Source organism: Serinus canaria, chromosome 1A (assembly GCF_022539315.1).
Source record: "Serinus canaria isolate serCan28SL12 chromosome 1A, serCan2020, whole genome shotgun sequence".
In the NCBI taxonomy this organism is placed as follows: Eukaryota; Metazoa; Chordata; class Aves; order Passeriformes; family Fringillidae; genus Serinus; species Serinus canaria.
Window position 1 is genome coordinate 343,330 of NC_066314.1, and position 123,093 is coordinate 466,422.

The following is a 123,093-nucleotide window of genomic DNA, read 5'->3' on the forward strand; positions in this document are numbered from 1 at the left end:
TCCCCAGTCCCTCTCCAGCTCTCCTGGAGCCTTCTCTTGTCCAGGTGATCACCCCCAGCTCTCCCAGCCTGGCTCCAGCCCTGGAGCAGCTCTGTGGTCTCTGGACTCTGTCCAGCAGTTTGTCTCAGCTGTTGTTTATTTACTGTTAGAACCAGTGCCTGGGAATATTTCAATTCCTGTATTATGGTTGAGGTTCAGAAGAGTTGGTGGAAGGATATGTATGTATGTATGTATCTATGTATTTATTTATTTACTGACTGGAATTTATTTATTATTTATTTATTTATTTATCTATTTATTTATTTATTTACTGACTGGAAATGAGGAAGCAGCAGAGACCAGAGCCTGTCCCAGTGACCCTGGGCTGTGTGGAATCAGGAATGGACTGCAGGAGTTTGTGGGTTAGAACTAACCAGGACTATCTGGAGTGACCATCTTGGTCAGTTGGTGTTTGTGGTCACTTGGCCATTCTGGCTGAGCATTGGGGCGGTGCCTGGGTGGTTTTACAGCTCTTCCAGCCTTTAATCCCTGAATTCCTGGCGGAGACAAGGAGGGTTAGGGAAGAGCTGAAGGTGTCATAAAACCCCAAGTTCAGAAAATCGATGCAGGTGTTGATGGTATAAAACCCCCAAAATGGGAAAACCTCTGGACCATTTTTCCCAGTCTTTGCATCACTCACTTCTGCTGGAGAGAAGAAGCTGAAAAGTCCAACTGTTTTAGGCTGGGATTATTTTTTTTCCTTTGAGTGTATTTAGCCATGGAAGGGGCTGCCCAGGGAGCTTTGGAGTGCCCATCCCTGGAGGTGTCCAGGGAATTCCTGGAGGTGGCACTCAGGGCTCTGGGCTGGGGACAGGATGGGGATTGGGCACAATTTGGACTGGATGGGCTGGGAGGGCTTTTCCAACCTCAGGGATCCTGAGATTTTTTTGGGGCTGCTCTTAAAGCAGGTGGAAAGAGGCTGAATAAATCCCAAAATTCATGTGAGTGGACATTGATTAGGAAATAGTTTGTGTTATTCTATTCTGTCAGCAGTGCAGGTACTCTGGGAAATGCTGCTTTTCCTTAATTCCAACAGCTCAAACTCTTCCTTTATCAGTGAAATCTTGCGGGAAGTTTTAACTTATATAAAAGGTTGAATTTAGCTCATCTGGGCTGATAGTTCTGATCAACCATGATAAAGTAACTGAGGCAGTGGGAAGACTTTAAATTTTGTTAAAAATAGCTGGATTTTGTATGTGCCTGTCCTTTTCCAAATGCTCCCATCCCACTGCTGCCTCCTGGGATGCGCCATGGGATGTGTGGGAAAGGCAGGAATTCTGTTCCTCTTGTGAGGCTCATGTTTAAGGGTTAAATGGACCTTTTGATTGTTTTTATTGAGGAATTCCTGATTATCCTCATCCTTTTCCAGTTTCTTTTGCAGGCAAAGAACCTTTTCCTTGTAGCTGGCTTAGAGCAATGGTAGGTATGGATTTGCCTTGGGGAAGGGGCACTGCAGCCTCTGTGCATCCCTTCTCCCTGGGCAGGGGCACTGCAGCCTCTGTGCATCCCTTCTCCCTGGGCAGGGGGCACTGCAGCCTCTGTGCATCCCTTCTCCCTGGGCAGGGGCACTGCAGCCTCTGTGCATCCCTTCTCCCTGGGCAGGGGCACTGCAGCCTCTGTGCATCCCTTCTCCCTGGGCAGGGGCACTGCAGCCTCTGTGCATCCCTTCTCCCTGGGCAGGGGCACTGCAGCCTCTGTGCATCCCTTCTCCCTGGGGAGGGGCACTGCAGCCTCTGTGCATCCCTCTTCCCAGCTTCCCTGGAGCAGCAGGGACAGAGCAGGAGGAGCCCCTGGCAGGGGGATCAGGTGGGGTCTCAGGAGCAGGTTGTTCCCCAGAGGCTGCTGGGCACTGAGCAGGGCATGGTGCTGGCCCCGAGGCTGCCAGAGCTTCAGGAGCGTTTGGACAGCGCTCTCAGGGATGGGATCTGAGGGGTCTGTGCAGATGATCCCTGTGGATCCCCTCCAGCTCATGATATTCCATGACTCCATGAGTCCAAGGACAGTTCTCAGCTTCCATCCATGTGCTGGGTGTTGAATTCCTGGCTCCCTTAAGCAGAGGGGCACAGGGAAGGATCCAGGCTCTGCCAGAGCCCATCCCTGTCCCTGCTGGTTGGACTCAGGGATCCTGGTGCAGGCTCTGGGGTGGGCTCTGACCCCTTTGTCCAGCAGGGATGTGGTACACAGCACCTGGCACACGTTCTCGCAGGAACAGTCACAGGAACAGCGAGTCTGCTCCTCCTGGGCTCTGCAGATCCTCCAGCAGGGCTGCTCCAGGTGGAAGTTCCCTGAGGAGAGCTCGGGAGGGGAGCTGGGATATATTGAACAGTTGTTCATGACTTGCTAATGTGTAAATGCTTTTGCAAAGGCATTGGAGAGGTTTTTAGTGGATTTTAGTCTGCTCAGTAACGAGCTTTTCTTACTTGCCTGAGCGGATTCCATGGAAAGTGGATTCCATTCCATATTCCTGTGGAATATCTTGGGACCATCTATCCTAAGGCATGGAAGATGTGGGGAAGGTGGGCACTGTTCACAGGGTATTGGCACACAGATGTGTGGAAAAGCTGCAACACACTCTGATTTCATTCATGTGCTTGGAGCTGAACTGTGAAACACCCTGAAAGCTATGGCCCCATCCCTGGCAGTGTCCCAGGCCAGGCTGGGCATGGGGGCTTGGGACATCCTGGGACAGTGGGAAGTGTCCCTGCCATGGCAGGGCTGGCGCTGGGTGTGCTTCAAGGTCCTTCCCACCCAAACCATTCCATGGTCCCCTGATTTATACAAAATGGACTTTCTCTCTTGATTGATATTTTTAATTTGTTCATATTATTTGGGCCATGTCTTTCCAATGACAGCCACAGCTCTTTGTGTATATTTGGGACCAGCTGCTGTCTCATGGAAGGAGCTGCAGATCAGCAGCCTCTTGAACTCCTTTGGGTTTTGCTCCCACTAAACTTGGGGTGAATTCTCTGGGCATTTGGTCAACGCTCCTTCCCGAGGGGACACGGCTCCGTTTCTGCTGCCATGTCGGTCCTGGCACCTCGGCAGGGTTTGGCTGCCGTGGGAATGAGGCTGGATGTGAGGGAATTGTGATCATCAGCAGTCGTGCCAGCCCCTTGGCCCTGAGGAGCAGTGCCAGCAGCTGCTGGTGTCACCAGGCGTGTCTCTTGGCCAGCAGATGTGTCCTCGTGACAAAGCGGTGACACAGGGTGGTGGCAGGAGTGCTGGCTGAGGTGACACGGCAGTGACACAGGGTGATGGCAGGAGTGCTGGTTGTGGTGACATGGCAGGGACATGGGGGTGGCAGGAGTGCTGGCTGAGGTGACATGGCAGGGACACCGGGATGGCAGCAGTGCTGGCAGTGTCCAGGGTGTTCCTGGAGGCTCTCCAGAGCCATTCCCATGAGAATGTGCCAGGCTTGGGCTTGCTGGGGTTGGCCAGGCTGGATCCCTTGGTGCCCTGGCTCCACAGGGACCTGCAGTGCCTGTGAGAACTGATAGAGAGAGGCTCAGGTTGGATATTGGGAACAAATTCCTGCCTGGGAGAGTGGGCAGGCCCTGGCACAGGGTGCCCAGAGCAGCTGGGGCTGCCCCTGGATCCCTGGCAGTGCCCAAGCCAGGCTGGACACTGGGGCTGGAGCACCTGGGACAGTGGGAGGTGTCCCTGCCACAGCAGGGGTGGTACTGGATGGGCTCTGAGGTCTCTTCCCACCCAACCCATTCCAGGACTCCAGGGTTGTGGAATGCAAAGCCAGCTGAGACTAAGACAAGTTCTCCCTTCCAACCCCCCCGTTGCTCCCTGTCCCAGCTTCTGTGCATTGTGAGAATTCCATGTGTTCTTCCATGGCTCTTCCATGGCTCTTCCAGCCTTGAGCTCTCCAAAGCATCAGTGTCCATTTAAGTCAGAGCTGTGCAGAATTTTATGGAACTCTTGGCATTTGTGGCCCAGCAGAGAATTGCTGAGGAGGTTCTTGTTTGAGGTGTCCCTGCTCGTGGCAGGGGTCAGGCTGTGCTCCCAGGGAACAGGGACAGGAGGAGAGGGAATGGCCTCAGGCTGGGCCAGGGGAGGGTGTGGGTGGAATCAGCAGGAATTTCCCCATGGAAAGGGTGCTCAGGCCTTGGCAGGGGCTGCCCAGGGAGCTTTGGAGCCCCCATCCCTGGGGCTGTCCCAGGAATTCCTGGAGGTGGCACTCAGGGCTCTGGGCTGGGGACAGGGTGGGGATCAGGCACAGCTGGGACTGGATGGGCTGGGAGGGCTTTTCCAACCTCCCTGAATCTGGGAATCTGTCAAAGGCTTTTGGGCACAGGTTCCAGGGAAAAAGGCATCAAAGTTTAGAAATAAAACCTGAACAGTTTTTGTTCAGATCAATGCCCTTGGTGGGTGAATGTACCTGCAGTTAAGTAATCACTGATTAGAAGGTGAGGAAATACATTTATGTTCACATTACATCTAATTTCCATTTGATGTGGGGACCTGCTGCTGGTTGGTCTCTGTCTGGGTGTATCCCAGGAATTCCTGGATTTCAGGAGATTGGTTAAAGCCTGGCTCTGGAGTTATGGGAGAGCTCATGGGCTGAGCCACGCTTTAGCTCTTCCTGTGTGATCCCCTTCCTCTGTCTGCAGTTGTTCTGAGCCTCATCCAGCCTGGCCTTGGACACTTCCAGGGCTGGGCAGATCACATTTGCCCAGTGCTGCAGGAGGTGGGGAGCTGGGATAACTGGGAGGATCCTGAGTGGCCTGATGGGTGATTCCTTGGCAGGGACTGTCAGTCCTATGATCTTCCTTTGTGCTGAATGGTTCTGTGAAAGTTCATTTAGGGAAAAAAATAAAAGCCTTTGGCCTTCAGGTGCCTTTGGTTATTAGTAACTTCCAAAAATCTTTTCCAGGATTGGAAGCTTGCAAAGGAATTCACACTGGATGAAAACCAATCCTGAAGCTGGGTCTATTCCAGAAACTGTAACCCAAATGTTTCTCTGTCCGAGGAGATTTCACATTTGAAGAAACTTCTACTGAAGGTAGGAACATCTCCCTGTCCTTTTGTCTTGGATTGGTTGGGTGGGAAGGGACCTCAAAGCCCCTCCAGTGCCACCCCTGCCATGGCAGGGACACCTCCCACTGTCCCAGCCTGCTCCAGCCCCAGTGTCCAGCCTGGCCTTGGGCACTGCCAGGGATCCAGGGGGGCAGCCCCAGCTGCTCTGGCATTCCAGCCCAGCCAGGAATTCCTCATTGCCCAGATCCCATCCATGCCTGCCCTCTGGCACTGGGAGCCATTCCCTGGGTGCTGTCCCTGCAGGCCTTGTCCCCAGGCCCTCTGCAGCTCTCCTGGAGCTCCTTTAGGCCCTGCCAGGGGCTCTGAGCTCTCCCTGGAGCCTTTTCCTCTCCAGGCTGGGCATTCCCAGCTCTCACAGCCTGGGTCCCTGGGAGCTGAGGGGCTCCAGCACTGGAGCAGCTCCAGGTGCTTCTGCTGGTGGCCCCAGGGCTGCTTTGCAGGTGGGGTCTCATCTGAGCCAAGGGGTAGAATTCCCCCCCAGCCCGTGGGATCAGCCCAGCACTGGGGGTTTCTAGCCAGGGCCTGTGAAGTTCCTCATTAAGGGACCAATTAACTCCCAGTAGTGAGGATGAGCTCTCTGATGCTGGGTGCTCAGTTCTGGTGGCTGCTCCTGAGGTTGATCCTGGTATTTAATGCCTTGCGTCATCTCAGTGGGAATTGTGGTGTCCCAGGGGTGTTCTTGGGATGGAGTCCGGGCTGAGGGGCTCAGTCTCTGTGTCCTGTGCCATCCTTGAGCCTGGGCTGCCTTTTTCCCATGGAAAGGGGGTCAGGCCTTGGCAGCAGCTGCCCAGGGAGTTTTGGAGTGCCCATTTTTGGAGGTGTCCAAGGAATTCCTGGAGGTGGCACTCAGGGGTGTGGGCTGGGGACAAGGTGGGCTTTCGACACAGCTGGGTCTGGATGGGCTGGGAGGGCTTTTCCAACCTCAGGGATCCTGGGGTTCATGGTGTGCTGGCCAGGATCCTCCCTAAAACCGGGTTCAGCTGGGAAAAAGTGCCTCTCAGAACCTGAGCTCAGGTCCATAATGGCTGGGAAGGGCATGGAACTCCTCTTTCCCTGTTCTCCTGGGCACTGCTGTGGCTGTGGCAGGAAATTCCCTGTGGAGGTGACACACTGTGCACTCATTGTGGGGAAGGAAAAGGGAACAGGCTGGGATCTCTCACCAGAGTTCCCCAGGGAGGAGTAGGAACCTTCCAGCAGAGCAGCCCAGGGCACACAGGAGGAGCTGCCCTCTCCTGCAGCAGCAATTCCATTGTGAATTCTCTGCCCTGGCATTCCCTGGAGGTGTGGGAGCAGCGGGATCCTTCCCAGTGCCAGCAGTGGAGTGCCTGACCCGGGCATTTTCCTCTTGGGAATTCTGCTGGGAAAAGCTCCCCTAGTGCTCCAAAAGGGAGAGATTTGATGTAAAACAAGTTCTCCCATGGAAATAGGTGATGAGTTAAAGATGCACAGATTGGAATGGTTAGGTGGAATATTGGGAAGGGATTCCTGCTGGGAGGGTGGTGCTGAGGGCTGGGATGGAATTCCCAGAGAAGCTGTGGCTGCCCCTGGATCCCTGGAAATGTCCAAGGCCAGGCTGAATGGGGCTTGGAGCTCCCTGGTCCTTGTGACAGCTTTGGTAGGCTCAGCCTAATTATTTTTGTGTCCCAAGCAGATGTTGATTCCCTGCTGTTCCTCTTGGGAACAGTGATCCTTCTGGGATCACTCCCAAAGCCACCGGTTTGGGATCTGCCTGTGCCTTTCCCTCTTTCTAATTTGTGTTGGTTCATTTCTTCCCTTTCATCCCTCTGCTGAGCCACTGAAGGGAGGGAGTTTTGCTGTAAAGCTGTTTGGGAATTCCATGCCCAACCCTTCCATGGGAATTCAGCTGAGCCAGTGATCAGCCTGGCCTTGTCCATCTGTGTTTTCCAGGTGGATTTTCCAGTGGTGGAACAGTTTGCTGAAAAAGCTGATTTGGGGGTTCAGGTTCAGCAGGTTCAGTGAAGTGAGATTTTATTTCCTGGAGCTGGGATAATTGTTACTGGATAATTGGAATTAAAGGTGGAGAGTTCTTGGATGGATGTGTGGTCCTGGTGTTCTCCAGACCTTCCCATACTGGAATTGGAGGCAATTCCCTATGTTTTGGGGTATTTTTTGTTGCTTTGTATAGCAAAGCTTAAAATTATTTGTTCTCGTGGAGGAAATGGGGGAGATTTAGTATTTAAACTTGGCAAAAAAAAAAGAATAAGCTTGAAATTCCCACCAGGAATCTGTGTCTGTCCAGGCTAAATCCACCCTGGATGGAAGTGGGACCTGTTCAGCTGAGCCAGAGCTGCTGGAGTTGGGGTTGGCTTTGGGATTTTGTACTGGATGTTACCGGGATGGTGGGAGGATCCCAGAACTCTTTTTTAGAACTCTTTTTTAGATCCCAGAACTCTTTTTTGCTGCCTTCCTTCAGCACTTCCATGTGCTCCCACCTAGTAAAAACATTCAGTGTTTTATTTTAGCAGGAATGATTTTAAATGGGCCTAAAAAATGGGTAAATCTTGGGAATTTTGTCCTGATTTCCAGGAGCAGTTCCCTGGGGGTTCCTGCCTCTCTGTGTTCACTTTTCCTGGCACTGGAGTGCCCAGAGCATTTTGGAAAGGTTGGAAAATGCTGTGGGTGTTTTGTCTGTGCCTGTGTTGGCTGAGGCTCGGGGGGCCCTTGGTGACACAGAACTGGCTGGGAATAACCCTGGGAGAAATCCCAGCAACCCAGGGCCTGGATACTCCTGGAGCTGTGGGATCAGGGGGGCTGGGAAAGTCACCTGAGGGTGACCCTGTCCCCAGCTCCATGCTCCTGGGTCCCTTTGGAGTCACCTGAGGGTGACCCTGTCCCCAGCACCACGCACCCGGGTCCCTTTGGAGTCACCTGGGAGTGACCCTGTCCCCAGCTCCATGCTCCTGGGTCCCTTTGGAGTCACCTGGGAGTGACCCTGTCCCCAGCTCCATGCTCCTGGGTCCCTTTGGAGTCACCTGGGAGTGACCCTGTCCCCAGCTCCATGCTCCTGGGTCCCTTTGGAGTCACCTGAGGGTGACCCTGTCCCCAGCACCACGCACCCGGGTCCCTTTGGAGTCACCTGAGGGTGACCCTGTCCCCAGCACCACGCTCCTGGGTCCCTTTGGAGTCACCTGGGAGTGACCCTGTCCCCAGCACCACGCATCCAGGTTGATTCCTGCTGTTCCCACTGCAGTCCCCAAAGGGAGCCTTGGTTTCTGGAGCTGCCAGCAGGAGGAGGCTGGGTGATCATCCATGAAAAATAAATAATTAAAGGACAAATTCCCCATTGGAATTCCCAGCCAGGAGCTCCTCGGGCTCAGAACATTCTGTGTAAAACATTGATGTTGCCCTTTATGCAAATGAGCAGCTCTGGGGCAGGTACTGTCCAGGACACGGCTCTGGGAAGGGTGGAAAATGAAATCAAATGAAATACAATAAAACAAAATAACACAAAAAAACATATAACCAAAATAAAACAAAATATGTATGCTCCCCCTAGCTCCTGAGCTGATGGAGGAGAAAAAGAACAGAGCAGAGGTGGCAAAAGGGGTCCTTTGTTTGGGTTTTTTAACAGCAAGTGCATTACTTGTTGGAACTTTCTATAAACTCAGCTGGAACTTTGTTGGCAGGGAATTGACTATTCCCAGCCCAGAGGAGGCAGGGCTTGTTAGTCTTGGAATTCTGTGTCGGAACAGGGAGATTAAATATCTCCTGCATTTTCCCAGACTGAAACACCCCAACACTGTTTTTTATCACAAATAGGAATTCATTTATGGGCTGGAAACTGGTGCTGCTGTGCTGGGACAGGGGGGCTTCAATCCAGGTGGGGCCCAAAGGCACACCTACAGAAATCACCTTCCCTGGTGCCTCAGGCTGAGGGAGGGCAGGGATGGGTGGGATCCTGGGAGGGAATTCCTGCCTGGGAGGGTGGGCAGGCCCTGGCTGCCCCTGGGTCCCTGGCAGTGCCCAAGGCCAGGCTGGACACTGGGGCTGGAGCAGGCTGGGACAGTGGGAGGTGTCCCTGCCATGGCAGGGGTGGCACTGCAGGGGCTCTGAGGTCCCTTCCCACCCAACCCATTCCAGGATTCCCTGAGCCGAAGTGCCCACCCAGAGGATCTGTAATTGCTCTTGTTAACGAGCTGTCCCAGAGCCTGGTGCCTGCTGGGGTTGCCGTGGGGCTCTCCTTGGCTGCAGCCTCGCTGCTCCTTCCCAGCCCTGCAGCTCCTGCACAGCCTTGGTGGCAAACACAGGGCTTGGGCTGACACTGGAGTTTCCCTTCGTGGGGCTGGGAGATGCTCCCTGGAATGCAGCTCAGGTCCATCCCTGCAGCAGGTACTGACACAGAGCTGCTCTCCTGGAGCCCTCATGGGTGTTGCTCTCATTGGATATTCCAGAAATAAAATCAGCAGCCAGGAAGGGCTGTGAGTGTCCACCTGAGAAAGGGAAAACATTTCTCCTTTACTGGTGGCAAGAGTGACCTAAATTTAAGCACTGAGATGGGAGAAGTAGCAAATCCCATGGAATCTGAGAGTTCTGGATGGGAAGGGACCCCAGAGCCCCTGCAGTGCCACCCCTGCCATGGCAGGGACACCTCCCACTGTCCCAGGCTGCTCCAGCCCCAGTGTCCAGCCTGGCCTTGGGCACTTCCAGGGATGCAGGGGCAGCCCCAGCTGCTCTGGCAATTCCAGCCCAGCCCCTCTCCACTCTCACAGGGAAGGTCAGGCAGCTTTTCCTGGAGATTTATAAAAAGTTCAGGAAAGCTGTAGAATTGCCAGGATTACAATGGGTGTCAATTTGAAAGGTGAGAATTCCATGTGGATTCCACACCATTGGAAAGAATATTTCTGCATTTGGGTTGACTGAGCCCCCAAACCTCCTTCACTGAAGGCCTTTGGTGCCAGATTTTCCCTCGGTGAATTTATAACTAAGCAGAGATGGTTAAAAATACCCAAAGAACAGTTTGTGAGGAACACACCGAGCCCAGCAGTGCTGTCACTGCAGTGTCATGTAGGTTGTACATTCAGATGGCTGCTCCCAACTCCAAAATTCAGTGCTGAAATCCCAGAATCCCAAAATCCCTGGGGTTGGAAAAGCCCTCCCAGCCCATCCAGTCCAATCTGTGCTTGACCCCCCACCTGTCCCCAGCCCAGAGCCCTGAGTGCCACCTCCAGGAATTCCTTGGACACCTCCAGGGATGGGCACTGCAAAGCTCCCTAGGCAGCCCCTGCCAAGGCCTGACCCCCTTTCCATGGGGAAATTCCTGCTGGTGTCCAACCTCACCTCCCCTGGCCCAGCCTGAGGCCGTTCCCCCTGCTCCTGTCCCTGCTCCCTGGAGCACAGCCCGACCCCCCCAGCTGTCCCCTCCTCCAGCCCCTCTCCAGGGCTCTCCAGAGCTGCCCCCAGGATTCCGGGTGGGGAAAACCTGATGTGTAAAAGAAACTCAGTTTTTTCCTCGATCCATGTCCTGCTTCTGTGAATGCTTCACTCACTGTGAAAGCTACACCATGAAGGACTGAGAGATTTGAAATCTAATGGGAAAATTGGGGTCTTCAGCTTTTTGCAAGGCCCTGCTCTGGTGCCTGGAAGGCAGAGCCTCCTCAGTGGCATTCCTGGGGGGAAAATGGGTTTTTAAGAGGACAGTGTCCAGGCTGTCCTGTAGCTGAGGTTATGCAGAGTGCAACTGCCAGAGGATCAGGCACAGGGGCATTTTTGGATGCTGGAAAAAGCCAAAGAAATGGATGGAGAGAGTTCTGTGTGTGGAAATGGGGATGTGGGTTGGGTTAAAAAGAGCCTTGTGATCCTGGGTATAGAATCACATGGTGCTGCTGGATCATCTGGGAACGTGGCACAGGGACACGGCTCAGCCCAGGGGCTGCGTGTGCTGAGCGTGGGAGCCAGGGCTGGCACTGCCCAGGATGTGTCCAGAAGGAGCTGTGTTCCCTGTGTCCCTGGGAATGACAGCCACTGCCTGCTGTTTGTGTTAGAGGCTGCAGAGGGACTGGGGACAAGGCCTGCAGGGACAGCACCCAGGGAATGGCTCCCACTGCCAGAGGGCAGGCATGGATGGGATCTGGGCAATGAGGAATTCCTGCCTGGGCTGGAATTGCCAGAGCAGCTGGGGCTGCCCCTGCATCCCTGGAGTGTCCAAGGCCAGGCTGGACAGTGGGGCTGGAGCAGGCTGGGACAGTGGGAGGTGTCAGAGGTGGCACTGGAGGGACTCTGAGGTCCCTTTCCACCCAAACCATTCCAGGATTCCATGAATTCTGTACCTGGTGCTGTGGCCAGAACAGGACTGTGAAGGGTTGTTGAGGAGCTGAGGTGAGATGGTGAAGGGCAGAATTGGAAGAGGAAATGTTAAGCAAGAGGAAGAGCCCTGGAAGAGTCTCCTAGGAGTGGTCTGAACAATGCCTTGCTTTGGTGTAACCCACAGCTTTTCCAAAATTTCAGGTATTAGGAAAGCAAAGTGAAAAAAGATCATTAATAGAACTCACACAGAGAAAAACTGGGATAACAAAAGGGCAAACTAGGGCTGGGGTAGGAGTGGATGGAAAGGGAGGATTCAAAGTGCAGTGCCCCAAGAACAACCCTGAGGGGCTGGAGCGTGTCCAGGGAATGGAGCTGGGAAGGGGCTGGAGCCCCAGGAGGGCTGAGGGGGCTGGGCAGGGGCTGAGCCTGGAGCAAAGGAGGCTCTGGGGGGACCTTGTGGCTCTGCACAAGTCCCTGCCAGGAGGGGACAGCCAGGGGGATCGGGCTGTGGTCCAGGGACAGGGACAGGAGCAGAGGGAACGGCCTCAGGCTGGGCCAGGGCAGGGGCTGGGGGGGTTTGGGGGAAATTGCTTCCCCAGGAGGGTTGGAAAGCACTGGATGGGCTGGAGTCCTCATCCCTGGAAGTGTTAAAAAAATGTGTGGGGGGGGCACCTGAGACATGGGGTGGCAGTGGATGGGGTTGATGGTGGGACTCGATGGTCTCAGAGGTCTCTCCGGCCTCAGCGATGCCGTGATCATGCACAGGAGGTGTGGAGCAGTAACCAGTGCTTTCCTGCCCCCAGCCAGTTGTGTCCCATCACCATGTTCTGGAAGTTTGATTTGAACACAACGTCACACGTGGACAAGCTGCTGGACAAGGAGGATGTGACCCTGGAGGAGCTGATGGACGAGGATGACGTCCTGCAGGAATGCAAGGCCCAGAACCGGCGGCTGCTGGACTTCCTGTGCCAGCAGCACTGCATGGAGCAGCTGGTCACCCTCATCACCCACGAGCCCCCCGTGGACATGGACGAGAAGGTCCGATTCAAGTAGGTATTGGATCCCTGCTCCCCTGGGACATGCCAGCCAGGGATCCTGGGGCTGAAAACAGATTCCACCTGGGCACTGTTGTGGCACCTCCTCACGGGAGGGAGGCTTTGAGCACTGGGGATGTTCCAGCTTTTGGGGTTTGGAGGGAATCGGTTTGGTTTTGACAGTTTGACATTGAGTTGGTCTCCAAACAAAATCCTCTTTCCAGTAATGTCTCCAAAAAAACATAGCTCAAGTAATGTCTCAAATAATCAAATCTCAAATAATGGAAAAAAGTAATCCTATCTCAAATAAAGTCTCAACAATCTGCTGTTCCCTCAAAATCCAAAGCCTCCTGAATAGGTTTTTATAGGAAAGGGAAGCACCAGAGGTAGAAATCTCTGAACTCAGTGGGTTTCCAATCCCACAGAACAAAGTGAGCTGAAAAATGAATAAAATCTGGGGTATTTTCAGTGTGCTGCATGTCCAGATCCTGCTGATTTCAGGGATCACAGCTCTGGGCAGGCCCTGCCTCTGCTCAGACCATGCTGAGCTCCTCACAGGGGTTTGCTTCTCACCAGAGTTGTGTTTATGTATTTTTAACCCAATGTATATCAAAAATATTGACATTTGGGTTTGGGGAGTTTGTTTGCTTTTGTGAAGTTTATATAAAAATAAAAGGTTGCTCTGACTATAAATAACTGAAACTGGGCAGGTTTTTCCTGGTGGGGATGGATCAGGGCTGGGGTTGGTGGAAAGCCACAGAAGTGCCACGTTCAGGTGTGGTTTTGGGTAAGAGTTAATAGTGGTGTGAGGTGGCTGTTCCCAGGTGAGCGAATGCCCAGGAGTACGTGGGGTAATCACTTGGAATATCCTGTGGCTGCTGTGCAAGGATCCTGCTCTGAAGGATGAATTTGGGCCCCACCTGCAGAGCTGAGTCAGCCCTGGGGCCAGCAGCTGAAGGACCTGGAGCAAGTCCAGACGAGCTGCTCCCAGGGCTGGAGCCCCTCTGCTCTGGAGAGGCTGGGAGAGCTGGGAATGCTCCCCTGGAGAAGGGAAGGCTCCAGGGAGAGCTTCCAGCACATTCTAGGGCCTAAAGGAGCTCCAGGAGAGCTGCAGAGGGCCTGGGGACAAGGCCTGCAGGGACAGCACACAGGGAATGGCTCCCAGTGCCAGAGGGCGGGCATGGATGGGATCTGGGCAATGAGGAATTCCTGGCTGGGCTGGAACTGCCAGAGCAGCTGGGGCTGCTCCTGGATCCCTGGCAGTGCCCAAGGCCAGGCTGGACAGTGGGGCTGGAGCAGGCTGGGACAGTGGGAGGTGTCCCTGCCATGGCAGAGGTGGCACTGGAGGGGCTTGAGGTCCCTTCCCACCCAGCCATGCCAAGATTCCCTGATTGTTACCAAACAGGCAAAGAATGAGGGAAAGGGGGACAAGGACAGAGGTTTCAAGAGGTAAATTCCTGCTGGAGCACGGAGGGCTGATGTTCATGGGGCATTTTCTTAGCAGCACTGGGGACTCCCAGGCAGAGCAGGCCCAGAAGCCTTTCCACAGCCTGGAGAGGGGAAGGAGGGTTTGAGCTCATTAGAAACCAGGGAAGCTTTTGGGATAAATAAAGGCTGAGCAGGAAGAATGGACTCTGTGTAAATCCAGATGGAATCCCACTTTGGCTCTTCAGAAAAGGTTATAAAAGTCGGTGAAGTGGAACAGGGAGAAACTTGATAGCTTTGGAAGGATCTGGGGCTGGGGATGCGTGGAGAGGGGATCATCCAAGGACTTTATCCCTGGAACACTGGGATGGAGGTTCATAAAGTTCAGAGTCCCCAGTAAATCCCCATCCAAGCAGAACTTGTGGAATTAAATACCTGAAAGGAGGCTGGAGCAGGAAAGGAGAGTGTGAATCTTGGATCTGCCAATGAGCTGCTGAGCCCAGGGGGGAGGGAAGCTCAGCTTCCAGGGGTCGGAGGGGGAGTTCGGGTGAGGTGAGTTCCCTGCAGCCTGGAAACCTCCAGGGCTGGGATGTGGTGCCAGAACAGGAATGGTGAGGGGTTGGATCAGACCTGGGGCTGTGGGAGCTGCAGGAGCAGAACCTGCTGGGACAGGGAGAGCTCCCATTTCTCCCCTGTCCATGGGATGTGTATCCCAGGGGGGCTCCACACACAGATCTTTAGGAATTGTTTGTTTTTTGCATAGAATGAGCCAGAAAAGTGGAAAAGAATCGTGGTGTCCCTTTGGGGGTGTAAGGGATGGAAGGTCTGGAAGGTCTCTCTGTGTTGGTGACAGTGACATCCTCAGCTCCTTGGGCAGCACCAAGCCTGGAACAGCAGCAGTAGGGCCTGAGGGGCTTTTGCAACCTCCAGGGCTGGAACTGCAGGAACAGGAGGAGGCTGCTGGGGAAGGGAATGGTGCAGGAATAGGGTCAGAGCTCCCAGCTGGCCTGGAAGTGGCTTGTCCTAGTGGCTTGTAGGGAATGCAGAGATTAGGAAAGATCCTCGTGTAGAAGCTTGGTGTGGTCACAAATCACTAATAACCCATTGTGGGAAAAGTGTCCTCACCAGAGGGAATCAGTCATCGGATAGGTTGGGTGGGAAGGGGCTCAGAGCCCCTGCAGTGCCACCCCTGCCATGGCAGGGACACCTCCCACTGTCCCAGGTGCTCCCAGCCCCAGTGTCCAGCCTGGCCTTGGCACTTCCAGGGATCCAGGGGCAGCCACAGCTGCTCTGGGCACCTGTGCCAGGACCTGCCCACCCTCCTAGGCAGGAATTCCTTCACTTCCCGGGGCCTTTGCGGGGGCAGATCTCCAGTTCCCATCTCACCTGTGGTGCTCCGGGTGTGTCACTGCAGGTATCCCAACACGGCCTGCGAGCTGCTGACCTCAGACGTGCCGCAGATCAACGACAAACTGGGCGGGGACGAGACCCTGCTCAACATCCTCTACGACTTCCTGGACCACGAGCCCCCCCTGAACCCCCTCCTCGCCAGCTTCTTCAGCAAGACCATCGGGAACCTCATTGCACGGAAAACAGAACAGGTGGGAATGGGCTCTGTCCCCATCCAGGGGATTCCCTGCACTGCCCGTGTTGTGTCCTTGCTGTGAGCTCGTGGTATTCCTGGAGTTGGGTTTAAGGTTGGAGGTGAAATGGGGTCTCTGGAAAGTTCTCGGGATTCCTCAGTGCAGGGACATGCTGGTGTGGACAGACTCTTCCCAGAGTTTTGGGTTGGGATCTGCCACGGCCGGGATATCCCCATGGCACAGCTAAAGCTTCACTTTTTGTGCCAAGGCATTTTGGGGATCATCAGAGTCATCCCTAACCATAAACAAGGCCTCAGGCTCATCCTTGTGGAAGGGGTGCTGAGGCATGGACTGAATAGGGATTCAGGAATACTCACATCCCAGTAAATACTGGGGTTGTAATTGCTGCCTGGTAGGGAGCTTGAGAGGAAAATCGTCCAGCTTCATTTATTTCCATGGCATTGGGTCTTGCTGTGGCACAGAGGGGAGAAAAATTGACTGAAAAGATCTGATTTGGTGTTGCCTTGGAATAAGAATTATTCCCTTGTTCCCTGGAGAGTTCCCAGCCCAAGGTCAGAGGTTGAGACACAAAGGAGAAGCTCTGGGAGCTGTGAGGGACTTGTGAGAGAGTCGAGGGGGATCTGTGAGGGAGCTGTGAGCTGTGGGGGATTTGTGAGGCAGCTATGAGGGAGTTGTGGGGGAATTGTGGGGGATTTGTGGGGGAATTGTGAGGGAGCTGTGTGTCCCGCTGGCAGCTGATGCAGGCTGCTGTTTCCACAGGTGATCTCATTTTTGAGGAAAAAGGACAAGTTCCTGAGCCTGGTGCTAAAGCACATCGACACCTCTGCCATGATGGACCTGCTGCTGCGCCTCATCAGCTGCGTGGAGCCCACGGCGCTGCGCCAGGACGTGCTCAACGTGAGCGCCTTCCCCTCCCAGCCCTGTCCCTGGCTTGGGACAGATGGGGTCTGTGGGTGTTTTATCCCAGGAGCAGATCCACCCCTCAGGCAGCTCCTGTTCCCAGGGCTGGGGTCGTTCCTTGGGGTCCTTCAGCCCTGTTGTGGCTCCAGGGCAGCAAAGGGGTTCCCACTCGTTTTTCCATGGAACAACCTCTCTAGTCCAGCTGGAGAGCTTGGAGAAAGGGAAACTGTGTTTTCCCAGTGTTCAGAAATTCAGACATTGATTGGGACTGTAATTAGTGTAATTCCTTACCATGTTCAAGGCATCCTAGAGTCAAGGAGTCCTGGAATGGTTTGGGTTAGAGAGGAGCCTAAAGCCCCCCCAGTGCCACCTCTGCCATGGCAGGGACACCTCCCACTGTCCCAGGCTGCTCCAGCCCCAGTGTCCAGCCTGGCCTTGGGCACTCCAGGGATGCAGGGGCAGCCCCAGCTGCTCTGGCAGTTCCAGCCCAGCCAGGAATTCCTCATTGCCCAGATCCCATCCATGCCTGCCCTCTGGCAGTGGGAGCCATTCCCTGGGTGCTGTCCCTGCAGGCCTTGTCCCCAGTCCCTCTGCAGCTCTCCTGGAGCCCCTTCAGGCCCTGCCAGGGGCTCTGAGCTCTCCCTGGATCCTTCTCCTCTCCAGGTGAGCACCCCCAGCTCTCCCAGCCTGGCACAGGAGCAGAGGGGCTCCAGACCCATTCCTGGAAATGTTTTTTTCTTGTAATGGAAGTTTGCTCATTTCCCAGACAGTTGAGTTTGGGCATTGTTGGGATGAGTCTGGGGGATGTTCACATGCAGCAGTTTTCCTGGAGCAGGAGTGGGATGTGAATGGAAATGGATGGAGATGAGGGGCTGAGCCTGCACATGGAGCTGGGAGGGAGGAGTGACAGGGAGCCTTTGGAGAGGACCTTCCCAGTTTGCCTGGGCCAGAAAGGGGGATAGGGAATGGTTAGCATGGAGAACAGGAAGTTGTGGAGCAAGGTGAAAGTGCAGTGACAGCTGTTCCAACATCTGGTAGGAGGCAGAATTGCTGGGTGTGAGCAGCAGGAAGAGCTGCTGGGAGGACACAGTGGGGTTCTGCCACCATTGCTCAGATGAGGCTGTTTGTCCCTGGAGCATTCCCTGTTTTCCAGAGGGGCCTGCGTGTTAGTTCCATGGCAGGATGCAAATCCAAATCCAACCCCATCCATGCTGATGCAAATCGGAATCCATCCCTGTCCCTGCCTCAGGGATGGGATTGGAGAGGGAAGGAAGGGCTTCCCTTCCTGCAGAGCCCCTCTTCTTCTGAGTTCTCAGACAGCCATTGAGGATTTTCTCTGCTGCTCTTTTCCCTGCAGTGGCTGAATGAAGCCAGGATTATCCAGAGACTCGTGGAGCTGATCCATTCGAGCCAGGATGAGGATGTGAGTGGCACCAGGGCTGGGGATTTGGGGGGCTGGGTCCTGCAGGGTCCAGGAGATTTCTGTTTGCCTTGTCCCAGTGACCTGTGGATGGCCTTGGAATGTCCCGTCTTTTGCTCAGCCCCAGATGAGGGGGTTTGGAGTGGTTTCATGTGCTTTTGACTTATTTTACTCCCAGTTTCTTGGTTCTGCTGCCTCAGTTCATCTCAATCCTACAGAAAGTGGGGATTTCCCTTGGAATTAGGGAGGAACCTGTTGTTCCTGGAAGATCCTTTAAAATCGGCCACTTCATGCCATTTTCAAATCTTTCTAGCCCCAAGTAGGAATTCAGTTGTAAAGTCCAGAAAATGCAGTTCTCTGAGCCCAGTTCCCTCAGCTCATCCCAGGCAAACTTGCCTCTCTGAGGGTAGAACTGGGAACATCTCCATGGATTTGTGTTGGAGCAGTGCTGAGGTACTGCAGCTCCAGAGACGCTTTGCCTGATGGCCAGAACCAGAGGATGAATTCCTCAAACACCTCTGGAAAACCTTTAAAATCCCAGGAATTAAATGGTGAAGGATATTCTCAAGCAGGAAAGCTGAGCAGTGGGAGGAGGGATGGGATGTTCGTGTTGCAGATGTGCAGATTAGCAGGATTGAGGAGAGAAAAAGGAATCCTCACCCCTGAGCTCCTGAATGGTCACGTTTGGGCCAATCTCCTTTAAGTGCAAAGCCTCTTGATGCTGCAGCTCCAGGAGTGTCCAGCCCTGAGTAGCTCCAGGGGGAGCAGGAGTGGGTTGATCCCAGCCGGAGCATTCCCAGCCTGGCCAGGCTTGGCCCTGGCGCTGATGCTGCTCCTGTCCTGTTTCCAGAGGCAATCCAACGCTTCCCAGACCCTGTGTGACATCATCAGGCTGAGCAGAGACCAGAGCACTCAGCTCCAGGATGTCCCGGAGCCAGATCCACTTCTCACAGCACTGGAATCGTGAGTACTGGGGGCACTGGGCATGCTGGGTGCACTGGGAGTGGCTCCTGGATCGCTCTGCAGGGAGCTGACAGAGCAGGGATGTTCCTTTGGAGCTGGAGCAGCTCTGAATGGCCTCTTCAGCAGTCTGGGGGTTGGGGCTCTGTCCAGAGGCAGGAGAGGGAGTCAGGGAGCCCAAAGGTCCAGAATTCCTGCTCAAAATAAAGGAGCATTTTGGGCAAAGGTGTTCTTTTGCTCCTCTTCCCTTTCTCCTGAAGGTCACAAAGCTCATTACCCTTCCTGGCCAATTTTCCCAGCATTACAGTGATCTTTTGGGTTTTGGTAACTTTTATCATCCCTGAGTCAGGAATGAATGATCAGCATGAAGGAGGTGGGATCAGGGAACGAGCCCCAAATCCAGGTTCAGGAGCTGCTGGCTGGGTACAATAAAGGGAATTTGGTTCCTTACAGAAAATTGCCTCCTTTTCCTGCCTCTGCCTCCCCTGCTCTGCTGACAGACGGCATTTAGATGCTCCTTATTCAAATGATCCTCCCTCAAGAATTAGCTGTTTTTACATTTTTGTCTCATATTTTATTTATACCCATGGAAAAGAGACTTTTTGGAGCGTTAGAAGATAGTCAGGATTGACTGTGAATTCCAGGGATGCTGGGTTTGGCTGGATGTGGGACTGGGGAAGGCAGGGAAGGGGAAGGGACTTCCTGAGGGCTGGATTTTGGGGAGCTGTCCCTGAAGGACAGAGCTGGGATGTGGTGGGGAACAGGAGCTGCAGGAACTGGAGCAACAACTGACACAACCAGAGCACTCAGCCTCAAGCTGTGCCAAGGGAAATCCAGGTTGGAGAGAAGGAAAAAGCTTTTCCAGCAAGGGAATAAAGTTCTGGAATGGCTGCCCGGGGAGGGGGTGCCGTCCCCATCCCTGGGTGTGTTTGACCAGCCTGGTCACTTGGTGCCAGGCTCTGGCTGAGGGATTGGGGCTGGGCTGGACTCTGTGACATTGAAGGTCTCTGCCAACCCAGCGATTGTGTGATTGTGTGAGCTGGCCTCAGCCTCCTGTTCCTGCCACCCCTCATTCCTTGGTCGGGCACAGAGCAGTGGGAAGAGTGGGATCGTCCCTGTGCCTTGAGTGGCTGCCCAGGCAAGGCCGGGCGGGTGCAGCGGCCGCAGCCGCCAGTGAGTGAGCCCTGTGTCCCCAGGCAGGAGTGCGTGGAGCAGCTCCTCAGGAACATGTTCGACGGGGAGCAGAGCGAGACCTGCATCGTCAACGGAACCCAGGTGCTCCTGACGCTGCTGGAAACGCGGCGCTCCGGGTGAGCCGGGACTGCCGGGATCACCGGGATTGTCGGGATCATTGGGATCACCAGGATCACCAGGATCACTGGGATCACCGGGGTCTCTGGGATCATTGGGATCACCGGGGGTTACGGAATCACTGGGGGCTCCAGGCTGGGCTGGGGGCACAAAGGGAAAGGCACTGCCTAGACACAGGGAATAGCTTCAGGCTGGAAGAAGCGAGTCTTAGATGGGATACAGGGAGGGAATTCCTGCCTGGGAGGGTGGGCTGGCCCTGGCATAGGGTGCCCAGAGCAGCTGGGGCTGCCCCTGGATCCCTGGCAGTGCCCAAGGCCAGGCTGGACACTGGGGCTGGGAGCAGCCTGGCACAGTGGGAGGAACAAACATTAGTTAGGTAACTCTTGCTGAGCCATTTTGTTTGCAAGTGTTTGGGGGTTTGGAACCCCAGGAAGCACTTTGAGAATGTGGTTTGCCAGCTCTGCTGGGAGGTTATTTCTGGTCAGCTCGTCCTGAGCTCGGCATAGGTTTGGTTGTGTGAGCAGCACCTAGAAAATTACACCAATATTAACTAACACAGTATAATAAATAATAGAAATAATCAATATAATGGAATCAATACCATGCAGGTATGGGAATGCGTTCAAGAGCTGAATGCTATTATTTTTCATCCTCATTTTTGAAGAGAAAACCACTGACGTGGCCAGTGTGACTGGAGGCTCTTTAACAAAATCTCCACCTCTGGATACTGGGGGCAGTTCTGGGCCCCAGGAGAAGGAAGATGGAATGCAGGAAGTGTAGAAGGAAAATAGTTTTAGTGGAATTGCTGGTTAAACACCAGTTTGGGCACTGGTTTAATATCATAAAGTCCCAGAATCCCAGGATGGACTGGGTTGGGAGGGGCTTTGAGGACCCTGGTATCACTTGGTTGTTCAGAATGGGAAGAGGGAATGGAGAATGAATCCTGGTGTTCCCTCAGAGTGGAAGGCCTGATGGACTCGTACACTCAGGGATTCGAGAGGTCTTACACTGTCAACAGCAGCATCTTACGCGGCATCGAGCCCCGGCTCAAGGACTTCCACCAGCTGCTGCTGTGCCCACCCAAGGTACTGCCAGCGTTCCCGGGACTCCAGACAGCTCCAGCATGGACACGTGGCCAGGGAGGGGAAATCCACACCAAATCCTGTAACTGGGGCATGCAGGGATGAGCAGCAGGAGTCTGAGAGTTGTGTTCAGGGAAATCTTTGGGACTGGGGGATTGGGTGGAGATGGGAAGGGATGGAGAGGAAGAAACTTTCAGTGGATAGCTGGATTTTAATCTTCTGATTTGGAAGTTAAATTTCCCAGTGGCCCCAGAACCATCCTCTTGGGAAGGTGGTTTAGGTTTCCCTTCTGGGAACATTTCTGAAATGGGTGGGTTCTCTTAAATCTGAGAATTTCAGAACAGCTGGGGTTGTTAGGGTTCATCCACTGCTACTCCATGCAGGGTAGGGTCACCTGGAGCAGGTGACACAGGGACACCCAGCTGGGATTGGGGTGTCTGCAGAGTGAGGGACTCAGGCCCTCCCCGGGCAGTGGTTCCGGGGCGGTGCCACCTCCATGGGAAGCTCTTCCCCCTGCTGAGGTGGAATTCCCATGGCTGGATTTACGGCCAAGGCCCTGTGGAAGCCTGGTGCGCTGTGGGAGTGCTGTCCTGCCCTGACTGCCCTCCCTGCTCGGCAGAAACCGGCGATCCTGACCACGCTGGGGGTGCTGGAGGAGCCGCTGGGGAACGCGCGGCTGCACGGCTCGCGGCTGATCGCAGCGCTGCTGCACGCCAACACGCCCAGCATCAACCACGAGCTCTGCAGGCTCGGCACCATGGACTTGTTACTTGTGAGTGCCCGGGGCCACCGGGGGCAGGGCCGGGACCTGGGATCCCTTCTGTGCAGGGCTTGTGCCGGGGGGCCAAAGTCCTGATATTTCCCTTTTGTGATCCGATCCGACTGTTTGGGGTTTTGGACTGAGCCTCACACTTCCAAGTCCATGTCAGTTCAATGGAGAAGGTGTGAAACAGTCTGTGCTCTGTGTGTGAGCTCCTGGAATGATGAGGATTCCTGAGGCTGGAAAAAGCCTTCCAGAACCTGGGCAGCCTTAAGAGAATTAATTCCACCCTTAGCAGTGGTTTAGTTCCTGTTTTTCCTAGGCTTCATTGAGCACCAGCAGAGTTAAGTTGTTTAATTCAGTGTGTCAGTGCTGTGGGTGCTGTGTGAGAGGATTCCTAAGTGCTCCATTTATTTGGAATATTCACTGATTTCCCAGCAGACTGAGCGCCCTGGGAATGCAGAGCTCAGCCTGCTCTGGGTGCTGGCATGTTGCAGGAAAACTGTTTGAGTGAATTGCTCGATCAAACAACAACTTGGGCAACAATTTAATATCCCAGACTCCCAGAATCCTGGGATGGGTTGAATTGGGAAGATTCTTAAAGATCCCTGATATCATTAAAACCAGGAAAATTTATCCTGAGTAAACTCTTCCATCTTTTATTTCTCCTCCAGGATTTATTTTTTAAATACACGTGGAATAACTTTTTGCATTTCCAAGTGGAGCTGTCCATAGCAGCCATCCTGTCCCACTCGGTGCACGAGGGGAAGCCCAGCCCAGGGGAGCCGGGCAGCAAAGAGGAGGCTCCGAGCGGGAGCGCGGCCCCTGAGCCCACGGAGCCTGCAGAGCCCACACAGCCCCCTGCCAGAGCCACCGAGAACATCATGGTCACCCACGTGAGAGCTGGGCTGGGGCTGGGGCCACCAGGGATCTCTGCAGTGGGGCTGGGGTCACCAGGGATCTCTGGGATGGGTCTGGGTCACCGGGGGTCTCTGCAGTGGGGCTGGGGTCAGCAGGGATCTCTGGGATGGGCTGGGGTCAGCAGGGATCTCTGGGATGGGCTGGGGTCAGCAGGGATCCTGCAGGGGCTGGTCACAGTCCGGGATGGGCTGGGGTCAGCAGGGATCGGGATGGGTCTGTGCCAGGATCTTGGAGGTGGGTCAAGGGATCTGGAGGGCTGGGGTCACCAGGGTCCCTGGGATGGGTGGGGTCCAGCAGGGATCTCTGGGATGGGCTGGGGTCACCAGGGATCTCTGGGATGGGCTGGGGTCAGCAGGGATCTCTGGGATGGGCTGGGGTCAGCAGGGATCTCTGGGATGGGCTGGGGTCAGCTGGGATCTCTGGGATGGGCTGGGGTCAGCTGGGATTTCTGGGATGGGCTGGGGTCACCAGGGGATCTCTGGGATGGGTCTGGGTCACCAGGGATCTCTGGGATGGGCTGGGGTCAGCAGGGATCTCTGGGATGGGGCTGGGGTCAGCAGGGATCTCTGGGATGGGCTGGGTCACGCAGGGATCTCTGGGATGGGCTGGGGTCACAGGGATCTCTGGGATGGGCTGGGGTCACAGGATCTCTGGGATGGGCTGGGGTCAGCAGGGATCTCTGGGATGGGCTGGGGTCAGCAGGGATCTCTGGGATGGGCTGGGGTCAGCAGGGTCTGGGATGGGCTGGGTCAGCAGGATCTCTGGGATGGGGCTGGGGGAGTCAGCAGGGATCTCTGGGATGGGCTGGGGTCAGCAGGGGATCTTGGATGGGTACGGTCTGGCGTCAGCCAGAGGATCTCTAGGATGGGTCTGGGGTCAGCAGGGATCGCTGGGGTGGTGGCGGGGGTCAGCAGGGATCTCGAGGATGGGTCGGGGTCAGCACAGATCTCTGGGGTGCGGTGGGGTCAAGCAGGGAATCTCTGGGATGGGCTGGGTGTCATCAGCGGATCTTGGGATGGGCTGGGGTCCGCAGGTCCATGGGGTGGTGGCTGGGGGTCAGCAGGCGATCTCTGGGATTGGGCGTTAGGTGTCAGCAGGGATCTCCGGGGATGGGGCTGGGGTCAGCAGGGATCTCGGGATGGGGCTGGGGTCCAGCAGGGATCTCTTGAGATGGGCTGGGGGTCAGCAGGGATCTCTGGGATGGGGCTGGGGTCATCAGGGAATCTCTGGGCTGGGGCTGGGGTCAGCAGGGGATCTCTCGGGTGGGGCTGGGTCAGCAGGGATCTTCTTGGGATGGGCTGGGGTCAACCAGGGTCCCTGGGATGGGGCTGGGGTCAAGCAGGGATCTCTGGGATGGGCGCTGGGGTCGGTCATCAGGGATCTCTGGGATGGCGGGGGTCAGGCAGGGATCTCTGGGATGGGCTGGGGTTCATCAGCGGATCTCTGGGAGGGGCTGGGGTCAGCAGGGTTCCCTGGGGGGGGGCTGGGTCAAGCAGGGATCTCTGAGATGGGCTGGGGGTCATGCAGGGATCTCTGGGATGGGCTGGGGTCACCAGGGATCTCTGGGGATGGCGCTGGGGTCAGCCGGGATCTCTGGGCATGGGCCTGGGGTCAGCAGGGATCTCGGGGATGGGGCTGGGGGGTCATCAGGGATCTCTGCGGATGCGGGCTGGGGTCAGCAGGGATCTCTGGGATGGCTGGGGTCATCAGGGATCTCTGGGATGGGCTGGGGTCACCAGGGATCTCTGGGATGGGTGGGTCACCAGGGATCTCTGGGATGGGCTGGGGTCATCAGGGGGATCTCTGGGATGGGTGGGGTCAGCCAGGGATCTTGGGATGGCTGGGGTCATCAGGGATCTCTGGATGGGCTGGGGTCACAGGCGATACTCTGGAATGGGCTGGGGTCAGCAGGGATCTCTGGGATGGGGCTGGGGTCATCAGGGATCTCTGGGATGGGCTGGGGTCATCAGGGATCTCTGGATGGGCTGGGGTCAGCAGGGATCTCTGGGATGGGCTGGGGTCAGCAGGGATCTCTGGGATGGGTCTGGGGTCAGCAGGGATCTCTGGGATGGGCTGGGGTCAGCAGGGATCTCTGGGATGGGGCTGGGGTCAGCAGGGACTCTGGGATGGGCTGGGGTCAGCCAGGGTCCCTGGGATGGCCTGGGTCAGCAGGGATCTCTGGGATGGGCTGGGTCACGAGGGATCTCTGGATGGGTCTGGGGTCAGCAGGATCTCTGGGATGGGCTGGGGTCACCAGGGGATTCTGGGATGGGCTGGGTCAGCAGGATCTCTGGGATGGGCTGGGGGTCATAAGGGATCTCTGGGGTGGGCTGGGGTCAGCAGGGATCTGAGATGGGTGGGGTCAGCAGGGGATCTCTGGGATGGGCTGGGGTCACCAGGGATTCTCTGGGATGGGCTGGGTCAGCAGGGATCTCTGGGATGGGCGGGGTCATCGGGGGTCTCTGCGGTGGGGCTGGGGTCAGCAGGGATCTCTGAGATGGGCTGGGGTCACCAGGGGATCTCTGGGATGGGCTGGGGTCAGCAGGGATCTCTGAGATGGGCTGGGGTCAGCAGGGATCTCTGGGATGGGCTGGGGTCACCAGGGATCTCTGGGATGGGCTGGGGTCAGCAGGGATCTCTGGGATGGGCTGTTCCAGGGCAGGCACTTGTCTATAATGTCTAAAAATGTAGGTCTTTTATTATTATTTATTTTTATATGTAATTTTTAGTGGGTTTTGTTATGATTTATTGCCTTTAAAAATTGTTTTTGTTATTTATTATCAAATTTTTGTGGGCTTTATTACTATCTATTTTTAGTGTGTTTTATTATTATTTATTATCATTTTAGTGGGTTCTATTATTATTTTTAGTGGACTTTATTATTACTTGCTATAATTTCTAGTGGTGCTCCTGGAGCTGTGGTTGCTTCTGTGCCTTTATTTGTAGCATCCCATTAAAACTCCCCTCATTTAATGACCCTGTGAATTCCCTTGATATGTGTTAAAATTATCCCTATTTATTATTAAAATTCCATTTTTTAAAGTAAAAATTGCTACAAATTTTGAAGAAAAAACTGTCCAAGACCATTCCAGCTGTTAGTGGCCAGGCCTCAGTGTGGTGGCTGGAGAATGCCAGCAGTGCTTTAATTCCTGCTGCTGGGAGGCTCAGGAGCAGCCTGGGGATGCTCCAGGTGCTGCTGCTCTGCTGGGATCCCCTGGGGAGTAACCAGGAAGGAGCTGGGCTCTTGGGCCGGGGAAGGGCTGAGGTTGGAGCTGCTGGGGAGCAGCCAGGGGAGGAGCAGGAGGATCCACAGGTCTTTGGAAAACCCTGAATATCCTCCCTTTCCCCCACAGCTGTTCCAGAAGTGCTGCCTGGTGCAGAGGATATTGGACGCCTGGGAAGCCAATGACAAAATCCAGTAAGGAATTGCTGGCCTGGGGCTGCACAATGACTTTGGAATATTCTTGGAGAATTTCCATCTTAATGGTGTCCAAACAGACTTGGATTTTGGTTGGGATTTGGAACTGGGGTGGTTTGCATGCTGACAAGCCAAATTCCCAAATTTTGGACAGGATTTGAAGGCACGATGGGCTTTATGGATGTTTCCAAAACCCCACCCCAAACACCTCAGTCTTCTGCTTTCCTGCTTTCTCAGGGAATCCCATGGAATAATCACTTTTTAAATTTGTTTGTTTGTTTGTTTTAAATATACAGTTTTATTCTTCCTGGAGTAGAAAACTGTTGGAAGTTGGGCTGGCCAAGCATTTGGGGCCTGGAATTCCTATTACAGCTTTATAAACCCCTTGGATTTTGTGCTGATTGGGCTGATAAGAACTAAATATTCTAAAAGAACTGAAACATTAAAGTGGAAGTATTCCAGAGGCTTCAGTTTCCGTGTCCAGCTCAGTGTTTGGTCCTCCCTCTCTATTTTGAGCTCCTGGTGGCTTCCAAGGGCTTTGGAGTCCCACTGGAATTGTTCAGGCCATAATTAGTGGATAGAGATCTAGATTACATTTTTTTTGTTGGAGTGGTTTGGGTTTTTGGGGTTTTGGTTCTTTTTACAGCCCCTTGTTCACATAAGGAATTTTGCTGGGCATTTCCTTGCCCAGTTCTGTAGGACCAAAAATATCCCTGGGTGCTGCTTGGGAGTTTTCCTGATTAAACCAGAAAAGAGCCAGAGCTAATCCCTATTTCCTGCCAGAGTTCCAGTCACCACCACACTGGAAAGAATCTGAATATCTGTATGGAAGGAAAAAAATAGGGATTCAAGCAGAAGAATCTCAGCTGGGGCTTTGGGAAGGTGGAGTTTCCAGGAAAGTCCTTGGCTGCTCTCAGTGGGCAGATGGACTGCCCCTGGATCCCTGGCAGTGCCCAGGGCCAGGCTGGACACTGGGGCTTGTGGCACCCTGGGACACTGGGAGGTGTCCCTGTCATGGCAGGGGTGGCACTGTGGGGCTCTGAGGTCCCTTCCCACCCAAACTGTTCCCTGGGCTGGTTTGGAGCACGGCTTCACTCTGCAGGAAGGGAAGCAGTGAGGAGCCAGAGCAGGGGCTCAGGGCTGCTTGGGCTCTGTGTTGGGAATTGGTTTTATCCCAGGGGGAATCCCATGTTTGGATGGGAATATCTCCTGTTCTGGGGGAGTCACTGCTGCAATCCCAGTCCCACCCTGGAGCTCTGCCAGTAGGTGTGCTGTAGATCCTTAACTTCAGGAGTTTTCTTCCCTGGAATTAAAATCAGATTTATTTCTGCATCTTTTCCATGTTTACCTCCTTGTTTGGAGCCCCTCCCATGTTACCTGAGTGGGAGGAGGGATCCCAAAACAGGGCAAAATGAGGGAAGGTCCCTGTCCTGGGGGCGAGCTCACCCCGTCCTGCCAGGGCAGGGCTGATCCCTGTGTGGGGCTGAAATTCTGTGACCATTAGGGCAGGAATGCTGTGGCCACTGGGGCTGGAATTTTATGACCATTAGGGCAGGAATGCTGTGGCCACTGGGGCTGGAATTTTATGACCATTAGGGCAGGAATGCTGTGGCCACTGGGGCTGGAATTCTGTGGGCACTGGGGCAGGAATGCTGGGGCTATTCCCAGGGCTCTGTCCTGGCTCCATGATTTTCCTGGCTCCATGGGTGTCTTGGCTCCTTTGGTATCCCAGTTCTGCGGGTGTCCCGGTTCCGTGGGTATCCCAGTTCTGTGGATATCCCAGTTCCATGGATATCCTGGTTCCGTGGGTATCCCAGTTCCGTGGGTATCCTGGTTCTGTGGGTATCCCAGTTCCATGGATATCCTGGTTCTGTGGATATCCCAGTTCCGTGGGTATCCCAGTTCCGTGGGTATCCCAGTTCCATGGGTATCCCAGTTCCGTGGATATCCAGGTTCTGTGGATATCCCAGTTCCGTGGGTATCCCAGTTCCGTGGGTATCCCAGTTCCGTGGGTATCCCAGTTCCATGGATATCCCAGTTCTGTGGATATCCCAGTTCCATGGATATCCTGGTTCCATGGGTATCCCAGTTCCGTGGGTATCCCAGTTCCATGGATATCCTGGTTCTGTGGGTATCCCAGTTCCGTGGGTATCCCAGTTCCATGGATATCCTGGTTCTGTGGGTATCCCAGTTCCATGGGTATCCCAGTTCCGTGGATATCCTGGTTCTGTTGGTATCCCAGTTCCGTGGATATCCCAGTTCCGTGGGTATCCCAGTTCCGTGGATATCCCGGTTCCGTGGGTGTCCCGGCTCCGTGGGTAGCGGCTGCTCTCTGTTCCAGGGCAGAGGGCGGCAGGAGGAGAGGGAACATGGGGCACCTGACCCGCATCGCCAACGCCGTGGTGCACAACATGGAGAAGGGGCCCATGCAGGCCCAGATCAGTGACTAATCACAAGGTACTGGCCTGCTCCTCTATGCAGCCTTGTCCTCTCAGAGGAATAAGACGAGAACAGTAATCATCGAACCGCAAGCAAGCCGCAATACCCGACAGCAGCATCCTGAAGGATCCTGCCTTCTCCTTCTCGCCTTCTCCTTCGCCTTCTCATCTTCCTTCTCCTTCTCCTTCTCCTTCTCCTTCTCCTTCTCCTTCTCCTTCTCCTTCTCCTTCTCCTTCTCCTTCTCCTTCTCCTCTTCCTCCTTCACTTTTTACTGCTCTCTAGGGAAAAATAACCCTTGGGAGCTCCTGGGAGGGCTCACTGCAGGTATTTGCTCAAGATCCTTTCCCATTGGAAAGTGTTCCCTGGGAAATCCCACAATATCCCATCATTTAAAGTATGCTGAGACCCCACTTGGTTGCTCCTGGTTTTCGTGCAGTGAGGTTAAGATTGGACAGTGGGAGGTGTCCCTGCCATGGCGGGGGTGGCACTGGAGGGGCTCTGAAGTCCCTTCCCACCCAACCCATTCCATGATTCCATGACTTTCTGAGGAAAGAGTCACGAGGTTAAGTGTCCCCAGAGGTGCCAGATGTGCTCATCAGGGATATTCCCATTGCCAGGCTGTGTCCATCCTGCCCTCACTGGATCCACTTGGATAATTGGTTTTGTCCCATGGGTTTGGGTGGGAGGAAGGAAGCTTTCCACATTTTCCATCCCCACTGCTCAGCCTCTGCCGGGCTGGGAGGGGGCACACTCTTCTGCTCTTTTCTCCTTTTATTATTTCTCCATTTCTTTGCCTCAGCCCTCAAGTTCTGCTCCCCTTTGTGCTCCCAGTTGTGCTGGGCTGGGAGGGATGGGAGGGGAGAAAAGGGAAGACCCAAGCACAGCTGGAGCCCTGCTCGGGGTTGTTCCCAGCAGGGTGAGAGAAGCTGTGAGTCCCCAGGGAGTTCAGCTGGCTCAGAACTCCCAAGGTTTCTGTGTCCCTCTCATTCCAGAGTTGCCTGAGGACTGCAGGGGCAGGTGGGAGAGTTTCGTGGAGGAGACGCTGACGGAGACAAACCGGAGAAACACGGTGGATTTGGTGAGTTGGTCACTCCAGTGCCTGCTGGGCTCCCCCTAACAGAAGAAAGGGATATTTCTGGTTTCTCTCATTTTCCTTCTTTTGCTGAAGAACACTTCAAGGCAGAGTAGAAGGCATTTCCATAAACATGTCTCATAACAGTCCTTCAGTAGAGCTGATCCATGGTGCTGAGTTGGTCCCTGGGATTCTCTGGGGCAACTCCTGCCTGGGCAGGAGTTTGGGCTTTGGTGGAGCTGAAACATTGGAGCTTTTCCAGCTTTCCCTGGTTCCCTGACTGGTTTGTGCTTTCCCAGGTGAGCACCCACCACCTGCACTCCTCCAGCGAGGATGAGGACATTGAAAGTTCTTTCCCCAATGAGCTCACTCTCCAGCAGGTGGGTTGGGAACATCTTCACTATTCCCGGGAAACTCGCTGCTCCAGTTGCCTTTAGTCCATCCTGGTGTGGAGCAGCTTCCTGAACTCTGCTCCCAGTCTGTGTTCAGCTCCTTTGGGCTTTCCTAGGGCAGTTCCATGGCCTGAGATCCACCTGGGAGCAGGGCAGGAGGCTTTGGGGCAGGAATCCCAGAGCTCCATGTGACCCTGCTCTGGGAAGGGCTCAGAGTGTGGATTTCATACTCTTCCCTGGGATTTTAGTGCTTTCCTGGAGGAGCTCCACTGACTGTTTCTGGAATGTCTCTGAACACCCTACTGATGGATTTTTTGGGATCCCTTCCCAGGCCTTCTCCGAGTACCAGATCCAGCAGATGACAGCCAATTTTGTGGATCAGTTCGGCTTCAACGACGAGGAGTTTGCAGACCAGGATGACAACATCAAGTGAGTCTGGGGGTGTTTGGTGACAGCACCAAGTGAGTCTGGGGGTGATTGGCATTTCAGCCTCTTTGCATCCCATCCTCCCTCTGCTTCAGGTTTACAAATGAGCCTTGTTATCCCTCCTCAGGTTGTAAACAGCTCCTTGTTTTCCAGGAGCCCAGCCCGATCTCCAGAGCCAGGTGGAGAAGCAAGGAAAAGTATTCCTTCATTTCAAAGAGGGATATTTGAAATAAAGCAGGCAACTGTTGCCCAGCCCTGGTCTGGAATGAGTTTAAAGACAAAGCATGAGAGCAAACTCTGGGCAAAATCTTTATTGGAAGGAGTGAAGAGACAGTGCTCTGATGGAATCCATGGAAAATGCAGCCATTTTCCCTCTCCTGAGGAAGGGAGCAGGGATGATCAGGAGCAGTGGCATTTCAGGGAGACCAGGGAAGGGGATTCAGAGTTACACAACTTGCTGAATCCAGAGCTCAGAATTTGCTGCTTTTACAGAATTCCTTTAATCCCTTTAAAGCTGCAGCTCATCCTCTCTCCTTAGAAATGTATCTGGCACTGGGATAATCCCAGTGGCCATAACAGTCCTGAAACTGGGACCGATTATGGACAGAGCAGTGCTCCAGGGGATCCCAGTGCTCCTGGGTTTGTCTCCATCCCAGGAATTCCTTGGGTCCAAGGCAGCACCTCTGCCCTTCCCATCCTGGGTTTTTCCTGAGCCTCAGAGATGTCAGAAACTTGATAAGGCATAAAAGTTCTAGAATAGAATCAGAGTTGAAATGAACATAAATTATTCTGTTCTACAAATAAATAAAATAAATAAAATAAAATAAAATAAAATAAAATAAATAAAAATAAAATAAAATAAAATAAAATAAAATAAAATAAAATAAAATAAAAAAGACTTTTCACTGCTGGCAAATACAGCCCCATGTGGGTGAGGGGCAGGGAGGAGTTAAATCCCTGAGGAGCTGCCCCAGGGGCCTTCTGCCCAGTGTAAAATGAGCATGAAACTGGAAAAAGTCTGCCTGGCATGTTGTAGCTCTGTTTGTGATTGGAAAAGGAGAAGTTCCTGAGAAAAGGGGAATATTCTGGGAGTGGTGCTCCCTGCCAGCTGTGTCCAGGTGGTGGACACTGGGCTGGAAGTGAATTGGAATATTTAAGGACTATCAGTCATGTGTCAGTGTCGCTGGGATTACAGGAGTACTGAACTGGAGAGTCTGTCAAAGAAAATGACACTGGAAAAGCTACAGATCCATGAGTAGGGAGAGTGAGCTCTTCCTGAATCCAAACTCTGGGAATTGGGAATTTCTGGGCCTGCAGCACCCTCTGCTGTTCCCACCAGGGGCTCCCCTGGCTTGGACTGGGAATTGGGTCATCGGGGGTATTCACACCCTGGGATATTCACAGAACAGACACACCTCAGGCTTTGAGACTGAGATTCACAGAACCCCAAAATCCCTGAGGTTGGAAAAGCCCTCCCAGCCCATCCAATCCCAGCTGTGCCCAGTGCCCATCTTGTCCCCAGCCCTGAGCCCTGAGTGCCGCCTCCAGGAATTCCTTGCACACCTCCAGGGATGGGCATTCCAAATTTCCCCTGCCAAGGCCTCACCCCCCTTTCCATGGGGAAATTCCTGCAGATTCCATCCTGAGGCTGCCCTGGCCCAGCCTGAGGCCGTTCCCTTTGCTCCTGTCCCTGTTCCCTTGGAGCACAGCCCGACCCCCCCAGGACGCCCCCTCCAGTGCCCCCCCTGTGATGGGCAGGGAATGTTCTAGGCTGGAATAACCTTTCCCTCGGTGAGGGGACACAGTGGGCAGGAGTGGCTGTGCAGGGATCCCAGCCCAGGAGTGGCTCTGGCTCTGCTGCTGTCCCTCTGGGAAGCACAGGCTCCTCGGAGCCACCCCTGAGGCTCTTCCCTCCCTCCTCCCTCCCAGCGCTCCCTTTGACCGCATCGCCGAGATCAACTTCAACATCGATGCTGACGACGACAGCGTGAGTGGGGATCCACTGGGGGCTGGGGCTGGAGTCACGGTGCTTCTGGAAAGGTGCTGCTTGCATCCTGAGAGAGCAGAGCTCTGGGGGCGTGTGGGCCAAGCAGAGGGGCCTGAGAGAGCCAGGCACTGCTGGCCCCTCAGGGCTTCCTGCCAGGAAATGTTCCCTCTGAGGCAGCACCCCTGGCACAGAGGGAATCTTCCTCCCACCCCCAGTGCCAGTCTGTTCTTACATCATGGAATCCTGGCATGGGTTGGGTGGGAAGGGACTTCAGAGCCCCTCCAGTGCCACCCCTGCCATGGCAGGGACACCTCCCACTGTCCCAGGCTGCTCCAGCCCCAGTGTCCAGCCTGGCCTTGGGCACTGCCAGGGATCCAGGGCAGCCCCAGCTGCTCTGGCAATTCCAGCCCAGCCAGGAATTCCTCATTGCCAAGATCCCATCCATGCCTGCCCTCTGGCAGTGGGAGCCATTCCCTGGGTGCTGTCAGGCCTTGTCCCCAGTCCCTCTGCAGCTCTCCTGGAGCCCCTCCAGGCTCTGAGATATACCTGTATTCCTCTCCTGTCCAGGTGAACACTCCCAGCTCTTGCAGCTTTAGATCATCTTTCCAGACACAGATTAGGGAAGCATAGGCAGAGATGGATTTCTCATGGATCTAAACATTGCTAGGCTGTTCCTGGCCTTTCCTGCTCTATTGCCCCAAACCACAGCAGCAGCTGGACTGTGGTGATCCCAGCTCCTGAGCAAAGCTGGATTTGGTCAGCCCTGAGACCTGGGCTTAAAGCAGTGTCTCCAGAGAAGCTGTGGAATGTAACCTCCCTTTGGTCCTGCAGCCCAATGCCTCCCTGTTCGAGGCCTGCTGCAACGAGCGCATCCAGCAGTTCGACGACAACGAGGAGGAGGAGGATATCTGGGAGGAGAAGGACATCTCCTATGCAACCCAGGTCAAGTCCAGGACACGGTAAGGTGAAAGCAGAACCCTGATTTTCCTCCTGCTGCGGGGAATCTGCACATTTCAGTCCAGGCCAGGAGGAATTCATTGGGTTTTGTGTCATTTTGGGGCTGTGAGGTTTTGTCTGACACAACCCTGAGCACTTTTCCTGGCACCTGTGCTGGGGGTTCTCCCAAACTGGAGACAGATCAAATTAAAGGGAATTAATTAACAATGGGAACACCTAGTTAATGAGTCTTCCATCAAACACATTAAAAACCCCCACCCTTAGTGCGAAACTCTTGGAATTTGCTCCTTCTCTCATCCTTGGAGAGGAGCGGGAGGAGGAGGAGGAGGTGAGACTGAGGGGAGTGGGCAGAACATTCTTTCTCAGACCATTCAAATCAGAAAAGTGAGAACAAGAGGCCTCCCAGGGGCATCTCGAGCTTTGAAATAATTTTTCATCCCTTTGACAGAGCCACTCATTAAAATAAAATTATTTCCATAATTCCCAATCTGCAGTATGATCAAAGGAAACAGGGAAAACATCCAAGACTTTGCTGTGTTCTTGCCGAGCACCAACTGCCTCAGGCCCTGCCTGGGCACAGGGTGGGCTCTACACCAGTGTCTGTCCCCTCTCTGAGCACTGGTTTGTGTGGTGTCCCCAGCCCTGGCTCTGTCCTGCACCTCCAGGCAATGCTGGCAGCAAAGCCCTTGGGAATCTGGGGGAATCGCCCTGAGCACCCACGAATGCCCTGAGCAGTTGGGGGAAATATTCTGGGGGAAACAACCCTGGCAAAGGCTCTGGGCTGTTTCCCCAGGACAGGGAGGAGGAGCTGGGGGATCCAGGCGTGGCTCATTCCCAGTTCTCGTTCAGGTTTGGAGCCTCACAGACGTCAGAGAGCTCCAAGAGTGACTTGGAGAACGGGGACCACGACGGCAGCGTGGACTCTGAGGAGGAGGAGGAGCGGCCACCACCGCCCTCCCCGCACAAGGGCAGCACCCCAGAGCAGAAGGACTCAGACTCCTGCCAAGGTACCGGGCTTGGGAGCGCATCCCTGGGGCTGCAGGGGTCACAGCAGCACTCACACACTGCCAGCTCCTCTGGGCGGTCCCCAGTTCCTCCTGGCCAGGGGAAATGAGAACGTCAGGGCTCACTTTGTGCCTCTGGAGTCTCTGGAGCTGCAGCCCTGCCCCAGAAGAGCCCTTGTGTCAGGCAGCCCCACAGGGGGAATCCCAGGGAAAGGGTCCCTGCCCATGGCAGGGCTTGGAATGAGAGGAGCTGTAAGGTCCCCTTGCACAAGCTATTCCATGGTTCTGTGGCTCCCTGAATCCCAGCTCCTTCACTGAAAATCCCAATCAAAGCAGCAGTGCAGGGACATGACCTGAACTCCTCCTGTCCCAGGACAGGAGTTGTGTGCCCACCTTTGCCAGGTGTCTCCACACCCCCATCCCTGCCCATTCTCCTGCTTTTCCAGCTGTGCTTTGCCTGTGGCAAACCCATCCCTAAAGTGACTGGAGCAGGAGTGCAGAGGAACTTTGCTCTTCCTGGAATCCCAGGAATGGGCTGGGTGGAAAGGGACCTCAGAGCCCTTGCAGTGCCACCCCTGCCATGGCAGGGACACCTCCCACTGTCCCAGCCTGCTCCAGCCCCAGTGTCCAGCCTGGCCTTGGGCACTGCCAGGGATGCAGGGGCAGCCCCAGCTGCTCTGACAATTCCAGCCCAGCCTAGCTCACCTTCCCAGCCAGGAATTCCTTCCTAAGATGCCATCTAAACCTGGGGCTGGAAGCCATTCCCTGTGTCCTGTCCCTCCAGGGCCCTGTACATTGTCTTTTTCCATCTTTTCTGCTCCCTTCAGGGGTTTTCACAACTCTCGGTGTAAATGACACCATTCCACCATGGGAATGCTGGACAGCCATGGTGCTGTCAGCAGAACAAGGGATAAAAGATTTTCCCAGCCATCCCTTTATCCAAGCTTTTTGAGTTTTATACCAGTTTTTTCTCTGGGTGCTGCCTTTATGTTGTCACTCGGAGCATCAGGCAGGGTTATCCCAGGATCCTGCCCTCTGCAGCCCTTTGGGAGTGTCAGATAATTCCAGCCCATTGGGAAGAACCAGTATGAGCCTCCCAGTCCCAGGGGGCTTTGTATAGCAGCCCAGTCACCCTCTGGAGATTCAGTTGGAATTAAGGATCAATTTTGGGGATGCAGCCCCGGAGGGGCTCTCCTGCCTGGTTCTGTTCCTGCAGAGCTCTGCAATCCTCCCTCTTCCCTGGGAAAAGCTAAGGAAAAATGCTATTCCAAAGGTGGGATTTGTAGGACTGGAAGTTGGAAGTGGGACTAAAAGTGGAAGGAGGTTCTGGAGGAGGAATTGTCCAGAACTGTGAAAAAAGCAATGGGTGATTTTTAGGATCTTAAATACCATTGATCACTTCTTCACCTGAAACCCAACCATTGGAGAGGGAGATGGGAGCTTTTGGCAGGGAACTGAGGGACTTGGAGCTGGGAATCACTGGCTTGGGGGATGAACCCACAGTGTCATTTGTCTCCATGGATGCCTCTCCTGGGGATAAACATCCACAGAGGGATTTCCATGGGACACAGGCGGGTGTGGAAGGGGGACCCTGGGATGCCTCTGGGATCCCGGGAATGTTCCTGGGCTGAGTTGCTGTGTCCCTGGGATGTCCCTGGGATCACAGGGATGTTCCTGGGCTGGGTTACTGTGTCCCTGGAATCCCTGGCATGTCCCTGGTCTGTCCCTGGGATCCCTGGGATGTCCCTCGGATTCCTGGGGTGTTCCTGGGCTGGGTTGCTGTGTCCTTGGGATCCCTGGGATGTCCCTGGGTGGGTTGCTGTCTGTCCCTGGGGTGCTCCTGGCCAGCTGGGGCTGGGCTGGCACCCAGGCTGTGGTGTCCCTAGGGGCTGGCTGGACGGCCGTGTTCGAGCCCGCGGGCCCCACGCCGCCCGTGGCCATGGACGTGGGCTCCAGCGTGTGGGACTCGGCCGCCCCGCAGAGCAGTGCCCCGGAGGAGAAGGGCTGGGCCAAGTTCACAGACTTCCAGCCTTTCTGCTGGTAAGAGCCACAGAATTCCAGCTCCCCTGGGGCTTGGGAATGGGGGAATATTCGGGATGCGTTTTGATGGAGTGCCTGGCTGTAATCCTTTCTTCTTCCCCTTCCCTTCCCATCGCTTCCCGTTTATTGTTTAATGCTGTCTGATGATCCTGGATCAGGGCTCCTTTGTGCTTCCCGCTGCTTCCCAGTGCTCCTGACTGACACAGCTCCACTTTCTGTGTCCTCACTGGGGTAGAGAACCAGGAAATAAGGTTTAGAGAAATTCACAGCAGTGATGGGAAGGAAGAGCAGGGCCGGTGGCTGCTCCTGGGGCTGTTGGGAGGCTCTGGGATGATCCTGGCTCCGTGCTCAGGGCTCTTCCCTCCCCAGCTCCGAGTCCGGCCCTCGCTGCAGCTCCCCCATGGACACCGAGAGCAGCGGCACCGACGGGACCCCGGCGCAGGGCCAGGACAAGAACTGTGAGTGACACAGGGCCACTCGGGGTGCTCTCAACCCCTGGGAACTCTGCATGGAGCCCCTGGGGCAGGAGAACCCTCCCTGCAGGGCCCCTGCCCTGAGCATTCCCTGTGGGATCAGAGCGAAGCAAAGGCAGAGATCCCGAGGGTTTGTCGGGACAATGTCAGCAGGGAAGGGATGGAGCTGCAGTGGGTTGGAACTGATATCACAGGGACACTTCATTTATCCCTGGAAGTGTCCCAGGCCAGGCTGGACAGGGCTGGGAGCACTCTGCAACAGTGGAAGGTGTTCCTGCCCATGGTGGCACTGGGTGGGCTTTGAGGTCCTTCCCACCCAACCCATCCCATGATTCCCAGACCATCTGCAGTGGCTGCAGGCCCTGTTTGACCCCTTAGGCCGGTCCAGGGAGCTTTCCCAAGGTTCCAGTGTGGGCTGTTCCTCCCCCAGCCAGCGCTGCTGCCTCTCCCTGTGTGTGGAACGCGTGTGGGACACGGAAGGCACCGCTGGTGGCCTTGGACAGCAGCTCCTCGGGCAGCTCCGAGAGCGACGACGATGACGACGACAAGGCCAAGGCTGGCACGGAATCCACGGCCACGGCTCAGGAGCCCAGCAAGGACAGGGCAGCTCCCTCCAGGTGGGAAGGGGTCTCCATGGGCTGGGATGGCCCCTGGGCTGGGATGGCCCTGGGATGGCCCCCTGTGGTTCCAGTGCTCTCTCTCCTGTGGCTCCATGTCTTGGTGTGCCCTGGGAGCAGGTCCTGCCCTGGCGTGGCACAGAGGGGTCTGGGGGACATATTTAGCAGAGGGTTATTCCAAGGAAGGGTTGGGCCTCCTTTGGGCACTCCAGTGTCACAGGAGCATCTCTGTCTGTGATCTGGGATCTAGCCCAGGGCAGGATCTGGGTGGGATTGCTCAGAAAAGTAGAGTAAAGGTTCCAATGGGATCCTCCTGCAGCCATGGGGGGAAGGTTTTGCCCACTCAGGTTCTTGTTTTCCCCAAAGGCATTCAATGATAAAAGCACCAGGAAAGGCTGGAGCAGATCCAGGGATTGGGCAGGTTTGTAGGAATTGGATCCTCAATCCAGCCTGCTCCAATCACAGGGGATGAGCTGCTTCCCAACCCAGTCAGCATCTGCTGCCTCTACAGCAATTTTACTCAGTTCTAAGAGTCTGAGGTTTTTCCTCGTACTCTTCCATCGATTTCCTCGAGTTTTTTACCTGAGTCTCGGGGTTTGTGCACCTGACTCAGGATCAGGAGTTTCCTTCAGCAATGCTTGGTGACAGTTTGGGATCATCCCTGGTTGTGCTCAGCCAGCAGCAGCTCCTGGGGGCCTGGGGGCTGGGAAGCCACTGGGATTGCAGAATTCCCTGGAATTAGTGCAGGAGCTATCCCAGGGTCTGTTATGTTGGAAGCAGCTTATTCTGAGAAATGCATTAATTCTGATAATTGCATTAATTCTGATAAATACTGCTGATTTTGATAAATGCAGTTGATTGGATAAATGCATTCATTTTGATAAACGCAGTTAATTTTGATACATTTCAGTTTGATAAATGCATTAGTTCTGATAAATGCACTCTCTGTGCCTGGGAATGGCCTGGCTGTGGCTTGGTGGGAAGGCACAGCAGTTCCAGCTGTGCTGAAAGCAGCCTCTCCTTCTCTTGGATTGTGCGGAGTTGGATCCATTGGATCTGATCCAAGCTGTGCTCCAGGTGCTTTTCCTGCCCTGGACCATGGTGTGGGCACAGCAGGACCTTGCCTGGGGCTGGCTGGGTTCCCAGTAGGATCAGGGAATGTCCTGAACTGGGTCGTTGGTCCAGCTGTTCAGGATAGCCCACCAATCTTGGTGTTGTCCAGACATTCCTGGGGCTCTGGAGCTGTGCCCATTCCCTGGGGAGCTGTTGCAGTGCCCAGCACCCTCTGGAGGAAGAGCCTTTCCTGATACCCCACCTAACCCTCCCTGACCCAGCTCCAGCTGTTCCTGTGTCCATCCTCTTTGAGATGTTCTCACCTCTTCCCTGCTCTCCTGGCAGGAGGGAGTGTTTGTTCCCGGTTTGGCACATTGGGAATGTTTTTCTCTCCAGACAAGTGTCTGTACCACATTCCATAGGGATAAAGCTTCCCAAAGCTGCCTGCCTTTGCCTGCCTGCTGATTCCGCTGTGGCAAAGAGCACCCACATCCTCCCCTGACTGGTGTCTGTGGCTCTCCACAGCTGTGTCCATGGCCAGAGATCCCAGGGGAAGCCGTGGGAGGGCAGGGAGGACAGTCCCCCCACAGCTGGGACTGGAGCTGCTCCAGGCCTGGGCTCCCAGTGGGAATCACCACCCAGAGCCTTCCCAGTGTCCTCAGCTCTCACAGACCACTCTGCCTGCAGTGGGAATATCCATTTCTTACCACGTTCCTTAAGGGTTCCAGGGAAATCAGGAACATTTTGGAGTCACTCTGTGAGTTGTGAGTCTCTCCAAGCCCTTCCCCAAATGCTTCCTCAAAACCTGCACCAAACCCCATTCCTGCTGCTGTAGGAACAGTTTTTCCATCCCCTGGTGCCCCTGGAATAACTGGAATCCACACAGGTATCTTTAATTCTCCTTGGAGCTGCTCAGGGACTGAGGATATCCTTCCCCTTGTCCCTGGAATCCATGCTGGAGGTCTTTTATCCTTGGAGCTGCCCAAGGCCTCAGTGGATTCCATGGAGAACCAGATGTTGCAGCCCAGTAAATCCTCCAGATGTTCCACTCTCTGTGAGCCCCATCCCAGCTGCCCAGGGGGATCCTTAGGGAAATGCAGCTCAGGAATTGCTCTCAGCTTCCTAGTTTGGGGTCCCATCCCTCCAGGAGTGTCCAGGGGACAACAGGACATCCCAGACAAACTCCTTGTTTGGGTTGTGTCACCCCTGGGTGACCAGGGGTGTGTGTCCAGCTGGGATTTTCCAGGAGCTCAGGGAAGGCAGAGAAATTCCCGAGCCCCCGTGGGTGTTCAGGTAACTCTGGAATCCTCCTGCCCTGGAATCTTCAGGGATTGGGCTTCAGAAGTTTCTCTTTGAGCCGTGGAAATGTCGAGCTCCAGTTTTTTGTGTGGGAAGTGGTTTTTTCCAGCGACGTTCCTGGGAACGCAGCTCCAGCCCTGTGTCTCTCCAAGGTGTATTTTGGTACTTCTGAGGAGCTTGTGAGCCCTGGAGGAAAGGGAATGTTTGGATCTCATTATTCCTCATTTTTATAGTTTTTTTCAAGAGAAGTGCTCCAGAAATAGAAGCCCAGTCTCCAATCTCCATCACATGTCCAATTATCCAGCTGGGATTATTTTATTCCATGAACTCCCCCGGAGCCGGTGACAGGATTCAGCTCAGCCATCTCCAGCTTTTCTCCCTTTTGTGGAGCTTTGCTCTGAGAGAGAGGGAGAAAGAATTGTTCTGGATGGAAACTGGGAAGAAAACATTCCTGGGGCAGCTTATCCTCTGCCTTGGAAGCCAAAAAATGGGATGTGCACAGAAATCCCTTCTCCAGCTGCAAATCTGGGTGGGTTTATTCCAAACAAGAGATTGGGAGGGTTTGTTCCTGCAGTTCTCCTTTCCCAGGATTTGGGCTTAGGTAGTTGGTGCCTCACTGGGGACACCATCCCTCAGGTGGCACCTCTGTGGTCCCTGGAGATCCTTCAGCAGGTTTGGATTCTGGACATCCAGTCCCTGGGGTCTTTCCTCCATGGGGCTTTAGGATCTGCCCCTAAACCCAGGATTTCCTGGGTGTCCCAGAAGCCTGAGGAGCCCCTTGGTCAGAGCCCGTGGAGCAGAGCAGGCTGTGCCATCCCAGCAATGGCTTTGGGAACTCTCAGACTGGATTTGCAGCAGGATTTGGGAATGCCTCCCTCGAGGAGCTGTCCTGGTGTGTCCTGTTGGGTTTGGGACCCGGAGCCTCCAGGATGTGCCCGCTGATTTGAATCCCAGCTTATTGCCAGTTCTCATTCCCAATGGGATCTTTAGGCCTGTGTGAGCTGAACAGGAGGAATTTTGTTTTCCCCCCTGGAATGTGAACCCCATTCCAGCAGGAGTCTGCTTTTCCCGTGGGCTGAGCTCCACTGACGTGTCCCTGCCTTCTCCGCAGTGGCTCCGACGGAAAGGCTCCGGAGACGCCTCCCGTGGCCGACTGCGGGCCGGCCGGTGCCCCCCGCGGGGCCCGGAGCAGCGCGGCCACGCACACGGACGGGCACCAGAGGGTGGCCACTGCTGTCACAACTGCCACAGAAACGGCCACGAGAGACAGGTGAGGGCAGAATCCTGGCATGGCTGGGTGGGAAGGGACCCCAGAGCCCCTGCAGTGCCACCCCCGCCATGGCAGGGACACCTCCCACTGTCCCAGCCTGCTCCAGCCCCAGTGTCCAGCCTGGCCTTGGGCACTGCCAGGGATGCAGGGGCAGCCCCAGCTGCTCTGGCAGTTCCAGCCCAGCCAGGAATTCCTCATTGCCCAGATCCCATCCATGCCTGCCCTCTGGCAGTGGGAGCCATTCCCTGGGTGCTGTCCCTGCAGGCCTTGTCCCCAGTCCCTCTGCAGCTCTCCTGGAGCCCCTTCAGGCCCTGCCAGGGGCTCTGAGCTCTCTCTGACTGAACATTCCTAACTCTCAGCCTGCCCTCATGTTAAGAATGCCCCATCCCTCTGATCACCTTAGAAAGGGCTGGAACTAGACAGCTTTTAGGTTTGTTCCCACCCATGCCATTCTCTGGTTCCACGTTGATTTTCCCTGTAATAGTCCATGAGGCTGGGGGAGTTTCTCCACAGGGAGCTGAGAACACTTCAGTGGACAGACAGAACACAACCAGAGGGTGGGGCTCAGGTGCCAGCAGAAGGGCATTCTCAGGAGGGATGAGGGCAGCTTTGGGAGCTCTCCCTGGAGTGTCCCGTGTCCCTAAGGCGGCTCCCTGGTGTCCCTGCAGGAGTGACGAGGCCTTGCCCTGCGCCGAAGCCACGTTGAACGGCCCCGCTTGATGCCGCTGCTGCCCTGGGACGTGTGTGAGCCAGGCCAGGCTGCTCCCTGGTGATGCAATTTGTCAATTCTTTTTTTTTTTTTTTTTTCATTTTAATTTTATTTTTTAATAAATGCTGCATTGATGAGAGCGAGCTGGCGTTCAGGACCAGACACGCAGATCCAACAGCACCGATCCGTTCGGAAAGACACTCGGCATTGTCGAAATGTAGCATTGAGTTCAGTCCTCACGGGAATGACGGGCTCTTCCCAAGCCTTCTGCCTGATTTGAGTTGTCCCCATCCCCGTGCCCCTGGTTTTTGTTTTGGATTTGGGGTTCAGTGCTGTTTTCCCAGTGTTATTGCACACAGTATTCAGCTTCTCTTGGGAAGGTAGCAGGTCCAGCGGCAGCCGGGGCCAGCGCACAAATCCCGCAGCCGTGTGACCAAAGTTCCTGATGGAGCTGTCCTCGGGCAGCCTTTGCACCGCTTTGTAGAGCAATAAAGCCTTACCAGAAACATTTCACAGGAGAGGAGGAATGCCAACACTTCCGTGGGGGGAGCAGGGAGGGCTTGGATTGGGTTGGCAGGGCCGAGGCCGGGGTTGTCCCCGGCCGGAGCCGGGGAGTGACGCTGAGGCCCAGCTGTCCAGGGAACGGGATGTCCCTGCATTCCAGCACTGCTCCGGGCTCTCCATGGACATGTGGTGGATCAGGGCAGGGCTGGGCTGGGGCAGAGGTGGCCTCTCCTGCCGATGTCCGTGCTGGCCGCAGGGGACCCTGCCCACGAGGAGGTGACCAGGGGTTTGCTGGCTCTTTGGATACTGAATTAATGTATTTGCAAATCATGATGGAAATCCTTTTTCTGTTTTTTTGTTCTGTTTTTGAAGTTTTTAATGGATGCAGGAACAGCAACACTTTTGCACTTTGTACCTGGTGATGACAGCGTTGGGGGAGGGCATGGGAAAGCCCTGGGGGACATCCAAATCCCTCAGGGAGGGTGGGAGAGCAGGGCCAGGAGAGCAGGGAGGGAGGGGAGCGCCTGGAGCTGGGATATGGGATGTGGGATGTGGGATGTGGGATATGGGAGGTGCCCAGGCTGGAGCTCTGAGCTCACTGTCAGCCCAGCCTGGGGGGCACATAAGGGGCACTGGGGGGATTGGGGCACCTGGGGCAGCTGAGCTGGGACCCCCGACATGTGGAATCCTGAAAAATCCTCCCTTTGGAGCAAAGGCTGGAGCTTGGCACACAGGGAGCCAGAGCGCTGCTTTGGGATGCATTCCTGAGGGTGGGAAGGACCTCACTCCCAACAGGCAGAAATCCCGTCCTTGTGCTGTGGTGTCCTCGGCTGGCAGGGAGGGCAGTGGGGGGAACCAGGTGTTCCCCTGTGGGGCTGCTCCGCGGGGTCCCTGTGTGCCCAGGTCCGTTCTGCTCCTGGGGAAAGGGGGGATCCCAGGAGCTGGGGTGCTGGGATGGCTGGGATCCTGGCAGGTCCTGCGGCTGTGGGCCACTCGTGTGCTGCTGGCAGGGCTGGGCTGCCCCCCAGCCCCAGTTCCTTGGGAATCAGGTGGTGCAGGGCTCTTGTTCTGGAAGTTTTCACTCGCCTGTAATTTAAAATTAATAATTTAAAGTTAATTGCACTGGGAGGGAAAAAAAATCTCACTTTGTGCTTTGCTTCCCCCACTTGGTGTTCAGGGATCAATCCCGCTCCAGCCAGGACTCTCAGACAGGATCAGTGGCTTTGAGGTCCTGATTGGAGACACATTAAAGTCTTAATTTTCCAAGGATTGGTGCTAGAGTTCTGCTGGACACTGGGCGTTCTTGGCGCCCCAGAGCTGATTCCATGGAAGCTGAAGGATCCATGTGCTGGTACAGCATGGCTGGATCCCAGGGGATGCCAGGGTGCTCTTCCAGCCTGTTCCCTCTGCCTGCCCCAGGGGCAGCTGTGCCCAGATCCGTGTGGGATCGGGAGTGAGGGGAATGTCCTCGGCAGGCACAGATGGATCATCCTTCCAGCTCGGATCCCTTCCCGTGGGAGCAGTGCTTTGGCTGGGGCCACAGCAGGGTCCCCTTGCGTGGCCTGAGGGACAGGACAGGGCCTCCACCCTGAGCTGCTGAGCTTTGGGAGCCGTGATTGCACCTGGGCAGGGATGGGGCAGCAGTGACCCCACGGTGGCTCCCAGAGATGGGGCTGGCTGTGCCTTCCGCTGCAATTCCAGCCTGGCATTCCTCAGCTTTGGCTTCGAGTCCCTGAGTGTCAGTGAGAGCTTTAATAATAATAATTATATTAATAATAATGATTATAATAATAATAATATCCTTGGGCATATCCAGATCTGAACACAGCTCGTAACTGGGGGCTCGTGAGTGAGTTAATTTATTACTTAGTGCTGAGACACATCACTGGGGCTCGGTCAGACCTGTGGAGATGCACAAATTCCATGGCTTGGGTGCCTGTGGATGATCCCTCCGTGGCTGGGATTGAGGCTCTCAGTTCATTGCACCTCTCCACTCCCCTGGGGTTGTTCTTCCCACCAGCCAGGGCCTGACCCAGACCCAGCTCCTGGCTCCTGCTGCTTGGGCTGCCAGGGTTTGCAGCTCCAACAGAGCCAGAGCCGGTTCCTGGCCTGGCTCCAGTGGTTTTGTGGGGAAAGCAGGAATGGGAAATCCTTCTGAAGCAGAGCTTCCCATCCCTCCGGAGACACAGTGGCTGTGGAGGGCTTGGAGTGTCCCACTAGGGGGTTTCCTTCTCCCTGTGCTCCAGGGAAGGGCTTCCCAGGGCTGAGCAGGATCTCTTGACTTCCGAGGATGGAATTCCCTGTCCCCCTTGTCCCCTGATCCCTTGGCCCCTCTGGGCTCCATGTCCAGGTGATGAAGGCTCCCCCCAAGTCCTGCTCCATGCTTCCCTCCTGCCTCATGCTTGGAATCTCCCGTGTGCACAGGGTGTCCATGGGGCTGCTGAGGCTGTGGGTGGACACAGATCTGTGTCATTCCATGGATATTCATCCACACACACTTGGGTCTTGAGAGGAGCCTGGGAAGGGGGCACTGGGAGCACAAGGAGCTGGGTTTTTATCTCCAGGGTCAAGAGCAAAAGCAGCAAGGGCAGGTTCCTGGGGGATGGTTCTGGAATGTTCCATGCAGTGGCTCTGCCCACCCGGGCATTGATGTGGGGATCTGGTGATCCCTCTCTGCCAAGTGCTCCACACTGGGATGGGAGGGAAGGGGAGGGGAGGGGGCTCCTGGGCACAGTGAGAGCTAAACCTCATCCCTTTGGCCGATCCTGGATAATCCCTGGATCATGGCACACCTGTCCTGGCGGGGATGTGGGAAGAACAGGCTCCTTGGGGATGGGAAAACCCCGTGGTGTTGGGAGTGTCCCCATCCGTTGTCACATCGGGGGCCCCTTCCCAGTGTCCCTGCTCCTGTGAGGGAGGGGAGCAGAGCTGGAGGGCTGGGAACCCCAAATCCCAGTGTGTGGAGCTGTGATCCCATGGCAGATGGAGCTGGAGTGGCTGGGATTGAGCATTCCTGGGGCTCAGGGCAGGCTGGGGGGTTCTGTGCCCCCTCAGTCCGGGGTTATGCAGAGGCGTGTCCAGAGCTCCCTGTGTGTCCCAGGGGGGATATCCTCTTCCCACTGCACCCTGCACCCTGGAGGGACAGCCAGCAGGGAATATTCCAGTCATTCCCTCAGCAATTCCACAGCCAAGTCTGCCCTAAAGGAGAATTCCCTCTCCTGAGGCAGGGACCACACATCCTGTGTTTGGTGGGGTCCTGTGTCCTCAGCAAAGCCCAAGGGAATTTCCCCACATGTCCCAAGGCTTTGCTGTCCCTGGGACGGAATCCCGAGGTTTCATCCCTAGTTTCCATCAAGAACATTTCTTTGGAGAGCTGCAGGTGTGCAGGGAATGGAAACCCTGTGGGGCACAGATTGGGAAAAAAAAGAAAAAAAATTATCCAAAAAAACCCCCCAAAAAGCCCAGTGTTGTCCTCAGGGTCTGTTCCAAAGGGCTTGGGTGTCCCAGTTCCCAGACTTCCCAGTGGAAGGTTTGGAGGGAAGGTGCAGGGACATTCCCAAAGAACATATCTGAAGGAAGTATCACCTAAATTACTTTCTTGTTCTCCAGTGGCATCCCAGTCGTTCTTCCCACACTGGCCAGGGAGCTGTCATTAAAATCCTCATTTATCAGTGGCAATCTTGGAGCTCATCCCTGTGCCAGGCCTTGAAATCCCAACCCCTCGGGGATCCCCCTCATCCTGAGGAGACCCTTCTGCCCCCGCTGGGTGGGCTGGGAATTGATCTCTTGGAAAAAGCAGAATTGATTGGAGAAAAGGGAGTTGATTGGAAAAAACGGAATTGATCTATTGGAAAAACTGGGGTGTGGTGCTTGGTGAAGGCTCAGGGTGTATCCAGGGTTATCCTGGGTGGAACTGGGGTGTGCCCAGGGTGTGCCCAGGGTGTGCCCAGGGTGTGCCCAGGGTGTGTGGAGCTGTACCCGTCTCTTCCTGCTGTCGTGTCCCTCGTGGACTGGCTCTGAGCTGGTTTAAACTGGGGCTCACTGGGCTCGGTGCTGCCCTGAGAGAATTCCTGCTCCCCTCCCTGCCAGCTGCACCTGCATGTGTTGGGATGGGAGCTCCTCCTGCCGTTTCCCATTCCTGCTCTCCTGGCTCCGTAGCACATTTGGGAAGCTGTTCCTGCCATGGAACATTTCCCATTCCTGCATCCCGGCTCCGTCCCGTGCTGATCCCTGTGCTCTCCTCTGCGGGGACAGGGATGTCCCACCCTGGAATCCTGGCCGTGTCCTCAGGGAAGGGCCAGAGGCTGGGACACCTGGGACACTTGGAATGGGGTGTGTGCTGCTGTGGTGTATCCATGGAAACCTGGGGTGGAGGGGTTTCCTTGAGACTCTTCTCCCTTCCACTTGTTACTGGGATTTTTCCCTTTGCTCTGCTGAGACTGGATTTGGGATTTTGGTGTTCCCAGTCAGGAATCGGCTCTGGAATTCGGCAGTGTTAATGAATGATCAGTGAATAATTACCCTGTTAGTTAATGACATGTGGTAGTGGCAGGAATGGTGCCCTTGGAGCGCTGGCCCAACTCCAGCATCCCGTCAGTGAAAGCCTGAGATCCTTTGGAAGATGGGCTGGATCAGCTCCCGCTGGTTTTGTCCTGGATAATGTTTCTGACTTCATCAGGAATGCTGTTGGGCTTGGGCTGAGAATGGGATTTTTGATCCTGGCTTTTCCCTCTGTGGTGGGAAGTTTTAGCAAAACCAGGAGTTTTCCAGGTGTGTTTAGGGCTGAACTTGGGGATAAGTGGAAAAGGAACAATTTGGCTCCTCCCCGGTGGCTTTGGTCGCCTGAACCTCTCTTACCTCATCCAGGAAGGGCTTTGTGGTGTCCCAGCTCTCACCTGGATTTGTACAGAATTCCTGGTATTCCGTGGTGGTCCTCACCTCTCCCAGCTGTGGGATATTCCCATGGGAACTGTATTTTTGTATTTGATGTTGATGGGAAGAGAGGGATTTTCTTCTCTCCCTGAATTCGGGGCTTTTCTGGAGGGCAGAGCCTTCCCTTCTATTTTTGATTCCCTCAGATTCCTTGGACAGATGGAAACGAGGGATAAATCCTTTCTCCTGTAATTTTGATGCTCAGAGGTAGTTTTGCAGAACTCTGTAGGAATTCTGGGAATGCTGTAGGGATTCCCCTGTGGAGGGTGGGTTTGGTGCTTTTGGCAGCGAGGGCACTGCCGGAGGATCCCCTTGGCCAGATCTCATGGATCCAAACATGAGGATCCACAGGCACGGCAAACGTTCTTCTCTCCATGGAAATGCTTCTCCCACTCTCCTCTTTCCCAAACTGCTGCTGGAGAGCCTTGAGTGGCCCCTGGGGTGCTGAGGTTGTGACAGGGAATTTTGGCTGCTCCACTCCAGAGCCCGGAGCTGGGCCTGGAGTTCCCTTGTTCCGTGGTCCTTGTGTGCCTTCCATGTCCTCCTGTGAATTCCTGGCTCCCTGGAGTCCGTCTCTGCTCCTTGGAGTCATCCCTTGTGCTTGCCCTTCCCTGATCCTCACGTCTGTTCCACAGTCCTTGCAGCTGTTCCCAGCCCTCGTGCATCCCCTGATCCTTGCAGTTAATCCCTGCTCCCTGCAGCCATTCCCTGCCCCCACTCCTGGCAGTGACTCTGCATGGACACTTCAGCTCTTTCCCAGGAATGTTCAAACTCCAATCTGTGTCTGATTGGCCACGGCAGAATCTGGAAAAATGGGGAAAATCCCAATCCCTTCCCTTCCCTTCCCTTCCCTTCCCTTCCCTTCCCTTCCCTTCCCTTCCCTTCCCTTCCCTTCCCTTCCCTTCCCTTCCCTTCCCTTCCCTTCCCTTCCCTTCCCTTCCCTTCCCTTCCCTTCCCTTCCCTTCCCTTCCCTTCCCTTCCCTTCCCTTCCCTTCCCTTCCCTTCCCTTCCCTTCCCTTCCCTTCCCTTCCCTTCCCTTCCCTTCCCTTCCCTTCCCTTCCCTTCCCTTTCCCTTCCCTTCCCTTCCCTTCCCTTCCCTTCCCTTCCCTTCCCTTCCCTTCCCTTCCCTTCCCTTCCCTAGATCCTGTTGATTTACAGTTAATTCCCGTGTATTCATCACATCCCTGCAATTCCCATCCCTGCTCCTCCCCTCCCTCCAGACCTGCTGCAGCTTTCCCAGGAAATGTTCTTCTCCCTCACACTTCCAGCTCTGAGGCCCCTTGGGTCCGGGAGCTGTTCCAGGGCACGGCACTGACCACACGGGTGGGTCCAAAGCAATCCAAAGCCTTGGATTTAGTCTGGAAGGAGCCACCTCTTCCCATTCCAGCTTGGATCCAGTGCTGTTCCATCCCAGATCACAGGAAAGAGAGGAGAATGTCCTGTGCTCGAGCCCATGGACAGCAGTCATTCCCAGTTCCCACTGTTCCGAGTGCCTTAAATCCATCCCGATTCCAACAGTGGACTTCTGTTCCCTGTGCTCTTCCTCTACACCTCACAGCTCCTTATCCCACTTTCCCAGTTCATCCCTGTATCCCAGTTCATCCCTGTATCCCAGTTCATCCCTGTATCCCAGTTCATCACCCCCAGTATCCCAGTTCACCCACCCCAATATCCCAGTGCACCCACCCCAATATCCCAGTGCACCCATCCCAGTATTCCAGTTCACCCACCCCAATATCCCAGTTCACCCATCCCAATATCCCAGTTCACCCACCCCAGTATCCCAGTTCACCCACCCCAGTATCCCAGTTCACCCACCCCAGTATCCCAGTTCACCCACCCCCAATATCCCAGTTCACCCACCCCAGTATCCCAGTTCACCCACCCCAATATCCCAGTTCACCCACCCCAATATCCCAGTTCAGCCATCCCAGTGTCCCCACGAGCTCTGGGCAGAGCCAGGTGGGATTTGGTCTCGGGACCCTTCCCTGCCCTTCCCTGGCCTGGGGATGTGAGATGATGTTTGGAATGGGGCCCTGGCAGAATTCCACAGAACAGAAGGAGAAGGTCCTTTGGGAATGCTCAGCTCCTGGGGTTCCCTGTGGGGCCGTGCAGGGAGAAGCTGATCCTTCCCCAGGGGGTAGTGGAGATCCCATGGGAGTGGGGCTGTGGGGCAGGGAATGGGAATTCTGTGTCCATTTCCTGTCTGCTCCAGAGGGATCCCAGACTCCAGCCTGGGCATCAGGGCTGTCTCCGAGCAGGACAGAAACTGGGCTAAAGCACCAGAAAGAAAGGATTATTCCTGATTTTCTGATGGAATGGAATTAGTGTTTAATCCCAAATATTTTATTATTTAATGGAATTTAAATGAAAACTTCCTGGACCTGTAAATATTCCCCCCCTTGGAATATAAACATTCCCCTGCTGGGTCTGGGGTTTGTGGAATGGAAGGGGATTTTCTGCCAGACAGTCCCAGAGAATTCCCTGGTGAGCTTTTCCCTCTTGAAATTGTCCTTCTGTCCCCTGGCAGCCGATAGTGGCAAACACCGGGAATGCTCCGACCTCCCGAGTGGAGGGGCCAGTGCTGGGATCCAACCTGAAACCTGGGCACAGGGGGAGGGGCTGGAATTAGGAATTCCCTGGGTTGGGTTGGGGTTTCCCTGGTTGGGATCAAAGGAGGCGCTGCGGGGCCGGACCAGCCGGACATCCTGGATTTAAGGATTTATGGCAGATCTAGGAACAGGACCTGACCCCCCACCCCCGTTCCCAAGGGAGCTGGAACCTTTCCCGTGGGTTTCCCATTTGGCTGAGGCTGTGACTCGAGGGTTGGACCGTGAGACTGATGAGGAGAGACCTTGGGATGAAAATCCTTGGGATTTCAGGGAAAGAGGTGGTTGGTTTCTCCCCCAGCCTTGGGAACAGGCAGGAACATTCATTCCAGAGGGGATGGATCCATGGAATGAGGGCAGAGGGGACACTGGGGACAGGCAGGAGCATCCTGGTGGTGGCAGCCGGAGCTGCTCCGAGCTCGTCCCTGGCTCCTCCTTCCCTCCCCACGCTCCCATTCCCAGTGTTTGCTGTAAATAGGGAATATTTATAAAAATTTATTGCAGAGATTTCTAAACTCACCCGAATCCCGTTTTTCCCAGAGCTTTTGTCTTTGCTGGGATCTCCAGGAGCAGAAGATTTGCACCTTCCCAATGGGCTCTGGCATCAGTACAAATCAATCCAGTCCCACTCCCAGTCCCAGTCCCAGGGGCTGGGCAGGGCTGGGAATTCCAGGGGTCCCAGGGCTGAGAATGGAACGACTCCTTCCCTTAATTTTATCCCTGTTCCATTTTCTCTGGGCGGGAGAGGCTGTTCCAGGCTGGAGCCATCCCAGGGTGTCCCTGGCACTCTCGGAGGTCAAGGATTTTCCCTTTTCCTTGTTTCTGTCTTTGCCTTCCATGTCTGACCCGGCTGCAGCGGCAGTGGAGGGGAATTTGGGTGGAAATGTGGACTTTTCCAGGCATTCTTCTTGATGTGACATTTTCCAAACCTTTCCTTTATCCCTCCTGAGTCCCAGGATCTGCGTGGCCACGGGGGGTGGTCCCAGCTGGCACATCCCTGTCCCCGGGGGTTCCTGGTGGTTTTCCCTGGTGAATTTGCTCCAGCAAATCCCTCCTTGGCTCCACTTTCCTGCCCGGCCTCGTCCGTCCATCTGCGCTCGGAGCATTCCATGTTTGCAGTTGAGTTGGAGCCTCTGGAGCTGCTTTTCCAGGGCTTTTCCAGGGCTTTCCCTTGCAGGGGCTCGCTGGGAACATTCGGCTCTGTGACTGTTAGTACAAACCATGGATTCATCCCCCGGGAGGCCCCGGTGCCACCTCTGGCCCCAGGACCCCAGATTGATCTAAAAGTGACCCGAGCCAGGCTGTTTGTTGGGAATAATTCTGGATCTCCAGGAGAGCAGGAGGTTCTGGGACCACAGCGGTGCCTGGGGCTGGCAGGGCCATCCAGGCGTCTCCTGAGGGAGTGGGTTCTGACTGGGATCCGTGCCCATCCCGGGGGCTCCGTGCCCCTCCCAGGCCGTGCCTGGCTCCTAGCCTTGGCTCATTTTGGGAAAAGGCCTTGGGAATGGCACCTCTGCCATCTCCACGTCCCAGCTGAGGCAGAGCTAATTCCAGGCTGTGGGATGGGAGCTGGAGCCGTCCCTGAGCACAGGAGATCCCATCAATCCAACAGCCCGGGTGGGAGGAGGCGCTGCTGCCGGGGGGGTGGGGATTCATGGATTTGGGAAGGTTGCAGGGGGGTCCCCAGGCCGAGCCCGGATTTTCAGCGTCGTTCCGCTCCTCCTCCTCTTGCCGCTCTTCCCAAATCCTGCCGTGGTGTCCCGAGCTGAGTCTCCCTGAAAATCTGCGCTGGCACCGGGGCATCCCCAGTTCCCGAGGGAGTTCCCGAGGGATGGAGGTGTCCCGGCGGCAGCAGGCGGGGGGGACTCGATGCCTTTCTCCACAACCACCGGCCCCGCAAAGCAATAAAACCACGGAGGGGCCGCGGGGAGATCCCGGGATCTGCTCCCGGCGCGGGCACGAGGGCGATGCCGGGGGAGCCTTCTCACGATGCCAACTGCCCTTAAATTGGGATCCGGGTCTTTGTAAGCAATGTCTGTGTATTATGTGTAAATATGAGGGACAAATTTGAAATTACTGCCTTTTCCCTGTTTATTTTTCTGAGTAATTCCAGATGTACTTTAGTCTCTCTACTGTCAAAACTTTTATATTGTAAATCTGATGCTGGTGGCTTTTTTGGTTATTTTGGTTTTTTTGTTTTTGTTTTTTTTTTTTTGTAAAAAAGTGACCAAAAAAGAAAAAAAAAAAAGAAAATAAGAAAAAGGAAAAAAAGTCTGCATCTCTCTATGTTGTCAGTTTTAGGCTGTAAATTCCAACTATCAATAAAAGCTCAAAATTCACGTGCCAGTGCTGGGTTCCTCCATCCTGTAGGACACGCCGGGGCCAGGAGTGGGGCTGGACTCCTGATGGAATCATGGAATCCCTGAGGCTGGAAAAGTCCTCCCAGTCCCAGCTGTGCCCGACCAGCACCTTGTCCCCAGCCAGAGCCCTGAGTGCCACCTCCAGGAAGTCCTTGGACATCTCCAGGGCTGGGCACTCCAAAGCTCCCTGGGCAGCCCCTGCCAAGGCCTGACCCCCTTTCCATGGGGAAATTCCTGCTGGTGCCCACCCTAAGCTCCCCTGGCCCAGCCTGAGGCCGTTCCCTCTCCTCCTGTTGGGTTGGAATGGTGGGAGCAGAGCAGGAGTGGGGGGACAGAGTGGATCCAGTGGTGCAAAGATTCCTGTGCCAGGAGCCCCCCAGGAGCTCTGCCCTGTGACCCAGGAGCTGAGCCTGCCCTGTGCTGGCCCGAGGCTCTGCCCTGTGTCCCTGTGCTCAGCAAGGCAAAAGAAACGTCTCTCATATTAATTTTTTTATTAAATTCCGTTAGTTTTCTCTTTATAGAATAACCTTTTCCTCTAGGCACAAATACAATACAAGGACTCTGCATGTTTGACACAATGTACAGAAACTTCAATAATCTACAACTGCTCAGGTAAGTTACAAAACCTCCGTGTTACACCTGCACAGCCAGGATGGTACAGAGGAACGGGGCGACTGTACAAAGAGCTCTGCACTGAAATAAAACGCTGGACTTTAAAAACAAGATGGGTGGAGGGGCTGGCGGAGCTGGGGGGGTCAGTCCTGGGGGTGCTGGGGGGTCCCGGGCAGCAGTGGGGCCACTGTGACCCCACGGTGCCCTCTGGGGCCCCCCACGCCAAACCCCCAGTTCACACCAGTGCGGGGGCGGGGGGGCTGCAGGAGCCAGTTCGGTACCGAGAGCCACCCCCAGCACTGAGGGGCAGCAGCAGCAGGGGGACAGCGGGGACAGGGACAGCGGGGCTGGGACAGGGACAGGAGCTGCTCCCCTGGGCCCCCCCGGGCTCAGCACAGGCAGAGCACAAAGGGGGCACCTGGGGAGGGCTGGAGGGAGGAGAGCCTGGGGCAGGGGGATGTGACCTGTGCAAAGGAGACCCTGCAGAGACCAGGTGGCACTTGCAGGGCCACTGCCCCAGCCCTGTCCCATGTGGCTTCAGCCAGAGGGGACCCTCATCCCGGGGCTGGTTTGGTCCCCACCCTCTAGGAGGGGACAGAGGGGCATCCAGGAGGCTGCAGCACTTGGCACCTCCTGAGGGAATATGCCCCCCGGGACAGCCAGCCTGGAGGTAGAGACTGTCCCAGGCAGGACAGGGACCCCAGCAGGACACAGCCCGAGGAGCCTCCTGCCCACTGGGAGCAGCGTGGCCACGGCCACGTCCCCCCATCCCCCACCCCCCCCCCCCGCCAGGGACACGGAGCCAGCACCTGCAGCATCCCAACATTCCCAGCATTCCCGTTCCTGTGCACAGCTGGGAGCGGCTCCAGGGTGGGACACAACACGGGATGGTCCCGGTGCTCTGTGCTGTCCCCTCTGCCATCCCCTGAGCTGCAGGGCTCTGTCCCCTCTGCCGTCCCCTGAGCTGCAGGGCTCTGTCCCCTCTGCCATCCCCTGAGCTGCAGGTCCCGGCTCCAGCAGGACGGGAGCCAAGCCCAGGACTCACTCCTAGGCCGGGAGGGGCAGGGCAGGTTCCGGGGGGCTCTGGCAGACATGCAGGAGGGCAGGATGAGGGGCAGGACGAGGGGGCAGCTCTGCCTCCCCCAGCAGTGTGGAGTGGGGGTGTGGGGCGCAGGACCCCCTGCCCAGGGAGCTGGAGCGGGGCTGGGGCACACGGAGGACACGGGGTCACGACACGGCTCAGACGGGGCCGGGGGCGGGACGGGGCCCCCGCCCGCTTCAACGCGAGGAATCCCTCCCTGTGCCACCCCACCCCGGACACGCCCGTCCTGCCCGGTGGGTGGGAGGAAGGGCCGCTCCTCCTCTCCCTCAGTCCCGGGCTCGGCTTCTAGCCCGGCGCTGCCTCTGCTCCCGCTGCGGGCCCGGCAGCTGTGCCTGGAATTGCGGCTCTGCTGAGCCGGGCTCACGCGTCCGACAGGCAGCTCTGGATGCGATCGATCCACTGCTGGGCCAGCTGCACGTCCTGGGCGCAGAAATTGTAAACTCGTTTCGTCGTCTTCAGCTGCGGGCAGAGAGAGGCGGGGCTGAGGGCTGTGCCCGGGACAGCTCCGGAGCCCAGAGTGACCGGAGTGAGCGGAGCTGTCCAGGGCCAGCCCCTGGGGACACTCACGTCGAAGAAAGCTTTCTCATCCACCGTCTTGGGGGCCCCCATGGTGGGGGTCCCCGGGGTGATGGACTCCACCTCAGCCAGGTCGATGACGCCCTTGCACTCCGTGTCCATCCGGCTGTCGTAGTACCGCAGCTGCGGGAGAGCCGCGCTCAGGGCAGGGCAGGAAGGGGATTGGGATGGGATGGGATGGGATGGGACAGAGGGACAGGACAGACCCCAGGGCCCAACCGGTACCTGATGTTTGGTTTTATCCAGCACAAACCACCGAGACTTCCAGGGTTTCATGAAGGCGCCTTTCTTGTACAGAGATCCCTCATAGGATCTGTGGAGCAGGGAGGGGCCGGAACAGCGTGGTCAGGGATGGAAACCCACCGGGACCCACATCCTGCTCCCCGGGGAGGGATCCCCCTCCTGCTGCCACCATTCCCAGCCCATTCCCGGCCCCGCCTGCCTGTTCTCGCTCTCGGACATCTGGAACTGGCTGTAGAGGGTGGAAGTGCTGCGGCGGCCGCCCGGCTTCCCGCTGGACGGGGTGGAGGTGCTGCTGGTGTCGCTGTCCAGGCTGAGGTTGAGCGTGGAGCCCACCCCGCTCTCCTGCAGGTACACGCCCAGCGAGCGCCGGTGGTGGGACAGCCCCGATGACATCAGCAGGGAGCTGGGGGTCTGTGGGACAAGGACAGTGTGAGGGGGGCTGGGGCTGAGCTCCAGCAGCAGCACCAGAACCAGCACCACAACCACCGTCAGAACCAGCAGCAGCAGCACCCAGAAGCAGCACCAGCCTGCCACGCTCTGTCACAGTCCTGTCACAGCCACTGCCACACCATCACAGCCCCATCACAGCCCTTGCCACAGCTACACCCACACCCTGTCACACACTGCCACACCCTGTCACATCCTGCGACAGTGCCTGGCACAGCCCTGTCACCCCCTGTCACCTACCCTGTTGCCCTCCTGCCGCCCCTCTGTGCGCTGGGACGCTTTCACCTTGTCCCACGTGTCCTTCCAGCGCTCCGGGACCTGCCCCAGCTCCATCTCCAGGTTGTGCAACTCCTGTGGGGGGTTCCACCATCAGCCCCGGAGGGGACAAACCCCCTGGGGCCGCTGTCCGTGTCCAGGGGCTCTGCCGGGTGCCATCCCTGGGGCAGGACTCCCACCTCGAGCAGTTTGGAGATGGCGTCGGGCTCCACGCGGCTGCGGTTGTCGTAGCAGGGCCAGATGATGCGGCGCTTGCTCTGCGGCGCCGCCGTGTCCTGGCGATCCGGCTCCTCCGCCGGCTCCGGCTGCCCCTGCGCCAGCTCCCAGTCGTACGGGGGGCCCTCGGACAGCGTCTCCTCCGTGTAATAATCCCACACCTTCAGGTTGGAGATGTTGCTGTACGGCCTCAGCACCTGCGGGAGGGGCAGGGGTGGCTCAGGAAGGGCAGCAGGGCCAGGTTGGACATTCCCAGCCAGAACAAGGGGACAGTGTGCCCACATGGAGTGTTGGGAGTGTCCAGCCTGGAGAAGGAAGGCTCCAGGGAGAGCTCAGAGCCCCTGGCAGGGCCTGAAGGGGCTCCAGGAGAGCTGCAGAGGGACTGGGGACAAGGCCTGCAGGGACAGCACCCAGGGAATGGCTCCCACTGCCAGAGGGCAGGCATGGATGGGATCTGGGAATTGGGAATTCCTGGCTGGGCTGGAACTGCCAGAGCAGCTGGGGCTGCCCCTGCATCCCTGGAGTGTCCAAGGCCAGGCTGGAAACTGGGGCTGGAGCAGGCTGGGACAGTGGGAGGTGTCCCTGCCATAGCGGGGATGGCACTGGAGGGGCTTTGGGGTCCCTTCCCAGGGGACAAATCCCAGCTCTGGCTGCTCCTGCAGGGAGGATCCCGGGGCACTCCCAGCCCCGCTCCAGGTGCCCCCAGCTCTCACCTCCCCATCCTCAGGTGCATACAGGTAGTTGAAGAAGATGGGAGCTTTCTTGTTGAGGCGGTCGATGTAATCCCAGATGGATTTGGAGACCTGCTGGCCCTTCCTCTCGCCCTTCTCCTCGTACAGGAGCCCTGGGGGACAGAGGGGACACCGGGTGTGACGGGGGCAGGGGCAGGTGCCATCCCTGGCCCCGCACGCCGTGCTCACCCAGCTCGATGCGCTCGTAGTCCGAGTCCAGCAGGAATGTCCGGAAGCGGTTGGAAATGTAGTGGTAGCTGAGGAACTTCAGGTAGTACTGGCTGAACTCGAACTCCATGGGGAACTGCAGGTGGATCTGCAGGAGAGCCCCGGCATGGCTGGGATCCAGGCACACGGGCTGGGCTGGGCTGGGCCCTCCCGCCTGCCCCAGGGGACACTTGGGGGTTCCAGCAGGCACTGAGGGGTCCCTCTGGGTGCCGGGGTTCCCACTGGACATTCATGGACTTGAGTGAGCTTGGGGGGCACTCAGGGGTCCCCCCTGGTCACTTGGGGGTCCCGCCAGGCACTCGGGGGCCCATGGCCCAGGTGCCAGGGCTCACCTGGTGCACACAGTCCAGGAACTGGAGGAAGATGGGGGCGAAGCCGCTGCTCTGCCCCGCCAGGGTCTGGGCGCCGCGGTGGCTGAAGCGGTGGCCGAAGGAGAGCCACTCCTTCTCCACCAGCAGCCGGAAGCCCTCCAGCGTCCGGTAGTAGGGGTCAGACAGGAGCTGCACCAGGGACACCACCTGCGGGGACAGGGAGCTCCAGGGGCTGTGGGGGGACAGCCACGGGGCCACTCCGGCCAGCGCCGTGCCCTCACCTGGGTGGTGATGTCCCAGCCATCCTCCAGACTGACCAGCACGGACGAGCCCGTGTCCAGCAGCTCCACCACCAGCACCGAGATCTGCAGGATCTTGTGGATCTGCCAGGGCAGGCCCAGGAGTGAGGAGGGCACAGGGAGTTCCTGGGCTGGGTGTGGGGGCAGCGTTCCCTTCTCTGGAGTGAGGCTACACTCGGGGGTCATGGCAGCAGCAGCAGGGACAGGGGACCCTCACCCCCTCCAGAGTGGGACCCCTCCCACAGCTCCACACTGGACCAGCCCCCCTGGGCTGCTGCCCCTGGCTCATCCTGGCACTGCCCTGTCCCAGCCCCTCTGGAGCATCCTGTGGGTCCTGCCTGGCATTCCCGGCCAGCAGCTCTGTCCAGCACCACGGAGCTGAGCTCTGGATTGTCCCATCCCTGCCCCTCACAGCCCCCTGCGTGTCCTCAGGCTGTCCCAGTGCTGCTCTGCACAGGGCACTGGAGCCCATGCTCGCTCAGAGCCCCAGCAGAGCCCCCAGGGGAGGGGAGGGCTGGGGGTGACCGACCTGGGACAGCCACTCCGACTCCTCCAGGGAGCGCAGGTAGGCCACGCTGGGGTCGCTGGAGGGGCAGCCGGGCACGCAGGCCTTCATCAGCTTCTTGAAGCTGGCCTTGACCTGGCGCACGTCGAACACCTCGATGGGCACCACCTCCCAGTGCTGCAGCGGGTCCGGCTTCACGCCCTGCGGAGGGACAGCATGGCCTGGGCTGCCCTGGGCTGGCCTGAGCCACGGCCACCCTCAGGATCAGGAGTTCTTTGGGCTGGAAAAGCCCTTGGAGACCGTGGAGTCCAACTGTTCCCCAGAACTGCCAAGGCCACCACTGACCCTCTCCCCAAGTGCCATATCCACACGGCTCTAAAATCCCAACAGGGATGGGCAATCCAAAGCTCCCTGGGCAGCCCCTGCCAAGGCCTGACCCCTTTCCATGAGGAAATTCCTGCTGGTGCCCACCCTGAGCTCCCCTGGCCCAGCCTGAGGCCGTTCCCTCTGCTCCTGTCCCTGTTCCCTGGAGCACAGCCCGACCCCCCTGGCTGTCCCCTCCTGGCAGGGACTTGTGCAGAGCCACAAGGTCCCCCTGAGCCTCCTTTGCTCCAGGCTCAGCCCCTTCCCAGCTCCCTCAGCCCTCCTGGGGTTCCAGCCCCTTCCCAGCTTTGTCCCTCCCCGAGGTGGTGCAGGGCGTGTCACCTTCAGCTGGGACTTGTCCCCGATGATGTAGAGCGAGGCTCGGTGCTGCCGCAGGAAGGAGGGCTCGGCGGGGGTCCCGTTGTGCGGCGTCCCCAGCAGGTCCTTCCCCGCCAGGCGGGACCCGATCTCCACGTTCAGGGCGTAGCTGCTCATGCGGCCGCTGGCCCGGATGCTGCCCCACTTCCCTGCGGGACCGGGGCCGGATCAGGGCGGGGCCGGGGCTCGGGGGCTGCGCCGGCCCCACGTCCCCAGCCGGGGGGCCGAGCTGTCCCCGCAGCCCGGCCCGGGGGGAACATGCCAGGGAGGTGCTGGGCACCAGGTTTGCTTTGGATCCTTCTCCCTCTGGGTGCTGCAAAAATTCCTGCCCGCTGGATTCCGGCCCCGGCGGCTCCGTGTCTGTCACTGTCACACCCCACTCCAGCGTCACCGGGACCTGCCACCTGCACCACAGCCCTGCCACCTGCACCACAGCCGTGCCCGCTGTGCCACAGCCCTGCCACCAGCTGTGCCCCGCCCCGGCACCACCGCCCGCACCGCAGAGCCGAGGAGCCCAAAGCAAACCTGGCGAGGCTGCCCGGTACTTACCGTGCCCGTGGCACACCTGGAGCAGGGGGGGCTCGGGGGGTTACTGGGGTTACTGGGCATTAGTGGTGGGGGGCAGGGAGGGAGTGAGTGAGTGGGGGTCAGTCACAGTGGTCAGTCACACCCGGCCGGCTCGGGCGCGTGCGTACCTCGGGGCGTCTCGCGGCCCTTCGGCGACGCGCACTTGGGGGAGGACAGGGTGATGACCCTGGCTCTGTGACCCAGCCCTGGGGGCACAGGACGAAAGTGACCTCAGCAAGGGACACGGAGTCACAGACAGGGAATGGGATGGAGGCGATGGCGCCGGGGATGTGGCCGAACCCTCCCTCCCTCCCTGAGGCTGCAGCTGCGGCTCCAGCTCAGGGGAGCACCTGCTCTTCCCAGGGAACCACCTGCTCTTCCCAAGGAATCACCTGCTCTTCCCAGGGAATCACCTGCTCTTCCCAAGGAATCACCTGCTCTTCCCAGGGGAGCACCTGCTCTTCCCAGGGAACCACCTGCTCTTCCCAAGGAATCACCTGCTCTTCCCAAGGAAACCCCTGCTCTTCCCAAGGAATCACCTGCTCTTCCCAAGGAAACCCCTGCTCTTCCCAAGGAATCACCTGCTCTTCCCAGGGGAACCCCTGCTCTTCCCAGGGAATCACCTGCTCTTCCCAAGGAATCACCTGCTCTTCCCAAGGAAACCCCTGCTCTTCCCAAGGAATCACCTGCTCTTCCCCAGGAATCACCTGCTCTTCCCAGGGGATCACCTGCTCTTCCCAAGGAAACCCCTGCTCTTCCCAGGGGATCACCTGCTCCCCCCAGAGAAGCATCTACTCTACAAGAGCTGCCCAGGGCTGGGGGTCTCGGCGAGGCCCCCGGCAGCGCCCCTGCCCCGTCCTCACCTCCACGGCTCAAAGTCCCAGGCCCTTCGTCCTTCCCTCCCATCACCTGCTTCATGAGCGATCCCAGCTTAGGCTGCTGCCTCTTGTCGGAGAAATCTGCAGCACCAAGAGAAGGTCAGCTCCCGAGGCCCTGCCGAGCTCCCGAGGCCCTGCCGGAGCCAGGGCAGGCCCGGGAGGAAGCGGCAGCAAGCGGAACCCCGGGGATGCGGAGCCAGCGCGGGAAGCACCATCCAGCTGGAGCCACGGAAAACCAGTGCCCGGGGCAGCCCTGGAGGAGGGGGCTCGGCCCCCAGCCCACGGTGGGGCCAGCCTGTGCCAGCCCTACCAGGTCACCCGTGCCACCCTCAGAGGTGTGCCCCCTGCTCCTGCCGTGCTCTGGACACGTCCCCTCGCACTGGGGCAAGGCCTTGGAGGGGCTGCTGGGAAGTTCTCTGCCTTCAGGATCAGGGAGACCCCTGGCCTCCCCAGAGCCCCCAGCCCCTGATGTGTCCACAGTGATGATGGGTGGGATGATGGGACAGCATGGATGGCACCAGGACAGGACAGATGGTACTGGGACAGCATGGATGGCACCAGAGTGTGGCAGGGTGGGCTGGAGTTCTGCCCTGCAGGAAGGGCCAGCTGGGAAGGGACAGCTGGGCACAGACTTACCGGGGGTCGCCAGACTGACCCCGGCACCACACATGGGGAACACGCAGTGCTGAGATCCTGGTGGGAAGGGTCTGTCCCCACTGGCCCCCAGAAAGTGCCCAGATCCCAGCACAGGCTTTGGCTCCCAGCGCTCCCAGCTCCAGGGACACTGGGATTCCCAAAATCCCCAGTGTTCCCAGCTCCAGGGACACCAGATGTCCCAAAGCCCATCCCACCCGCAGCCAGGGAGACCCAGCTGGAGCTGGGAGCTCTGGAGAGGCTGTGCTGCCTCCTGGGATGTGGGAGCCCGGAGAGCAGCTCCCTTGGGATGCAGAGCAGGAGCCAGGGCTGGCAGGAGCCCAGGTGTGCCCCTCCCCTGTGCTCCCCTCACCTGCACTGCTCATGTGAGCCGAGGTGAAGCCGCTGAGGGTGTTGCGCCCGCCGGCGTCCGAGTAGTGGGGCATGGAATTGATGACAGCCTGCAGGTACTTCTCCTGCTCCAGGCTGGTGGAGTCTGCCTGCGAGGGGCCTGCAGGGGACACCAGAGTGTCACCGGGATACCCTCAGGCTGTCACTGCCCGGAACCTGAGGACCTCTGAGGGCAACCACCCAGAGCTGGGAGACCCCTGAGTGTCACTGCCTGGAGCTGGGGAGACCCCCAGGTCTCACTGCACTAAGCTAGGGAGACACCTGAGTGTCACCTCTCTGAGCTGGGGAGTCCCCTTCATGCCACCTCCCCGAGCCAGGGGACTCCCAAACACACCACACAGAGCTGAAGACCCCAAAGTGTCACCGCCTGGATCCTGGAGACCCTCAGGTATCACTGCCTCAAGCCAGGGGACCCCTGAGTGTCACCACCCCGACCCAGGGGACCCCTGAGCATCACTGCCCTGAGCCAGGGGACCCCTGAGTGTCCCCACCCCGACCCAGGGGACCCCTGAGTGTCACCACCCCGACCCAGGGGACCCCTGAGTGTCACAGCCCAGAGCCAGGGGCGATCCCACGGCCCCGGCTCCATGTTCCAGCCAGGGTGGGAGGGTCACCTGGGGTCGGGGCGTTCTGGGACTTGAAGAGGCCGACGACGCCCTTGCCGTGGAGGCCCCCGGAGCGCAGGAGCACGGCCTTGGTGCGGGAGTTCCTCCAGCACACCACGGGGAAGCGGCTCTGGCGGTAGCAGCGCGAGATCCGCTGGATGGTGTTGTCCTGGATGCTCTGCGGCACGATCAGCAGCCCGGGGTAGCTGTGGACACAAACCCCGGGATGGCACGGCTCTCCTGAGTGCTTCGTTAGTGCTTTCATTAATCCTGAGCCCCACTTGGAGCCAGCACTGATCGCCCTTCTCCACACACCTGCCTGCTCCTCGGATCATTACATCACAACTCCGAGTTGGGTAAAACCAACCCTGACAAGCTGCACTCAACAAAGCCTGAGGGAGTTAAAGGCTGGACACCTGGGAGCCAGAATTCATGGCCCTCTAAGGACACAAAGGAGTGACCAGGATTTATGGTCATCCAAGGACATGATGGAGTGACCAGGACTCATGGTCATCCAAGGACATGATGGAGTGACCAGGACTCATGGTCATCCAAGGACATGATGGAGTGACCAGGACTCATGGTCATCCAAGGACACACAGGAGTAAATGAAGACAAAGGAAACACTAACAAAGACATTTCAGCCTCAGTGCTGGAAACTGCCCACGTGGGAAAAACATGATAAAAGCACTGGAAAATTCAGACTAATCACGAGAAGCGAGAAGTCAATAATCAATAGAGGGCAGGACAGTGATAACTGAAGAGCACTGGGCACCTTGGAACCAGTGAACGTCGGCTGAAAATGTATCAGTAAGTGAGAAAGTCGTGGGGCGCTGCAGGCTGGGATTGGGTTGGCCAAGGACAAAGCCATGAGGCACCAGTGGAGGGTTTTATGGATCCCGGTGGTTCTGGGTGTCCCGGTGACACTGGGATCGGCAGGGATGTGCAGGGATCCGCTGGGATCGGCAGGGATCAGTGCCCCGGGCCGGCTCACCTGCGGCAGATGGCGTACATGCGGTTGACGGTGGAGATGCGGAAGGGCTCGTTCTTGGAGCGGGTCAGGCTGCTGCTCAGCGTGCCCAGCCCCAGGCGTTGGTAGTCCCGGCAGCAGGCGCGCTCCACCACGTGAGTCATGGTCATCTTCTCCGACGGCCTCATGGTGCTGCTGGGCGTCAGGGTGCTCCTGTCCAGCTCCTCGGACACTGCGGGGACACGGCGGGGCTGGGACACCTCGGTGCACACGCCGTGTCCCAGAGCAGCAGGAGGACGGGTTGGAGCAATGGCCCACCCTGCTGCTGTCACCTGTCACCCCCAGCAGACTCCTGGGGGGTTCTCCAGCCAGCCCAAGACCTCCCTCCGTGCTGGGCTCTCTGCCTGGCCACCACCTGCAGCCAAGGGCTGGGGCAGCACCGGGAACCGGGACACGTTCCCACCCTGCTCCCACCACAAGGACACCAGGACTCCTCCCAGGTGCCACTGCTCCCTGGCCTCCCCGGGGCGTTCCCAACCTGAGATCTCATCCTCGTTGTCCTCGGGGAAGTGCTGGCTGCCCCGCTGCTCCCAGGCTGGGGGGGTGTACTTCTTGCGGGTCACGTACTGCCGGCCAATCGTCCTCTTGGCGTTCTTCACCAGGTTCTTGGACAGCGTCCTGGGCACACGGGCAAGGGCACAGAGGGACAACGCTGTCACCCAGGCAGCCAGAGCCAGGAGCAGCCCTCAGCCCTGGCGGTCACTGTCACACGGGAGGGGCAGACATGTCACCTGCCAGCAACTTGGCCCTGCAGGAGCCCCAGCACCTGCCACTCCCAAGGGATCTGGGGAGCTGGGGAGGTGGGATGGGGCAGCACCCCACCCTCTGGATCAGAGCTGCCACAGGCAGAGCTCCAGCTCATCCCAGGAGAGGCTCCAAATCACAGCAAGGGACAGGGATCCAGCACAGGGACCTGGGGATCCATGGCAGGGCCATTGCCAGCCAAGCCTGGGCTCAGGGCTGCAGCCAGTGGTGCAGGACAATGTCCCCAGGTCACCCAGCACTGCAGGACAATGCTACCCAGTCATTCAGCACTGAAGGACTGTGTCCCCAAGTCACTCAATGCTGCAGGACAATGTCCCTGAGTCACCCAGTACTGCAGGACCATGTCCCCAAGTCACCCAGCACTGCAGGACAATGTGCCTGAGTCACCCAGCACTGCAGGGCCATGTCCCCAAGTCACCCAGAACTGTGTCCCTGGGCCACCCAGGCTACTGGAACCCCTCCTGTGGGGGACACCTCCTCAGGCAGGGGATGCTGCTGCAACTCCCACTTCCCAGTGTGACTGTCCTTCCCAGTGTGACTGTGTGGGGCTGGGGACACTGCAGGACAGGGGACATCTACAGCTCTTTGGGCTCCACAGCTCTGGCCAGGAGGGGACAGCTGGGGTGGTCGGGCTGTGCTCCAGGGAACAAGGACAGGAGGAGAGGGAACGGCCTCAGGCTGGGCCAGGGGAGCTCAGGGTGGATACTGGGGAATTCCCTCCTGGAAAGGGCTGTGTGGATGTGGCACTTGGGGACACGGGCAGTGCCGAGAATGGCTGCAGTCACTGTCCCAGAGGGCTTTCCCAAGCCTAAGGATTCTCTGATCTCCAGTGACACAAACCCTGCCCCAGGAGGGCTCAGCTCCCCGTGTCCCCTTCCCGGAGTGCCCCCAGCCCGGTGGCTCTGCCAGAGCAGGGACAGGAGGGGGAGCCCCAGGGAATGAGGCACATCCAGGTGTGATCCCCTCTCCTGGCACAGGTACCTGAGCGAGGGGTTCTTCTCCTTGGCCTTGGGCTGCATGGCCTGCTTGGGGGACTGGCCCACGGTGAAGGCGAAGGTGCCGCGCACGTGCTGGGGGTAGCGCAGCTTGTGCAGGTGCTTCCGGAAGATCTCGGCGCTGTCCGAGGCCACCTCCTCGTCAAAGGCAATCTTCAGCAGCTGGGGAGGCACAGGTGGGGGTGACAATGGGGTCAGGCCAGGGACAGCCCTTCCCATGGATCAGGGCAGAGCTTGGATCCACCCAGGAGCATCATGGGCAGAGGCTGGACTGAGAGGCTGCTCTGCCTCTCCCTGCATTCCCATTCCCTTTCCTCTGTACCATTCCCCTTCCTCTGCCCTATTCCCTTTCTCCTGTCCCATTCCCTTTTCTGCTCTCCCACTCTCTTCCTCTGTCCCATTCCCTTTCCCCTGTCCCTTTCCCTTTCTGCTGCCCCATTCCCTTTCCTGCTGCAGTCTCCACTCCTGCTGCTGGGTGTCCTTGTGCACAGCAGGTTTGGGAGCTCTCTCCCAGCAGGGGGTCCCACCTGGAATGTGCAGGAGCGCAGCTGCAATCCCTCCTGGATGAACTGATCCGCCTGGGCCTGGATACTGATCTTCTTCTCTTTGGTCAGCGAGGCGATGGGGAAGGACCGGATCACCACCTGCTCCCCCACTGGACACAGGACAGCAAGGGGTCAGTTCCATCCCTGCCCCGGCCCCGGGCAGGGCCAGGCCACCCCAGGCCACCCTCATTCTCAGCCCTACCATGGACAGGGGTCTATGGGACACAGGGGCCAGAAACAACCAACCCCTGCCCCCAGGGCTCACCAGCCCTACTCCCCAGGGATCACTGACCAGCTCCCTGATCCCCAGGGATCCCCAACCCTCCCCCCTGCTCCCCAGGGATCACTGACCAACCAACCCCTTGACCTGCAGGGACCACTGACCAGCTCCCTCCCCCCTAAGCATCCCCAACCCTCTCCCCTGCCCCCAGGGCCCCTCCCCTCCCTCTCCCGAGGCCGCAGCCCCTCACCCAGGGGGTCGGTGGGGGTTCCCTTGAAGATGATCCTGTAGGTGGTGAGGAACACGGCTCCCTCTGCGGGGAGCAGGGGGGGCCCCCCGACGCTGCCCCCGGCCCCCTCCTCGCGCCCGTCCGGCATCAGGTACACGCGGAGCCCCTCCATCACACACTCCTCCCCCAGCAGCAGGTTGGGCCGCAGCAGCTTTGGCTGGGGGAACAGCGGGGGGCTCAGGCCCGTGGGAAGGGCCTCACAGCCCCCCCGGACCTGCTCCCAGCCCAGCAGGGCATCCCTACCTTCTGGATGGGAGGAAGCCTCTTGCTCTCCCTGTGCACGGCATCCAGGGTCTCAATGTGCATCTGCACGATGTCTGTGGGACAGGGGGTGAGTCCTGCCTTGCCCAAATCCCACCCTGCCCCTGCTCAAATCCCACCTGTCCTCCCTGAATCCCATCCTGTCCCTGCCCGAATCCCACCTGTCCTGCCTGAATTCCACCCTGTCCCTGCCTGAATCCCATCCTGTCCTGCCCAAATCCCACCCTGTCCCTGCCTGAATCCCATCCTGTCCCTGCCCGAATTCCACCCTGTCCCTGCCTGAATCCCATCCTGTCCCTGCCCAAATCCCATCCTGTCCTGCCTGAATCCCATCCTGTCCCTGCCCGAATCTCACCCTGTCCCTGCCCAAATCCCATCTGTCCTGCCCAAATCCCATCCTGTCCCTGCCTGAATCTCCCCCTGTCCTGCCTGAATCTCCCCCTGTCCCTGCCTGAATCCCATTTGTCCTGCCCTAATCCCATCTGTCCCTGCCCAAAACCCACCCTGTCCTGCCCTAATCCCATCCTATCCTACCCAAATCCTGGTTTCCCTTACTTGAATCCCACCCTGCCCAAATCTCACCCTATCCTGCTTAAACCCCACCCTGCCCTTCCCAAATCCACTCTGCCCCCCCAGATCCCACCCTGCCCTCTCCCGCTGTGGGATCCCCGTGGCCACCCCGGTGTCCTCACCCGGGATCATGACGTGCAGCCCCTTGAGGTGCTCGTTGGTGACGCCGCTCTCGGTGCACACCTTGTCCACGAAGCGGTTGATGAACCTCACCACGGAGTTGGCCACGTCCGAGCTCTCGGCGTCCTCGAAGCCGCTCTCGGTGTCGTAGCTTTCGGCCACACTGCCCGCGATGCTTCCCGAGGGAAACAGGGAAGGGTCAGCCCAGGACAGCCCCAGCCAGGGGCCACTCCCGCATGGACACGGGGGAGCTCCCACTCCTGATATGATCCCAGGAGAGCTCCTAGTGCTGATACAGACCCAGGAGAGCTCCCACTCCTCATATGATCCCAGGAGAGCTCCTACTCCTGATATGATCCCAGGAGAGCTCCCACTCCTCATATGATCCCAGGAGAGCTCCCACTCCTCATATGATCCCAGGAGAGCTCCCACTCCTGATATGATCCCGGGAGAGCTCCTACTCCTGATATGATCCCAGGAGAGCTCCCACTCCTCATATGATCCCAGGAGAGCTCCCACTCCTCAAAGGAACACAGGAGAGTTCCTATTCCTGATATGATCCCAGGGGAGCTCCCACTCCTGATATGGTCCCAGGAGAGCTCCTAGTGCTGATACAGACCCAGGAGAGCTCCCACTCCTCAAAGGAACACAGGAGAGTTCCTATCCCTGATATGATCCCAGGGGAGCTCCCACTCCTCATATGATCCCAGGAGAGCTCCCACTCCTCATATGATCCCAGGAGAGCTCCCACTCCTCAAAGAAACACAGGAGAGTTCCTATCCCTGATATGATCCCAGGAGAGTTCCCACTCCTGATACGATACCAGGAGAGCTCCCACTCCTGACAGAGATCCTGGAAAGCTCCCTCCCACTCCTGACAAGAGTCCAAGACTGTTCCCATTCCCAGCATGGACCCAGCAGAGCTCCCACTCCCAGAAACCTCCCTGGGCACCACAGTCCGCCTCAGTCCTGACACAACCCTGGAATCCCAGCATGGCTGGGATTGGAAGGAGCCCTCACAGGAGTCCGACCCCCCTCAGCGAGCAGGGACATCTTTCGCTGACAGCAGCCTGGCCCAGCCCACGAGCTCTGTCCCAGCTCGGTCAGCCGGTGTCCCCAGCACCTGTTGGTGACGAAGCTGTTGCTGACGCTCTCCACGTCGCCCAGGCCGGAGCTGCGGAGCAGGCGGTTCTTGCTGGTGTCCAGGGGCAGCAGCAGGTAGCTCATCCTGTTGGCGTAGTGGATGGCCTGGCTGAACACCGTGCTCTCCTCCTTCTGGATCAGCTCCTGCTGCTTCTCCCGGCTCATGGTGGGCCACAGCCGCAGCTGCTCCGACGCGATCTCCAGCGCCGACTTGGCCTCCTGCGGCTCCTCCGTGCTCTCCTGGGGCAGGGGGAAGGGATGGGGCTGTCTGCATGGACAGACCCACAGGGATCTCCCAGAACTGGGGTGCAGACCCTCAACCTCAGCTGAGCAGAACATGCAGCTGGGCTGGAAATGCCAGAGCAGCTGGGGCTGCCCCTGCCTCCCTGGCAGTGGCCAAGGCCAGGCTGGACACTGGGGCTGGGAGCACCTGGGACAGTGGGAGGTGTCCCTGCCATGGCAGGGGTGGCACTGCAGGCCTTTGAGGTTCCCACCCAACCCATTCCAGGATTCTGTAACACCATGAGGGGCCCCAGCCCTTTGGGAAGAGCTCTCCTGCGCCACCCTCCCACCTGCTCCATGTGGTTCTCCTCGGCACTGTCCAGGTAGAGGGCCCGGATGTGGTTCTGGACATCACAGTAGAACATGGCCTCCCAGAACTGGATGTTGGTCCACACCACGTGCTCCTGCACGCAGCTGTAGGCAAACTGGGTGATGCCAGGGCTCAGTTTCTGTGGAAGGAGGTGGAAAAGATCCATCTGCACACAGCCTTTGTGCTGAGCTCTCCACTCAGGTGTCCCTGCTCCTCCAGCTGCCACTGGGAAAGCCCTGGGCAGGCAGGAGGAATGTCTGCACAAGAGCTGCTCCAGCATTCCCTGAAAATTCTCTTGCTCAGAGCCCACCTGGAGCCCAGAGGCTCAGCCCAGCCCAACCTGACCATGGGATCAAGCTGGCATTCCAGAGCAACCCCCTTCCCACAGGTGTTCCAGCCTCCCTGGGAGCCTCGGGCCAGTCTGGGCTGGGTGGAACCTTCTCGGCAGAAGCTGTAGGCTGACAAGCCCTGAGGGGACACCCCCCTGCAGCCTCTGCCACCTGGGGGGATCCTGAGGGCTCCGGGGTGGGGACACTGGTCGCTCACCCTGCAGAAGGCGGTGACCAGCGGCAGCAGGGCGGCGGCGATGCCGTGCTCATCCATGGCCGTGCAGTCCTGGGGAAGGAGCGCGGTGACCAGGGGACGTTCCGAGGCCGACCCCTGCCATGTCCCACGGGAAGAAGGAGCCCCCCAGCCCTGCCCTACCTGGAGGCAGCAGTTCATCATGCGGATGACGAAGTCGAACTGCTGGTGGTCCAGCACGGCGCGGTTCTGCTGCACGTGCAGGTGCAGCTCCTGGGTCAGGCAGTGCCGGGCGGCCCGGCCCTTCATGGCACGCAGCACAGCTGGGAACAGCTGTGGGAACGGGGTTTGTGGGCTGGGACAGGGCCTGGACAGCCCTGCTGCCACAGGCCCACACCGTATCAGGGGATGCACTCGGACACGGAGACAAAGCAGGGCAGAATTCCAGGTGTGGCCGGAGGGACATGGCCATGGAGGAGGGGGAGGAGCCCAGGGGCACTGGGAGATGAAGCAATGGAGATGAGCTGGTGTGGAGCCACCAGCCAAAATCCCAGGAACACCAGGAGGGGGACACGTCACGGGTCAGTGGTGGCCACAGCGGTGTTGGGGAATGGTGGGACTTGATGGTCCCAGAGGGACTGCCAATCCAAATGGCTCCATGGTCCTTTTACTGAGGTGAGAGTGGGGCTCTGCTACAGAGAACAGGGACAGGAGGACAGGGAACAGATTCAAGCTGGGCCAGGGAAGGCTCAGGGGGGACATCAGCAGGAATTTCCCTATGGAAAGGGTGGTCAGGCACTGGCACAGCCGCCCAGGGAGGTTTGGAGGGATTTCAAAGCCGTGTGGATGTGGCACTTGGGAACAGGGTCAGCGGTGGCCTTGGCAGTGCTGGGGATGGTTGGACTCAGTGGGCTCACAGGGATTTTCCAACCTCACTAACTGTGATTCCACAACTTTATGACCCTAAGCCAACCGCCAGGACATGGGCACAGGACAGGGAACGTCCTCTCCACCCACAGAGGACACCGACCCCCCATCCCCAGCCCCCTCACCTTTTTGGCCTCCAGCATCTTGTTCTCAAAGACGTAGGAGATGCAGTTCCTGACCACCTCCAGGCGCCGGGCGCTGTTGGCCAGGGCGTTCCCGTTGCGCTCCAGGATGGCAGCTGGATGGAAGAGATCCCGTCAGTCCAGGCAGGGTGGGACTGGCACCCTGCTGGGGACCCTCTGTCCCCCTGGTCCAGGTGACCACAGGGCCTTCATGGGTATTGGGAGCTCCTGGGAAGCTGAGAACCCCAAGGGGGTCGGAGCTGCTGTTTCCCACGTTTTACTCCTGTGCTGTGACCCAGAACAGGGTCCCCTGTGCCCCACGTACCCATGGGGGTCCCGAGGGCACCATGGCTTCCCACAGCCCCCCCAGGACAGGGTCCCCTGTGCCCCACACACCGATGGGGGGTCCCGAGGGCACCATGGCCTCCCACAGCCCCCCAGGACAGGGTCCCCCTTGCCCCACACACCGATGGGGGGTCCCGAGGGAACCATGGCCTCCCACAGCCCCCCAGGACAGGGTCCCCCTTGCCCCACACACTGATGGGGGGTCCCGAGGGCACCATGGCCTCCCACAGCCCCCAGGACAGGGTCCCCCTTGCCCCACACACTGATGGGGGTCCTGAGGCACCATGGCCTCCCACAGCCCCAGGACAGGGTCCCCCGTGCCCCACACACTGATGGGGGGTCCCGAGGGAACCATGGCCTCCCACAGCCCCCCAGGACAGGGTCCCCCTTGCCCCACACACCGATGGGGTCCCGAGGCACCATGGCTCTCACAGCCCCCCAGACAGGGTCCCCCTTGCCCACGTACCTGGGGGTCCCGAGGGCACCATGGCCTCCCACAGCCCCCAGGACAGGGTCCCCCTTGCCCCACACATCAATGGGGGTCCCGAGGGCACCATGGCCTCCCACAGCCCCCCAGGACAGGGTCCCCCTTGCCCCACACACCAATGGGGGTCCCGAGGGCACCATGGCCTCCCACAGCCCCCCAGGACAGGGTCCCCCGTGCCCCACACACCGATGGGGGTCCCGAGGGCACCATGGCCTCCCACAGCCCCCCAGGACAGGGTCCCCCATGCCCCACACACCGATGGGGGGTCCCGAGGGCACCATGCACTTCTTCTCAGCCTTGACGGCGGGCGGGGCCGTCTGCAGCTTGGCCGTGGCCTGGTCGATGATCCACTGCACGGTGCCCTCGTCCAGGTGTGGGAAGGGCTTCTGGTGCAGGCGCAGGTGGCAGCCCTCCGTGGGCTTCTGCACCTTGTGCATGGTCACGGCGGGGTACGGGTTCTCCTGCGCGGGGACGGCTCTGGCTCAGCCCTGAGGTCACCGCGTGTCCCCCCCCAGACAGGAGCCCCCTGCCCCCTGCTCTGCTCCCAGCTGCAATCTGCAAGCCCGAGGATTTGCTCCCCCAACCCCCAGGGGGCACAGCTGTGGCACGGCCATGAGCCCAGTGCCAGCAGGAGCTCCATCCCAGCCAGTCGAGGCTCCCGGGGGACACTCCTGCCCTCAGGTGCTGCTGGAAACCTCCAGCTGGGCCAGGGAGGCTCGGGTTGGACATCAGCAGGAACTTCCTCCTGGAAAGGCTGCTCAGGCCTTGGAAGGGGCTGCTCAGTCCCCATCCCCAGAGGTGTCCAGGGAATTCCCGGAGGTGGCACTAAGGGCTCTGGGCTGGGGACAAGGTGGGCACTGGGCACAGCTGGGACTGGATAGCCCTGGGGGTCTTTTCCAACCTCTGTGATTCTGGGATTTATGATCCTATAAAACAAGGGAATGATCCTATATTTTCCAACCTCTGTGTTTCTGGGATTTATGATCCTATAAAACCAGGGAATCCCACTCCCAGGACCTCCTCACAGGCATGTGAGGATGGGCCTGACCACAGATGACAGCACAAGGAGGGACAGGATCTGTCACCAGGAGCTATGCAGGGAGGACAGAGTGACCAGGACTCCAACCAGGCTGTCCCTGCCCCGTATCCCCAGCACACCCCACTCCTGCCCGTGGGCTCCAGGACTCACATTTTTGTAGAGTTTCTCTGCCAGCTCCTTGATGTGCCTCAGGATTTTCTGCTTGTTCCCCTCCTCCGCCTTCATGCGCTTCACCTCGTAGGCCACGAGCTGGGGAGGACAGGACAGGGGTGACAGGAGCAGCTCCAGGGCCTCTCCCAAACCCGGGGCCATGCAGATCCCGCTCAGGCTATGGCAGATCCTGCTCAGCCCCACAGATCCCGCTCAGCCCCACAGATCCCGCTCAGCCCCACAGATCCCACTCAGGCCATGCAGATCCCACCCAGCCCCACAGATCCCGCTCAGCCCCACAGATCCCGCTCAGCCCCACAGATCCCGCTCAGCCCCACAGATCCTGCTCAGCCCCACAGATCCTGCTCAGGCCATGGCAGATCCTGCTCAGCCCCGCAGATCCCGCCCAGCCCCACAGATCCCGCTCAGCCCCACAGATCCCACTCAGGCCATGCAGATCCCGCTCAGGCTATGGCAGATCCTGCTCAGCCCCACAGATCCCGCTCAGCCCCACAGATCCTGCTCAGCCCCACAGATCCCGCTCAGCCCCACAGATCCCACTCAGGCCATGCAGATCCCACCCAGCCCCACAGATCCCGCTCAGCCCCACAGATCCCGCTCAGCCCCACAGATCCTGCTCAGCCCCACAGATCCTGCTCAGGCCATGGCAGATCCCACTCAGCCCCGCAGATCCCGCTCAGCCCCACAGATCCCGCTCAGCCCCGCAGATCCCGCTCAGCCCCACAGATCCTGCCCAGCCCCACAGATCCCGCTCAGCCCCGCAGATCCACTCAGACCCGCAGATCCGCTCAGCCTGCAGATCCCCTCAGCCCCACAGATCCCCCAGCCCCACAGATCCTGCTCAGGCCATGGCAGATCCTGCTCAGCCCCACAGATCCCACTAAGCCCCACAGATCCCGCTCAGCCCGCAGATCCTGCTCAGCCCACAGATCCCACTAAGCCCCACAGATCCGCTCAGCCCGCAGATCCTGCTCAGCCCCACAGATCCCGCTCAGGCCATGGCAGATCCCACTCAGCCCACAGATCCCACTCAGGCATGGCAGATCCCGCTCAGCCCCACAGATCCCGCTCAGCCCCGCAGATCCTGCTCAGGCCATGGCAGATCCTGCTCAGCCCCACAGATCCCGCTCAGGCCCCACAGACTCCGCCCAGCCCCGCAGATCCCACTCAGCCCCACAGATCCTGCCCAGCCCCACAGATCCCCCTCAGCCCCACAGATCCTGCTCAGGCCATGGCAGATCCCGCTCAGCCCCACAGATCCCGCTCAGCCCCGCAGATCCCGGGATGTGGGAAGGGCCGCTGCCCCCAGGCCCCACCTCGTCGAAGAGGTCGATGGGGCGGTAGGGAGCCCCGCGCTCGGTGACAAAGCCAGCGAAGGCCATCCCCTCCAGCACCTTGGTGAGGAAATCGTCCTCCGTGAGCCCCCGCTGGCCCAGGAACGCCGCCTGCCAAGGGAACGGCAGTGCCATCAGCAGAGTGGGTGACAACACATCATGGATGGGCAGCTGGGTGGCACTGGGACACTGCCACCTCCTGCCCTGCGCCACCTGGGCACAGGGACAGGGTTGGCATGGAAACCAGAGCCTCTGGCCCATGGCAGCAGGACAAGGGACAAGGGAAGGGCTCTGGTGTCACCTTGGCATGCGGAAGCAGGACACAGGGACACAGGGATATAGGGCAGAGTGACACAGGAACATGGGGGCACAGGGCCAGAGGGACTCTGGGACACAGGGGCACAGGAATACAGGGACAGAGGGACACAGGGACACAGGGACATGGGGACACAAAGCCAGAGGGACTCTGGGACATAGGCGCACAGTGACAGAGAGATGCAGGTTCACAGGAATACAGGGACACAGAGACATAGGGACACAGGGATACAAGGCCAGAGGTACTCAGGAACACAGGGACAGAGAGGCACAGGAACACAAAGTCAGAGGGACTCAGGGACACAAGGCCAGAGGGGCACAGGAGTCCAAGGCCAGAGGGACTCAGGGCCAGAGGACTGCAGCTGGTCCCTCAGCAGTGCCAAGATCTCCCAAAACACCCAGCTGCAGGCCTGGGCTCCCTCCTCGCTGAGCTCTGCAGGAACACCCAGGCAGGGAAGCGCTCCTGCCCCGGGAGACCTCGGCACGCTCGAGGACAAACACGGGATGCAGGTGGGCTGGCAGGGATGCTGGGGAGGTCACTGCCTGGAAAGGCAGGCCTGTTTCCTGGACTCGGCTGTCCCAGCCCGGCTCAGCCCAGGCCCTCACCTTGTGGAAGCGGATGACGGGCTCGGGGTGGATGCGGATGATGTGCAGGCACCAGCGGTAGCCCTGCAGCAGCTGAGCAAACAGGCGCAGGAACACGGCCCGGATCTCCTTGTCCTGCAACAGGGAAGCACAGCCCGGGCTGGTGGGGCTCAGGGTGTGGCCAGGGCAGCTCCCGGGGCAGGGATTTCCCCCAGCACGGGATCAACCCCAGGGTGAGGGCAGGGAATGCGGCTGAGATTCCAGGGAAAAGGGGCACGGGATTCACTGCCCTGCCCCCCAGAGCTGCACAGGGAGGAGAGGGAGCTCTGGGAATGCTGCAAGCCCAAGCATTCCCTGTCTGCTCCACCCTGGCCGTGAATCTGGAACCCACGGCACTGCAGGATCCAGCACGGCTCGGAGCAGTGGCCTGGCCTTGGATGGACACAGGGCTGGAATGGTGTGTGAGAGCCAGGATGGCCCTGGGGTACAGCCCCCCACCCAGGGTCCCTCTCCCTCCCACCACTCACCTGCATCTTGAGGGAAGAGGCGGAAATGGTGGAAGGGGGGAAGGCGAGGTCAGCCACCTCCAGCTCCGGGTCCAGGACCTGCCCAGGGAGGACACTCAGCTCAGGCTCCATCCTGTGGGAGCTCAGCACATCACTCCTGATGTCCAGAGCTACCGAGAGAACCCTTGGGGGGCTCGGGGGTCTTGGAATGTTGCCAAAAGCACTTGGTGGCTTGATTTTGATCCATCTAGGGATGTGCCACCAATGTATGAGGAGATGGAACCTGTGGGAATCACTTGGGTGTGAATGGTGAAGGGAAAAATGTAGTTACAGGGTAAATTACAGATTTTGGGGTTTTTGTACAGGGGAGTTATGGAGACAAGATGGAGGAATCAGGGCATGTCACAAGACTCTTCTTTCTTCTTCTTGTCATCCATCTTCTGGTGTGGTGTTGGCACTTGGGGATTGGTCTGGGGTGAGAGTGTATCCGGTGACGAGGGTGACAGGTATTGGGGATAAAAGGTAAATCTGATATCCGTAGTTTTTGTTATAAAAGATGTGCCTGCCTTGGGGGTGGTCAGAGTGCCTTTGGCTGCCCTGCTGGTCAGATCCAGGTCGGGCAGAGAAGGGACTTTACAGATAAGATATAATAAACAATTCTGAAGACCGAAAAACCCTGGAGTCCAGACTCATCTTTTGAGACACAGCCTGCCAGAACCATCCTAAGCGTGTGTGGGGACAGAGACAAACAGCCGAACCCCATACTATCCTGGCTGGAGAAGCCAAGGACATTGCCCCAGAGACCCCATAGCCCCTGTGGAAAAGGTCTGAGGGGCTTGGAGACAAACTATGGGGGATCAGGAATGCTCTGCTGGGCCTGACCCTGCCTTGGGAAGCATGGCTGGCACTGGGACCCCAGGGAAAAGGGAGCCCCTCCTGCTCTGCCAGGGGGACCTTCACACCCCACTGTCCCCAGGAGGAGCAGGAGCTGCTCCAGCAGTGCCTTGGGAACACAGGAGCAGCCAGGCCACAGCTGCTTCCTGCCCTGGGCCAGGAGCCAGCACCACATTCCCAGAAACCTCTTCCAAAGGAACCCCCCTGGCACTGCAGGATACCAGAGGGCACTGGACTGGGAATGGCCACTGTGACAGGGGCAGCAGCACCCCAGGGCAGGAATCACAGGGGAACCCCTGCTGCTCTACTCCCAGCTCCCATGGAAATGTGTGTCATTCCCAGGGTGCTGGCCAGAGGCCATTGGATCAGGAATGGTCCCCGTGACATGACCCCAAAGGCATGGGTAGGACCCCAAAGGCATGGGCAGGACCCCAAAAGTGTGGACACAACCCCAAAGGCATGGGCAGGATCCCAAAGGCATGGACACAACCCCAAAGGCGTGGGCAGGACCCCAAAGGCGTGGGCAGGACCCCAAAGGCGTGGGCAGGACCCCAAAGGCGTGGGCAGGACCCCAAAGGCGTGGGCAGGACCCCAAAGGCATGGGCAGGACCCCAAAGGCATGGGCAGGACCCCAAAGGCGTGGGCGGGACCCCAAAGGCATGGACACAACCCCAAAGGCATGGACACAACCCCAAAGGCATGGGCAGGACCCCAAAGGCATGGACAGAACCCCAAGGCATGGACAGAACCCCAAGGCATGGGCAGGACCCCAAAGGCATGGACACAACCCCAAAGGCGTGGGCAGGACCCCAAAGGCATGGACAGAACCCCAAGGCATGGACAGAACCCCAAGGCATGGGCAGGACCCCAAGGTAGGAGTCCTGCTCACAGAGGAGCCCTGGCTCCACTCCCAGCTCCCTGGCCACACGTGTCATTGCCAGGGGATGGTGCTGGCACCTCGGGGATGCTCTGGGGAACAGGAATGCTGTGGCACTCACCATGGACAGGGCTTCCCGTGTCTGCTGGAGCAGGGGCTCGGGGAGCAGGGAGATGTGCACACACTCCGGGACGTTCACGGTGCCGCCATCCAGGTCCGCGATCACCACGTCCAGCTGGGAGGGGGACAGCAGTGGGACACAGCCCCACCTCCCAGTCCCACATCCCAATCCCACAGGTGATGGGGAGCTATCCAGGTGAGCTGGCTCAGGAAAGGGCTGGGAGCGGGCTCTGACTCCTCCCCACCCTCCCCAAGCACTCAGCAGTCCCTGTGTCCCATCCCGTCCCCAAATCCAAGGACACACTGGGATCCCCCCCTGGGGGGACAAGGACCCAGCCATCCCCATGTGACCCAGCCACTCCCACGAGCCCTGGCCATTCCCATGTGACCCAGCCATCCCCCTGGCTAGTGTGGGACATGTGGATGCATCCCGGGCTGAGCACATGAAGCCCGTGGCCCTGGGCACCCTCAGGACAGACCGAGCTGTCACCCGAGCTGTGACGCCCACGCTGCTCGTCCCCAGCCCCCTGGCACCAGGCCTCTCACCAGCTCCTGGGTCTCCGACTGGAAGATGGAGTGGACACCAATGATGAAGGGGGTGGGGGTGCTCAGCACCTCCAGGAGCTGGGCGGGCAGGATGGGCACGTAGGTGAAACTGCAACCAGAAACAGCCTCAAAACCAGCCCCAAACTCAGCCCCACCGCAGCCATGCCAGCCCTGCCCCACATCCCAGCCCTGTCCTGGCACAGCCAGACACCATCCCAGCTCTGGAGCTGTGTCCAGAGTGCCCCTGGCACCTCCAGCCCTCGGCCACACATGGCTCCCAAAGGCTGTGGCTGCCCCATCCCTGTGAATGCCCTGAGAGGGACTGGGGACAAGGCCTGCAGGGACAGCACCCAGGGAATGGCTCCCACTGCCAGAGGGCAGGCATGGATGGGATCTGGGCAATGAGGAATTCCTGGCTGGGCTGGAACTGCCAGAGCAGCTGGGGCTGCCCCTGGGTCCCTGGCAGTGCCCAAGGCCAGGCTGGACACTGGGGCTGGAGCAGGCTGGGACAGTGGGAGGTGTCCCTGCCATGGCAGGGGTGGCACTGGAAGGACCTGGAGGTCCCTTCCAATCTAAATTATCCTAGGATTTCATTATTCCATGATACAATCCCTGTCTGGTCTTGGGGTTATAATCAAAGTCTAACCAAGGAAAGGGTTTCTAGCAGAGCCATTGACTCCAAAAGAAGAATTTCAGGAAAATTCCCCATGGAAAGAGGGTCAGGCCTTGGCATGGACTGCCCAGGGAGCTTTGGAGTGCCCATCCTTGGAGGCATCCAAGGAATTCCTGGAGGTGGCACTCAGAGCTCTGGGCTGGGGACAAGGAGGGGATCAGGAACACCTTGAACTTGGTGACCCTGGAGGTCTTTTCCAAGCTCAAGGATTCCATAACTCTGTGAAAAGGAAGGTTCCTCTGGGACACCAACAGCCTCTCTGCAGCCTGGGGATAGGAGCTGGCCAGGAACCTCTGTCCCAGCCCAGCCCTGGCAGAGCTGCCAGGAGCCCCAGGGCTGTGCTTCCACTCCCTGTGGGACATTCCCAGCTCCCAGGGTGAGCAGGGTTCCAGCCATCCCACAGGAGTCACCAGGGGGGCTTGGCCACACCAGCACAGACACTGCTGAACACCTCACTGCTGCTCACAGAACTGTGGAATCTCCTGAGTGGGAAGGGCCCACAGGGATCACAGATCCAGCTCCTGGCCCTGCACAGACACCCCAACAATCCCAGCCTGGGCATCCCTGGCAGTGCTGTCCAAACACTCCTGGAGCTCTGGGGCTGTGCCCGTTCCCTGGGGAGCTGGGGCAGTGCCAGCACCCTTGGAAAAGAGCCTGTCCTGATGTCCATGCTATCCCTCCCCTGGCACAGCTCCAGCCGTTCCCTGGGTCCTGTCCCTGCTCAGCAGGAAGGACAGAACATTTCCCAGTTATTCCCCAGACCCCGGGAGGCACCGAGGGTGGGACAGGGGCACAGCTGGCACAGCTGGCACAGCTGGAGGCTCGAAGACCCTCACCTGTACTTGAGGGGGAACATGAGAGCCAGGAGGGCGCGGCAGGCATCCGTCAGCCTCTGGTAGCTGCTGGAGAGGAACAGGATCTTGTGCTCGGTCAGCGCGGCGCAGAACAGGAACAGCACGTTGGTGATGCCTGGGCAGGGCACAGCAGGGGCTCAGCAACCAGGGGGGTCCCTCTGACACCCCTCAGAGACCCCTGATCCCACCCTGGCTGCAGCCCACTCCGTGTCCCTGCACCCTGCCAGGAGAGGAGCTCAGCATCCCCCAGAGAGCCACTCGTGGTTCTGGTCACTGTCAGGTGTGCTCCCCTCTTCCCAGAGATGCTCCATCCCTCCTGGGGCTGGTGGCCTTCCCTGGGGGCACGGGGTGGCCTTTCCTGGGGGACATAAGGCCAGTGGCAGCCCCGGGTTGCTCCTCCAGACCCCAGCCCCAGTCCCACCCTCCTGGAAAAGGGATGGCACAGCAGGGCCAGGGAGGCTCAGCAGGACTGAGATCAGAGCCACAGGCGGGAGGTGACCCGCTGGGAGGTGACCCGCAGGTGCCACGGGGGCAGGGTGGGGACATGTCTCACCGAGCTGGCGGAAGAGCAGGGCCACGCTGCAGCTGCTGACAGGCAGCGAGTCATTGATGGGGGTCTGGATCACCTGCCTGTCCCCCGCTCCCAGAGAGATCGTCCTCTGCAAGGCAACGCACACCTGGTCACCAGGGCCACCCAGAGAGGGACAGGGCCAGGGCAGGGGCAGCCAGACCCCCTGGGCACAGGGACAACCCCTGTCTGCTATGGGAAGAGGGAAAGGGAAAGAGAAAGGGAAAGAGGAAAAGGAAAAGGGAAAGAGAGAAGATGCTGCCACAGCACCCACTGGGTGCTTGACTGGGTCCCTGGGCTGGGGGGAAGGAGGGCACCTCCTGCAACACCCCCAGCCAGTGCCAACGATGCCCCAACAGCCCCGAGATCCACGTGCTGATGGGACACAAGGGCTCTCCAGGACATGAGGGCTCCCCAGGATAAGAGGGCTCCCCAGGACTCAAGGGGAATTCAAGCCTCTCCCAGGCCCTTGGAGCCAAGGGAGCAGCTCCTCTGTCCCAGCCTGGCTGTGCCCAGGAGCAGCCCCAGCTCTGCAGCCTCTCCAGTGGAAGGAATATCCTGAAAATATCCTGAGAATATCCTGAGGAATATCCTAGGGGAAGGGACAGACACGCCGGGCACAGGATGGGTGCTTCTTCCCTGGTACCACTGAATATTCCCAGCCCTGAGCTCGTTCCCACGGACACTCAAACATCCCCAGGCTGTCTCCAGGCCCCTCTCCTCCTCTTTCCACACCCCTCCAGGGAAAATGCTCCTGCAGGAGCAGCGTTCCCACTGCAGCCACCTCCTGGCAGAACAGCCCCAAAATCCATGGCTGGGCAGAGCCAGAGCCCTGAGCTGGGCTGTCAGAACCCCAGCAGGGCACCCAGAGAGGTGTGCCTGGAATTCAGCCCCTTCCCAGAGCCCAGGGACACCCTGGCTGCCCTCGGGTGGGACACACAGGGACACACACCCGAGGGTGCCCTGAGACCACTGGGACCTGGGGCTGGGTCACAGCAATTAACAGAGAGGCTGCTAATGAGGAGACAGACCCAGAGTGGGGAGAGAAAGGTGGGGAAAAGAAGATGGGAAAGAAAAGGTGTTCGTACCACGGCTTCGTCCTCCACGTCAGGCTGAGGTGGGACAGACAGAGAGCACAGTCAGTTAGGACACACAGACAGGCACAGCGGGGACACAGACACCAGCAGGGACAGTGGGACAGGAGAGGAGCCCACAGACACAGACAGGGACACCAGCAGGGACAGTGGGACAGGAGAGGAGCCCACACACACAGACAGGGACACCAGCAGGGACAGTGGGACAGGAGAGGAGCCCACAGACACAGACAGGGACACCAGCAGGGACAGTGGGACAGGAGAGGAGCCCACACACACAGACAGGGACACCAGCAGGGACAGTGGGACAGGAGAGGAGCCCACAGACACAGACAGGGACACCAGCAGGGACAGTGGGACAGGAGAGGAGCCCACAGACACAGACACAGAGTGAAAGCAATGCCTACGGCACCACTGGGAAGGAGTGCTGGACACAGCAGGAGAGCAGGAAAACCACGGGAAGGCAAGTGCCACCTGTCCCCCTGTCACACAGTCCCTGTTCCCACGGCGCAGAGCCATCCTGCCCCAGCTGGGGGCACGGATCTGTGCCAAGCTCAGCGAGCCATGGTGGCAGGAGAAGCCGTCCTGCTGCAGCAGCCGCTCCTGGTTCCGCCGGGAGGAGCCGGATCCGGGCAGATCCCATGGGAAGGGACTGCAAACCCGGGTGCCTGGCACAGCCTGGGCACCTCACTCTGCCCCGGAGCACTGGGACAGGCCTGGCTCCACCCCCCTCCACAATTCCCGGCAGCACCGCCGGCCTCTCCCGGGACCAGCCTGGCTCTGGGTGCCAGAGGGAGCCCGGAACGAGGAGCAGCACCTGCCCCAAACCCTGCTGTGACACGGGATCAGGGAGAGCCCCTCGGGGTCAGAGCCCCTCGGGGTCAGGGCACCGCGGGGTCAGGGCACCGCGGGCAGGGAACCCCTGCGGAGCCACCGGGGCCTGTGCTGCTGTCCCAATGCCCTGCAGAGCTGTCCCAGTGCCCCGTGGTGCTGTCCCAGTGCCCCATGGTGCTGTCCCAGTGCCCTGCAGAGCTGTCCCAATGTCCCCTGATGCTGTCCCAATGCCCTGCAGTGCTGTGCCAGTGCCCCGTGCTGCTGTCCCAGTGCCCCATGGTGCTGTCCCAATGCCCTGCAGTGCTGTCCCAGTGCCCCATGGTGCTGTCCCACTGCCCTGCAGAGCTGTCCCAGTGCCCCGTGCTGCTGTCCCAGTGCCCCGTGGTGCTGTCCCAGCCTGGCCAAGGCTCCTCCAGGATCAGCCTGGCTGTGGGATCGTTCCTGGCACTCTGTGCTGGGGGAAGGGGAGCTCGGCCAAGGGAAGGCACATGGGGACACAAGCACACATGCACGGGGACATCGCAGGTGCCAGCAGGGCACAAGAGCTCCAGGGTACAAACTGCTGTCCCCAACCTCCCGCCAGGGGGTCTAGCTGGGCTTTCCCTCTCTGTCACCCCCAAGGAGCCTCCCAGCCCCGTGTGCTGAGCCCAGCTGGCCTGGAGTGGGGCAGGCTGGAGGGACACATGGCTCTGAGGGGACAGCAGAGAGGTTGGTGGCCTCAGCTACAGGAGAAGCTGATGCTCCTCAGGCCCACAGTACAGGCACAGGACCCAGTGCAGGACTTGGCACAGCCACAGGCACAGGACCTGGCACAGCCATGGGCACAGAACTTGGCACAGCCACGGGCACAGGACCTGGCACAGCCATGGCCACAGGACCTGGCACAGACACAGGCACAGCACCAGGCCAGTGCCCCGAGGAGAGCTCCAGGCTGCTGTCCTGGCCCTGCTGGCCCATGTCCCCACAGCTGTCCCAGCCCTGCTCTCACAGATGGCCCGTGACCACTTGCTCTGGAGCAGCTCTCCACAGGGGGATCCCACAGGGCTGAGGGCAGAGCCAGACCCCAGGAGTGGCCACGGACCAGGGAATGCCTGCATGGATTGAGCAGCACCTACGTCAAGCCCCTGGTGTTCCCTCCCAAGGCAGCAGGAGCCAGGGCAGAAGCTGCAGCAGGAACTCCTTGGCTAATTGAGGACCTGAGTGGGATCTGTGCTCGGAAGCACTCGGGAAAGCAGCAGGGCACTGAGCCAGGCCCTGCCCACAGGGCCCACTCTGGCATGGAGAGCAGGGAGCAGAACTGGGGCTGGGCTCTGAGGGGACAGAGCGAGGCCAGGGAGGGGGCAGCAGGACCCCAGGACACCCACCTGTGCTCCCCCCGTGATGGGGATGGTGCAGGTCAGCAGGTTCCCGATGACGTTCTCCAGGGACACGCTCAGCCCGTCCACGTAGATGGTGTAGATCAGCCCCAGGCTGTTCTGGAGAGGGGAGCAGAGCAGGGATGAGCAGTGCAGGCAGCTGGGGACACCCCCAGGGCTTGTCCCCGGCCACAAACACACCCCGGCAATGACAGCTCCAGGTCTTCCTCATCCACAGGGATGGGATATTCCAGCCAGAAGCATGTCCCTGCACTGACCCCAGCAGAGCAGGAGACGTGTCCCCAAGGCCAGAGCTCCATGGCAGCAGCACCGAGGGGCTTTCCAAAGCTCCAGCAGAGAGGTGACCAGGGCAGCCTCTCTCCCTGCACCCCAGTCCCACACAAACCCCAAGGAAGGCATGGCAGGAGATCCTTCCCCAGCGAGAGCTGGATGAGATGCCCAAAATTTGGGCAATGCCCCTGACAGTACACCTGGACTCTGGTCAACCCTGGGTTCCTTCCAATCAAAACACCCTATTCCAACTGGGAAGCAACAGCAGTCCCAGCTCTGGGGTCACCAGCACAGGGCAACCCCCAGGACAAGCTGGGAACGAGGGATTTAAGGAATTTGTGTCCCAGGCACCTTTGGGGTGCTGTTCTCCAACCATCGAGGAAAAGGGAAAACACAAATGCTGGGATTTGGAGAGCAGGGCCAGGCAGACTCTGGCACAATGGAATAATGAGGGAAGAGCAGGATAAACCCCTGCCTGCTGGAATAACAAGGGAAGATGAAGCTCAGATTCCTGGGCACTGGAATGAGGAGCTGGGAACTGTTTCAGTCCCAGGAGAGCAGATGGCAGGACACCTCTGTCTGTGGGAACAAGTGAGGGGACCCTGTCCCCTGGAGTTGCCTCAGCTTTTGCCTGGCAGGACCTGACTCTGCTGTCCCAGGCTTAGAAAAGTCCCAGAGAAGTCCCACTCCACACTGGGAAGGGACACTTCCCACTGTCCAGCCTGGCCTTGGGCACTGCCAGGGATCCAGGGGCAGCCCCAGCTGCTCTGGCAATTCCAGCCCAGGCAGGAATTCCCAATTCCCGAGATCCCATCCATGCCTGCCCTCTGGCAGTGAGAATCCATCCCCTGTGTCCTGTCCCTGCAGGCCTTGTCCCCAGTCCCTGGAGCCCCTTCAGGCCCTGCCAGGGGCTCTGAGCTCTCGTTGGAGCCCTCTCTTCTCCAGGCTGGACGCTCCCAGCCCATCCCCATGGATACAATCCATACCCAGCCCTCCCAAGGCCTCCCCAGGCACACAATGCAGCACCTCTGGAGCCAGCAGAGCTGGCACAGCCAGTGCTCCCAGGAACAGGCTGTTCCTCAGGGGTTCCCAGGAGTGGGGCCAGCAGCTGCTCCGTGTCCCGCAGCCATCCGGGATCAGCAGCAGCAGCTGCGGCCCCACAGCCCCAGGGTGCCAAGGGCAGGATGGAGCCAGGCTCCCAGGGGCTGTGCCAGCCTGTTCCCACTCCCACAGGCAGGAAGCCTTTCCCAGCACAGCTGCCCTCCCCCCTGAGCAGCACCCCTGCCCCTGACTCACCCGGAACACCTCGGCGTGGTCCAGCCGCGACACCAGCACCAGGCTCTTGGGAGCGAACAGCTGGGCAGGCTGCACGAGGGACGAGGCCTCCTCCTCCTCCTCCTCCTCGCCCTCACCATTCCTGGCATGGCTCTGGGGCTGGGGAGACACAAACCAGCCCGGCCTGGGGGTTAAGGGATGCTCTTCCCTGTCCCAAACTCCCAGTGCCAGATTCCTGCGGCACAGGGAAGGCCGGAACCCATGGCCAGAGCCAAAGGCAGCTGGGTGCTTTTCCATCAGCACTGCTGACCAGCCTTCCCACCCATCCATCCATGGATTCCTGTGGCACAGGGAAGGCAGGAACCCCAGCCAGAGCCAGAAGCAGCTGGGTACTTTCCCATCAGCATTGCTGCCTAGCCTTCCCACCCATCCACCCATGGATTCCTGTGGCACAGGGAAGGCAGCAAGCCCCTGCCAAAAGCAGCTGGGTGCCTCCTTGTCAGTGCTGCTGACCACCCTTCCCATCCACCCATGGATTCCTGTGGCACAGGGAAGGCAGCAACCCCTGGCCAGTGCCAAAGGCAGCCAGGTGCTTCCCCATCAGCGCCGCCACCCCCGTCCCCGTGTCCCTGTGTGTCCCTGTGTGTCCTTGTGTGTCCCTGTGTCCCCGGTACCTGCGGGCTCTCCACGGCCTCCCAGAAGGTGAAGCAGGCGCAGTAGTGCCGCTCCGAGTTGATGTCGGTGAGCACGGCCACGAAGAAGGTGGGGGGGTTCCTCTCGGGGAAGAGCTGCCACCCGCTGGGCTGGCAGAACTGTGGGAGGAACAGGGAGGGCTCAGGGGCTGCCAGCCCTCACCTGCACCGTGTGATCCAGCCCTGAGCCTGGCCCAGGGTGGGCTCAGGGACTGCCAGCCCTCACCCACACCGTGTGATCCAGCCCTGAGCCCTGGCCCAGGGTGGGCTCAGGGGCTGCCAGCCCTCACCCACACCGTGTGATCCAGCCTGAGCCCGGCCCAGGTGGGTCAGGGACTGCCAGCCCTCACCCACACCGTGTGATCCAGCCCTGAGCCCTGGCCCAGGGTGGGCTCAGGGGCTGCCAGCCCTCACCCACACCGTGTGATCCAGCCCTGAGCCCTGGCCCACATCACCCACGGAGCCTGTGGGGAAGGGCAGCTCCATGGGCAGGGAGCAGGGAGAGCACCAGGCAGAGCCCCCCAGGTTCCTGGAATTCCCAACCCTGCTGGGCCAGCTCCCAGAACTCCCAAATCCCCCCTGCAGGGAAGCAGAGCCAGCAATATCCCCTCCTTGTCCGCAGGGACAGCAGGAGCCACCTGGAGAGCCCCAGACTGGGAGGGGTCGTGATGGGACAGCCTGGCCAGGCAGGAGCCCCCCAGCTCTTGGGGAAGGTCCCCCCATGGCATGGAGACCCCAAACTCTGCAATGCCCCCATGGCACACAGACCCCAAACTCTGCACTGACCCCATGGCACAGACCCCAAACTCTGCACTGACCCCATGGCACACAGACCCCAAACTCTGCACTGACCCCATGGCACACAGACCCCAAACTCTGCACTGACCCCATGGCACACAGACCCCAAACTCTGCACTGACCCCATGGCACACAGACCCCAAACTCTGCAATGCCCCCAGCCCACCGTGGGCCAGACACCCCATGCCAGCACCACACAGAGCCCAGAAGGAAAGGGGACACGGGCTCTGGAGTGGCTCCAGGAGGTGGCACCACTCCCCTGGCACAAACACGGGCCTGGCTGTGCCATCTCACTGCACCAGCCCCTGGCACTTCCCAAAGCCCCTCCTAGGGCCGGGGTAATTCCAGACTTCCCCGACTTCCCGAGTCTCAGGGGATTTTCTTGATTCCCTCAGTGCTGGAATTGGCTGCTGAGGAGCCGTGGAAAATTCCCTGGGTGCGGGACAGCCCGGCTCCTTCCAGCCTGGCTCCTTCCAGCCTGGCTCCTTCCAGCCCGGCTCCTTCCAGCCCGGCTCCTCGCGGGGCTGGAGGCACGCTGAGGACACGGGAATTCTGCAAAGCCCGGGAGGAGAACCATGGCAGCAGGGCCTGGGGAGCTCAGGAATCCTGCCCCAGCTCCCTCAGGAGCCCAAGGTGGATCCCACCTGAGTCCCCCAGCTGCTCACCACTCCCCGTGCTCACAGATCCTCCTGTCCCCCCTGGCAAGAGCCCACGGGGCAGGAGCTGGGCTTTGTGCGGATCCTGGGGGTGGCAGCAGGAGGGACAGGAGGAGAAAGCGCCCCAGGAGCTGCTTCCCACATTGTGTGTCCCTGGAAAGCAACATCCAGGGCTTCTCCATCCCGGGGCCTCCTGCTGGCTCCCGTGGGAGCACAGGGGAAGGTCTGGCTCTGCAGAACACCGGGATGAGCACACGGTGTCACTGTCCCGAGGTGGGAATTGCCCCTCACTGCTCCCAGCCCCACATGGAGATCTCCTGGCACTGTGGGAATGAGGAGCCCAGAGCACACGGAGCTGCTGGGTAAAGATCATGGAATCAGAGAACCCTGAAATGGGTTGGGTGGGAAGGGACCTCAAATCCCCTCCAGTGCCACCCCTGCCATGGCAGGGACACCTCCCACTGTCCCAGCCTGCTCCAGCCCCAGTGTCCAGCCTGGCCTTGGACACTCCAGGGATCCAGGGGCAGCCCCAGCTGCTCTGGCAATTCCAGCCCAGGGCCTGCCCACCCTTCCAGCCAGGAATTTCCTCCCAATATCCCACCTGAATCTCCCCTCTTTTAGTTTTAAACCCTTCTCCCTTGTCCTGGCTCCCACCCAGCATTCCCACTGCCATATCCCAGACAGGGATGCACTCCAGGACCATGGTGTCACCCTCCCCTGAGAGACAGGAGGGGTGGGAGGCCCCAGAAACCCACCAAGCCACTTGGGATACAGAGTCAGCTTCCTAAAAACAGCACCTGCTGAGAGGATGGGTCACCTCAGACACCAGCAGGTGACACCTGGATCAGGTGACACCACGGGAGCACACGGAAATGCCGGAGCCACTCCCAGCCCAGTGTGACCTCACTCGATCCCACCTGGATCATTCATCCCGCAGGAGCCCCGTGATGCCACCTCCACTGCCCCACCTCACCCAGCTCCTCCAGGAAGGAAAACCACGGGAATGGGCACAGCTGGCAGGGCGAGGACAGCTGAGTCAGCCCACCTGACCGATGGTGGCACCTGGTGCTCGGCCACCCTGAGGTGCCACAGGGGAAGGGAAGCACAAATACAGATCCCCATGGACAGAGCAGGATCATGGAATTGCTCAGGGTGGAAAAGCCCCCTCAGCCAGCCAAGCCCAACCATTCTCAGCACTGAGACAGCCACCACTGATCCTGTCCCCAAGTGCCACATCCACACAGCTCTGAAATCCCAGCAGGGAATGGGACCCACCACCGCCCTGGGCAGCTGTGCCAGGGCTGCACAGCCCTTTCCAGGAGGGAATTCCCCAATATCCACCCTGAGCTCCCCTGGCCCAGCCTGAGGCCGTTCCCTCTGCTCCTGTCCCTGTTCCCTGGAGAACAGCCTGACCCCCCCAGCTCCCCTCTCCTCCTTCACCAGTTCCTCCCCAGGTACTCCACAGCCTTTCCCAAGGATCCCGCCTGTGATGTCCCAGTCCATGCTCCTGGTCATTTATTTTTCCAGCTGATCCCACCCAGGGGGGAGTGTGGTGGTGCCTCTCCTCCCTCTGGAGTGTTCCCCAAAAAGCTGCAGGCTCCGAGGGCTGGGCTGTGGCTGCCAGCCCCAGGATCCACCTGCCAGGGGAGGGAAACACCTGGGGAATGGGATGGACAGGCTGGACACTGGGGCTGGAGCAGCCTGGGACAGTGGGAGGGACCTCAGAGCCCCTCCAGTGCCACCCCTGCCATGGCAGGGACACCTCCCAGTGTCCAGCCTGGCCTTGGCACTGCCAGGGACCCAGGGGCAGCCCCAGCTGCTCTGGCAGTTCCAGCCCAGACAATGAGGAATTCCTCATTGCCCAGATCCCATCCATGCCTGCCCTCTGGCACTGGGAGCCATTCCCTGGCTCCTGTCCCTGCAGGCCTTGTCCCCAGTCCCTCTGCAGCTCTCCTGGAGCCCCTCCAGGCCCTGGAAGCTGCTGGATGCCCTGGAATGCTGGCAGAGCTGGAGCAGGTCTGAAGGCTTGGACACACCCAGCAGGTGCCAAAACCATCCCAGAGCTGCCTCAGGACATGGAAAATCCCACACTGAGTCCAGCAGACCTGTGGGATCATGGCATGGAAGGTCTTAAAGCCCAGTGCTGAGGAAGGATCCAAAAGGGAGAGTGGGAATGGCCCTGAGAGCCACTGGAGCACAGGGAGCCCCTGGATTTACAGGAATCTCCGTTCCCACCTGGATCCCCTGTTCCAGCAGAGACCCTGGGCTGAACTGGGAATGCCCTCTCCCTGGAACGCCCCCACCAGGCAGCTCCCAGGGCTCTGCAGGGCGAGGCTCCCAGGGTGATTTATCCACACGCTGTGCCCATCCCCAGAGGAACTCGATCCACTAAAATGAGAAATTTCTGCTGGGAATTGCCGCCGGACACTGCGCACGGCCAGGAGCTCCCAAGGCCACCTCCCTGCACACCCTGGGAAATGCTTCCTTCCCCAAAAAGCTGTCGAGGAGGATCAGCCCTGACCGCAGTGGCACATCCCTCCCGACCCCCGGGACGGGCTCCCGCGGATTTCCCGAGCTGCCTTCGGAGCAGCCCCACGTGCTGCTCCCCCAGGACACTCCGAGAGTTTGTGGGAAGCCCTGGAGCCACCCCTGGCTCCCAACAGCACAGGGCTCCAATTGTTTAAATTCCAAGGATTTTTTGGCTGGACAGTTTGACCCTTGGGAAAAAAAGCTGCTTTGCTCCTGCTTGGGACAGTTCCCAAGTCCCTGCAGACACCAGGAAACGCAGAGCAGAAAAATAAAAATATATGTAAAAATAAATGTGTGTTTTTGCCTCAGATTAAACAGCACAGAAAGGTCCCAAATTGTGCTGGAATTCCAGGAGACACGTGATGGGCAGAGGAGCTGGACACTGCTGATCCCAGAAACAATGGGATGAGGAGCCAGCGACCCCAGTGATGATGGGCAGGGACACCTCCCACTGTCCCAGGCTGCTCCAAGCCCCAACGTCCAGCCTGGCCTTGGCCACTGCCAGGGATCCAGGGGCAGCCCCAGCTGCTCTGGGAATTCTGTGCCAGGGCCTGCCCACCCTCCCAGCCAGGAATTCCTTCCCAAGATCCCACCTAAAAGGATGTCCATCCCTGGCACAGCTGCCCAGGGCAGCGCTGGAGTCCCCATCCCTGCAAGGCTTTCAAAGCCATGTGGATGTGGCACTTGGGGACATGGGCAGTGTGGCCTTGGCACCACTGATTGCACTTAATGGGCTCAGAGGGATTTTCCAACCCCAATAAATCCATGATTCCATGAACTCCAGGGGGAATGGAGCAGCTTCCAGAGGGCTCAGCCTGCAGGCCTGTCCCAGCCCAGCCTTCTCACTGGAATGGAGCTCCAGCTCCTCCCCCAGGGTCCCTGGAGCTCCTGGGCACAGGGCAGGGATTGGGAAGAGCTCCCACTCCAGCTGAGCAATGGGGAGATTATCCAGGGGAGGGGAACAATCCCACGCCCCTGGATGATCTGGAGGATCCCCACAGCTCCACATCCCAGGAATGTCCCAGCTCTGAGCTGATCCCAAAGCACTCCCAAGAGCCGCTGACAGCGTCCAGAGGGCTGGGCACACCCAGGCCCCGGCCCTGGGATCCAGCCTCAGGCAGGGCAACAGGAGCTGGGGTGCTCAGCCTGCAGCAAAGGAGACTCAGGGCTGCCCCCAGCCCTCCCTGCACTCCTGAAAGGTGCCTGTGCCCAGCTGGGCTGGGCTCTGTCTCCAGCAGCACTGACACAGCCAGAGCTCACAGCCCCGAGCTGGGCCAGGGCAAATCCAGGCTGGAGAGCAGGAAAAAGCTTTTCCAGCAAGGGGGAGAAAGTTCTGCCATGGCTGCCCGGGGAGGGGGTGCAGTGCCCATCCCTGGGGGTGTTTGACCAGCCTGGATGTGGCACTGGGTGCCAGGCTCTGGCTGAGCCCTTGGGGCTGGCCTGGACTCTGTGACACTGAAGGTCTCTCCCAACCCAGGGATTGTGTGAATTCTGTGTGATTGTGTGTGATTCCATGAGATTGTGTGAATTCTGTGTGACTCTGTGTGATTGTGTGAATTCTGTGTGACTCTGTGAATTCTGTGTGATTCTGTGTGATCCTGTGATTCCGTGTGATTCCATGTGATCCTGTGAAAGGCCTGGGCATTCTCCTGGGAGGCTGTGGACACTAAGGCTGCATCCATGGCTCCTCCAGGAGGCATTCCAGCATCCCAAAAGAGGAGGGGTAGCAGGAGGCCAGGAGGGGAGCCCATGCTGGATCCATCCCACTGTTTCTGGAGAGTTCCACAGCTGGAGATGCACCCAGGGCAGGAGGGAACTGCTCCTTCCCAGCCCCCCAGTCAGACCCCATGGGATGTGTCCCAGAGTCACCCCCAGTGTCACCCGTGGGTCCCCAGCCACTCACCAGCTCGATGCCCTGTGGGAAGGGGTTGTCCTCCCAGTCCTTCTCCGGGAAGCGCTGCAGGATCTGGCCCTGTCCATCCCCGCTCCCTGTGGAGACAAGATGGGATTAGAGGGCAGCAGGTACCCCCACCCACCGGGAATGCCCAGCTGGAACCCCGGGGTGCTCCAGCTCTCCATGGATGGGGCAGCACAGGCTCCTTCCAGGCCGAGCAGCACTGCCCCCTCCAGCAGGGAACAGCAGAGTTTCCAAGGAATCCTGGAGCAAACAGCTCCCAGAGCCTTCTCTGAGGTGGGAGCAGTACTGGAGCAGGAACTCCAGTTCCTCTCCAGCCAGAACTTCCTTCCCTGTGATCCCAGCACAGACAGCACCCCCCACTCTGAGCTGCACTCCCTGCTCCTCCTCTCCCCTCTGGCCTTTCCCCAGACAACCCTGCCCGGGGTTTGCTTTTGGGGTCCTGGCAGCTCCTGCTTCCCCGGGCTTTATGGAGCACTGGGAGCACTCCAAACCCTCACCTGCCCCCCAGCCCACACCATTCCAGACCCTAAATCCTGCTGGTTCCCATGGACAGCCTGGAAAAGGCCCAGCAGGCCAGGCGGGCACCGCGGGAGCAGCTGGCTCTGGGACAGCCCGAGGTGACAGTGCCACCAAGTGCTCCTGTCACAGACCCTGCCAGGCCGGGAAGGGCTCCCACACTGCTCATGCTGCTCCAGAGACAGAGCCGCTCCTGGATCCAGCTGGGAACCACAAACCCCAAGGATTCTGGCCCAGCCACGAAGGCAGACAGCCCCATGGTGGGGAGAGGGGGCTCCTTCCAGCCCCTTCCAGAGGGAGGGATTATCCATTTCCAGGGACCACCTGGGGCCTCTCCCACTCTGGGAGCTGGGTCCTGGCCATGGAATGGAGCTGGGAATGCAGGAGGAGCCCCAGGGAAGGGCTATTTTCGGAGCCCAGACCAGTCCCCAGGGTCCTGCTCACCGCCTGGCAGCCACAGCTGGATTTAGCAGGGAGAGAGAAAAGGAAAGGGAAAGGGGCCATTTATAGCCCTGGGCCCAAAATGGAAAGGCTGGAGCCAAACTGGGCACCAAATATCCACAGGGATGGGGTCAACCAGATCCTGCTTGGCCACGGGCTGTGACACCACAGCCCTGCTCTGTCACCACGTCCCTGCTCTGTCACCACGTCCCTGCTCTGTCACCACGTCCCTGCTCTGTCCCAGCTCGATCCCCACGTCCCCCTGGAGGCAGCCCTGGCCCCGAGTGATCCCAGCCCTGGCCAAAGGCTGCCCACTCCCAGTGCCAAGGGCTCGGCTCAAGCTCCAGACAGGAAAATCCCTTGAGATCCACACGTCAGGATTACTGCTCCAAGCTGTGCTCTCCACATCCAGCCCTGCCACGGCTTTGCTGCAATGTCCTCAGTTAAAGGGGAATGGATAGACCACAAAATCACGGAATGGGTTGGGTGGGAAGGGACCCCAGAGCCCCTCCAGTGCCACCTCTGCCATGGCAGGGACACCTCCCACTGTCCCAGGCTGCTCCAGCCCCAGTGTCCAGCCTGGCCTTGGGCACTGCCAGGGATCCAGGGGCAGCCCCAGCTGCTCTGGCAATTCCAGCCCAGGCAGGAATTCCTCATTGCCCAGATCCCATCCATGCCTGCCCTCTGGCAGTGGGAGCCATTCCCTGGGTGCTGTCCCTGCAGGCCTTGTCCCCAGGCCCTCTGCAGCTCTCCTGGAGCCCCTTCAGGCCCTGCCAGGGGCTCTGAGCTCTCCCTGGATCCTTTTCCTCTCCAGGTGAGCACCCCCAGCTCTCCCAGCCTGGATCCCTGGGAACTGAGGGGCTCCAGCCCTGGAGCAGCTCCGGGGCCTCCTCTGGGCTCTCTCCAGCAGCTCCAGGTGCTGCTGCTGTGTCCCCAGGGCTGGGGCAGCTCTGCAGGTGGGGTCCCACCTGAGGGGGCACAGGGGCAGGATGCCCCCTGCCCTGCTGCCCACTGGGCTCAGCCCAGGGCTGGGGGGTCTCAGGCTCATCATCCTCGACACAAACAGAAATCATTCCAAGGGCTGTTCAGAACAATGGGAACCTCGACTCCCGAAGTTTTCCCAGAGCCAGGAGCTGCCACCCTTCAGCCAGCTGCAGGCAGGTACATCCTGATTTTAGGGACTGTCACCAACAGCCTGACTCAGGAATCCAGCACTTCCCTCAGCTGTGTCCCGGGCAGCCTGATCCCAGCTTTCCCACTTCCCACCATTCAGCTCCATATCGGGATCGGCGCGTCCCTTCCTGCCCGGGAGAGCTGGACCTGCCCCATGCATTCTCCTGCCATCCCAGCTGAGATCCCTGGGAAAGCTGGAGATTCCTGGGAAAGCACGTGTGCCTGTGAACCTCGGCCGGCAGGCAGCTGCTGCTCCATCCTTCCTGCGCTCCTGCAGGGCCGGGGACACCTGGGGGAGCCCGGCCCTGCCCCGGGCCGCGCTGGAAGGTCACGGGATGTTGTTGTGATACAGGAAATTCTAAATAAGCCCAGAGGTAAACACGGGGCTGAGCCACGGCACCGGATGACCCCGGCTGGGAGCGCTGGCAGGCCGGGGGACGCTGCCGGGAACGGCGCTGCTCCGGACACGGGTCACGGACACGCCAGCGCGTCCCCCTGCGCCCTGAACGGTGGGAGCAGAGCTGAGCTGTGCCTCAGCCCTGCACACAGAGCAGCCAGGCCTCTGCCTGCCGGGCCTGCCGTGCTCCCAGAGCCTGCAGGAGGTGCCCACCCTCCCTGGAAAATCCCAGGGGATTCACAGTCGGAGCACGGCAGCCCCACAGGCAGGTCCTGCTCCGGGGTAGCCGCGGGGTCTGGGCAGGGAGCCTGCCCTGCAGCAGCTCCTGCAGCCCTTTCACAGAATTCACACAATCTCTGGGATGGCAGAGACCTTCAGTGTCACAGAGTCCAGGCCAGCCCCAAGGGCTCAGCCAGAGCCTGGCACCCAGTGCCACATCCAGGCTGGTCAAACACCCCCAGGGATGGGCACTGCACCCCCTCCCCGGGCAGCCATGGCAGAACTTTCTCCCCTTGCTGGAAAAGCTTTTTCCTGCTCTCCAGCCTGGATTTGCCCTGGCCCAGCTCGGGGCTGTGAGCTCTGGCTGTGTCAGTGCTGCTGGAGACAGAGCCCAGCCCAGCTGGGCACAGGCACCTTTCAGGAGTGCAGGGAGGGCTGGGGGCAGCCCTGAGTCTCCTTTTCCTGAGGAGCTGGATGCGACAGAGAGAGAGAGAAGGGAATTTTCACAGGGATTTGAGGCAAAGGAGCTTGTCTGGAACAAGCCCTGTCCCACCCCCCACACCTGACACCCTCCACTCCCAGGTGACTGGAGGAGTTTCACCAGCAGCACGGGACCACTGGTCCGGCCAGTCCCCAGGAACGGCTCCTCTGCAGGCTGGGACACGACTCCCACACCCCTGAACCTTGGAAATTCGGGATGAAATCATCCAGGGGAGCACAAAGTTCAGACAACACAGCTCAGCTGGAGCTGGCACAGGTCACCAGAGCAGCTGGGGCTGCCCCTGCATCCCTGGCAGTGCCCAAGGCCAGGCTGGACACTGGGGCTGGAGCACCTGGGACAGTGGGAGGTGTCCCTGCCATGGAACTGGATGAGATTTAAGGTCCCTTCTATCCTAAACTATTCCACAATTCCAAGTCCTCCCCACAGGAGCCAGAGCTGTTCCAGCCCTCCTTGCCCCCAGGCTCCAACCTGGAGGTGATGTCCAGCCAGGAGAGTGTGGAATCACTTTGGAAACATCCAGTTACTTCAGATACATTAAATTATTCCAGAAACATTCATTTCACACCACTAATGATTCTCCAGCTCCACCAGGTCCAGGGGCAGCCTCATGCCTGCCTGGAAGCATCAGCTGAGGCTTCCGAGAGCTTCTCACTGCAGGAATTATTTATAAATTCAGCAGCTTTACAGCACCAGAAAATCCTTGGTGCTGCAAAGCCCTGCCTGGACTCTCTGAGGTGGCTCCTGCAAAGGCAGAGACAGAGCAGGCACAAGGCCACACAACCTGCCAGGACCTGGACCTGCTGCCAAGGGCACTCAGAGCTGAGCTCTGACCCCAGCCCAGCCCAGCACAGGGAACGAGGCCCAGCCCTGCCCAGAGCAGGGCCCTGCTGGGGCTCTTGGAACGAGGCAGGATCCATGAATCCCTGGGGCAGCACCAAACAGGGATTGGGAAATGCCCTGCAAGCCCGGGGAGCGATTGCATCAACCAGCACCAAGGCAGGCAGAGAGGAGTGCTGCCAGCCCCATCCCTGCAAACACCCCAGGCCAGGCTGGACACTGGGGCTGGAGCAGCCTGGCACAGGGAAGGGATCGCTGCCAGGGCAGGGGTGGCACTGCAGGGGTTTGAGGTCCCTTCCCACAAGACCACCCCTGGGACTCCCTGATCCCCCAGTCACTCTGTCCTACCTGTGCACTGAGTGGTGGCTCCTGCCAGGGCCTGGCACACAGCCAGAGCAGGGAGGCACTGCCAGGCTGGAATGTCAGCCCAGGGGGGCAGGAGGCCGATGGCCCCTGGGCTGTGGGCAGGGCCCCAGGGCAGGGACTGTCCCCTGTGCTGGCCCTGCCGAGGGACCCCCGGAATCGTGGGGGCAGCTCTGGGCCCCTCCTGCCAGGAGAGCCCTGGAGGGGCTGGAGCGTGTCCAGGGAATGGAGCTGGGAAGGGGCTGGAGCCCCAGGAGGGCTGAGGGAGCTGGGAGGGGGCTGAGCCTGGAGCAAAGGAGGCTCAGGGGGGACCTTGTGGCTCTGCACAAGTCCCTGCCAGGAGGGGACAGCCAGGGGAGTCGGGCTGTGCTCCAGGGAACAGGGACAGGAGCAGAGGGAACGGCCTCAGGCTGGGCCAGGGGAGCTCAGGGTGGATAATGAGGAAATCTCTCCTGGAAAGGGCTGTGCAGCCCTGGCACAGCTGCCCAGGGCAGTGGTGGGTCCCCATCCCTGCTGGGATTTTAGAGCCGTGTGGATGTGGCACTTGGGGACAGGGTCAGCGGTGGCCTTGGCAGTGCTACGAAGGGTTGGATTCAATCATCTGGGAGAGCTTTTCCAACCTGACTCCATGAATCCATGGTGTCAGAAGAGAACAGCCCTGTCCCCAGGGAAGCCCTGTGCAGGACATTCCCACGCCGATGGAGCCAGTGGGATTTGTCACCAGCAGCCACTGCCAGCCCAGGTGGGCCCAAGGACCAAACCTGCCCCGCTCAGCTGCTGGGACACACCAGGGGGGCACGGCAGGATCAAAGCCTGGCACTGGGGCTCCTGCAGCTCCCCCTGGAATTCCCCAGGATCTGGGAGTGGCACAGCCCCAGAGCTGGGCCTGGGCCAGGCCTGGCTGCAGCACCTGCCCTGCATGGCACCGGCACCAGCAGGAAGCTCCAGAGGCAGGAAAAGCCTGAGGGAACACGGGGAGCTCCCAGACAGGCTCAGGCTGTGTGCCACACCAGGGGGTGATGGCCTGGGATGGTGCCTTGCCATGCCATGCCATGCCATGCCAGTCCAGCCCCAAACCCCTGTGACCACCTCCTGTCATCCCTCCAGTCATGTCCAGGAGCTGCATCCCCTTTCCCACATCTCCACCACAATCCTGGGATGGTTTGGGTGGGAAGGGACCCCAGAGCCCTCCAATGCCACCTCTGCCATGGCAGGGACACCTCCCACTGTCCCAGCCTGCTCCAGCCCCAGTGCCCAGCCTGGCCTTGGACACTCCAGGGATCCAGGAGCAGCCCCAGCTGCTCTGGCAGTTCCAGCCCAGCCAGGAATTCCTCATTCCCAAGATCCCATCCATGCCTGCCCTCTGGCAGTGGGAGCCATTCCCTGTGTGCTGTCCCTGCAGGCCTTGTCCCCAGTCCCTCTGCAGCTCTCCTGGAGCCCCTTTAGGGGCACTGGGCACTCTGGGACAGTAGAAGGTGTCCCTGCCATGGCAGGGGTGGCACTGGATGGGGTTTGACGTCCCTTCCCACCAAACCATTCCATGATTCCATGATTCCAGACATGTCACACCAACCAGAGGACAGACAGCCCACCCTTCACCCCTCTGTTCACCAGGAATCATCACCTGAGTGGGGAGCTGGGCTATCCCAGCCCTGGCCACCAGCTGCTGCCTCCCTCCCAAAGAGCAGGAATAAGGCACAGACAGGGATGAGCCATCCCAGCCCAGCCCAGCCCTGCAGCCCCCCGCCCCCAAGCCCACCCAGAACAACACCCGAGTGTCTGCTGTGGGGACAAAGGAGCCTCTGTTCCCTGTGACGTGTCCCCGAGAATGGCCTTTCTATGGAGGGAACAAAGGGGCCGTTTGTGGGGCTGGGGTGGCCCCGCTGCTCCAGCCACCGCCACGAAAGCCCACCCAGCCCAGGGCGAGCACACAGCCCCTGTCCCAGCCCTGGCCACCAGCATGGCATGGGACAGCCCTGTCACCACCAGCACCAACGGCAGGTGCTGGCAGCTCCCTCTGCCAATCCCGGGACCCCTGAGGCTGGAAAAGCCCTTTGGGATCACTGAGTCCCAGCTGTGCCCAATGCCCACCTTGTCCCCAGCCCGGAGCCCTGAGTGCCACCTCCAGGAATCCCTTGGACACCTCCAGGGATGGGCACTCCAAACCTCCCTGGGCAATGGAATCCCTGTTCCAGTGCTGGACAACTCCTTCCACGGAGAAGTGGCACTTACCGGACCCCCAGTGTCCCCTCCAGCTGTCCCCAAGGCCACATCCCCCTGTGGCACGGCTGCTGTGCCCCCAGAATGGGACATGCAAAATCCCAAGGAATAATTTCCCACTCATGGTTCTCTCCAAGTTTTAGTGCAATCCCATGGGACAAGGAGCTTGGGAAGGACACAGCCCTTCCCAGACAGCAGGAGCCCTGCAGGAGCAGGGTGGCAGGGACACCTCTGGCTTGGCCAAAGGGATTTGGAGGGGAATTGGGGCAAAAGTCTCCCAAAGTCACACCTGGAACAGCAATTCCTGAGTGCAGCTAAAAAAAAGGGAAAAACTTGGGAATAAGGGCCTCACTCCCTGTTTAATGGTCATCTCGGTGATGCCTGAGGATGTGCTTGACCTGCTGGACACAAGGAAGATAAGGATCACCCAGGGAAGATAAGGATCACCCACAGCCTGGGACACAGAGCTGGGTGAGGAAACAAACTGTCTGCATGCAATTCCAGGCTGGAAAAACTCCATCCAGCCACGGAACGCTTCCCACGGGAGGCAAAGCCCTCCAGCCCGGGGTCACTCACTCTCAGTTCCAACATCCTGGAGCAGCAGCAGGGGGTGTCACCCCTGGCCAGCACTGGGAGCTGGACCCGGGGACACGCCCAGCATGGCACTTCCAGGGAGCACGGCTCCCATTCCCTATGGAATTCAGGGAGCAATGGGAGGCTCTGGGTGAGGGTGTTTGTAGGAAGCTGAAATGAGGCAGGTGAAGGAGGGATCAGGGCTGATCCCCCCACCTGGCTCACACCAGTCCTGTCCCTGGATGTCATTATTCCTCAAACCTCTTCCTAACCCCTCCCAACCTCTCCCAAATCCCCCTCAAATGGAGGAGAAATGTTGGAGAGAGCCATCTCTCTCTGCACACAGCCCAGGGGCAGTGCCAGGTGCCCTGCCAGGAGCTGGGGGTGCAGACTCGCAGGGATCAGGAACGCTGGCAAGTCCCTGGCACACAGTGCGGCTGGAAAATCCAGGGAGCCTGTGGAATGTGGGGTTCTCTGCTCTCCCAACACCCCAGATCCTGCAGGAAGATCCACGTGGATCCTGCCCACAGCCAGCACTTTTGGGATGGCACTCAGCACGTGCCCCAGGGAAGATCCCAGGATGCAGGAGTGGTGGGTGAAGAGAGAGCAGGCAGAGGGATTCCCGGCATGGAATCCCTGCTGTCCTGGCAGGGTCAGATCCCGGGAGATGCCCACCACCTCCACCCAAAGCTGTGCCTGGGAGCGGGCTCGGCACAGCCTGGGCAGAGCCCAGCTGTTCCCTGACCCTGTTCCAAGGGAGAGCTGTGTTTATCTTTGGAAACATTAAGGCAGAAGAGGAAGTAATTAAATTAAAAAAACCCCGCCTGCTTCCGAGAGCTGGGCGCAGGAAAGCGCCGCCGGCCCCGAGCGTTCCTGGCAGGGGACACGGCCACGGCCTGCAGCTGCCACTGCTCACCCAGCCAGGCTGCAGCAGGAAGGGGTTCCATAAATCCCTGCAGGACGCAGCCCCACAACCCCTCAAACCACCTCAAACCACCTCAAACCACCACCCACACGGGGCCGGAGCCAGAGGTCCCTTTGGAGGAGCCCTCCAGGAAAACTGGAAGCTGTGACGGCCCAGGAGCTGCTTCCAGGGATCCCAGGTGACCTCCAAAAGTCCTTTGGACCTCACATCCTCTGGGGGTCCACCAAGGGCAGCCAGGTGACAGTGACACCCAGCTGGGGGCAAAATGTCCAGGAGGGGCTCCAGGAGAGCTGCAGAGGGACTGGGGACAAGGCCTGCAGGGACAGCACACAGGGAATGACTCCCACTGCCAGAGGGCAGGCATGGATGGGATCTTGGGAATGAGGAATTCCTGGCTGGGCTGGAATTGCCAGAGCAGCTGGGGCTGCCCCTGCATCCCTGGCAGTGCCAAGGCCAGGCTGGACACTGGGGCTGGAGCAGCCTGGGACAGTGGGAGGTGTCCCTGCCATGGCAGGGGTGGCACTGGAGGGGCTCTGGGGTCCCTTCCCACCCAACCCATTCCATGCCTCCCTGACTGCAGGACCTGGAGCCGGGTGGGTGCTGTGGCTCAGCTCTCCTGGGAGGAGGATCCTGGTGTCCAGCCATGGTCCCCTGGCCAGATCTGCAAAAAGCATTTTGGGGAGGAACCTCTGCTATTTTTACCTGATGCCAAATTCCAGCTGCTTCCCAGGGGAGCCATTCCCAGCTCCACTGCCACCCTGGGTGATAATTATGGGGATGCCAACATTTACCCACGGCCTAAAAACAGCCCCAGCTGCTCCCATGGCCCCTTCTGCCCTGTGGGAAAAATATGTGGGAATTACGAAATGGTTTGGGTGGGAAGGGACCCCAGAGCCCCTGCAGTGCCACCCCTGCCATGGCAGGGACACCTCCCACTGTCCCAGGCTGCTCCAGCCCCACTGTCCAGCCTGGCCTTGGCACTGCCAGGGATCCAGGGGCAGCCCCAGCTGCTCTGGCAATTCCAGCCCAGGCAGGAATTCCTCATTGCCCAGATCCCATCCATGCCTTCCCTCTGGCAGTGGGAGCCATTCCCTGGGTGCTGTCCCTGCAGGCCTTGTCCCCAGTCCCTCTGCAGCTCTCCTGGAGCCCCTCCAGGCCCTGCCAGGGGCTCTGAGCTCTCCCTGGATCCTTCTCCCCTCCAGGTGAACATTCCCAGCTTTCCCAGCCCAGCTCCAGAGCAGAGCTGTTCCCAACAGGCAAAGGGACACAGAGGGACAGTGGAACAGGATCCAGGCAGAGAGCAGCTCCAAGCTCCAGGACAAAAGGCCTCAGTGCCAGCCCCAGTCCTGTCTGTGCTGGGCAATTCCCTGCAGAGCAGCCAAGGACAGAGGGAAACCCCAAACCCGAACCCCAGCCAGGGCTGGCCCTCATGGATCACACGTGGGTGCCCAAGTCCCTCCCTGCTCCGTGCTGCCAGGGCACAGGGAATGATCCAAGCCCTGCCTCAGTTTGTCTTGACCCTGCAGGGATCATTTCCACCCAGCCTCTGCCAGCATCAACATCTCCCACGAGGGCAGAAGGAGCTTTTGTTCCCTGTGTCCCACACAGGCAGCGGCTGCAGGGCGGAGCGTGGCACGTCCAGGGGGGAGCCCTGCAGGGAGGGACAGGGACAGGGACAGGAACTACAGGGTAGGAATGGAGAAGTGGGAATGGGGTCAGCTTCCACAGGGGCCTCAGCCGGGCTCGGCAGTGCCAGAGCCACCAGAACTGACAGGGGAGGAAATGTCCCGTCAATCTGGGAACTGTGAGAATTCCCCGAGAACACCACTGTGCATGTCCCCAAATGTCACATCCACACGGCTCTGAAATCCCAGCAGGGACGGGACTCCACCCCTGTGCCAGGGCTGCACAGCCCTTTCCAGGAGGGAATTCCCCAAAATCCACCCTGAGCTCCCCTGGCCCAGCCTGAGGCCGTTCCCTCTGCTCCTGTCCCTGTCCCTGGAGCACAGCCCGACCCCCCTGGCTGTCCCCTCCTGGCAGGGACTTGTGCAGAGCCACAAGGTCCCCCCTGAGCCTCCTCTGCTCCAGGCTCAGCCCCTGCCCAGCTCCCTCACCGCTCCTCACAGGATCTGTGCTGCAGAAGGGAATCCCCTCCAGGAGGGACAGCCCTCACCACGGATCTGCCTCTCCTGGGGCAGCAGGAACAGCAGAGGGTGCAGGAGGAGGAAGAGGCTGAATCCAAGGGGAACTGAAACCCCACTGACCACAGACTGCTCCAGGATGGGGAAATGATCCTGCCCTGGAGCCCTCAGCTTCCTCATCAGCACTTCCCAGAGAACCAGGGAATTTTCTGAAGCAGGTACAGCTCCAGTGGAGCACCAGCAGCCCTAGAGCCTGGAGAGGAGCCCTGCTCTGCCCAGGCTCGGGAATGCCCACCCTGCTCTGCCCAGGCTCAGGAATGCCCACCCTGCTCCCCAAAACCCCATGGCACACAACCCCAGTTGTGGTCCCAGTCCTGTCCCAGTGACCTGGAGCAGCTCCTCACCTCTGATCCTTGGGAATAAGCAGAGAGATGGGAATGGAAGCACCAGGAAGTGCTGCCAGCTCCGAGCCCTGCCAGGGATTCCCAGGATTAGCACATTCCCAGCAGATTCTGCTCCCAGTGCATCCCACCAACACCCAGCTCCCCCAAACCCACCTCATCCCCCCTCATGGATTATCTGGGAAGGCTGGAACAGGCTGGGATGAGTCCCAAGGTCACAGAGCCAAGTGGTTCTGCCCCAGAGGGTGCTGGGCACTGCCCAGGCTCCCTGAGAAATGGGCACGGCCTGGGGCTGCCAGAGCTCCCCTCCCAGGGATGCAATCCCCTCCCTGGGATCGCTGGGGTGTCTGTGCAGGGCCAGGAGCTGGATCTGTGATCCCTGTGCTCCCTTCCAGCTCAGGATGTTCCAGGATTCACCTGCAGACCTGTCCCTGGAGCTGCTCCCAGCCCGACCCTGGCTCCTGGAGCCCAGCAGGACATGGGGCCCTTCCCAGCTCATCCCAGGGGTAGAGTGAAGAGGGGAGATGTAGATGGGATATTGGGAAGAAAAACATACAAAACATGACTTGAAATTCCCCATTTTAGTGGCAGTTCCTGAAGAATGCAGTTTGCCAAGTGCAGAGGGACTGGGGACAAGGCCTGCAGGGACAGCACCCAGGGAATGGCTCCCACTGCCAGAGGGCAGGCATGGATGGGATCTGGGCAATGAGGAATTCCTGCCTGGGCTGGAACTGCCAGAGCAGCTGGGGCTGCCCCTGGATCCCTGGAGTGCCCAAGGCCAGGCTGGACACTGGGGCTGGAGCAGGCTGGGACAGTGGGAGGTGTCCCTGCCATGGCAGGGGTGGCACTGGAGGGGCTCTGGGGTCCCTTCCCACCCAACCCATTCCAGGATTCCATGACCCCGAGGCACACCACACCTGGGCCAGGGGCAGAGGCTCTGTTTGACGGGAAGGGCTGGGAATCACAGCCCCATGGGATCCTTCCCAGAAGGAAACACAGCTCTGCTCCTCCACCCAAAGCCAACAGAGCCGGGCAGGGGCTGGGCCCTCACACACCTGGGAGCCGCCCTGGAGGGGATCCTGGACAGCAGAGGACAAGGCTGGAAGAGTTCCATGTGACTTGAGGAGCTCCTCCACCTCCACCAGCCTAAAATCCCTCATTTCCCAAAAGAACTCAACTGAAATCCCTGGACCACTTTGACTTTGAAGAAGACAGCAAAGCTTCAGTGGAGCAAGCAAGATGAACTGCCCGTGCTGTGGAGCAGAGGAGAATCCAGCTGGAGCAGGAGTGCTCCTCACGGATGTGCCTGGCACATTCCACACATGGAGCTTCCAGCCTTGGAACGACAGCTCAGACCTGAGAGAGCAAACACTCATCTCTGCTGCTGCTCTGCCAGAAAACTGAGAATCCTGGAATCCTGGAACGGGCTGGGTGGGAGAGGACCCCAGAGCCCCGCCAGTGCCACCCCTGCCATGGCAGGGACACCTCCCACTGTCCCAGGGGCTTGGGCATGGCCACCTCTCTGCCCCAAACTGCTTCACTTCCCCCACAGCAAAACCCTGATTTCCCAGAAAAAGCACTTGGAATTTGACCCAAATAAATCCCATCTCTGGCGTAGGTTTAGGTTTTTCCAATCCCTCAACAAGTGACTGACCCCCCGTTCAGCCAAACCATCTTGGGATTTACCAAGCTGGACAAAAAACAACCATTAAAGAGTTCAACAATAAAATAAACAACCCCAAACCACCAAGATGACATACGGGTAAAACCAAGCCAGACATGGGGCAAAGGTCAGGGGAAAATGAGCAACAAACTATTGAAAAACACCAAAAAATGGGAATTAACAATAAATTCAGCAGAAACACTAAAAATTCAAACATTTTCTCCAATGTCAGCTTCCTGTCCAGCCTGGATTTTCAGGAATATTGAGTGATGCCCGTGCTGACCCTGTCCCCTGGGGATTTCAGCAGGACAGCTGGTTCCAGACACACCAGTCCCAGCAAAAAAACCACCTAAAAGCCCCAAACCACCGGCTAACAGCCAGAAAACGGGGCAAACACACTGCAGGCATTCCAAACTTGGACATGGATTAAGGATTAAGGCTGGTTTGGATGCACAGAGCTTGGGGGAGGAAGGATGGGAGAGACCCCCCCGCGCCCCGTCCCAGAGCAGAAGCGACATTCCCAGAGGCAGGAATGATCCCAGAGCCCTGGGGATGATCCCAGAGCCCTGGGGATAATCCCTGCGTGGGCACACGGGGCTGGGATAGAGCCAGGGCTGGGATAAACCCCACAGACACATCCCAGGCCTGCTGGGACCGCTGCAGGCACGGAGCGACGGCGGTGCGAGCGCACGGGAACGGGAACCGGCACCGAGCCCAAAGGCTCCGGGAAAACAGCGGGGCCAAGAGCACTCCAGGATGATGGGGCTCAGGAAAACAGCGGGGCCAAGAGCACTCCGGGATGATGGGGCTGGGAAAACAGCGGGGCCAAGAGCACTCCGGGATGATGGGGCTGGGAAAACAGCGGGGACAAGAGCACTCCGGGATGATGGGGCTGGGAAAACAGCGGGGCCAAGAGCACTCCGGGATGATGGGACTGGGAAAACAGCGGGGCCAAGAGCACTCCGGGCTAAAGGGGCTGGGAAAACAGCGGGGCCAAGAGCACTCCAGGATGATGGGGCTGGGAAAACAGCGGGGCCAAGAGCACTCCGGGATGATGGGGCTGGGAAAACAGCGAGGCCAAGAGCACTCCAGGATGATGGGGCTGGGAAAACAGCGGGGCCAAGAGCACTCCAGGATGATGGGACTGGGAAAACAGCGGGGCCAAGAGCACTCCAGGATGATGGGGCTGGGAAAACAGCGGGGCCAAGAGCACTCCAGGATGATGGGGCTGGGAAAACAGCGGGGCCAAGAGCACTCCGGGCTAAAGGGGCTGGGAAAACAGCGGGGCCAAGAGCACTCCAGGATGATGGGGCTGGGAAAACAGCGGGGCCAAGAGCACTCCAGGATGATGGGGCTGGGAAAACAGCGGGGCCAAGAGCACTCCAGGATGATGGGGCTCAGGAAAACAGCGGGGCCAAGAGCACTCTGGGCTAAAGGGGCTCAGACACGGGCACAGCCCCTGCCCAGGGGTCTGGGTGGACACCAGAGGCAGGGAGGACATGGAGGCTCCTGATGGGAATACCTGGATCAACTGAAAAGTGGGAGAAATGCCCAAAATCTGTCCAGAACGAGACAAGGAGCACTGGAACTGCACTGGATGAGCCCAGCACCCGCCCATTTCCTCCTTCCCACCCATCCCAGACAGGAGCAGGATTTGAGATGAGCCCAGCACCTCCCCATTCCCTCCCTCCCACCCATCCCAGACCAGAGCAGGAGCTGGGATGAGCCCACCACCTTTCCATTCCCACCCTCCCACCCATCCCAGACAGGAGCAGGAGCTAGGATGAGCCCACCACATCCCTGTCTCTCGTTCCAGACTCGGGGAGAAGAGTCCACATTTTCCATCAAACATTTCTGGGAAAAGATCCAAGAGCTGTGAGCAGCTCCTGACTCTCCCTGCTCCTCCAGAGCCCCTTCTTCATCCTCCTTTTGCCCAAAGCCAGGGCCAGGAGATAGGACTTTGCTTTCTGGGGTGGTGCACGGTGACTTTCCCACTTTATCCCCCTTTTTCTGTCACTCCCTTCCAGCCACCCCAGTGCTTGGAAAATTCCATGAACCCCAAAGCCCTCATGGGCTGGGATGAGGCAACAGAGCCAAGGAAAACAATGTGCAATAATCCCATTGAAATGACTTCAGGGACAGACAATGGGATGGCTGCAAGAGGGAAGCCATTCCCTGTGTCCTGTCCCTCTGTCCCTTGTCCCCAGTCCCTCTGCAGCTCTCCTGCAACCCCTTCAGGTCCTGCCAGGGGCTCTGAGCTCTCCCTGCCTTGTCCTTCTCCTCTCCAGGTGAGCACCCCCAGCTCTCCCAGCCTGGCTGGTGCCACTGTCACTGACCCTCAGACAAGCTTCTAATGGCTCAGGAGGACTTAGCCTGGGTTATCCTGGGAATTCCTGTGTGCCAAAGCCTCAGCTCTGCTCCCAGCACTGGCACCTGGTGCTGCAGGAACCTCCAAGGGCCTGGGTCCTTCCTGAGGCTGAGGCAGCAGAGAGGCAGCAGAACGCCCTGGACACTGCCAGGGAGCTCTGGGAAGGGGCTGGAGCCCCAGGAGGGGCTGAGGGGGCTGGGCAGGGGCTGAGCCTGGAGCAAAGGAGGCTCAGGGGGACCTTGTGGCTCTGCACAAGTCCCTGCCAGGAGGGGACAGCCAGGGGAGGTCGGGCTGTGCTCCAGGGAACAGGGACAGGAGCAGAGGGAACGGCCTCAGGCTGGGCCAGGGGAGCTCAGGGTGGATTTTGGGGAATTCTCTCCTGGAAAGGGCTGTGCAGCCCTGGCAGAGGTGCCCAGGGAGGTTTGGAGTGCCATCCCTGTTGGGATTTCAAAGCCATGTGATGTGGCACTTGGGGACAGGGTCAGTGGTGGCCTTGGTAGTGCTGGGGCATGGTTGGACTCAATGAGCCCTGAGCGATTTTCCACCCCAAACAATTCCATGATTCCATTAAAAACACACAAGGGAACAGAGAAGCACAAGAGCTGCACGTGGGGGGCAGGTGGAGCAGCTGCAGCCAGGTGAGCTCCTCACAGGTACAAACACCCCCAGGTGAGCTCCCCCCATGCCTGAACAATGTCACCCAGCCCTCAGCACACCCTGAGGTCCCCTTCTCCCTTTTTTGGATCTCCAGCATCCCAGGAGGGTGGGCAGGCCTGGCACAGGGTGCCCAGAGCAGCTGGGGCTGCCCCTGCATCCCTGGCAGTGCCAAGGCCAGGCTGGACACTGGGGCTGGAGCACCTGGGACAGTGGGAGGTGTCCCTGCCATGGCAGGGGTGGCACTGGAGGGGCTCTGGGGTCCCTTCCCACCCAACCCATTCCATGAATCCATGTCCCTGTTCTGTGGCCACGGCAGGCTCCTGTCCCCTCCCGGGGGTCCCTGGCCGGGGCTGACCCCATCCACACTCCCTCCCCCGTCCCCATCCCATCACCACTCCCACCCATCTCAGCCAGGAAACCCCGGTAAATCCCGGGATTTACTTGGAGCCTGGCAGTCTCCATCTGGACCAAGAACTGCAAATCCCACAGCAGCCCTGCCTGCGATGGGACAGGCCCCCAGGCTGGCACTGCTCCCAGGACACCTCAGCAAGTCCCCAGGTGCTGCCTCGGGGAGCCACGGGTCCCCCTCACTCCCTGGCTCTGGGGCAGGACACGGCCCCTCCCTTCCCACTGGGAATTCTGTCCTGTCCCCATCCAGCCTTCCCCACCGTGCCAGGTGGGCTGCCAGCTGCTCTGCCCTGCAGCACTCCCAGGAACCCCGGGAGCCTGGGGTCGAATCCTGAACAATTCCATGGACTGACAACACCAGGAGAAGCTGGGACTGGTTTGGGGCAGGTGGGGCTCTTTGGTTTTGGGGTTTTTTGCAACTCCACAAGGCTGTGGATCCTCCTGGAGCTGCATCCAGTGCTTCTACTGGAACACAGACTGGAATTTCACCTCTCAAACCGGAACTGCCTCCTTAGTCAGGATATCAGCCCCACATCCCTGCAGCCCCATTGCACCTCCAGCCCCACATCCCTGCAGCCCCATCCCATCCCTGACCCCACATCCCTGCAGCCCCATCCCATCTCCAGCCCCACATCTCTGCAGCCATCCATCCTGACCCCACATCCGCAGCCCCCATCCCATCTCCAGCCCCACATCCCTGCAGCCCCATCCCATCCCGCCACATCCTGCAGCCCCATCCCATCCCTGACCCACATCCCTGCAGCCCCATCCCATCTCTGACCCACATCCTGCAGCCCCATCCCATCTCCAGCCGCACATCCCTGCAGCCCCATCCCATCCCTGACCCCACATCCCTGCAGCCCCATCCCATCTCTGACCCCACATCCCTGCAGCCCCATCCCATCTCCAGCCCCACATCCCTGCAGCCCCATTGCCCATCCAGACCCCACATCCCTGCAGCCCCATCCCATCTCCAGCCCCACATCCCTGCAGCCCCATCCCATCTCCAGCCCCACATCCCTGCAGCCCCACCCCATCTCTGACCCCACATCCCTGCAGCCCCATCCCATCTCCAGCCCCACATCCCTGCAGCCCCATCCCATCTCCAGCCCCACATCCCTGCAACCCCATCCCATGTCCCCACGGTCACACGATCTCCACCTCCTTTCCCTCCTGGCCACACCCTCTCCAGCCTTCCCTCCTCGGATGTTCCCTTCTCCCACTCCCTGCGGACTCACGCACACTCTGCACGAGGTGTGAAGGAGAATTTCCCCTTTTATGGTGAAAGGCAGCAAATCCCAGCTGGGGGAGCTGCCCCCAGCCCCGCTCCTCCCCCCACACCCCACCAGCCTCCCTGCGATGGGCTCCACAGCTCCCGGCTGCTCCCTCCGCTTCCCCCCGCGCTTCCTACGGGCTCTGGAGCCGGGAACAGATTTCTCCCAGGATGACTCAGAGGATCCCAGCCCTGTGCCTGTCTCATGACTCCACCCGGCAGGCTCCAGGCTGGAGCGCTGGATTTCTGGGGCTGCCGATTCATCCCCGCGTGCCGCCGGCCGGGATGACAGATCACATTCCTGCCTGGCCTGCTGCCACCTGCATCCCTCGGGCCAGGAGGAACGGCTGGCACACGCCCAGGGATGCTCAGAAGGGCCTCTGGGAAAAAGAAACCGCTTTTTCTTGGGAGAAAACTTCCCTGAGAAGGCCAGGATTGCAATCAGGGGATCCTGGAAGGCGTTGGGTAGGAAACGACCCCAGAGCCCCTGCAGTGCCACCCCTGCCATGGCAGGGACACCTCCCACTGCCCCAGCCTGCTCCAGCCCCAGTGCCCAGCCTGGCCTGGGGCACTGCCAGGGATCCAGGGGATGAAGGACAGAGCTCCAGCAGCTCTTGGAGCTGCTCCTTGAAACCAGATCTGGATCCCAAACACTGCAAACCTCGAGTTCTGCACCAGCAGTAAACAAAAGTACAAAATCCCAACACCCTCGATGGAATTCCCAAGAAATCCAACATTTGTGAAAGGTCCTTGTATAAAACCAGAGTTGCCAAGAAAACCTCGGGTCAGAGGGAGAATCCAGAAGAAAATCCACATTTCCTCCCTCTGTGTTAATGATGGTGAGGTGACTCCACTGCCAGGACTTGGGAGGAAAGAGGGAAAACAGGGATGCCAGGGAGAGCGGGAAGAATGTGGATGAAGATCATGTGTGACAGGAGCAAAGCAGCCTCCAAACACAGCCCAAACCCATCCAAACGGGGGGGGGGGGGAAAGAAAAAACGTGAAGTGAAAACACAGACCTGAGCCAGGAGAGCTGAGAAGAACTCAGAGAGGGAGGAAGGAGAAGTTAAATGGACGGAGAAATCCCCCAGGAGAGCCCCACTCTGCAGGGAGGAGCCGGGGCAGGAGAGGCTCTGGGACACCCAGGGCTGTCTGCAGTGCCACTGTCCCCCTGCCCTGCTGGCACTGGGACAGCGCTGTGGTCACCTGGAGAGGCACTTGGGACAAGGGGGAACGGCCTCCACTGCCAGATGAATTAGATGGGATATGGACAAGAGATTCTTGGCTGTGAGGGTGCTGAGGGACTGCCAGGCTGTGCCAGGCTGGACCAGCTTTTCCATGGGGAAATCGCTCCTGATGCCCACCCTGCCCCTCCCCCGGCCCAGCCTGAGCCTGTTCCCTTTCCTTCTGTCCCTGTTTCCTGGGAGCAGAACCCGACCCCACCTGGACCACCCTCCTGTCAGGGAGTTGCGGGAAACCACCTTGCTGGGCTTTGCACACATCTCTGCAGGAATTCCCAGTGCTGGGAACAGCTGACACATCCCCAGGCGGAGCTGAGAGCCCGTTCCTGCAGCCAATCCCTGCAGGAATCAGCTCTCCCTGCTCCTGTGAGGAATGGGCACCGTCTGACCTCCTTCCTGCTGAGCTCACCTTGATCCCATCCAGGAGCTTATCCCTGTCCTTTCCAATCCCCTGCCTGTGCAGGGCAGCCCAGCTGCCCTCGCTGGGCTCGTCCCCTGAAGGCACCAGAGCCACAGCTCTGCTCATGCCCAGCCCCAGCCCGTGGCACGGCCCTGGCGAGGCTGAAGCCAGCCATTGTCCTCGGCTGGGCCCTGACAGAGCCACTGTGTCCGAGGGACAGCAGGGCCGTGTCCCCACAGCCGGGCAGAGGGACAGCGCAGCGGTACCGGCCCTCGGTCCCAGCCCCTTCCCTGTCCTTGCAGAGCTCATTCCCAGCGCTCCCAGCCCCTTCCCTGCTCTTGCAGAGCTCATTCCCAGTGGTTCCAGCCCCTTCCCTGCCCTTGCAGAGCTCATTCCCAGTGGTCCCAGCCCCTTCCCTGCCCTGGCAGAGCTCATTCCCAGTGGTCCCAGCCCCTTCCCTGCCCTGGCAGAGCTCATTCCCAGCGGTCCCAGCCCCTTCCCTGCCCTTGCAGAGCTCATTCCCAGCGCTCCCAGCCCCTTCCCTGCCCTGGCAGAGCTCATTCCCAGCGCTCCCAGCCCCTTCCCTGCCCTTGCAGAGCTCATTCCCAGCGATTCCAGCCCCTTCCCTGCCCTTGCAGAGCTCATTCCCAGTGGTTCCAGCCCCTTCCCTGCCCTTGCAGAGCTCATTCCCAGCGCTCCCAGCCCCTTCCCTGCCCTTGCAGAGCTCATTCCCAGCTTTCCCCACTGAGGGACACAAAAGCTGGCAGGTGAAGGTGCGGATGAACACACAGCTGGCACCTCCCAACGCCTGGCTGGGCATCCTGATGGGAATTTGCTGCAGGGCTGTGACTGCAGGTAGCTCAAAAACACCAAACACCAGGGCAAGGTCCTAAAACCAGGGCAGAGGCTTTTTCCACATAAACCAGCAACATTACAGCAGCTTTGGAGCAGAGCTGACTCAAAATCAGGGAATTGTTTGGGTTGGAAAAGCATCGGGTCCAGCCATTCCCCAGCACTGCCAAGGCCACCAGTGACCATGTCCCCAGGTAACTCCACCCCTGTGCCAGGGCTGCACAGCCCTTTCCAGGAGGGAATCCCCCAAAATCCCCCCAGCCCCTGCCCTGGCCCAGCCTGAGGCCGTTCCCTCTGCTCCTGTCCCTGTTCCCTGGAGCACAGCCCGACCCCCCCAGCTGTCCCCTCCTGGCAGGGACTTGTGCAGAGCCACAAGGTCCCCCTGAGCCTCCTTTGCTCCAGGCTCAGCCCCTGCCCAGCCCCCTCAGCCCTCCTGGGGCTCCAGCCCCTTCCCAGCTCTGTTTCCTGCCCTGGACAGGAGCACTGGGAGCTCTGGGAGGGACAATGGGCAGGAGGCCACAGTCACTGTTCCCGTGGATGCAGGGCCAAGCCCCTCGGAGCATCCAGGCTGGGGTCAGAAGCTGATCAGACCTGCCGGGCCCCAAGCCTGCCCTGGTGAGGGTGTGACAGTGACAGTGGCAGTGACAAGACACAAGAGGCCTTATCTGGGCCATCAGCAGACCCGGCTGGGCAGGAAGGTGCTGCAGAGCTCAGGAGGAGCTGCTTTGCTGCACTTCCTGCAGCTGCCCACAGAGACACCTCAGCTGCACACACACCACAGGCGGCTCTTCCTCCCCAAAATCCCCTCGTGCTGCCACATCTCCATCAAACAGCTCAGACACACAAAAATAACGTGTGAGACTCTCTGGATCCCGGCGAGGAGGCCGCGGGAGCCGGGAACGTGCGGCTGCTCCCTGCCAGGGGACACGTGGCACTGGAGCCACTCCACAAACACAAACCTCTGGAACTGCTGTGGGAGGAGGGAGGGAGGGAGGGAGGGAGAGGCAGGGCCCTCACTGCTGCTCCCCACGTGCCCCGACCCCCACCCACTGCCTGCCCCTAAACCAGTCCCCAGCCCCTTCCAGAGGGTCCTACCAGTCACCAAACCTTTCCTCAGGGTCCCACCAGTCCCCCAGAGGGTCCCACAAATCACCAAGGACGCCCACAGGGTCCCACCAGCCAGCAAACCCTCCAAGAGGTTCCAATAGTCACCAAACCCTCTGAGAGGGTCCCAGCAGTCACCAAATCCCCCGAGAAGGTTCCCCCAGTCACCAAGGATCCTCTCAGAGGGTCCCATCAGTCCCCAAACCCCCTCACAGGGTCCCACCAGCCCCTAAACCTGCCAAGAGGGTCCCACCAGCCCCCAAACTTCCCCAGAGCTTCCTAGCAGCCCCCAATCACCCCACAGGGTCCCACCAGTCACCAAGGACCCTCTCAGAGGGTCCCAGCAGCCCCCAAACCCTCCGTGCCTCTCCAGGCAGCAGCTGCCACCCCGGGAGGGACAAACACACTCCGGATATGGGAAGGCTCGTTCCCAGGAGCAGGAATTCCCTGCCCCGAGGCCAGCAGGCTCTCCAGCTCGCCTCTGCCACAAGAGCAGCATTTAGTGGTCAGGAGCTCTGGAGCCACGGGAGGAGCAGAGCGGCCCTGGAGGCGTCACTGCCACCATCCCAGAGAGAGGTGGCAGAGAAGCTCCTGCAGATCCCACCCAACCCCACGGGATCGTCCCTGCTCCCCCAGGTGCGGCAGGGAACCAAACCAAAGGGGTTCTCGGGGTTAACTCCTCCCTGCAGCCCAGGGAGCTCCAGGGCATGTTCCAAGTGGGGTTTGTTTGTGTTTTTAGTGCCCATAAAACCGCAGCTGCTGCTCCAACGGGAAAAGGGAACTGGCTGCAAGGAAAGGCTTCAGATTCGGGGAAAACACGAGCTGGGGTGAGAGAGACCCGAGAGAAAAGTGCTAAATCCTCACTGGAAGCACACAAAATACCACCAAGAAATGGGGCGAGGATCTGGGTACAACATCGGGGTTAGGGCTGTGTGCCCACCTCACCTTCAGCCACCTTCCCAAAACAGGGACTGCCACACTCCAAGCAATACCAGACACCACCCCTGGTGACAGAAGCAGGGAATTCTGGCAAGGAAACCCAGCTGGACACGGGAATGTGCCCAAAGGGGGAGAAATGACCAGCCCAGAGCTGCAGCTCTGACTTCCCTGCTCAGGGGCTGCTCCAGGTCCAGCCTGATCCATCACACACCAATAACAACAGGGAAAAGGAGGGGCAGCCAGGGGTGTCCAGGGAATGGAGCTGAGGGAACAGGGACAGGAACAGAGGGAATGGCCTCAGTCTGGGCCAGGGGAGCCTCAGGGTGGAATCTGCAGGAATTTTCCCATGGAAAGAGGGGTCAGGCCTTGGCAGAGGCTGCCCAGGGCAGTGGTGGAGTCCCCATTCCTGGAGGGACTTAAAATCCATGTGGATGTGGCACTTGGGGACAGGGTCAGTGGTGGCCTTGTCAGTGCTGTGGATGGTTGGACGGGATGGGCTCTGAGAGGTTTTCCAACCTAAACAACTCCATGATTCCAAGATGAATCTCTCTCCATCCACAAACACAACTCGGTGGAGCTGGAGGAGCTCAGGCCGAGCTCAGGCCCAGCCCTGGCACTGCCCAGGGACAGCTCTGGCCCTGTCACTGCCCCTGTCACTGTCACTGCTTGGCCTCCAACTCCCGCGTGGGACCTGCAGCCCACAGAGCTGCTCCTCCTGGGCAGGAGTTCAAAGGGAAGGAGAGGAGGATTCATGGAGCAGCTGGGATCAGAAGAGCCGCAGTTCCCAGGCCTGGATGCAGCTGGAAGCTGTGGGGGCCGGCGGGAGGGGTGACCCCTTCCAGAGGCAGCCAGTGGTTGCACATGGAATCAGGGAATCCCAGACTGGTCTGGGTGGGAAGGGACCTTAAACATCACCCAGAGCCACCACGGGCAGGGACACCTCCCACTGTCCCAGCAAGCTCCAGCCCCAGTGCCCAGCCTGGCCTTGGACATTCCAGGGATCCAGGGCAGCCCCAGCTGCTCTGGCAGTTCCAGCCCAGGCAGGAATTCCTCATTGCCCAGATCCCATCCATGCCTGCCCTCTGGCAGTGGGAGCCATTCCCTGGCTCCTGTCCCTGCAGGCCTTGTCCCCAGTCCCTCTGCAGCTCTCCTGGAGCCCCTCCAGGCCCCGGAACGTGCTGGAAGCTCTCCCTGCATCCTTCCCTTCTCCAGGTGAGCACCCCCAGCTGTCCCAGCCTGGCTCCAGAGCAGAGGGGCTCCAGCCCTGGAACAGCTCCGGGGCCTCTCTCACATTCCCACCTTTCCCACCGCCGGGCACGTGGGTGGGAGCAGCTCTGCACGTGGCAGGGCCATTCCCAGCCTCTTTCCCTGTGCAAATATTGACCCAGCAAACAGCTCCATCACTGCTGCCAGCCCCGGGGGCTTCTCCACGGGCGGGAACTCAGCTGAGTCAAACCCTGAGTCACGGGGCCACGGCCACGCGTGACAGAGTGACACAGATGGGTGCCACCAGGAGAGCTGGAACCCAACCCAAAACAGCTGGGACAGCAGCAGGATGAGCCCTGAGAGCCCTGCTCTGGCCTGCAGATCCATTCAGCTTCTCCCACCAGGAACCAACTCCAGGAGCACCTGGGGAAGGACAGGATGTGTGCTGTCTGTGCCCTCGCTCCTCACAAAGAGCACCCCAAAACCTGCCCCAAGCACCTCATGGAAAGAGGCAGCCCTGAGCGCAGAGCAGCTTCCTCCTGCCACCCCAGCCACCCACGGAGCTGCCGAGCCCCAGGCTGGGTGTCTGAGGAGGGCACAAGCGTGGGGTGATGCTGCTCCATGAGCACGGAAATGCAGAAACCACTGTGACATCCGAGCAGCCACGGCATCCTCCACAGCCAGCCCGACACCCGCGGGACACCGGCACCACCGGGCCCGGGGCTGCACAGGGATCAGGGACGGGATGGGCACGGCGGGAAAGGGACCCCAGAGCCCCTGCAGTGCCACCCCTGCCATGGCAGGGACACCTCCCACTGTCCCAGCCTGCTCCAGCCCCACTGTCCAGCCTGGCCTTGGGCACTGCCAGGGATGCAGGGGCAGCCCCAGCTGCTCTGGCAGTTCCAGCCCAGGCAGGAATTCCTCATTGCCCAGATCCCATCCATGCCTGCCCTCTGGCAGATTAAACCCCCTGGGAAAACACAAATCAATCCCAAGATGGGTCTTGGCTCCAATCATCCAGGCCATGCCCATCCAGTGCTCTGTATCCAAAACTTCCAGACTCCTTCAGCCACAGGGTTTGGAATTGGGCTGTCCTGGACTCTCGGGGTAAGGGGGATTAACAGAGAAAAACACTCAGATCCCGAGGTAAAACCAGGCACAATCCTTGCCCTGGGAAGCTGACATTCCCAGGTAAAACCCAGCACAATCCCAGCTCTGGGAAGCTGACATTCCCAGGTAAAACCCAGCACAATCCCAGCTCTGGGAAGCTGACATTCCCAGGTAAAACCAGCACAATCCCTGCTCTGGGAAGCTGACATTCCCAGGTAAAACCCAGCACAATCCTTGCCCTGGGAAGCTGACATTCCCAGGTAAAACCCAGCACAATCCCAGCTCTGGGAAGCTGACATTCCCAGGTAAAACCAGGCACAATCCCTGCCCTGGGAAGCTGACATTCCCAGGTAAAACCCAGCACAATCCCAGCTCTGGGAAGCTGAAAGAAGAGCCAGGAGAACAAAACCCGCTCATTTACAAGGGAATAATGTGAGCAATCAGCACACAATAAAAAAGACACTGCCATGGAAGGAGCTGGGTCCCACTGCCTGGTGGCTCCCACTGCCAGGAGCATTCACCCCACACTTTTCCCCGGAGCCCCTCTCCCACAGTCCCACGGAGTGGGCTGGGTGCCTGGCACAGTGGAGGGACACGGGGACATTGTGCCAGGCAGGTGGCATGTCCATGCTCTGCATTCCTGGACACGTCCCCCACAGCTCCACAAACCAGGAAAAGCATCTGGATGCCTGCCTGTGTCCTGGACAGCCCGTGCAGCCAGAGCAGCTTAAGGCCCCAGTCCACAGCCAAAGCCAGAGCCCTTGAGAGAGTTCAGAGCCCTTTTCTGCCCCTGCCCGAGGAGCAGGACATGGTCCCAGGCCCTGCAGCACAGCCCCAGGTCACGGGGGATGAGGCTGTTCCAGGAAACCCCAGGGACAGGCGGCTCCAGCAGCACCCAGTGACCCCAAGGAACCCAGCACGGCCCCGCTCCAGCACGGATCTGCTTTCGGTTTTGTTCCCACAAACTGCACTGAGCCACGGCAACATCTCCTGGAGCCAGGCTGGAAGGGAAGGGCTCCAGGGAGAGATCAGAGCCCCTGGCAGGGCCTGAAGGGGCTCCAGAAGAGCTGCAGAGGGACTGGGGACAAGGCCTGCAGGGACAGCACCCAGGGAATGGCTCCCAGTGCCAGAGGGCAGGCATGGATGGGATCTGGGCAATGAGGAATTCCTGCCTGGGCTGGAATTGCCAGAGCAGCTGGGGCTGCCCCTGCATCCCTGGCAGTGTCCAAGGCCAGGCTGGACACTGGGGCTGGAGCAGGCTGGGACAGTGGGAGGTGTCCCTGCCATGGCAGGGGTGGCACTGGAGGGGCTCTGAGGTCCCTTCCCACCCAGCCCAGCCTGGCATTGTCTCTCTGGAGATGCTGCAGAGCCCCCTCAGCTCCCACCACCCCACCAGACCTTTCCCTTTCACATCCCCAACTGCAAACCCACCCCTGCTCGACCCCAAACCCCACAGGCACCCCACAGTGCCGAGGGGCTCATCCAGCCCTGGTGCAGCTCAGCCCAGCTTTGTTTACAGGTGAGGATTACAGGGATGGCACAGCCCAGGCTGGCACAGCCCAGGCTGGCACAGCCCACAGCTCTGCCAGAGCAACCCAACCTGTACAGCAATTAGTCACCGGCAGATGAGCGCCGCTGCCCTTCCTCCAGCATTATCTAAGCAGGGAGGGGGGTGGGAAAACAGAGCTGGGAGCCAGGAATGCTGCCAGCCTGATCCCAAAAACCACAGAACCGGTGTCAGTCCATCGCTGGGGACAGGCTGGCACAGCCCCGGGGACACGGCGCTCGGACACCTCCAGCCTGGCAGGGGAAGGAGCTTGCCTAGGCTGTCACAGAGAGGCCACAACTCCTGGCTGCCCCACTCTGCACAGGTCACTTCTGACTGGGCCATCCCAGCAGCCAGGGGGCTGGGGCTGGTGTCTGGGACCTGTCCTTTCCCAGGGAACCTGGATCCTTCCCCGCCAGGGGAACTGGGATCCACCTCCCCACAATATCCTGGTGCCATCTCCTCCCTGCAGAGGTGAGTCAAACCCAAAATAAAGCTAACATTTACACCAAAGGAACATAATTTGTCAGATGTGAACTCTTCCCTTCCCTGTGGCACAGAATCATTGAGTGATTTGAGTGGGAAGGGACCAGAAAGTTCATCTTGATCCACCCCTGCCATGGCAGGGACATCTCCCACTGCCCCAGGCTGCTCCCAGCCTGACCTTGGGCACTGCCAGGGACCCAGGGGCAGTCCCAGCTGCTCTGGGCACCTGTGCCAGGGCCTGCCTGCCCTCCCAGCCAGGAATTCCCTCCCAATATCCCACCTAAACCTGTTCTTCCTTTTGGCTGTCCCACTGCAGCCAACCACACCACCTCACAGCATCATCCCTCTCCCCCAAACAAATGCCAAATGACCCCAGGCACACGTGGGACATTTCTGTTCCCTGGGAAACTCAGGCTCTGGGAGTCACAGCAAGGAACACCAGCCCCAAGGAGCCCCAGGCAGGAGGAACGTCAGGTTCCTGATCCTCACCAGTCACCAACCAGCTGACAGCACCAGTTTGAAGGTGCAGGTCCCAGCTGCAGCATCCTCAGAGAGAAGATGAGGAAGAAGATGCAGGAGGAAGCACCTGGAGGCAGGACAAAGGGGGTACAGCCACCCAGCATGGCTCCTGAGAGGACGTGGAAGCTGCTCCCAGATGGAATCCTGGAATCCCCCCTGCATCTCCCACCCCAGCACGGTGTGAGCTGTGGGACAGCAGCTCCTGCCCATCCCTGTGCCCCAGGACCAGGGGACACTGGGGGAACACAACTGCAATAACAGCAATAAAAACAACAACCAAACACCAAACCAACAGCAGATGAGCAGAAAGCCCCGAGGGAACACCAAACTCTGATCCAGAGCTCTGCTCTGCAGCATTCCCGACACACACCTTGCTCCTGCTGCCCTCCTCCAGGGACCCCGGGATGGGGCTGGGATCCGCCCTGGGATTGTGCAGCTGAGCCCCACGAGCATCCCCTGATGGACAAACCCACAGCAAAATGAGCACTCCCCTTCCCCAGCTCCGAGCACAGGCTTGGAACAGGCACAGCCACAGCCTGGGAGTGTGCCAGGTGGGAAGAGACACTTGGGGGGTTCTGCAGCAAAGGCCTCGTTTCCTGATTTTAGGGCACTTCACCTCCTCTGTGATGCTGCCAAAGCTCGTTTTCCCTGACAGCCCTGGGGGCAGGAACCAGAAGAAAACACGACAGGAAGAGACCCTAAATCCCCAACAAGGAACACCCCACAACCAAAACAACCAACAGCATCACCTGACAGCGAGCAGGGATGAGGGAGAGGACAGAGGAACTGCGGGACATCCCACAGATCCTGGGGTCAGGAGCGTCCGAGGGAGCAGGGAGGGAACGAGGGCCTGCCTGAGGGGGCTGGGGGTGCCCAGGGAATGGGGCTGGGGGCACAGCCCCCCATCCCAGGGAATGGGTATGGGGGTATCCAGGGATACCATTCCCATCCCAGGAGCTGTGGGTGCCTGGGGAATGGGACCGGGGGCACAGCCCCCCATCCTGGGGAGCGGGGCCGGGGGCACAGACCCCCATCCCGGGGAGCGGGGCCGGGGGCACAGACCCCCATCCCGGGGAGCGGGGCCGGGGGCACAGACCCCCATCCCGGGGAGCGGGGCCGGGGGCACAGCCCCCCATCCCGGGGAGCGGGGCCGGGGCACAGCCCCCCATCGCGGGGAACGGGGCCGGGGCACAGCCCCCATCGCGGGAACGGGGCCGGGGGCACAGCCCCCCATCGCGGGGAACGGGGCCGGGGACACAGCCCCCCATCCCGGGGAGCGGGGCCGGGGGCACAGACCCCCATCCCGGGGAGCGGGGCCGGGGGCACAGACCCCCATCCCGGGGAGCGGGGCCGGGGGCACAGACCCCCATCCCGGGGAGCGGGGCAGGGGGCACAGACCCCCATCCCGGGGAGCGGGGCAGGGGGCACAGACCCCCATCCCGGGGAGCGGGGCCGGGGGCACAGCCCCCCATCGCGGGGAACGGGGCAGGGGACACAGCCCCCCATCCCGGGGAGCGGGGCCGGGGGCACAGACCCCCATCCCGGGGAGCGGGGCAGGGGGCACAGCCCCCCTTATCGCAGGCAGGGGCAGTGGGTGCCCACTGGAAGCAGGACCGGGAGGAGCAGCACGTCCCGTGGCCGGAGCTGAGGATGCGCAGGGGGAGCAGGCCCGCGGCCGTGCCCGGAGGACAGCAGTGCCCCCCCAAGCGCAGCCGATGTTTCCGGAGCGGTGACAGCCCGCGCACGGCGGGGGAGGGAGACAGACCGAAAACACCCAAACCGTGAACGCGCCGAGCCGCGCAGGGGCGGCTCCGGCTGCCGGGAGCTGCCCGGGGGCCGCTCAGAGCGCTTTCACGGGGAGCTGAGAACTGCCCGGCCCGGGACCGGCCGCGGCCCCGCGACGGCTCCGCTCCCCCGGCCCGGGCTCACCCCGCACGTCCGGGACGGCCCCACAGCCTCATCCCTGATCCAGAACTACCGCGTACTGCCGCCCCGCACCCCCGGCCCGGGCTCGCCCCGCGGCCCCGGCCCCGCGCCCACCGCACGGTCCCGGCCCCGCAGCCCCGGCCGGGGCGGCCCCGCGCGGGCCCGGCCCCCCCGCGTGCCTCCGCCGCTCACCGCGCTTGCCGGGGTCGTATCCCACGAGCACGAAGTAGTCAGCCAGGCGGGCCATGGCGGCGGGGGCGGCCCGGGCCGGCCCCGGGAGCCCCGCGAGGCCGCGCTCGGCTCCTCAGGGCGCCGCCGCCCGCCCGCGCCCACCGCCCGCCGCCGCCGCCATCTTGGCCCCGAGCGCACCGCGCCTGCGCCTGCGCCAGCGCCGGGCCCGGGGGGCGGGGCCTCACCTCCCATTGGCTGAGGGCGTGAGCGACTGCGCCTCCTATTGGCCGCTGATGGAGGGGCGGGGGCTAGCGCGGAGGGGGCGGGGGCTGGTGGGGAGGGGGCGGGGCCGGGCGAGGGGCTTCCCCGGGGGGGGGGGTCGGAGGGTCCGGGAGGGGGGAGGGGGAACACGGAGCCATCCAGGGTGGGTGTGCGGGGACATCCAGGTGTTGTGCGGGGACATCCAGGTGTGCGGGGACGTCCAGGGGTGTGCGGGGACATCCAGGTGTGCGGGGACATCCAGGGGTGCGGGGACATCCAGGTGTGCGGGGACATCCAGGGGTGCGGGACGTCCAGGGGTGTGCGGGGACATCCAGGGGTGTGCGGGGACATCCAGGGGTGCGGGGACATCCAGGGTGTGCGGGACATCCGGTGTGCGGGACATCCAGGGGTGCGGGGACATCCAGGGCTGTGCGGGGACATCCAGGGGTGCGGGGACATCCAGGGGTGCGGGGACATCCAGGGCTGTGCGGGGACATCCAGAGGTGTGCGGGGACATCCAGGGCTGTGCGGGGACATCCAGGTGTGCGGGGAGATCCAGGGGTGTGCGGGGAGATCCAGGTGTGCGGGGACATCCAGGTGTGCGGGGACATCAAGGGGTGCGGGGACGTCCAGGGGTGTGCGGGGACATCCAGGGGTGCGGGGACATCCAGGGGTGTGCGGGGACATCCAGGGGGGTGCGGGGACATCCAGGGGTGCGCGGGGACATCCAGGGGTGTGCGGGGACATCCAGGGTTGTGCGGGGACATCCAGGTGTGCGGGGACATCCAGGGGGTGCGGGGACATCCAGGGGTGTGGGGACATCCAGGGGTGCGCGGGGACATCCAGGGGTGTGTGGGGACATCCAGGGCTGTGCGGGGACATCCAGGGGTGCGGGGACATCCAGGTGTGCGGGGACATCCAGGGGTGTGTGGGGACATCCAGGGCTGTGCGGGGACATCCAGGGCTGTGCGGGGCTATCCTCGAGTGTGCACGGACCACGGACCCCTCAGGTGTGCCCGGACACGCGTGTGGGGACCCTCTGGCTATGGGAGGATCCCCCCGTGAGCACAGAACCCCGCAGGTGGGCACAGCCCCAGGTGTGCCCACAGGATGTACAGGACCCCCCTTCCATACCGTCCCCCTGGAAAGGACCCCCCAGCTGTGCCCACTCGGGTGTGCCGCACACAGGTGTGACCTCACACACTCAGGTGTGACCCCACACACTCAGGTGTGACCCCACACACTCAGGTGTGTCCCCACACACAGATGTGTTCCCACATAAGTGTGACCCCGCACACAGATATGACCCCGCACGAGATGTGACCCCCAGGACACGACCCTGAGGCTCGGTGTCCCCAGTCCGTGGTGTCCCCTGCACTCGGGGCTCTGTGCCACCCGTCCTCCGGGGACAGCGGGACCCTGCCCGAGGGTGGCGGTGGCGGCAGGGCCGCGTGGTCAGCGAGTGTCCGGTGCCGTTCCTCCGGGGGCTGGGGTCGGCCCGAGCAGCGCCCGCAGTGCCGCTGTGCCCGTCCCGTTCCGGCCCGGAGCTGGCCCGTGCCAGGCCCAGGACACCCGCCGGCCCCGCCCCGGTGCCCCCGGGCAGACGGCGGGCACGGCCTCTGCCGAGCCGGGCACGGCCCACGGGAGCTGCCCATGCCCACCCCCGCGGGAGCTGCGGGCGGGACGGGGGGCGGCCCGCACCGCCCGGCCTCGCCCCCCGAGGGGCGCCGGGCTCCGGGCAGAGCCCCGGCAGCAGCGGCAGCTCGGCACTCCCGCAGCCCCGGGGTCACCGCGGTGTCCCCGCGGTGTGCCCGGGCAGGGACAGCCCAGGGCAGCCCCATCCCCGGCCCTGGGGTTCACCTCTCCGGGCTGGAGGGGATCCCCGGGACCCCGAGTGGGGTCCCCCCGCACCCCGCACCCCGGCCGGGGGTGATGCAACCCTGCCCGGTCCTTGCGCCTCCCGCCCGGCCCCGCCTGTCGGGACACGTGCGGCGTGTCGGGACACGGCTGGCTCCGTGCCGGGCACGGCCGCGGAGTCCCCGCCGAGACCCCCGCACCGCGCCCGCCCCGCTCCGGGCAGAGCTTGCCCAGGCGGGTCCCGCGGCACGGGCGGCTCCTGGGCCAGCCGTGACCGCTGGTGGCATCGAGCTGCGGCTGTCCCTGTGCCACGTGCCCATTTCGGCACGGTTCGGGCATCAGCCGGGTGCTGATGGCACCGGAGTGGCCGTGCCCGGGTGCTGATGGCACCGGAGTGGCCGTGCCCGTGTCCCCGCACCCCAGGTGCCCGCGTCCCCGTGTCCCCTGCACGGAGCCACACCCGGACCCCGGTGTGCAGGAGCACAGGGGTCTGTGCGGGCACAGAGCGGGGGACACCCGCTGGGGGCCGGCTGTGACCCCGCGGCACAGTGACACGGGGCCACCAGCAGTGTGACAGCCCTGGGACAGCCCAAGGATCGGGTACCCGGCGAAGGTGACAGCGGGGACGTGGGACCGGAGCAGTGCCGGAGGCTGGGAACAGGAAAACCGGGCTGATCCACCCTGGCAGTGCCCGGGGCCGTGCGGGTGTGCCTGTCCTGTGCCAGGGTGGGACGGGCACGGGGACACCGCTGGGGTCTGCACCGGGGGGGTCGGCACCGCAGGGCTGGCACTGGCACCGCATGGCTGGCACTGGCACCGCGGGGCCGGCACTGTCACCGCAGGGCTGGCACTGGCACCGCATGGCTGGCCCTGCAGGGACCGGTGGCAGCTGTCGGTGCCGCGGGCTGTGGTGGCAGCGGTGACACGGCAGCAGGGGCTGTGCGGGACCCTCAGGGGCAGCAGCGGGCACAGGGAGCGCAGGACACGCGGAGGGGACAGGAACGGGCACGGGGACACAGGGCACTTGCAGAGCCCGGTCGTGCCGTTTGCCCGGGATCCTCTCGGGCAAGAGCTGCTCCTGGGGACACTGGGGACACTGGGGGTTGCTGGCGTTCCTGAAGATGCTGGGGACACTGGGAGCACTGGGGATAATGAGGACCCTGAGGATGCTGGGGACACTGGGAGCACTGGGGGTGCTGGTGACACTGGGGGTGCTGGTGACACTGGGGACACTGACGTGTCTGCAGGCCGGAGGACGCGGTTCCTTCCCTCTCCCGGCAGTTCCCGGCCGTCCCCGCAGCCCGGACACGGACCCGATGTCCCGGAGTGTCCTTGTCACCGCTGCCCGGCGGGACACGGCTCCGGGGCCGCCTCGGGGGTGCCGGGCTGGCGGCCAGAGGGTCCCAGTGGGCTCAGGGATGGGGTAGCGGCCCCTGGGTTTGGGGGTCCCGGCTGTGCCCCCCGCCCCTGCCGGGACACGGCGGGCGCTGCTCGGGGGTCCCAGCACCCAGAGGCGCCTTTTGGGGAGCGGGTGACCGGAGCGGGGCTGCGGGTGCTGCTCGCAGCCCCCGCCCTGCCCCGGGGCCTCAGCCAGCAGGCAATTTAGCTAATTAAAACTTCTCCTGGGTTCCCAGGGCCGGGAGCCAGCAGAGAGGAAGAGGGAGCGGGAGAGGAAGAGGGAAAGCGCCGCCGGGCCCCAGGGACAGATGAGGTGACCCGGGGGCGGCAGCTCCCGGTGCGGGTCCAGCTGTGGCACGACCGGGTGGAAGCAGCTCCCGGGGTGGCTCCAGCGATCACCCCAGCCGGGTGGCCGTGAGGGGACAGGCGGCCCAGC

At 59.8% G+C, this 123,093-nt stretch overlaps 2 protein-coding genes across 4 annotated transcripts in view; one reads left to right on the forward strand and one right to left on the reverse strand.

The window, feature by feature from the left end:
• Positions 1-42,433, forward strand: part of PPP6R2 (protein phosphatase 6 regulatory subunit 2) — a 58,429-nt gene extending 15,996 nt beyond the window's left edge. The window contains 24 exon segments of the mRNA XM_050969809.1: positions 4,922-5,050; positions 11,354-11,550; positions 12,153-12,398; positions 15,223-15,409; positions 16,172-16,309; positions 17,670-17,735; positions 18,583-18,695; positions 19,889-20,002; positions 20,962-21,088; positions 21,705-21,857; positions 22,520-22,741; positions 26,120-26,184; positions 28,526-28,641; positions 29,616-29,701; positions 29,995-30,075; positions 30,419-30,516; positions 32,443-32,500; positions 33,332-33,459; positions 34,307-34,464; positions 36,348-36,501; positions 36,871-36,959; positions 37,405-37,591; positions 41,055-41,213; positions 41,882-42,433. Coding sequence (XP_050825766.1) covers positions 12,172-12,398; positions 15,223-15,409; positions 16,172-16,309; positions 17,670-17,735; positions 18,583-18,695; positions 19,889-20,002; positions 20,962-21,088; positions 21,705-21,857; positions 22,520-22,741; positions 26,120-26,184; positions 28,526-28,641; positions 29,616-29,701; positions 29,995-30,075; positions 30,419-30,516; positions 32,443-32,500; positions 33,332-33,459; positions 34,307-34,464; positions 36,348-36,501; positions 36,871-36,959; positions 37,405-37,591; positions 41,055-41,213; positions 41,882-41,933 — 2,778 coding nt within the window. The 5' untranslated portion in view covers positions 4,922-5,050; positions 11,354-11,550; positions 12,153-12,171 and the 3' untranslated portion in view covers positions 41,934-42,433.
• A 10,370-nt stretch (positions 42,434-52,803) lies between these two features.
• SBF1 (SET binding factor 1) lies at positions 52,804-119,326 on the reverse strand. Of its 3 annotated transcripts, XM_050969805.1 has the most exons (42): positions 119,163-119,326; positions 90,550-90,635; positions 84,646-84,783; positions 83,993-84,130; positions 82,415-82,525; positions 79,108-79,213; positions 78,537-78,669; positions 77,028-77,136; positions 76,483-76,596; positions 74,612-74,689; positions 74,106-74,219; positions 73,167-73,295; positions 71,830-71,928; positions 70,897-71,101; positions 69,812-69,924; positions 68,943-69,092; positions 68,784-68,852; positions 68,218-68,376; positions 67,626-67,885; positions 66,506-66,678; positions 65,796-65,869; positions 65,514-65,709; positions 65,026-65,153; positions 64,485-64,660; positions 63,217-63,356; positions 62,703-62,910; positions 61,718-61,914; positions 61,066-61,203; positions 60,045-60,140; positions 59,310-59,387; positions 58,579-58,763; positions 57,898-58,074; positions 57,351-57,452; positions 57,091-57,276; positions 56,720-56,846; positions 56,513-56,643; positions 55,763-55,996; positions 55,548-55,658; positions 55,060-55,271; positions 54,843-54,930; positions 54,609-54,740; positions 52,804-54,500 (listed from the first exon to the last, which is right to left on the reverse strand). In XM_050969805.1, exons 1-42 carry the CDS (start codon positions 119,215-119,217, stop codon positions 54,402-54,404), a joined length of 5,754 nt encoding a protein of 1,917 aa, XP_050825762.1. In that variant the 5' UTR covers positions 119,218-119,326; the 3' UTR covers positions 52,804-54,401. The 3 variants fall into 3 exon arrangements, with proteins under 3 accessions (XP_050825762.1, XP_050825763.1, XP_050825764.1); XM_050969806.1 differs by lacking the exon at positions 59,310-59,387; XM_050969807.1 differs by lacking the exons at positions 59,310-59,387; positions 60,045-60,140.
• Positions 119,327-123,093: the final 3,767 nt, after the last annotated feature.

Bases quoted from the DNA above. Each gene is read 5' to 3' on its own strand.
- SBF1 (XM_050969805.1), bottom strand. From the start codon at position 119,217: ATGGCCCGCCTGGCTGACTACTTCGTGCTCGTGGGATACGACCCCGGC. The intron at 58,075-58,578 runs GTGACACGCCCT...GTCCCTCCGCAG, and splicing joins GGGACAAGTCCCAGCTGAAG to GGCGTGAAGCCGGACCCGCT. The intron at 55,659-55,762 runs GTGGGAGTCCTG...AACCCCCCACAG, and splicing joins CCATCTCCAAACTGCTCGAG to GAGTTGCACAACCTGGAGAT.